Source organism: Loxodonta africana, chromosome 7 (assembly GCF_030014295.1).
Source record: "Loxodonta africana isolate mLoxAfr1 chromosome 7, mLoxAfr1.hap2, whole genome shotgun sequence".
In the NCBI taxonomy this organism is placed as follows: Eukaryota; Metazoa; Chordata; class Mammalia; order Proboscidea; family Elephantidae; genus Loxodonta; species Loxodonta africana.
In genome coordinates, this window is record NC_087348.1 from 87,556,056 (window position 1) to 87,700,234 (window position 144,179).

Here is a 144,179-nt window from a genome sequence, read left to right on the forward strand (position 1 = left end):
ACAGGATGTTACAGCTTCAAAGGTGAAAATAATCAAGTTAGCTCACTCAAGCAGCTTATTTGGGCCTATCAAAACAAAACAATGCAGGAAGCTAGAATACAGTAAGCAAACATAAAATAAATGAACACAACTTACAGATGGCTGGAAGAAAACAGTCAATATCAAATTGCATAAAGAAGCAGGCCACGATTGCTTCAACAAGCTGTCAAAACAAAGAATCGAGGAATCTTCCAGATGTAGATATATTCCTGGAATTACCAGATGTAGAATACAAAGGATTAATATAAAGAACTCTTCAAGAGATCATGAAGATCAGGCAAAACGCAGAACAAGCCAAGGAACACACATACAGCAGTCAAAGAAATTAAAAAGGTTATTCAAGAACATAATGAAATATTTAATAGGCTGCAAGAATCCATAAAGAGACAGCAATCAGAAATTCAGAAGATTAACAATAAAATCCCAGAATTAGGCAACTCAGTAGAAAGTCAGAAGAGCAGAACTGAGGAAATGGAAGGCAGAATTAGTGAGATTGAAGATAAAACACTTGGCACCAATATATTTGAAGAAAAATAAGATAAAAGATTTTTAAAAAAATGAAGAAACTCTAAGGTTGTGTGTCATCTTGGCTGGGCTATGATTCTCAATGATTTGGCAGTTATGATATAGTTATCCTCCATTTTGTGATATGATATAATCACTTTAATGATGTGATCTGATGTGATCAGCCAATCAGTTGTAAGAGGTATTTCTTCAGGTATGTGGCCTGCATCCAATATATATGGACATCCTGGCAAATCTTGCTGACTTTTGCTCACTCGGAATTCTGTACTTGGCTCGTCATCATCTGACCTTCAGCTGATGGGACTTGAGCCAGAAGCCTACCCTATTGCCTGCCATTCTTGGGACTTGTCAACTTCTGCAGCCCATGAGCCAGAACTCTGCCATCTGATCTGCTGCTCTTGGGGTCATCAGCCCCTACAGCTACATGAGTCAGGAAAAGCCTCCAGCCTGAAGCTTGAACCACATAGTTGGGACTTGCCAACCTCTACAATTGCATGAGCTATTTCCTTGAGATAAATCTCTCTCTCTCTCTGTTTCACTGGTTTTGCTTCTCTAGAGAACCCAGCCTAAGATACCTATCTTAGGTAAAGATGAGCAAACTGGGACTTCAGAGACTTTTCTCATGTCTGGAATACTGGTTTCTCCTCAGTCCATCCAATAAATGATTATTGGAATTAAACACAAACTAAAAATGGCAGAGCCTAGCCTCTGAAGTCTAGCATCTATGTTTAGGCATCTCCCATTCGCCTGGAATCAGGGGTCTTGACCACTCAGGCTCTACCCAGTCTCTTCAGCCTGTCCACTAGTTTTCACTACAATTGTTGAACATTAGGAGGATTCTGGGAGGTCTCCAACCATACATCTCCTAGAGGAACGTTTTAGCTGATTGGAAAGCCAGAAAGTTTTCAGAGATTAAGTGCTAGAAGCTTAAATGGAAAAGAAAATTAGAAGAAATCAAGGTGGCAAATTTGGTGGCAAGGAAGAATAGCCAGGGTTTTGGAAGTAGTTGGAGTTACAGTGATGTGATCATGAAATCAGTAGTCCAGTGCCAGTGTGGAACCCTAACTTCTACTCCTCCAGCCCTTCCAGTAATTTTGTAAGACCCTAATTCCCTGTATTGAATCTGTTTCTGTTTGAAATGCCTAGAGTGATTTCTGTTTCATTCACAGAACGCCAGCTGATGCAATCTCCTAACTGGTCTCTCTGCTCCTTCTCTTCCCCAAAAGAGTGAACCTGTTTACTTAAGTCAAAGCATGCCGCTTCTCTGCTTGAATCCCCAAACGGTTTCCATCACACTCATAGTAAAAGTCAAAATCCTTTCAATGCCCTAAAAAGGCCATGTTATGGATTGAATTATGTCCCCCCAAAATATGTGTCAACTTGGCTAGGCCGTGATTCCCTGTGTTGTGTGATTGTCCACCGTTTTGTCATCTGATGTGATTTTCCTATGTGTTATAAATCCTACCTCTATTACGGTAATGAGGCAGGATTAGAGGCAGTTACATTAATGGAGGAAGGACCCGACCTACAATATTAGGTTGTATCTTGAGTCAATCTCTTTTGAGATATAAAAGAGAGAAGCAAGCAGACAGACAGAGGGAAACTCATGCCACCAAGAAAGCAGTGCAGGGAGCAGAGCCTGTCCTTTAGACTTGAGGTTCCTGCACTGAGAATCTTCTAGACTAGGGGAAGATTGATGACAAGGACCTCACCCCAGAACCTACAGAAAGAAAGCCTTCCCCGAGAGCTGGCACTCTGAATTTGGACTTCTAGCCTCCAAATTCCTCTTTGTTAAAGGCATCCACTTGTGGTATTTCTGTTATAGCAGAATTAGATAACTAAGACAGACCATATGCCGTTTGTCGCCCCATAACCATTCTGAGTTTATCATCTACTGCTCTCCAACTTGCTCACTCTGCTCCAGCAACATTGACCTCCTTGTAGTTTCCCAGACATTCTGGCTTATTTTTGTCTCAGGGTCTTTGATTTGTGTTCCTGCTGTCTAGAGCTTACTTTTCCCCGAGTATCTGCATGGCTTACTTAGTTTACTTCAGGTCTTTACTCAGATGTCACCTTCTCAGTGAGGCCTCCCATGTCTATCCTATCTGCAATTGTAATTGCCTCCTCCCCTTGACACACATACACACGCACACACACACATATTCCCCCTTACCTTCTTTGTTTCTCCTTGGCACTTGTCATAATCTACAATATTATATATTTTCCACACTATTTCATATTGCAACTTCCCCCTCCACACTCCTGATTCTTCTTTTCCTTCTGTATGTTTTCTTTTTGCCATAGTATTTATTACCTCCAAGCACACTACACACTTCATTTATTTGTATATGGTATTGTATATTTGTATATGCTTATTTGTGTATTGCCTGTCTTTCCCCCACCTCTAGAACATAAGCTCTATGAGGGCAAGGACCTCTGCGGGCTTACTTCACTCATGCAGTCTAAGCCCTTAGAATGGTGCCTGGCATATAGAAAATCATATGCAAGTGAATAGCTTAGAAAATCTTTATTGAATAAGTGAATTGTTTTCATTCTGTGAATGAGAAAATTAAGGCTTGGAACAGAATACTCTCAAGGTACCCAGCCAAAAAGAGGCAGATCTTTTTGGCTGGGTAACTTGGGCAGTGAGTGAACTACATTATTTTAAAAAATGTTTTATTAAAGTGTAATGTGCATATAGAAGAGTGCATAAATTGTAAATGTACAGCTCGATGAATTTTTACAAAATGATCACACCCATGTAACCAGCACCTGATCAAGAAACAGAATATTACCAGCAACACAGAAACCCCCTGTGCACCTCCTCCAAGCCATTACTTCCCCCAAGGGTAACCACTATTCTAACTTCCAACACCAATGATTAATTTTGCCTGTTTTATAACTTTATAAAAATGGGATGACATGGTTTTATTCAATATTAAATTTGTGAGATTCATTCATGTTTTTACATGTAGCTATATTACATTCATTTTCATTATCCTATTCCATCCCATTGTATGAATATATGACAATTTATCCATTCTACTGTTGATGGGCCTTTTGTTCTTAACAGCTCTTGGTTATTAGGAATAATGCTGCCATGAACATTGTTGTACATGTCTTTTGATGTACACATGCACTCATTTCTGCTGATATATACCTAGGAATGGAATTGCTGGGTCATATGGTATGTATGTGTGTTTTCAACTTTAGTAGATATTGCCAAACATTTTTCTGAAGTGGTTCTATTAGTTTACATTCCCACCAGAAGTATATAAAGTTCCTATTGCTTTTTTTCTCATCACTAATAGCTATTGCTATTTTTTTTAATTTGATCATCCTGATGAGTATCTCACTGTGGTTTTAATTTTGCATTTCCCTGATGTCCATTGATGTTGAGCACTTTTCCAAGTGCTAATTGGTCATTTGGGTACCCTCTTCTGTGGAGTGCTGTTCATGTCTCCTGTCCATTCTTCTATTCCCTTCTTTGTGTTTCTCTTTGTAATATGTAGGAGTTTTGATTCATTCTGGAAAATAAGCTCTTTGTTGGCTATATGTGTTGCAAATATCAATTCCCCATTCTCTGGCTTCCTTTTCCACTCACTTAATGGTGTTTTTATAAATATAACCCATAACTTGTTGTCGTTGCGACTCATAGCGACCCTATAGGACAGAGTAGAACTGCTCCATAGTGTTTCCAGGGAGCCACTGGTGAATTTGAACTGCCGACGTTTTGGTTAGCAGCCAAGCTCTTAACCACTGCACCACTAGGGCTACCTGGGTAATTTTATAAATATAGATAGAAATGATTAATTTTAATATAGTCCAATTTATTTAGTCTTTTTTTTATTGTTGATGTTTATTGAGTCCTGTTCAAGAAAATGTTTTCTACCCCAACATCGTAAAGAAATTCTCTGATGTTACCTTCTAGAAGGCTTATTGTTTTGTCTTTCACATGTAGACCACCAGCCCACATGGAATTGATTTTGAGGCATGGTTGAAGGAGGAGTCAAATTTCATTAACTTCCATATAGATATCCAATTGACCAGCAGGTCAGAGTTAAAGTAGAAGATCTGCACACCATTCCAGGAGTTTCCTGGGAGTTGCCATGCTCTCTCTCGACCTCAAGTGAGAAGCAAGTCATTGGTCCCTGGGTTTAAGAGAAAAACAGAAATTCATAACAGGAAGCTGTTAAATGGTAGGGTACATTTTCTTAAAGTGAGAACACAGGATATAAGACTGAAAACCTTGAAACTTCTTAGTCATTTTGGTACTTGGCAAGGCTTGATAAGGCTCTTTTCAATGAAGTTTGAGCGATGTCATCCTATAACAAGCCTTAGAAGAAACCAAACCCACTGCCATAAAGTCAATTCCCACTCATAGCGACCTATAGGGTTTCCAAGGCTGTAAGTCTTTATGGAAGCAGACTGTCACATATATCTCTTCCACAGAGAGGCTGGTGAGTTCCAATCACCGACCTTTTGGTTAGCAGCCAAGCTTTAACCACTGTGCTACCAGGACTCCTTTTAATGAGCCTTATGTAATCTTAGTCAATAGCTTTTATCCTTACTCTGTCTATGGAGATCAGCTGGTAGGTTGCATCTGGAATAGAATGCTTTGATGCGTGTTGTTAGAACTTTGAAACGATCAACACAATATTATCTGGCACACAAAAACTCTACCAGAGAGTGATTCTAGGGGAGCAACTGGAAATTGCAGAGGCCACAGGTGGCTGGATCATGTGGGAAGAGTCCCAGTCTTCATTTTGCAATAGATGCCATGCTTATAAAAGCTGTGCAAAGTGCACCTGGCCACTCTAATTCAGTTTCTGCATATACCCTTACCAATTCTCATTTTTAGAATTCTATTTTGAAGTTTGACTCCAGATAATGTGAGCCATAAGACATTCATAAGTCAAGGGGGCCTTACAAACTTCCTTTAAAGTTTTGATAATTACCAACAGACAAGGATGTTGTTGTTAGGTGCTGTCGAGCCTACTCCAACTCATGTATAACAGAACAAAATGTTTCCTGATCCTGCAACATCCTCACAATAGTATATAGGTATATTTAAGCCCATTGTTGTGGCCACTGTGTCAGTCCATGCCACTGAGGGTCTTCCTCATTTTTGCTGACCCTTTAATTTACTGAGCATGATGTCCATCCATAGGGATTCCTTAGTAACCTCAGTGCCGTCGAGTCGATTCCGACTCATAGTGACCCTATAGGACAGAGTAGAACTGCCCCATAGAGTTCCGAAGGAGCACCTGGTGGATTCGAACTGCCAACCCTTTTGTTAGCAGCCGTAGCATTTAACCACTATGCCACCAGGGTTTCCGTATAGGGATTGGTCCCTCCTTATAAGTGTCTGAAGTAAGCAAGATGAAGTCTTGCCATCCTCACTTCTAAGGAGCATTCTTCCTCCAACACCAATTTGCTTGATACTCCAAGCTTAAAAATAAACTTAGAAAACTTCTAGAGTTCATTTGCCAAAAATATTGTATCAGGCCTTGCATTTGAGCCTGCTTATAAAGTACACACACTGATTAAAATGTATTCCTATGAAAGACACTTCACTTATATAAAAATCTATAAAATTATCCTCCAAAGGGGGAGTTTGAGTTGCTGTCCTTGTTTTGACAGGTTTCCCCACACTGTATTCCTGAAAAACACATAGCTTTTACAATACTGCTTAGAAATTCTGAAAACTCTGGGCCATCTCAAACATATTGCTTCTGGAATTTTGTGTTTGCGGGTGCTGTGCCCTGGGTTACATGTACGAGGTAAGAGAGAAAACCCTTGGTGCTACCAACCAACCACCTGAGAAGCACTGAAGATGGTCTGAGTGAAAAGACACCCTTGTCAGTCTCCAACAGTTCTGAATGTAGAACCTGATCTTGGAGTAGGGCAAGATCTGAAAGAGTTGCTGGAAGTTGTCAGTTGTTAAAAATACTAATGAAGTGTTTGAAAACAGGAAGTAGCTACAGCCTATTCAGTTATTAATCAGAGTAAAAATATTTTATGATAGCCATAGTAGATGGTAGCATAAGCACCATTAAGAATTTTAGTTACTTCATTAGTGAGAATGAAGAGAATGAGAATGTTACTGTTTTTTGTTGTTTTTTTCTTTTACAATTGTTTACAGTCATGTCCAATAATTCAACATGACTTATTGAACAATATCATTAATATCACACACAAGTAAAATTTTGCTGAAGATCATTCAAAAGTGTTTGCAGCAGTACATCAACAGGGAGCTGTCAGAAGTTCAAGCCAGATTCAGAAGATGTGGAACAAGGGATACCATTGCTAATGTCAGACGGATCTTGGCTGAAAGAAGAGAATACTAGAAAGACGTTTATCTGTGTTTTATTGACTAGGCAAAGGCATTCAACTGTGTGGATCATAACAAATTATGTATAACACTTCGAAGAATGGGAATTCCAGAACACTTAAGTGTGCTCATGAGGAACCTGTACATAGACCAAAGGCAGTCATTTGAACAGAACAAGGGGATGCTGCCTGGTTTAAAATCAGGAAAGGTGTGCATCAGGGTTGTACTGTTTCACCATACTTATTCAATCAGTATACTGAGCAACTAATCCAAGAAGCTGGGCTATATGAAGAAGAATGGGGCATCAGGTTGTAGGAACACTCATTAACAACCTTTAATATACAGATGACACAAACTTGCTTGCTGAAAGTGAAGAGGACTCAAAGCACTTACTAATGAAGACCAAAGACAACAAAAATTCTCATAACTGGACCAGTAAGGAACATCATGATGAATGGAAAAATATTGAAGTTGTCAAGAATTTCATTTTACTTGAATCCACAATCAATGTTTATGAAAGCAGCAACAAGAAATCGAATGACGCATTGCATTTGGCAAATCTTCCACAAAAGATGTCTTGAAAGTGTTAAAAAGCAAAGATGTCACTTTAAGGACTAAGGTGGGCCAGACTCAAGCCATGGTGTTTTCAATTGCCTCATATGCATGCAAAAGCTGGACAATGAATGAGGTATACCAAAAAAGAATTGTAGCCTTTGAATTACAGTGCTGGCGAAAAATATTGAATATATCATGGACTGCCAGAAGAGCAAACAAATCTGTCTTGGAATAAGTACAACCGGAATGCTCCTTAGAAGCAAGGATGACAAGACTTCGTCTCACATACTTTGGACATGTTATCAGGAGGGACTAGTCCCTGGAGAAGAACATCATGCTTGGTAAAATAGAGGGTCAGCGAAAAAGAGGAAGACCCTCAACTAGATGCATTAACATGGTGGCTGCAACAATGGGCTCAAACATAACAATGATGGTAAGGATGGTGCAGGACCAGCTAGAGTTTCATTCTGTTGTACAAAGGGTCGCTATGAGTCAGAACCAAATCGACAGCACCTAACGACAACAGTCATGTAGAACTCAAAAGCATAGCGAGAAACCACAATGAGATACTATCTCACCCCATTTGAATGGCAATGGTAAAAAAAAAGGAAAACAATAGGTGTTGGTGACATTGTAGACAAACTAGGAACCCTCATCCATCACTGTAAAATGGTAGAGCAATTGTGGAAAGCAGGCAGTTCTTCCAAAAGTTGAATATGTAACCCAGAAGCCCCAATCCTAGGTATATACGCAGAAGAAGTGAAAGCAGGAATGCAAACAGAAACCTGTACACCATTGTTCATTGCAGCACTTTTCACAATAACCAAAATGTGGAAACAACCAAAATGTCCATCAACAGAAGAATGAATAAACAAAATGTGGTCTATGCATACAATGGAATATTACTATTCATGAAAAGAAATGAAGCCCTGAAGTATGCCACAACATGGATGAACCTAGAAAACATTATACTGAGTGAAATAAGTCTGTAGCAAAAGGACAAAGACTGTATGATCTCACTGACAAGAAATAAGTAAATATATAGAAACTAAAAATTATTAGTGCTTAGCAGGAGTGGGAGGGAGGGGGCAAGGGGAGTTTTTGCTTAGGGGACATTGAGTTTATGTTAATGGTGATGAAATAAGGTGGAAAAAGGATAGCTAGAATGGTTGCACGACTTGAAGAATGTAATCAATGTCACTGACTTATGCGTGTAGAAACTGTTGAATTGGCATATGTCTGTCTGTCTTAGGCTGGGTTCTCTTGAGAAGCACAATCAGTAAAGCATATAAACATATATATAGAGAGATTTATATCCAGGAAATATCTCATACCATTTTAGAGGGTGGAATGTCCCAAGTCTGTGGGTCAGGATAAAGGCCTCTCCTGATTCACGTAGAAGCAGGGGCTGGCAAATCCAAGATCAGTCAGAGACCAGGGCTCTTGCTCACAGGGTGCAAAGATCGATGAATCCCAAGATCAACAGGCAAGACCAAAGGTAAACTGCTAGCTCAAGTCCCAAGAACTAGAGGTCAGATGAACAAAAGCCAGTTGCAGGATCCGGAGAAAGCAAAAGCTCACAAACCTTGCTGGAATGTCCACTTATATTCCACTTATATTTGATGCAGACCATACACCCAAGGAAACTCTCTTTCAACTCATCCCATTATGGAGGTGATTACGTTGTATCAAATCTCATCATGGAAGTGATCATAACATACAACTGCCAAACTACATAATAACTGCCAAACTACTGAGAATCATGACCTGGCCAAGTTGACATACAACCTCAACCATCACAATGTCTTATTATGTATATTTTCACCAAAATTAAAAAAAAAAAAAAAGAAAGCATAGTGAGAATTGATACAAATGCTAACAGGCTTTTGAGAAATGAAAGAGTACGCATTCAGAGAGGCAACAAGTTTAGTTTTTTGGTTGTGACATTAAACAATTGCAATCATTGTTGATTTTAAGAATTTATAACAGAAATATGGAAACAAAACATTACTCACTTTCAAGTAGTATAACTGTAGGTCCACATAATTTGCAACATTACATAATTATTAATAAGTTCCAGCAGTAAAAGAACCAATTTATGAAATACTGGTTCTTTAAAATAACTCAGTTTGGTTGAAAACTCATCCTTACATTTACATACTCTTAAATATTAGTGCAAGTGATAATAATCAGGGGTTTTGGAAATGCCACTTAATTTAGTTTTGGGGGATTAAAAAACTAAATTCAAAGTACTGCAGAAGCAAAAACACCACATTTGCATTTTTATTTCCCACTAAGGTAACATCAGGGAGAAGACCTACAATCAGCTTTTAACCAAAATTCACAAAACAACTTATTTTATCAAAGGGTTTGCCTTGACTTAGAGTATTAAGGGTGCATGCATTAACATTTAATCCTCTGTATTTATTTTTCCACATTATGCATGTTTATTTCAGAGCTTTGCCTGTAAAATCCATAACTGGTAAGGCACATTGTTGCAAAATACCTTGGGAACAAATAAGGCAGAACTCCTTCTGATGAAGGGTGTACAGGCACAATATTAGAGATGGCCTTTACTTTCGCCTTTTCCCTTTGCTCCTCCAACTCCAAATCACAAACAGGAGCTGTTTTCAAAGCCAGTCTGCTCCACACAGACACACTTTTGCTGTGAGGACTTCTGTTACACCTGTTTAAAATGAATTCCTCAGCAGGGACAGATCATACAAACCCACATACTTACCCAGAACATATTCTTCCTCCTGAATGCAAAGATTCTCAGAGACCAAACAAAAACAAAAACAAAAACAAAAAAAAAACACTGCCATCAAGTCGATTCCAACTCATAATGACCCTGCAGGGCAGAGCAGAATTGCCCCCATAGGGTTTCCATGGTTATAAATCTTTACGGACCCCAACATGTCTGTCAGTTTGTCATACTGTGGTGGCTTGTGTGTTACTGTGGTGCTGGAAGCTATGCCACCGGTATTCAAATACCAGCAGGGTCACCTACGCTGAATAGGTTTCAGCTGACCTTCCAGACTAAGAAAGACTAGGAGAAAGACCCGGCAGTCTACACCTGAAAAGAATTAGCCAGTGAAAACCTTATGAATAGCAGTGGGTCATTGTCTGATATAGTGCTGGAAGATGAGCCCCTCAGGTTGGAAGTCACTCAAAATACCACTGGGGAAGAGCTGCCTCCTCAAAGTAGAGTCAACCTTAATGACGTGGATGGAGTCAAGCTTTCAGGACCTCTGTTTGCTGATGTGGCATGACTCAAAATGAGAAGAAACAGCTGCAAAACATCCATTAATAATAGGAACGTGGAATGTACAAAGCATGAATCTGGGAAAATTGGAAACTGTCAAAAATGAAATGCAACGCACAAACATCAATATCCTAGGCATTCATGAGCTGAAATGGACTGATATTGGCCATTTTGAAACAGACAGTCATATGGTCTACTATGCCAGGAATGATGAAGAGGGATGGCATTGCATTCATTGTCAAAAAGAACATTTCAAGATCTGTCCTAAAGTACGATGCTTTAGTGATAAGAAAATATCCACATGCTGACAAGGAAGACCAGTTAATACTACTATTATTCAAGTTTACACACCAAGCACTAAGGCCAAAGATGAAGAAATTGAAGATTTTGCCAACTTCTGCAGTCTGAAATTGATCAAACATGCAATCAGGATGTAGTAATAATTACTGGTGATTGGAATGTGAAAGTTGGAAACAAAGAAGGATTGGTAGGTGGAAAATATAGCCTTGGTGATTGAAATGATGCCAGAGATCAGATAAAAGAATTTTGCAAAACCAATGACTTCTTCATTCCAAACACCTTTTTTTACCAACATAAATGGAGACTATACTCATGGATGTCGCCAGATGGAATACACAGGAATCAAATTTACTACTACATCTGTGGAAAGAGTCGATGGAAAAGCTCAATATCATCAGTCAGAACAAGGCCAGGGGCCAACTGTGGAACAGACCACCAATTGCTCATATGCAAGTTGAATTTGAACCTGAAGAAAATTAGAACAAGTTCACAAGAAACAAAGTACAACTTTGAGTATATCCCATCTAAATTTAGAGACCATCTCAAGAATAGATTTGAAGCGTTGAACACTAATGACCAAAGACCAGAGGAATTGTGGAATGACATCAAGAACATCATACCTGAGGAAAGCAAGAGATCGTTAAAAAGACAGGAAAGAAAGAAAAGACCAAAATCAATGCCAGAAGAGACTCTGAAACTTGCTTTTGAATGTCATGTAGCTAAAGTGAAAGGAAGAAACGACGAAGTAAAAGAGATGAAAAGAAGATTTCAGAGGGCAGTTCATGAAGAGAAAGTAAAGTATTATAACAAAAATGTGCAAAGACCTGGAGATAGAAAACCAAAAGGGAATGACATGTTCGGCATTTCTCAAGCTGAAAGAACTGAACTAAAAATTCAAGCCTTGAGTTGCAGCATTGAAGGATTCTCCAGGGAAAATATTAAACGATGCAGAAAGCATCCAAAGAAGATGGAATGAATACACAGAGTCAGTATACCAAAAAGAACTGGTCGACATTCAACCATTTCAGGACGTAGCATATGATCAGTAACCAATGGTACTGAAGGAAGAAGTCCAAGCTTCACTAAAGGCTTTGATGAAAAACAAGACCCCAGGAACTGATGGAATACCAGCCAAGATGTTTCAACAAATGGGTACAGCACTGGAAGTGCTCACTCATCTATGCCAAGAAATATGAAAGACAGCTACCTGGCCAACCGACTTGAAGAGATCCATATTTATGCCTTTTCCAAGAAAGGTGATCTACCTAATGTGTAAATGATCAAACAATCTCATTAATATCACACACAAGTGAAATTTTGCTGAAGATCATTCAAAAACAGCTGCAGCAGTACATTGACAGGAACTGTCAGAAATTCAAGCTGGATTCAGAAGAGGATGTGGAACCAGTGATATCATTACTGATGTCAGATGGATCCTGGCTAAAAGCAGAGAAGACCAAAAGATGTTTACCTATGTTTTATTGACTACACAAAGACATTTGACTGTGTAGATCTTAACAAATTATGGACAACTTTGCAAAGAATGAGAATTCCAGAACACTTAACTGTTCTCATGAGGAACCTGTACATAGATCAAGAGGCAGTTGTTTGAACAGAACAAGGTGATACTGCGTGATTTAAAGTCAGGAAAAGTGTGCATCAGGGTTGTATCCTTTCCCCATACCTATTGAATCTGTATGCTGAGCAAATAACCTGAGAGGCTGGACTATATGAAGAAGGAAGCATCAGAGTTGGAAGAAGACTCATTTACAACCTTCGATACGCAGATGACACAACCTTTCTTGCTGAAAGTGAAGAGGACTTGAAACACTTAGTGATGAATATCGAAGACTACCATCTTCAGTATGGATTACACCTCAACATAAAGTAAACAAAAATCCTCACAACTGGACGAATAAGCAATATCATGACAAACAGAGAAAGGATTGAAGTTGTCAAGAATTTAATTTTACTTGGATCCACAGTCAACACCCATGGAAGCAGCAGTCAAGAAATCAAATGACACATTTTATTGGGCAAATCTGCTGCAAAAGACCTCTTTAAAGTGTTGAAAAGCAAAGATGTCACCTTGAAGACTAAGAAGCGCCTGATCCAAGTCACAGTGTTTTCAATCACTTCATATGCATGGGAAACCTGAATGATGAATAAGGAAGACCGAAGAATTGACGCCTTTGATCTGTGGCGTTGACAAAGAATATTTAATATACCATGGACTGACTGAAAAACGAACAAACTTGTATTGGAAGAAGTACAACCAGAACGCTCCTTGGAAGCAAAGATGGCAAGACTATGTCTCACATACTTTGGACGTGTTATCAGGAGAGATCAGTCCCTGGAGAAGTACATCATGCTTGGCAGAGGGCCAGTGAAAAAGAGGAAGACCCACAATGAGATGTATTGACACAGTGGCTGCAACAGTGGGCTCAAGCATAACGACGGTTGTGAGAATGATGCAGGATGGAGCAGTGTTTCGTTCTGTTGTACATAGGGTCACTATGAGTCAGAACTGACTAAACCACACCTAACAACAACAAAAAATCTTTAGGGAAGCAACTGCCACATATTTCCCCCACAGAGTGGCTAGGGAGTTTGAACCCCCAAACTTGATTAGCAGCCAAACTCTTTAACCACTGCACCACCAGGACTCCTCTCAGGAACCCATGCAGATCAAAAGGCTGAAACTGGGGATTCTGGTAAGTTTTTTTTTTTTATTGTGTTTTAAGTGAAAGTTTACAAATCAAGTGAGTCTCTCATACAAAAACTTATACACACCTTGCTGTGTACTCCTAGCTGTTCTCCCCCTAATGAGACAGCACACTCCTCCTCTCCACCCTGTATTCCCCGTGTCCATTCAACCAGCTCCTGTCCCCCTCTCCCTTCTCATCTCTCCTCCAGACAGGAGTTGCTCACATTGTCTCATGTGTCTAGTTTAGCCAAGAAGCTCACTCCTCACCAGTATCATTTTCTGTCTTATAGTCCAGTCCAATCCCTGTCTGAAGAGTTGGTTTCAGGAATTGTTCCAGTCTTAGGTTAACAAAGGGTCTGGGGATCATGACCTCTAGGGTCCCTCTAGTCTCAGTCAGGCCATTAAGTCTGGTCTTTTTACCAGAATTTGCGATCTGCATCCTACCGTTCTTCTGCTCCATCAGGGATTCTCTGTTGTGTTCCCTGTCGGGGCAGTCATTGGTGGCAGCCAGGCATCATCTAGCTCTTCTAGTCTCAGGCTGACATAGTCTCTGGTTTATGTGGCCCTTTCTGTTTCTTGGGCTCATCTTTACCTTATGTCTTTGGTGTCCTTCATTCTCCTTTGCTCCAGGTGGGTTGAGACCAATTGATGCATCTTACATGGCCACTTGCTAGCGTTTAAAACCCCAGGCCTTGGCAAGATTCTTGACTAAACAAACTAGCTCCCCAAGGGTGAGGGCAAGCAATGCTAGAATATAATCAATAGTTACTCTCAGTAGGTCCACACCACAAAGCTGGTCAGAGAGAGTACTTCTGTCCTTGGAGGACACACCCTTGGCTTCTGCTGCAGGGAAAGCTGAGCAAGTTAAAATACCAGATTCTAACTCAGCAGAAACCAATATTTTTCTTTTAGAATGAAAACAACTAAATTTTTCCAAGTATTTGCTTAGGAAATAAGAAATGAGAAGCCCGGGTGGGGGTTGGGGGAAACACTAGCTAAAATGTTTGTGTGCGGAAGACAGACGGCTTCCCACCCACAAACCAGCTTTGTGTTCAGGTTCGAAAATATTCTGGTATTTATTTGAATGAAGACAGTGAAGGGTCCAGCCTTCACCCAGACTCATAAATTCCTCCAGGAACTGAGTTTTCTCCATTAGCATTTAACAGTCTGTCATAGGTAGTCCCTGGGTGGCACAAAAGCCTAAGTGCTACCAGCCAAAAGGCTGGTGATTTGAACCCACCCAGGCGCCACTCAGAGGACAAGACTGGCAATCTGTTTCCAAAAGGTCAAAACCTTGAAAACCTTATGGAGCAGATCTACTCCGCACACATGAGGTGTCCATGGGTTGGAATCGACTCCATGGCAACTAACAACATTGGTTCAGTGGTTAGGCATGGGTAGCCACTAGGGGATGTGATGTGAATGTTAACCCAGCTGTTTCTGAACCTCAAGAAGCATCACAAAAGCCTTTCAAGGTGGATCTGGAACTCACGCAGGTAGCCCAGTAGCTTGTTTCCCTTGACTTGTGAAAGAGGTGAGTCATCAACAGAAAATAAAGTGCCTTCAACACCTTTAAAGAGACTAAGCCTAAGAAGTTCAAGGGCAATGTCAGTGATCAGCGTACTCATTGTCATTTACCCATAATATTCTCCAGATAGTGAAACAAGGACCACCCTGGCCAATACAAGATGAAATTGCTTTAGCAAAGAGGGACTCTGGAAGGGAAATGAGGGAGCCTGGGGCTTCCCAAAGGAGAATTCAGATGAAGACTATGCTAAATCTCTTTGCAGCTGGGTGGTGGAGTCATGGGTAAGAGCAGTAAAAGGAAATCCCACAATTCACAGGCCTTGGGAGGAAGCACCTGGGGCATCGCTAAACACAGGCCACTTGGCAGAGTGGATCAGGGCTTCCTTATATTTATTTTGCAGAGTAATATAATTCTCTAGTGGTGCCCTGGCCACACAGTGGTTAAGAGTTCGGCTGCTAGAATGGATTAAAAAACAAGACCTGTCTATATGCTGCCTACAAGAGACACACCTTAGACTTAGAGACAAAAACACACTAAAACTCAAAGGATGGAAAAAAATATATCCAGCAAACAACAAGCAAAAAAGAGCAGGTGTAGCAAGATTAATTTCTGACAAAATAGACTTTGAAGTTAAATCCAACATAAAGGATAAAGAAGGACACTATATAATGATTAAAGGGACAATACACCAAGAAGATATAACCATATTAAATATTTATGCACCCAATGACAGGGCTGCAAGATACATAAAACAAACTCTATCAGCATTGAAAAGTGAGATAGACAGCTCTACAATATAAGTAGGAGACTTCAACACACCACTTTTGGTGAAGGATAGGATATCCAGAAAGAAGCTCAATGAAGACACGGAAGATCTAAATGCCACAATCAACCAACTTGACCTCGTAGACATATACAGAACACATCACCCAACAGCAACCAACTATACTTTCTTTTCTAGTGCACATGGAACATTCTCTAGAATAGACCACATACTAGGTCATAAAGCAAGCCTTAGCAGAATCCAAAACATTGAAATATTACAAAGCATCTTCTCTGACCATAAGGCCATAAAAGTGGAAATCAATAACAAGAAAAGCAGAGAAAAGAAATCAAACACTTGGAAACTGAACAATACCCTGCTCAAAAAAGACTGGATTATAGAAGAGATTAAGGATGGAATAAAGAAATTCAGAGAATCCAATGAGAATGAAAACACTTCCTATCAGAACCTTTGGGACACAGTAAAAGCTGTGCTCAGAGGCCAATTTATATCAATAAATGCACACATCCAAAAAGAAGAAAGGGCCAAAATCAAAGAATTATCCCTACAACTTGAACAGATAGACAGAGAGCAACAAAAGAAACCCACAGGCACCAGAAGAAAACAAATAATAAAAATTAGAGCTGAACTAAATGAAATAGAAAACAGAAAAACAATTGAAAGAATTAACAAGACCAAAAGCTGGTTTTTTGAAAAAATCAACAAAATTGATAAACCACTGGCCAAACTGACAAAAGAAAAACAGGAGAGGAAACAAATAACCCAAATAAGAAATGAGATGGGCGATATTACAACAGACCCAACTGAAATTAAAAGAATCATATCAGATTACTGTGAAAAACTATACTCAAACAAGTTTGAAAACCTAGAAGAAATGGATGAATTCCTAGAAAAACACTACCCACTTAAACTAACACAAACAGAGGTAGAACAACTAAATAGACCCATAACAAAAGAAGAGATTGAAAAGGTAATCAAAAAACTCCCAACAAAAAAAAAGCCCTGGTCCGGATGGCTTCACTGCAGAGTTCCACCAAACTTTCAGAGAAGAGTTAATACCACTACTACTGAAGGTATTTTAGAGCATAGGAAAGGATGGAATACTACCAAACTCATCCTATGAAGCCACCATATCCCTGATACCAAAACCAGGTAAAGACACCACAAGAAAAGAAAAATATAGACCTATATCCCTCATGAACATAGACGCAAAAATCCTCAACAAAATTCTAGACAATAGAATTCAACAACATATCAAAAAAATAATTTACCATGACCAAGTGGGATTCATACCAGGTATGCAGGGATGGCTCAACATTAGAAACACAATTAATGTAATCCACCATATAAATAAAACAAAAGACAAGAATCACATGATTTTATCAATTGATGCAGAAAGGGCATTTGACAAAGTTCAACACTCATTCGTGATAAAAACTCTCAGCAAAATAGGAATAGAAGGAAAATTCCTCAGCATAATAAAGGGCATTTATACAAAGCCAACAGCCAACATCACCCTAAATGGAGATAGCCTGAAAAAGTTCCCATCGAGACTGGGAACCAGACAAGGATGCCCTTTATCACCACTCTTATTCAACATTGTGCTAGAGGTCCTAGCCAGAGCAATTAGGTTAGATAAAGAAATAAAGGGCATCCAGATTGGCAAGGAAGAAATAAAATTATCTCTATTTGCAGATGACATGATCTTATGCACAGAAAACCCTAAGGAATCCTCCAGAAAACTACTTGAACTAATAGAAGAGTTCAGCAGAGTATCGGGATACAAGATAAACATACAAAAATCAGTTGGATTCCTTCTACACCAACAAAAAGAACATTGAAGAGGAAATCACCAAATCAATGCCATTTATAGTAGCCCCCAAGAAGATAAAATACTTAGGAATAAATCTTACCGGAGAGGTAAAAGACTTATACAAAGAAAACTACAATACACTCCTGCATGAAACCAAAAGAGACCTACATAAGTGGAAAAACATACCTTGCTCAAGGATAAAACCCACTGCCACCAAAGACTTAACATTATAAACATGGCTATTCTACTGAAAGCTATCTATACATTTAATGCAATTCCAATCCAAATTCCAACGACATTCTTTAATGAGATGGAGAAAGAAATCACCAACTTCATATGGAAGGGAAAGAGGCCCTGGATAAGTAAAGCATTACTGAAAAAGAACAAAGTGGGGGGCCTTACTCTACCTGATTTTAGAATCTATTCTACCATCACAGTAGTCAAAACAGCCTGGTACTGGTACAACAACAGATACATAGACCAATGGAACAGAGTTGAGAATCCAGACATAAATCCATCCACATATGAGCAGTTGATATTTGACAAAGGCCCTAAAACACTTAAATGGGGAAAAGACAGTCTTTTTAACAAATGGTGCTGGCATAACTGGATATCCATCCGCAAAAAAATGAAACAAGACGCATAGCTCACTCCATGCACAAAAACTAACTCAAAATGGATCAAAGACCTAAATATAAAATCTAAAATGATAAAGATCATGGAAGGAAAAATAGGGACGTTAGAAGCTCTAATACATGGCATAAACAGTATACAAAACATTATAAAGAATGCAAAAGAAAAACTAGATAACTGGGAGCTCCTAAAAATCAAACACCTATGCTCATCCACAGACTTCACCAAAAGAGTAAAAAGACTACCTACAGACTGGGAAAAAGTTTTTAGCATGACATTTCTGATCAGCGCCTGATCTCTAAAATCTACATGATACTGCAAAAACTCAACTGCAAAAAGACAAATAACCCAATTAAAAAATGGGCAAAAGATATGAACAGACACTTCACTAAAGAAGACGTTCACGTAGCTAACAGATATTTGAGGAAATGTTCACGATCATTAGCCATTAGAAAAATGCAGATCAAAACTACAATGAGATTTCATCTCACTCCAACAACACTGGCATTAATGCAAAAAACACAAAATAATAAATGTTGGAGAGGCTGTGGAGAGATTGCAACACTTATGCACTGCTGGTGGGAAAGTCAAATGGTACAACCACTTTGGAAATTGATCTGGCATTTCCTTAAAAAGCTAGAAATAGAACTACCATACCATCCAGCAATCCTACTCCTTGGAATATATCCTAGAGAAATAAGAGCCTTTACGCGAAGATACATGCACACCCATGTTTATTGCAGCACTGTTTACAATAGCAAAAAGATGGAAGCAACCAAGGTGCCCATCAACAGATGAATGGATAAATAAATTATGGTATATTCACACAATGGAATACTACGCATCGATAAAGAACAGTGAGGAATCTGTGAAATATTTCATAACATGGAGGAACCTGGAAGGCATTATGCTGAGTGAAATCAGTCAGTTGCAAAAGGACAAATATTGTATAAGACCACTATTATAAGAACTTGAGAAATAGTTTAAACTGAGAAGAAAACATTCTTTTGTGGTTATGCGAGGGGGGAGGAAGGGAGGGTGGGAGAAGGGAATTCAATAATTAGATAGCAGATAATTACTTTAGGTGAAGGGAAAGACAGCACACAATACAGGGGAGGTCAACACAATTGGACTAAACCAAAAGCAAAGAAGTTTCCCGAATAAACTGAATGATTCGAAGGCCAGTTTAGCAGAGGCAGGGGTCTGGGGACCATGGTTTCAGGGGACATCTAAGTCAATTGGCAAAATAAAATCTATTAAGAAAACGTTCTGCATCCCACTTTGATGAGTGGAATCTGGGGTCTTAAAGGCTAGCAAGCAGCCATCTAAGATGCATCAATTGGCCTCAACCCACCTGGATCAAAGGAGAATGAAGAACACCAAGGACACAAGGTGATTACAAGCCCAAGAGACACAAAGGGTCACATGAACCAGAGACTACATCATTCTGAGACCAGAAGAACTAGATGGTGCCCAGCTACAACTGATGACTGGCCTGACAGAGAACACAACAGAGAACCCCTGAGGGAGCAGGAGAGCAGTGGGATGCAGACCCCAAATTCTCATAAGACCAGACTTAATGGTCTGACTGAGACTAGAAGGACCCTGGTGGTCATGGCCTCCAGATCTTCTGTTGGCCCAGGACAGAAACCATCTCCGAAGCCAACTCTTCAGACATGGATTAGACTGGGCAATGGCTTGGAGAGGGATGTTGGTGAGGAGTGAGCTTCTTGGATCAGGTGGAGACTTGAGACTATGTTGGCATCTCCTGCCTGGAGGGGAGATGAGAGGGTGAGGGGGGTTAGAGGCTGGCGAAATGGACAGGAAAAGAGAGAGTGGAGGGAGAGAGCGGGCTGTTTCATTAGGGGGAGAGTAATTGGGAGTATGGAGCAAGGTGTGTATGGGTTTTTGTGTGAGAGACTGACTTGATTTGTAAACTTTCACTTAAAGCACAATAAAAATTATTTTTAAAAAGTTCGGCTGCTAACTGAAAGGTCGGCAATTCAAATCCACCAGGCGCTCCTTGGAAACCCTAGGACACAGTTCTACTCTATCCTATAGGGTTGCTATGAGTCAAAATCGACTTGATGGCAACAGGTTTGGGGTTTTTTTTGTTTATAATTCTCTAAACTTTGATTAGAGGTCTTAGTACTGAAAAAAAACAACAAAACCCACTGCCATCGAGTTGATTCCGGCTCATAGCAACCCTGTAGAACAGACTAGAACTGCCCCTCAGAGTTTTCAAGGCTGTAAATCTTTAAAGGAGCAGACTGCCATATCTTTCTCCCAAGGAGCAGCTGGTGGGTTTGAACCGCCAACCTTTCTGTTAGCAGCCGAGAGCTTAATCACTGTACCACCAGGGCTCCTTCTTAGTACCTATGGGTTTCTTAAAACCTTCATGACTATCAATTTTTTGTCTGATGTTAATTTGCATATCATTGTGCCTGATCTGCATATTTATTTTATAACTCAGCAGGAACCTTGAAGCCATTAAACCAACTTCAGATTTTCTCATTTCCTATCCAAAACCTTTTTTAAAATTTTTATTGTGCTTTAAGTGAAAATTTACAAATCAAGTCAGTTTCTCATATGAAAATTTATACACACCTTGCTATATACTCCGAATTGTTCTCCCCCTAATGAGACAGCGCATTCCTTCCCTCCTTTCTCTTCGTGTCCATTCCACCAGCTTCTGACTCCCCCTGCCCTCTCATCTCCCCTCCTGACAGGAGATGCCAACATTGTCTCATGTGTCTACTTGATCCAAGAAGCTCACTCTTCACCAGTATCATTTTCTATCCCATCGTCCAGTCCAATCCCTGCCTGAAGAGTTGGCTTTGGGAATGGTTCCTGTCTTGGGCTAACAGAAGGTCTGGGGACCATGACCACCAGGGTCCTTCTAGTCTCAGTCAGACCATTAAGTCTGGTCTTATGAGAATTTGGGGTCTGCATCCCACTGCTCTCCTGCTCCCTCAGGGGTTCTCTGTTGTGTTCTCTGTCAGGCCAGTCATCGGTTGTAGCTGGGCACCATCTAGTTCTTCTGGTCTCAGGATGATGTAGTCTCTGGTTCATGTGACCCTTTGTGTCTCTTGGGCTTGTAATCGCCTTGTGTCCTTGGTGTTCTTCATTCTCCTTTGATCCAGGTGGGTTGAGGCCAATTGATGCATCTTAGATGGCTGCTTGCTAGCCTTTAAGACCCCAGACGGTACTCTCCAAAGTGGGATGCAGAATGATTTCTTAATAGATTTTGTTATGCCAATTGACTTAGATGTCCCCTGAAACCATGGTCCCCAGACCCCTGCTCCTGCTATGCTGGCCTTCGAATCATTCGGTTTATTCGGGAAACTTCTTTGCTTTTGGTTTAGTCCAGTTGTTCATGCAAAAACATTTTGAAGAAAGGGCTTAGATTTTAAAATAAGGATTAAAAAAAAAAATTTTTTTTTTTTTGATAGTGTTTAAAAATTTTTATGAATAAACCTACTTTGGAGCCCTGGTGCAAAGTGGTTAAGAGATCAGCTGCCAACCAAAATGTCGGCAGTTCGAATCCACCAGATGCTCCTTAGAAACCCTGCAGGATTTCTATAGTTCTACTCTGTCCTATAGGGTCACTATGAGCCAGAATCGACCTGACATCAATTTTTTTTATTATCATTTTTCAAGGTTATTTACACTTATTTTATTCTTATAAGAATATAAAACTTACCTTTTACCCAAAGGCTTTAACACTCAAATTGAGTAGTTTTAGTTTTTCACTTGGAAGTGACTTTTTTCTAAGCCAAAAAACATTAAAAGATAAATGCTTCTGATGGGTAATTTCTTTAAACTACTTAAATGTTTTAACATACATCACAGAGCACAGATTACAGCTCAAGTCTCTTTGTAAACGTGGTGTTCTGCAATTTGGAAGGTTTTATTTTCTTTTCTCTCAGCCTGGAGGGCTTTCCATAAAGAGCTAGCGCATTTACAGTACTGGAGGTGTGGCTTGATTTCCTAATTTTTCCCCCTGGGAGGCATTGAGTCCCTTTATATAAGCACTCTGTGATTCCTTAAACCAAAGCACATAGAAAGTCCACTGTGGCTGAGGCTGAGGGACTATAGCTATATTTTCCACAAACCTACAGAGAAAAAAAAAAAAAAAATTTGGCCTAACTAATTCAAATTTACCTTTAAAATCAAACTCATTCCTTTGTCATCTGTAGTATGTGCAGACCAATCCTCCTGGAACAAGTTGAAAGATCTCCTGGAGTTCTAGAATCCTCTCGGATTCCCCACTCCCAATCCCTCAATTCATACTAGCATTTTTTTTTAATTGTGGTGAAAATATACACAGCAAAACATACACCAATTCAGCAATTTTTACATGCACAATTCAGTGGCATTAATTACATTCTTCAAGTTTGTGACAAATCTTGCTATCCTTTTCCAAATTATTCTACCACCATTAACATAAACTCACTACCCGCTAAGCAAAAACACTCTTCTTCCCCCTTCCTCCCACCTCTGATAACTACTAATAATTTTTGATTTCTATATATATTTGCTTGAGGAGCCCTGGTGGTGCAAACAGTTAAGCACACTGCTGCTTTCTGAAAGGTTGTTGGTTTGAACGCACCCAGCAACTCCAGGGGGCCATCTGCTCCCGTAAAGATTACAGCCAAGAAATCCCTACGCAGCAGTTCCACTCTGTCACACACGGAGTCAGAAGCGACTTGATGGCAAACAACAACAATGTATATTTGCTTATTTCATATAAGTGAGATCATACAGTATTTGTCCTTTTGAGACTGACTTATTTCGCTCAGCTCATGCTTTTACACAGGGGAGCAAATATATCACTGAAACAACAGAATAAATTATTAAATTATTGGACTATCTGAATATTAAGCAGTATAATTTTTATACTGAGAAGAAAGAAAAAACCATGCAGCTATTCAGAAAAGACACACAAAGCTGCCCTGACCTTCCTGAATGCTCATAGATATATTTATCCTGTAGGGGGCGTTAGTTCCCCATTTCTGAAGGACAACAACTTTGGTCCAGAGTTTTGCCTTTCAAAGCCTGTAGGGAAAATTCACTTAGCTGGGCCTTAATTCAAACGAAGAATATTCTTCAGCTTCCAATCAAATAAAACTCAAAGCTAGAAACTAGAAGCATTGATTTCAGGAGACAGAAAAACCAGAGCTCTTCCATCTGATCTGACTGCTGGCAGCCTCACAGAAGATTCCACCGACATTGCCTGGATTCTTACCCAAGAACATCTGGCAAATGCCGCAAGATGATAACCCACAGCAACAGGAAGCAGAAACTGCAGTTTTTCACTTTCCATGCTCTACGTGGTTAGCCAACTGCTCCTCGATATCTTTGTTGAGAGCTGCTTAGAGACAGATCTCACAGACGGAGGTGCTACAAGACGCAAATGGAATGTCATGTCATAGCCTGAAAACAGCTTGAGACAAGGAGTTGCCTGAAAGGAGTTTATCTGAGAGGATCCCAGTACACAGAAGCACAGAAGTAAAGAACCGATAGGGTGACCAGCTGTCTCTGTTTGCTGGCGACTGATAAGTTTCTCAAGATGTGAGACTTTCAGTGCTAAAACTGGGCAAGCCTCAAGCACACCAGGAGGAGTTGATCACTACGGGAAGTGGGGAGATAGCCTCAGAGGAGGTGCCTTAGTTATCTAGTGCTGCTATAACAGAAATACCACAAATGGGTAGCTTTAACAAACAGAAACTTATTTTCTCACAGTTTAGGAGGTTAACAGTCTTAATTCGGTGTGCCAGCTCCAGGGGAAGGCTTTTTCTCTCTGCCGGCTCTGGAGGAAGGTCTTTTTCTCTTCTGAGTTTCTCCTCCCGAGCAATCTTATGGCTTGGCATCGCTCTTTCCCCCATCTTTGCTTCCTTATTCTGCTCCTTTTATATTTTGTAAGAGATTCACTCAATACACACCCTACACTAATCCTGTTCATTAACATAACAACGACAACTCTTTCCCAGATGGGATTATAATCACAGCATAGAGGTTAGAATTTACAACACACATTTTGGGGGACACAATTTAATCCATAACAGGAAGGAAAGCCAATGCAAGGGTGACCTCTTGAGTTGGTTTGATCCCAGGGGAACTTCTGAGGTGCTATATAGAGGTCACCTCAGATTTGACCAGCTGGAGAATGAAAGTGGGGTCCATTTATCAACTGGTTCCTGTTCCTATTAGTTAAGCATTGCCTCTTGGGGTGTTAACTCCTTCCACACCCAGGGCTTACATGCGTGAGTGCCTGTGAGTTCCCTTAGGCATTCCCCACTGTGGCTTCAGAGAAGTCCTGGGCAGAAAGAAAGAGAAACATGACCCAGCCAAGGGAGGCATTGCACTGTTGGGTTGTCGTTAGTTGTTGTAGAGAAGATTCCAACTCATGGCGACCCCAAGTGTGCAGAGTGGAACTGCCCTATAGGGTTTTCAAGGCTGTGCTCTTTCAGAAGTAGATCACCAGGCCTGTCTTTTGAGGTGCCCCTGGATGAGCTCAAACACCAACCTTCTGGCTAGTAGTCGAGCTCTTAACTATTTCCCAGTGAACTGCAGCAAGAAAACCCTATGGAGCAGTTCTATTCTGTAAAACATGGGGTCGTATGAGTCAGAATGTACTCAAGGGCAACAGCTTGGGGGTTTTTTGGTAAGTGAGGAAGAAGTGGAGTGGCAGTCAGGTAGGCATCCAGCGGTGTCTGTCTCATGCCTTCTCAGGGCTCTGCCCCTTCACCCAGGCTTTTTCCTCTTCTTCAAATATCCTTCCCTCCCTTGACCACCCAGGTTGTTCATTTACTTAATAAGTACCTAACACTCACTCCCTGCCAGTCTCAAGGTCAGGTTCTGGGGCCCCACCAAAAAATCTGCTGGCTCTTGAAGCAATCCTAGTCTAATACAGCAGGAAGCCAATACATAATACCTAACTTGATAATCTAGAGTCACACAAACACATATTTTTAAAGATACAGAAGCAGCCACTGTTGTTGTTGGTTGCCAGCAAGTCGATTCAAACTCATGGCGATCCCGTGTGTTACAGAGTAGAACTGCTCCAAAGGGTTTCCTTGGCTGTAATCCTAACGGAAGCAGATCCTCATCAGGCCTTTTCTTCCATGGTACAACTTGGGGTGGGCGGGTTGAACCTCCAACTTTTAGGCTAGCAGTTGATTGAAAACTGTCTGTGCCACCTAAGGACCTTCGAAGTAAACAGTAAAAAAATATAAAATCAGAAATGGTTAAAAGGAGTTGCCTCTGACCCACAACAGGGAACTAAGGGCTGAAGCTCCCCCCAGACCACCTAGCCTCCTGCTTTAGGGGTCTGAGGATGGTGACACCTACCAACCTGCAGAGGTACATGCACTGGGTACCTAAGGTACAGCGGCAGAGCCCACCCACCAAAGTGCTTTAGGAATAGAGATACACCTACCTCACTGGCACTTGGGGGAACCCTGTGAGCATCCTGCCCGCCCCCCCGGAGTGTGAAACCCTGCTGCTACAAAATCTGGTGCACACAACTATCACCACTACTCCTCTAGGTGGATAGGTGACAGTCTGCACCACATACTTGGTGACCCAAAATCAGATTCTACTGAAGAACAGTGAATGGACTCTTAGGCTTATATATCTGGTAACAGCCCAAACCAGCTGGTAATAGGACATAAGTGATTCAAGGGCTACAACAATCAAGACAGCACGATCCAGTAGCCCATCTACATATATTGAAAGAAAACAAAACAAGATAAGACTCAGTGATCAAATATAAACTAAATTATTACAATATCTTATAGATGGCTCGGAGACAGCAGTCGATATCAAACCACATAAAGAAGCAGACCATGATTGCTTCTACAATTCCCCAAATTAAAGAATCAAAATCTTTCCCAAATGAAGATACAATCCTGGAATTGCCAGATGCAGAATATAAAAAACTAAGATACAGAACACTTCAAGACATCAGGGATGACCTCAGAAATGAAATAAGACAATCTACAGAAAAAGCCAAGGAACACACTGATAAAGCAGTTGAAGAAATCAAAAAGATTATTCAAGAACATAGTGGAAAAATTAATAAGCTGCAAGAATCCATAGAGAGACAGCATTCAGAAATCCAAAAGCTTAACAGTAAAATTACAGAATTAGACAACTCAATAGGAAGTCAGAGGAGCAGACTTGAGCAATTGGAATGCAGAGTGGGGGACCTGGAGGATAAGGGAATTGACACCAATATAAAAAAATAGCTGAAAAAAAATCCAATAAAAGAATTAAAAAAAAAAAAATGAAGAAACCTTAAGAGTCATGTGGGGCTCTATCAAGAGAAATAACCTACAAGTGATTGGAGTACCAGAACAGGAAGTGATAACACAAAATATAGAAAGAATAGTTGAAAATCTGTTGGCAGAAAACTTCCCTGACATCATGAAAGATGAAAGGATATCTATCCAAGATGCTCATTGAACCCCATATAAGATTGATCCAAAAAGAAAATCACCAAGACATATTATCCTCAAACTTGCCAAAACCAAAGATAAAGAGAAACTTTTAAAACCAGCCAGGGATAAAAGAAAGGTCTCCTACAAAGGAGAATAAGTTCAGACTACTCAGCGGAAACCATGCAGTCAAGAAGGCAATGGGATGACATATATAGAGCAGTGAAGGAGAAAAACTGCCAGCCAAGGATCATATATCCGGCAAAACTCTCTCTCAAATATGAAGGTGAAATTAAAACATTTACAGATAAACACAAGCTTAGAGAATTTGCAAAACCCAAACCAAAGCTACAAGAAATACTAAAGGAAATGGTTTGGTCAGAAAATCAATAATATCAGATACCAGCACAGCACAAGGTCACAGAACAGAACATCCTGATATCAACTCAAATAGGGAAATCACAAAAACAAATTAAGATTAATTTTAAAAAGAAAAAAATGCTCAAAGCAGGGAATCATTGAAGTCAATATGTAAAAGATCACAATAATCAAAAAGAGGGACTAAATACAGGTGGCATAGAACTGCCATATGGAGAGGAAAACAAGGTGATAGAGGATGATACAAGTTAGGTTTTTACTTAGAAAAATAGGGGTAAATATTAAGGTAACCACGAAGAGGTCTAACAATTCCATAACTCAAAATAAAACCAAAGAAAAACATAACGACTCAGCAAACGTAAATTCAACTGCTATGAAAATGAGGAACACACAATTTACAAAGAAAAACGTCTCAGCACAAAAAAGTAAGTGGAAAAATGAAATTGTCAACAACACACTCAAAAAGGCATCAAAATGACAGCACTAAACACATACTTATCTATAATTATGCTGAATGTAAATGGACTAAATGCACCAATAAAGAGACAGAGAGTCTCAGACTGGATAAAGAAACACGATCCGTCTATATGCTGCCTACAAGAGACACGCCTTAGACTTAGAGACACAAACAAACTAAAACTCAAAGGATGGAAAAAAATATATCAAGCAAACAACAAGCAAAAAAGAGCAGGTGTAGCAATATTAATTTCTGACAAAATAGACCTTAAAGTTAAATCCACCACAAAGGATAAAGAAGGACACTACATAATGATAAAAGGGACAATTGATCAGGAAGACATAACCATATTAAATATTTATGCACCCAATGACAGGACTGCAAGATACGTAAAACAAACTTTAACAGAACTGAAAAGTGAGATAGACACCTCCATAAGTAGAGTAGAAGACTTCAACACACCACTTTCGGAGAAGGACAGGACTTCCAGTAAGAAGCTCAATAGAGACACGGAAGACCTAATCGCTACAATCAACCAACTTGACCTCATAGACTTATACAGAACACTGCACCCAACAGCTGCAAAGTATACTTTTTTTTCTAGCGCACATGGAACATTCTCTAGAATAGACCACATATTAAGCCATAAAACAAACCTTTGCAGAATCCAAAACATCGAAATATTACAAAGCATCTTCTCAGACCACAAGGCCATAAAAGTGGAAATCAATAACAGAAAAATCAGGGAAGAGAAATCAAATACTTGGAAACTGAACAATACCTGGCTCAAAAAAGACTGGATTATAGAAGAGATTAAGGATGGAATAAAGAAATTCATAGAATGCAACAAGAATGAAAACACTTCCTATCAAAACCTCTGGGACACAGCAAAAGCAGTGCTCAGAGATCAATTTATATCGATAAGTGCACACATACATAAAGAAGAAAGAGCCAAAATCTGAGAACTGTCCCTACAACTTGAACAAATAGAAAGTGAGCAACAAAAGAATCCATCAGGCACCAGAAGAAAACAAATAATAAAAATTAGAGCTGAACTAAATGAATTAGAGAACAGAAAAACAATTGAAAGAATTAACAAAGCCAAAAGCTGGTTCTTTGAAAAAATTAACAAAATTGATAAACCATTGGCCAGACTAACTAAAGAAATACAGGAAACAACCCAAATAAGAAATGAGATGGGCCATATCACAACAGACCCAACTGAAATTAAAAGAATCATATTAGATTATTACGAAAAATTGTACTCTAACAAATTTGCAAACCTAAAAGAAATGGATGAATTCCTAGAAAAACACTACCTACCTAAACTAACACAATCAGAAGTAGAACAACTAAATAGACCCATAACAAAAAAAAGAGATTGAAACGGTAATCAAAAAACTCCCAACAAAAAAAAAGCCCTGGCCCGGATGGCTTCACTGCAGAGTTCTACCAAACTTTCAGAGAAAAGTTAACACCACTACTACTAAAGGTATTTCAAAGCATGGAAAATGGTGGAATACTACCTAACTCATTCTGTGAAGCCACCGTATCCCTGATACCAAAACCAGGTAAAGACACCACAAAAAAAGAAAATTACAGACCTATATCCCTCATGAACATAGATGCAAAAACCCTCAACAAAATTCTAGACAATAGAATTCAACAACATATCAAAAAAATAATCCACCACGACCAAGTGGGATTTATACCAGGTATGCAAGGCTGGTTTAATATTAGAAAAACCATTAATGTAATCCGCCATATAAATAAAACAAAAGACAAAAACCACATGATCTTATCAATTGATGCAGAAAAGGCATTTGACAAAGTCCAACACCCATTCATGATAAAAACTCTCAGCAAAATAGGAATTGAAGGAAAATTCCTCAGCATAATAAAGGGCATCTATACACAGCCAACACCCAACATCATTCTAATTGGAGAGAACCTGAAAGCATTTTCCTTGAGAACGGGAACCAGACAAGGATGCCCTTTATCACCGCTCTTATGCAACATTGTGCTAGAGGTCCTAGCCAGAGCAATTAGCCTAGAAAAAGAAATAAAGGGCATTCGGATTGGCAAGGAAGAAGTAAAATTATCTCTATTTGCAGATGACATGATCTTATACACAGAAAACCCTAAGGAATCCTCCAGAAAACTACTGAAACTCATAGAAGAGTTCGGCAGAGTCTCAGGTTATAAGATAAACATACAAAAATCGCTTGGATTTCTCTACATCAACAAAAAAAACATCGAAGAGGAAATCACCAAATCAATACCATTCACAGTAGCCCCCAAGAAGATAAAATACTTAGGAATAAATCTTACCAAAGATGTAAAAGACCTATACAAAGAAAACTACAAAGTACTAGTGCAAGAATATAAAAAGGACCTACATAAGTGGAAAAACGTACCTTGCTCATGGATAGGAAGACTTAACACAGTAAAAATGTCTGTTCTACCAAAAGCCATCTAAACATACAATGCACTTCCGATCCAAATTCCAATGACATTTTTTAATGTGATGGAGAAACAAATCGCCAACTTCTTATGGAAGGGAAAGAAGCCCAGATAAATAAAGCATTACTGAAAAAGAAGAAGAAAGTGGGAGGCCTCACTCTACCTGATTTTAGAACCTATTATACAGTCATAGTAGTCAAAACAGCCTGGTACTGGTACAACAACAGGCACATAGACCAATGGAACAGAATTGAGAACCCAGATATAAATCCATCCACATATGAGCAGCTGATATTTGACAAAGGCCCAGTGTCAGTTAATTGGGGGAAATATAGTCTTTTTAACAAATGGTGCTGGCATACCTGGATATCCATTTGCAAAAAAATGAAACAGGACCCATACCTCACACCATGCACAAAAACTAACTCCAAGTGGATCAAAGACCTAAACATAAAGACTAAAATGATAAAGATCATGGAAGAAAAAATAGGGACAACGTTAGGAGCCCTAATACAAGGCATAAACAGAATACAAAACATTACCAAAAATGACGAAGAGAAACCAGATAACTGGGAGCGCCTAAAAATCAAACACCCATGCTCATCTAAAGACTTCACTAAAAGAGTAAAAAGACCACCTACAGATTGGGAAAGAATTTTCAGCTATGACAACTCCGACCAGCGCCTGATCTCTAAAATCTATATGATTCTGTTAAAACTCAACCACAAAAAGACAAACAACCTAATCAAAAATTGGGCAAAGGATATGAACACACACTTCACTAAAGAAGATATTCAGGCAGCTAACAGATTCATGAGAAAATGCTCTCGATCATTAGCCATTAGAGAAATGCAAATTAAAACTGCAATGAGATTCCATCTCACTCCAACAAGGCTGGCATTAAACCAAAAAACACAAACTAATAAATGTTGGAGAGGCTGGGGAGAGATTGGAACTCTTATGCACTGCTGGTAGGAATGTAAAATGGTACAACCACTTTGGAAATCTATCTGGCATCTTCTTAAAAAATTAGAAATAGAACTACCATACAACCCAGAAATCCCACTCCTCGGAATATACCCTAGAGAAATAAGAGCCTTTACATGAACAGATATATGCACACCCATGTTTATTGCAGCACTGTTTACAATAGCAAAAAGCTGGAAGCAACCAAGGTGTTCATCAACAGATGAATGGTTAAATAAATTGTGGTATATTCACACAATGGAATACTACGCATGGATAAAGAGCAGTGAAGAATCTGTGAAACATTTCATAACATGGAGGGACCTGGAAGGCATTATGCTGAGTGAAATTAGTCAGAGGCAAAAGGACAAATATTGTATAAGACCACTATTTAAGATCTTGAGAAATAGTATAAACTGAGAAGAACACATACTTTTGTGGTTACGAAGGGGGGAGGAAGGGAGGGTGGGAGAGGGTTATTTACCGATTAGATAGTAGATAAGAACTACTTTAGGTGAAGGGAAGGACAATACTCAATACAGGGAAGGTCAGCTCAACTGGACTGGACCAAAAGCAAAGAAGTTTCCTGGATAAACTGAATGTTTCAAAGGTCAGCAGAGCAAGGGCGGGGGTTTGGGGACTATGGCTTAAGGGGACTTCTAAGTCAATTGGCAAAATAATTCTATTATGAAAACCTTCTGTATCCTACTTTGAAGTGTGGCGTCTGGGGTCTTAAATGCTAACAAGCGGCCATCTAAGATGCATCAATCTGTCTCAACCCACCTGGATCAAAGAAGAATGAAGAACACCAAGGTCACACGATAACTATGAGCCCAAGAGACAGAAAGGGCCACATGAACTAGAGACTTACATCATCCTGAGACCAGAAGAACTAGATGGTGCCCGGCCACAACCGATGACTGCCCTGACAGGGAGCACAACAGAGAACCCCTGATGGAGCAGGAGAACAGTGGGATGCAGACCCCAAATTCTCATAAAAAGACCAGACTTAATGGTCTGACTGAGACTAGAAGAATCCCGGCGGTCATGGTCCCCAAACCTTCTGTTAGCCCAGGATAGGAACCATTCCCGAAGACAACTCATCAGACATGGAAGGGACTAGACAACGGGTTGGAGAGAGATGCTGATAAAGAGTGAGCTACTTGTATCAGGTGGACACTTGAGACTGTGTTGGCGTCTCCTGTCTGAAGGGGAGATGGGAGGGTAGAGAGGGTTAGAAACTGGCAAAACAGTCACGAAAGGAGAGACTGGAAGAAGAGAGTGGGCTGACTCATTGCGGGGAGAGTAAGTGGGAGTATGGAGTAAGGTGTATATAAGCTTATATGTGACAGACTGACTTGACTTGTAAACTTTCACTTAAAGCACAATACAAATTATTTAAAAAAAAAAAAAAGGAGTTGCCTCTGAAGACTATACTGGGAGCAGGGAGGTATAGAACTGGGGATAGAAGTGGGGATTGTTGATAACATTATAAGCTCTTCTGCACTGCCTGGCTTTTTATCATGTTCAGAGAAAATAATTCTGAAAAATAGTGTTGTGATAAACATCTTTACGCATAAAGAATTGTGGCCCTTTGGGATTACGTTTTCATGATATATTTTTAGAATTTCTGTGTTCCAAGTTCCTGATACAAATTCATTTCCAGAAAGTTTGCAGGCTTGCTGAACAGTTTATATGGAATGGCATATGTAAACTACCAAGCACCTAGCACGCACTCAGTACACATTAGTTAGAAACAAATAAATCACCCAGTGTTTTATCAAGACTTCTACACTTTCCTAACAGCTGCCACAAAGAAGAAGTGCAGCCCTCTTGACATTCCTTTGGGCCTTTTGCAAAGACAAACAGTACTGCAGCGAGCAGCCTTGTGCCAATGTCAACTCAGGGCTTGCCAGTGTATATTTGGGATAGATTCCTAGAAGTGGGTAAATGCATATGTAAATTTGTTAGATATTGGAGGGTTGTACCATTTTGCACTTCCACCAGCAATGTGGGAGAATAATTTTTCCTCAGACTCACTAACATAAATTGTTGTTCGACTTTGGGGATTTTTACTAATCTTATGGATGAGAAATGGTCTCTCAGTGTAGTTTGAATTTACATTTCTCTAACTGGTACATATCATTTCCCTCTGAGCCCCTGAGGGGCCTGAGTCCTTGGTTGCCTTGCCACTGTCAGGCTATGTTTGCCTCAGTTGCTCATTCAGTGTTACCACTGGGCATAGGAGCACCAAGAAGCATCCTAGGGAATCCGCTGAGCTCCACACATTCTCTTTGTGCTTCCATGAAGTGTCAGCAAGCCTATTTCCTCATGAAAATCAAGGCTGACTATGCTGCCAGCATAATAAATCCATTTTTGCTTTCTGAACCACTGGTGTAGAGGCCTAAAAGTGACCAGGTAGTAGTTGCAGCTTCAGGTTCAGTGGAATCCTACTGTGCCCCTTGATGGAAGAGCTCACCCCTCCTTGGGAACTAGGACTTTTATCCAGCAGAGCCTGAACACAAAGCAAAAATTCTGCAAGTGCGTCACTAGAAATGATGGTTAGAAGGGCCACTCCCCGCTTTTACCCTTGTATCCTTTAAGTCTTTCAGGGTGGCATGAACTTCTGAGCCCAAACAAATTGCTAACCCGCAGTTTCAGGTACTAAATAAATGGATTTAGTTTTAAGGTACTAAATTTTCAGCATGATTGTCATGCAGCAAAAGCTAACTGAAATACTTGGGTATGCAGATTAGGAATTTAGAAGAGCGATCTGGACAGTGAACATAGATTTAAGAATTATAAGATGGTAACCAACGTCAAGGGAGTGGATGAGATTGCCCTGGAAAATCATGTAGAATAGGAGCAGCTTGAGGCCCCCAAAATCAACATAACCAAACTGAGTTCAGTGAATGGCACCACCATCTACCCAGGCACCCACGCTGGAGACCTGAGCCTTCAACATTGCACATGATGCCTTTTATGATCTGGCCCCACCAGCCTCGTCTCTCTCCTACACTCATCCTACATCATCTCCCTACACTCCAGCAAATCTGAACTTTCTGAGGCTCACCAAATAGACCATGCTGTCTTCCTACCACCATACCAATGTCCATGCACTGTCTTCTAATGAGAATGTCTGCCCCAGCCCCTTGTTTGTGTATTTGACTGTCATTGCAATCTCTGGGCAGCTTTCCCTGACCACCGCCCACTAGGATAAGTTACGTTCTCCTTTCACATCTTTCTAGGCACACTGTATAATAGCACACAACATTGAGATGATTGCTTTATCTCTGCCACTCTTCCCATTCTCCTCACCAGACTGTGTGGTCCTGAACGGCATGGACTGTGCCTTTTATGTCTATAGGCATCCGTGTTTATGTGTAATCAGGTGTTTAGAGTGTCTCTCCAGGAACAAATGCATCTAAGCTAGGTTCTGATAAATCTGATTTTTTTTTTTCCTCTTTTACTTCTATAGAGTCTACAGCAATCTTTGCTAATTAACGCAACACTCATTCTCAAACCCCTTTTTCTTTGTCTACCTTTTTTCAGGCTGGAAAACCTAAATAGTTTTCTTCCCAGGTTCCCTTGTATTTAGGTATGGCCACATGACAAAGTATGGCCAACAGGGTGAAGCAGGAGTGTGCTAGAAGCTTCTGGGAAAGCTTTTGCTTTTCTGATCAAAATGGCACATGAGCTGGCCTCACCCCTTTCTCCCATTTCCTGTCTGGAACGCAGATGTGAAGCCTGGAACTTCATCAGCCATCTTGTACCATGAGGCAACAAACCGACATACTAAAGGTGGCAGAGCAGAAAGCCATGAGTCCGAGTCTCTGATTGCATCCCAGAAGCTCCGCACCAGCCTAGGTCTGCCTGCCTCCAGACCTCTCATTATGCAAGCTAATTAAATGCCCAATTGTTTAAGCCATTGCTTGTCAGGTGTTCTGTCTTAGAGCAGAAAGCATTGCTAACTGAGACGGCATACACAGAGCAGCAGAAACTTGCTGCAGCAGAGTGATCCAGGTCCAGGTCATGCTGGAGCCAGTGTTAAAGATAAATCTACCAATTAATGAATCCATATAGTTTTGATTTTGCTTTTGTTTTTCTCAACTCAGCTCTTGGTGCTGCGGGGGAGGCTTGGATACAAGAGATGTAGCCTCTGCTCTTAAAGTGTTTATAGTCAAGTGGGAGGTGGTTGGATGAAACAAGGCACTGAAAAGCGGAAGTTAAGTGCTGGATTTTCTAAAGCTCGAAGGAGAGGGAGCTCAGCAAAGGTGAAGTGCCTTAGATGGGGAAGGTTTCCTGGAGAATGAGAGGCTTGAACAGGGCCTCCAAAGATGGATAGGATTGGTTGAAGTCCATTATCCCATTATCCTACACGTGATTTCCCATGAGAGGCAAGTGAGCCAAAGGAGGTAAACTGCCTGGCAAATCTCTCACAGTAGAGGCTCATAAGTGTTAATGACCTTCTGATCCTCAGTATAAAGTCCCTGCGTGAAAATAAGCAGTTTGCAATCAGCTGCTAACCTAAAGGTTGGCAGTTCAAACTCACCCGGCAGCGCCTCAAAAGAGAGTCCTTGGGATCTGCTTCCATAAAGAATACAGTCAAGAAAACCCTATGGAGCGCAGTTCTACTCTGTAGCACACGGGGTCTCCATGAGCCAGAATGGACTGGAAAACAACAGGTTCAGTTTTGGTTTTTTGATCCTCCATACAAGGTGGTTTAGCAAAATGTTTTTCTCCCTGTCCAATTCATTTGTTCAACAAATATTTAGTGAGCCTTTACTATGGGTGAGGAACTGCTTTAGTGGCTATGGATACAACTGTGGGCAGAACACACACAGTCCTGACGTCAAAGTGCTTCCATTCTAAGGAGGGAGACAGATGATAAACAAAAGAGAAACTCGGAGGGCTGAAGGAGGCAGGATTAACAAACTCAGGACTGGGCAGCTTACTTCCCTTTACTTAGGGCTCTGCCTTTCCAGATCGTTTACACACGTGGGTTCCTGTTGCCCAAGCCCCTCACTGGACAGCCCTGCTTCCAGGAGTACTTGGGAAATAGCTGCCTGGGGAGGATCCTCGCTGTGGGTGCTTTGCGCAGCCTCCTCACCGCAGGCCACCCCATGTCTCCTCAGCCTGCAAGTCTGTCCCATTCCTTTCTGCCCACCCTTGTACCGCCACCCCCATCTGCCTTTCCTCATCATGCTTACAGTGTGAGCCACAGTATAACTTTGTTTGTATTGCCCTAAGGTCCTCTGTCATTCTCCCTGAAGTGCAGTACATCTTCCAACCCATATGTTCTGGCCACACTATTCTGGTCATTTTCTTTCTACCTGGAGTTGTAGATTGAATTGTATCCCCCAAAACATGTGTTGGAGCCCTGACCTCTCTGCCTGTGGCTGTAATCCTATTTGGAAACAAGGTTTTCTTTGTTATGTTAATGAGACTATCTCAGTGCAGTGCAGGGTGTGTTCTAAACCTAGTCACTTCTGAGTGTATAAATAGCTACATAGACACAGAGATGTGTGCAAGCGCTAACAGGGGAAGAGACACACAATTTGAGGATTGCCAAGGAACCAAGGAATGTCAGGGCTAGAGAAGCTGAAAGAGACAAGGACTTTCTCCCAAAGCTGACAGAGAGAGCAAGGCTTCCCCTAGAATGAATTTTCGGAATTCAGAATTATAGGTTCCTGAACTATGAGAAAATAGATTTCCGTTCTTTAAAGCCCTCACTTGTGGTATTTCTGTTATAGCAGCACTAGGAAACTAAGACACCTGAGAACCCCCTCCTCCTTGTTCAGAGCTGGGTGATTGCAGGGTTGACCATCCCGAACTGGGACCATTTGGAGAGTAAAAGTGTGCACTGTTAATAATTATAGCAGACAACAGGCAAACCAAGACGATTGGTCTCCAATTCAGAGCCCAATTCCAAAGTCTCATCTTCTAGGCAACTTCTTTTGTTAGATCACCATTTCCTAAACTATATTCTGTGAAAGATTGAGAGGATGTTAATAGGGGCTTCACAAAAACAAAACAAACTAAAATTTGCACATTGAAATGATCTTGAGAGACTCCGATGTAATATAAGATAAATGGATTTCTTTACTGTAGGATTTCCCAAAATTAACAGGTATTATTAAGACTAAGGAAACCCTGGTGGCATAATGGTTAAGTGCTATGGCTGCTAACCAAAGGGTCAGCAGTTCAAATCCACCAGGTGCTCCTTGGAAACTCTACGGGGCAGTTCTACTCTGTCCTATAGGGTCGCTATGAGTCAGTATTGACTCGATGGCACTGGGTTTGGTTTTTTTTGGTATTAAGACTAAAGTACGTCATGTTTCCCAAACCCATTTGACCATGGGAATCTTAGTACAGAGAGTATCTCTTGGAAGTAACACACTTTCAGAAATACTGTCCTATACAAATGGAATTGTTCCCAAAGTTTAAACTTATTTATGTCATAGTATTTAGCATCTGAATATGAACATCAGGTTGGAGATGGGCTCATTGCTAGTTTTGCCTCTTACTATCTGGGTTCCATTTTGCATCAGGATGTTTTGGGCTGCGAGTAACAGATATCGGTAGGTATCATGGTTCATTACTCTCATAACAAGAACTCCTGAGTCAAGTGCTGTCAGCATGACATTGTCCTCAAGGACCCAAATGCTTTTGATTTCTTCAGTCTGTCACTAGCTTGTTGTTTATCTCCTCTCATGGCCAAGGAATGGTCACAGCAGCTCCAGCATAACACACAGAAACAAAGACACCCAGAAAGAAGAAGGGTGTTTTCTCCATGTATGTCTTTGCCATTTATTCTTAGCAAGAAAAAAAAGTTGTCCAGATGCCACCCCCATCCCTGTAAAAGTTCGGAGTTCAGTGGCTAGTTAGGGTGACAAGCCATCCCAGTTTGCCCAGGACCGAGGGATTTCCTGGGATGCAGTACTCAAATATTGCCAGTTGCTTTCAAATTCTATCTGATTCGTAGCAACCCATGTGTGTGGGTTAGATTAGGACTGCAGTCCAGAGGGTTTTCAGTGCCTGATTTTTCAGAAGTGCTTCTCCAGGCTTTTCTTTCGAGGCTCCTCTGGGTAAACTTAAACAGCTAACCATTTGGCCAAGCACATTAAACTGGGGTGAGTTGGTAACTGGCTAGGAATGGATCATGTGACTCTGACTAAATTAATTATTGACTAGGGGAATGGAATTACGATGATTGATTAGACTAATCTGGATTTACACCCTGAGGCTAGAGAGAAGCCACCTTCCCTGGCATGAAATGATGAATACCCAAATAAAAGCTACTTTCTTACGGTGAGGAAGAGGGGAAAGGCTGCTGGATTGGCAATGAACAGTGCCAGCTTATCTATAAAATGAGATAGAATGTTAATTCTCCCCTCATGCTGTTGTTATGAGGATTAGATAAAGTGACATATGATAATGCCTTACAAGAGAACAAATAATAGCATCTTTATATGAAGCATTTTCTTTGTGCAAATCACCAAAAACATTATGCATTATGTCATTAATCTATGCAGCACCCTAGGAAACAGGGATGTAAATCCCATTTTACAGATGTTTTTGAGACATAAAGAGGTTAAATGACTTGCCCAAGTTCATACAACTAGGGGAGCCAGGTGTCAAAACCATGTCTGACACCAAGATGTATCTCTTAACCTCTTCACCCAGCTGCCTCCCAGAGTTGTGCATCAAATGTTAATCTCCTTGCCTTTAATCTCTAGTGGCTGCCACAGAGATAATATTTTTGAATGAGTAGATGGTAACAGCTGACATTTCTGCAACCATTATGGTTTACAAAGAACTTCTGCCTGAGTTTGGGATTTTCTTCCCCAAACCTTGTCTTCTTCCAGGAATCCTTGTCTCAGCAAATGACACCAGCATCTACCCAGGTGTACAAACCAGAAACCTAAGAGTCACCCTCACCCATTCCTATTCCCTCTACCCATTATATCCAACCCATCACCAAAGTTATCTCTCAAATCTGTGCACTTCTGTACATCCTCCATGACCTTACCCCAAATTACTCTCATATTCTCGCCTGAACTGCTGCCTTGTTGGCCCACAGCACTGCCCCCATCCTCCAATCTCTTCTCCAAGCCAAGTGGTCATCTCAGTTTCTGACCAGGTCGCCTGCCTACTTAAAACCCTGAATTTTCATTCCTTTTAGGATAAAGCCCAAACTCCTTAACACAACCTGGGCTCTGCCTGCCTCCCTTGCCTTGTCTTACACAATCTCCTCTCTCATACTCTCCCAGTCACACCATTTCAGCAATCTTCTTCAAGTTCCTCCTTGCTTTCTCCTGCCTTGAAATTGTTGCACACACACAGTTTCCTCCTCTTCTAGCCTAGTTCTTTACCTAACTCTTGCTCACTTCAAGTCTTAACCCAGGCATCTCTTCCTCTAGGAAGACTCTCTGACCACCATGACCAGGTCAAATCCCGCTATCATAAGCTCTTACAGTACCATCTACTTTTTCCTAATAACCCAGTTGGCCAGTTGCAGTTTTACCTTTGTTTATGGGTTTATTTGACTAACACCTGTGCCTCAACTAGTCTGTAAGCTTGGTGTCTGGCTCTGTTCACCTCTGCAGCTTTTCCAATGCCCAGCCAGGGACAGCGCTTAGTATGTTTTCAACAAATGTGTATTGAATTAATTAATTAGCATTTCCCACAGGTTACTGTGAGCTCCCTCAGGACAGAGTACCTGCCTTATTGCTTTGGCTCCCCTGATAGTACCTCACACAGGCCTGTGCCTGGGGAAGTGTGTGATGAACACTTTAAGTGACAGATGACTACATGGTTGACAGGGATGGGAGTGCTTGTTAGAAGCAACCTGTAAGTAAGACAGGAAAGGGAAAGAGCTGAGGAAGGATGGGGTTTAAGGAAATTAGCCTTATTAGTGGGGGAAGGAAGGTAAAAGCGCATCTAGCAACTTAAAAGAGTATTATGAAATAAAAAATGCTTACAAGATAAAAGAAAACACAAATCTGGAAGTCTGCACTTTTGTCTAAGCAGCCCTGGTGGTGCAGTGGTTAAGCACTCGGCTGCAAACCAAGAGATCAGTGGCTCAAACACACAGGAGAAAGATGTGGCAGCATGGTTCTGTAAAGATTACAGCCTGGGAGGACCCAGAGGTAAGGAGTCACAGAGCACATGAGCGTATGAAAACTTAGGGGCAGTTTGGGGTGACATTTCTCTAGGGAGTCTTAGGCTGTGTTCTCTAGGGGAGCAAAACCAGTGAACCAAATATATAGAGAGAGAAAGAGGGAGAGAGATTTAACTCAAGCAAATGGCTCACACAGTTGTAGAGGCTGGCAAGTCCCAAATCCATGGGTCAGTCATCAGGCTGGAAGCTTCTCCTGACCTCATGCGATTGCAGGGGCTGACGAACCCAAAATCGGCAGGTCAGGTGGAAGGCTGCTGGCTCATATCCTAAGAACTGCAGGTTAGAGGATGACAAGTCAGATACATGATTCAGAGAGAGCTTTGCCAGAGCATTCATATATATTGGATGTAGGCCACACCTCCAAGGAAACTGATTGGCTTTCATCTGATTGGCTGCTCACATCAGATCACTAAAAGAAGAATGATTACATAATATTCGCCAAATCACTCAGAATCATGGCCTAGCCAAGTTGACACATAACCTTAACCATCACAGTCTACCACTTGTCAACTTGGCACCTGTACACATCTCCTTAAACCATACATACTCTCTAAATAAAGACAATTAAAAAGTCACACTTGCATCTAACTTGATATAACTAACACATGTACCACCGAAAATGCACTAGCCCCATTTACATTTTATATTTTATAATAAATAATGGAATAAGGGAGGAAAGAAAACAAAGATATTTGATCCACACACACATACATGTATAACAAAACAAGGAAGAAATACTAAAAATAATTACAGTCCTCATTCAGCAACCGGTCATGTGGTCTTAGCTGATATTTAGAACTACCTTCTTCTACCACTCTTTCCATATTCCCTTTGCCCTCAGCAAGCACCTTAGCTGGTCGTGGTTTTTTGCCTGGTAGGATGACCCAACCCTTCTTTCTTGAAGGGTCTAGGCCATTAGTAGTCATGCTGGAATTGTGTTGTTGTAGTCTTCCATTGACTTTAATCACAGGGCATGGTAGTAATAAGAGATGTCCTAAGGAATCTCCTGTATCGCAGACATACCCTTCTTTGCCCCCATTACGTAACATCAATTTGATTTTCTCTTGGTAATCAGGATCAATCATACTAGCTGGTACAGTAGCACCGTTCTTCGACTGTTGATCCAGGGTCATGAGGAGCCCAAAGTGGCTGGTGGCATTCTTAACTTTCATTTCAATGAAATCAGGGTTGTGTCTCCTGGTGGGAGCATTCCTCCCTTTGGAACTAAGACCTCTAGATTTGCAGAGAATAGGGTTGTGGGGACAGGAAGCAAAAATTTTGTGAATGGATCACTAGGGGTAATAATGAATGGTGCCACTTCCATTCCTACCCCTTGACTCCTGGACTTATGAGTTCTGGCTATGGGAGAAACAGCACTATAGATTGGACACTGGTTTAAAGCATACACAGCTTCCTCGAGAACATTGTCCCATCCCTGCAAGGTGTTACTATCTAGTTGGTGCCACAATCATGTCTTTAGAAGGCCATTCCCTTGTGCTATCAAGCCATCTGCTTCAGGACGATAGGGAACATGGTAAGACCAGTGAATTCCATGAGCATGGGCCCATTGCTGCACTTTATTTGCTGTGAAGTGAGTCCCTTGATCTGAGGCAATGCTGTGCAGGCTACCATGACAGTGGATAAGATATTCTATAAGTCCATGGATGGTAGTTTTGGAAGAAGCATTGCATGCAGGGAAGGCAAATTCACATCCAGAGTAAGTGTCTATTCCAGTAAGAGCAAAATGCTGCCCTTTCCATGATGGAAGTGGTCCAATGCAATCAGCCTGCCACCGGGTAGCTGGCTGAATATTCCATCGGTGATATTTGAAAATTGATTTAATAATGATATAAGGTAAATTCCATTATTTTTCTCTGTCTTACTTTTCTATGCTTCGCTCATCGTGAATTTTGTCTTGTGTCCCCAAACCTGCCTGTGCCCTGAAAGTCAGTTTGTTTTGATTGATTCTCAGTGCTGGTCATGCAAGCATGATTCCCTGCGAACATGATTTCCTTTGATCAGAGTCCTGGCTGTTCATCATGCAAGCATGGTTTTACTGAAAGACTGTTTTCTTCAGTTGAATGAAGTAACTCTTGCATGACCATAGTTACCACTAAGATACTCCTCAAGATATGCAGGCCAAACCCAACACTCCTCAACAGATAAAATCACTCAGATTGGATTTATAATAATAATGACTAACATTTCATATAAGCATTCAATGAATTTTTGCTGAGTTTCTACACTGTATTAAGCTCTGTGTTGGGCACTGAGGATAGGGAGAACAGACTTAGTCTCTCGCCTCAATGAGCTCACATTTTATTGGGGGAAACAGGCAATTACAAACAATGGGATCGGTGATTTGAAAGCACTGTGTCAGTCAGCGTTCTTAGTTGTATACGTCAGAATCCACACAGGTTTAAGCATAAAAAAAAGTAGAAAATAAAGCTTAGTACTACACAGCCTAAGACAACAGAGCCAGGGACAATCTGATCAGCCAAAATATCCAACCACATCATGGGAATTTTCTAGTGGAAACATCATCACCTTGTCTCCCCTTGCTTAATACCTAGGTAAAGCACTGAATATTAGAAACACCTCCATGTGTGCCCATAGAACATCCAGACACCTTCACCACAGCTACTTACTAGATGATCCTATCAACCTGCATAGAATCATCAGAGTCCGTTATGTACTTCCACCTCCACAGCCCTCTCTTACAGAATGGAGAATAATGCTCCATCCCTGTGAGGGCTGGATATCTACATAAATTATTTGGAGCTCCTCTGCATGAGAGATTTATCTATTAGCCAATATTTATTTATGTATTCAATCATTTATTTTTATCAATGTGGAGTCATGAATATTTATTTTATACTTTGATTTAAAATTCAATACTACTTTTGTATTTTTTTTCCTCAGATTGTTCTAGCTTTGGCCACTGGGAGCTCTTTCAGTAGACTCCTGTGCCTCTCTGACAACCCTCCATTATTTTAGAATGTTTTTGTTTTTTTTATTTGTTGATTTGTTTGTTTTTGAGAACTTTCTTATTTTCTAGTAGCACTACAAGATGCTCCAGGCTCATCTTGTATATCTCCTGTCCCAGTCCTAGAATCAGCCATTTTTCCAAGGAGCCCTGGTTCCTGTTATTGGAGAATAGTATTAGAAAAAAAGATCTGGGGCCTAGGTATGCTTGTTGCTACTGAGGTGTCATTGATTCTAGGCCCCCAGAGGTGCACTGAATTACTTAATACGGCACTTCTAGCCACGGTCTTGAGATTCCCACAACATGATTGGTCGGACTATGCAAATAAAGTGCTTGTGGCCCACCAAGGGGATTGGACAGCTTGCTAATAATGTAAATAAGGTGCATGGAACCCATGTAGGGAATTGGTCAGTTTTGCCATCCCACTAGATTTAAAATAAGCAAATCCCAGAGGCTGGGGGAGGGGAGCTCACTACCACCAAGAAGGGCCAGGATAGGAGCATGTCCTTTGGACCTGAGGTCCCTGCACTGAGAAGCTCCTAGACTCAGGAGACAGAGAGAGCTGTAACATCAGAGAAGGCTCAAGACAGCAAGAAGTGGCTGCAAGCGCAGCAGAGAAATGGCAGCAGCAGCAGAACCAGGAGACAGCACAGGAGACGGTGGGCTTTCCAACCCATGGAGAGAGGAAGCTACAGTGGGTATGCAGATCCATAGAGTGAAAGAGCTGAGCTCCTTCAGGCTCGAGGCATACTGGTGGAGGGGAGTGCTCCAGGCACTTATTGGTGGAGCTAAAGAGCTTTGCAACACTTGCTGGAGCAGGGTAGAAGCTGGGCCAAGGGGCCAATGGGCTAAGACCTGAGGGAGGCATGTCTGAGAAGAAGCTGTCCTAATCGAAGAACTGCATCCTGAGTCCTTCCTCATCCTGAACTGTAAACTGTTACTTCCCTAATAAACTCCATAACTGTACGTATGGTCTGTGAGTTCTGTGTGACCATTGCAGTGAATTATTAAACCCAGCAGAGAAGTAGAGAGTGCCGTGGGAGGGACAACTGGTGTCAGAATTGGTAAAAAAGATTGGAGGGTGGAGGTATGTTTGACCTCCACCTCATAGGAATCAGCTTTGGGCTGATGTAGATCTTGATTATCCTCCCCCCTTGCCAGCTTGACAGCCACGGATTTTGTGAAGTCTGATGCCATCACACCCTTTTCACACCCTCTCAGCTGACAGAGCAAGAAAACATGTATTTATTCTAGCCTATGCACACCAAAACTCATTGCCGTTGAGTCGATTTCAACTAATAGCAGCCCTATAGGGCAGAGTAGAACTGCACCACAGGGTTTCCAAGGAGCGGCTGGTGGATTTGAACTACCGACCTTTTGGTTAACAGCCATAGCTCTTAACCATTCTTAACCACTGTGCCTCCACAGCTCTGTAAATATGCGTATCTACAAATATTTCTACATTTAAGCACCTGTACTAGTTTTTTTTTTTTTTTTTTTATGTATAGGGTCACTATGAGTTGGAATCCACTCGACGGCAGTGGGTTTGATTTTGGCTTATGTACATTAAGCTAATCCTGAGTTCATAGTGATGTCTCCAACTCTAATCCACTATCACATGGATCATTCTAGCCTCCTACCCTTGCTTATCTGTAAATTACCACTCCAACAGTGAGAAACCTGGCTCCCACTATCCACTATCCATTTACTTTATTGTTCAACTCCTTTATACATGTATAGCAGTATCAGAATTGTTAACCTGTACCCCCATGAGAAACATCTTTATCAACTATAGTACAGTGCTTACATACTATTTCTTATGCCTTTAGCTTTACAGACTGTGACCTTTTGAAGTTACTTAGGTCAGCACCTTTCCCTCTATGCCCTCCAGCGAGGTTGTTTCACGCATTTGTAATAATACAGTTGGATTGTCACATTCTACATTCTGTCCTAGGATCTCCCAAAGTCCTAAACAATTTTTTTTATTTGCATACATTAAGGTTCACTCTTTATATTATGAAGTTCTATAGGTTTTGACAGATGTATAGTATCATGTGTCCACCACTACACACAGAATGTACAGTGTCATACAGAATAATTTCACTGCTGTAAAAGTCCCTGTGCTTGAGCTCACGAGTAAGGGTGCTATAGACATTTGTGTGCAAATTTTTGTGTGGACTTAAGTTGAGTAAATACCTAGGAGCTTCAATTGCTGGATTGTATAGTAAGACTCTGTTTAGCTTTATAAGAAACTGCCAAACGGTCTTCCAAAGTGGCTGTACCATTTTGCATCCCAGCCAGCAATGAATGAGAGTTTTTCTTACTCCGTACCCTGGTCAGCAATTGTTATTATCAGTTCTTTGGATTTTAGCCAGTAGTTTTTTTTTAAGAGCTAGGCTGCTAACCAAAAGGTCAGCAGTTTGAATTCACCAGGTGCTCCTTGGAAACTCTATGGGGCAGGTCTACTCTGCCCTATAGGGTCGCTATGAGTCAGAATCGACTCAATGGCAACGGGTTTTTATAGGATCCCTATGATTTGGAGTCAACTTGGCAGCAACAGGTAATAGATGTGTATGTTTTGTTTTTGTTAAACAGCTATAGTTCACCAAATATTTAAAAAAAAAAAAAATTCCGAGTATTTGCCCACCATTATTTCCCATAACTCTTGCAGCATTCCTGGGTTAGTTTACCTTTGTGGAGGGGTACTTCCTCCAAGAAAGTTTTCAATGTCTATTTTATTTGGCAAATTTCCTGAGGCCTTGGATGCCTGAGAGTATTTTTATTATGCTCTCATTTGAATAATAATTTGGCTGAAAATAAATTCTTCCCCAGCTTTTCCCCACCTCGTCCTCTGCCCCTCCCCCTCACTTCCTCCCCCATCCCAATTCTCCCCTTTTTCCCTAGGTGCTGTCCAGAGTCTGGTCTGGCGGCAGTAGCTGCCTTGATCCCCACTGGGGGTCCAGCTCCTGCCCAGAGCAAGCCTCTAACCCCTCACCTCCTCGGAGACCACAGCCGAGGTTGTGAAAACAGCATTTCCCCACCATCCTCTCTCAGCACACCCCTATCCCGTTCTACCATCTCTTGCCCCCTTTGGCTCACTTCCTCTCCTCACACCCAGCCCCCACAACCATCTCTAGGAGTCTGAGCCCTGGGATGCTCCGCTACTAGAGTGCAAGAGCACCCTGAGACCTTCCGCGTAGCCCCCTGCCCCTCCCACCTCGCAGCCTGCTCTCCTGGTCAATCTGCAATGCCCTCACTTCCTATCCCAACCTTCCCCACACAAACTTCAAGACCCGCCTGAGGCCCAGCCTCCTCCAGCAAGCCCCCTTGAGGCTCCTGGGGTAGGCTCGATCCCCGCTCTAACTGTCCCACTTCATCAGCATATGACCCAGCCCCTCAGTGCTGTCTTGTTTCTTCACATGCAGAGAAGGGTGTGGGGGAGACAGCAGCTCTGCCCTTATCTGATCTCAAGGCTGGTCCTGCCTTCCCAGGGATCCTTCTGCAGAGGGAGACCACTCAGCAGGCGGAAAGAACTCATGGAGAACTGATGGGCCTCGGTCCTGTTCAGAGAGCAGCTAAAAGAGCTCGAGGCCCCCAAGAGACATTTCCCGTTTTCCCTGTGGGTATCTGTGAATTCATGTAGAGCGTGTCTGTATATAAGAGAGAATGAATGTGCGAGTCTGTGTGCGCATGTGTCTGTGAGGGAATGCCTGTTTGTGAGTGGATGGGAGTGAGTTTTGCACCCACAACACACCCCCCCACAAACACTTGTATGACCTCTGGGAAGGTGAGGCCACAAGGTTGGGCGCCACCTGGTGGTCATAGCGTGTACTACAAGCCACTGACCCAGCCTCCAGTCTCCCACCAACACACCCAACACAGATCTGATCCTAGCTCCTTCTCTGGGATCTCAACCCACAAGCTCACCACCTCTACCCCCAAGGAAAGCCTGTCTGAAACTGTAGACGGAGACCCTGTCGTTTTGAGTCTCCTCCTATCCCAGAGATAGAGCCCTTGATGGGAAGTCAGTCAGGCCAGCTTGCATGCCAACAGTGGCAGATTACTTAACCCCGCTGAACCTCGGGTTACTTAGCTACAGAATGAGAATAATCATATCTACTCCGCAGAATCATTATGAGGCTGCTTATATGAAATGTAAAATGAAACCATTAAGTTGGGAGGGCAGGGCAGCTACAGGAAGACAGTGGGGCTAAGCCGTGTTCTGTGACCTGGTGAGGGCTGCTCAAAGGCTCTGTACAGGGGCAGAGTCCTCTTCCCATCCCTCTTCCCATTCCTCCTTCCATCCATCCTCTCATTTCTCGTTCCATCCCTCCTTCCACTTCTCCTTCCATCCCTCCTCCTATCCCTCTTCTATCCCTTCTCCCTTCCCCTATCCGATTCCTCCTCCCATCTCTCCTTCCGTCCCCCCTCCCACTCCTCCTCCCTTGGCAAGCCCATACATCCACCCTGCCCATCCTCCCAGAGGCTTCACCCAATACCACGTTGCAGGTGAGGGTGGTGATGAGCAGCTGCCCAAGGCCGGGCTGTCCACAGGGTCACATGGACCCCACCTCCCAGTCTCCCTCTGCACTTCCCATCCAATTGGTCACCAACTTCTGCCAGTCCAGCATCTCCTGAATTCCTCCCGCATCCAACCAGGCAGACAGCATCACCACTAGAATGGCCCCTGCCCAACCTCCCCCTGAAATCATTTCTCCCCTCCAGTAGGATCTTTCTAAGATGAATGTCTGAGTCACTCCCCTACTCTCCACTACCTACAGAATAAAGTCGAACACCTCAGCCTGGCATTCCAGGCCCTCCATGACCTGGCCTATTCAACGTTGCTGGCCTTATTGTCCCTACATCTCTGCACTCCCCCACATACTAGTCACTCTCCCTCTCTGCCTTTGTCCACATAATTTCTTCTACCAGGAACGCCTGTCCCTGTTGCCTGCAGGAAAACGCCTGCTCATCTTTCAAAACTTCATTGTGTGTCTCCTCAGAGTTATGATCCTACTTGGGGCCCCATGGCCAGGTACCCCACTGGGTTATCACGGGCTGCATCTGAGTCTGGATCTGTCTCCCCAGGAAGAAGCTGTTAGACCCTCCAGGCCAGAGACAAAGGCTCATTAGCTCTGGGCCTCAGCACAGGGTACTGAACGCACAAGGAGATGTTTGTGGACTGTTCACTTAATTTGCTGACAAGGAGAGATGTGTCACAGCATGGGCCTCAAAAGGGATTAAATGTCCTCTGGAGAAGACTGTTGACAAACAGCATATAGAGGACAAGGCCCCTGGGATTTGCACTCCAGGTTGTTTTCCCTTTGCCCAAAGGATTGTGTAAGAGGGACACACGCTCACATATATATTCAGGGTTGGGGGTCAAAGGCAGAGGGACAGCCACATCAACCCACACCTGACACTGGTGTTAGCCAGGCATCATTAGAATAACCATCTCCTGTCAGTCTTGGGCCATGACCTGACCATCACTCCCACCCACGGGCCGGCTGGCCTGGTCAGGATCCTGTGCTGTGAGATGACAGACAGACTGCGGGAGCCCAAAGCAGGGGCTGGGCACGGGAGGGGCCTGGAACACCATGCTCCCAAGGGAAGGCTAGAGCCTCTGAGACTATTCAGCCCAGAGGAGCAGATTCCTAACCATGACAGGCTGTGAGAGGCTGTGGGGCAGGGTGAGCAGACATGCTTCGTAGTCCCAAAGGCAAGGCCAGCACCCGGTGGCGTTGGGGTGGTCTCTATAAATGGCCCTGTTCGTGTCCTCCCTATCCTCCCTTCCTCATTTCTCCCAGGAAAAGCAGGCCATGGTCCTCCAGAGAAAGGAGGCTCCAGTGCCCTGCCCTTAACATACCAACCTTTATTGACCCAGAAGAAATGAGCAGGTAGGGGAGATGGAGGGATGTAGGCAAAGGAGGGGGATGGGGCCTGGAGACTTCGCCAGGCAGAGCCTCCTCACGCCCCCGAGCCTGGAGTCTGCCCCACTCTGTGCAGAGGCAAAGACTCACAGCTGGAAGAGCCGGGTATTAACTCCACAGACACACCGCAGGGCTGGATTGGACATGCAGGGGTGTCCCCTTTGAAAGGATTTAGAGAACCTGGGACGTGGAAACTCACGGAGACACAGACAGGCATTCCTTTGGCTAGAAGGAGTTCAGAGGCCCAGGCCTTGGCTGTGTGGGCACTCATGACCAAGACAGGCCAGCAGTCAGGGGGTCTAGGTGGAGCCCCAGAGCCACCTCCTCCAGGCAGTCTCCCCATTTGCTTCAGCTTCTCGGTTCTGTTTCCAGTCTGCAATCTCTGCCAGCCAGGGTGTCCTCTCATTGCTCCATGCCCACGTCTCCTCATCTTCCATCTACCCCCCCCCCCACCATCTGGCACAGGGCTGGCACACGGAGTAGGTCTATAAGCTCCCCCAGAAGAGGGCTCCAGTAGCTAGAGAGTTCTGAAGGGCCTTTGCCTCCCTCAATCCTGCCGCCCCTCCCCCCACATTCACAAAGTCTTTGAACAGCCCCATGGGGGACGGTTGATAGAAAGAAATAGATTTATTCTCATGTACAAAGCGGTCAGCCCACGGGACCATATACAACAGTTGCACAGAGTCCTAGAAAAACGCATCTCTCTAAAGGCAACTCAGAGTAGGTAAGGCAGGTGGCCCCCCTCCCCCCACCCCACAACACATACAGAACAAAACAAAGTCGAGAGAAGCCAGTGGCTGGCTGACCCAAGAGTCTGGCCGACCCAAGAGTCCGGCCCTTTGGGGTCTCCTGAGCCCCGGGCACAGATGGATATGGCCTTAAGGAGGAGAGACACCCTGCCAGGGTTGAGCCAGGTCCCTCTCTGGCTGTGGAAGTGGGGGAGGGGCTCAGGTCAAGGGGGCACAGTCAGGGGGCCACTGAAGGACTTGGATTAGCTCTCTGTGCCCTAGGGTGGCAGGTACAGGCCATGGCCTCTCCTTGAACTCCTCACAGCTATGGAGCCTTTGATCTAAAAGGGATCTTAGAGAATGGATTGTCTTACCCTCCCGTTTTGCCCAGAGATGGGGAGGGACTTGCCCAGAGTCACACAGCCGGGAGGAAGCACTGCTGACTCAAACCAGGGCCTGTCTCCCAGCCCAGGGAACCTTCCTGTTCATCATGCCCATCCTGCTCTCTTCCTGAGCCCTCTCTCCCCAGAGTCTGAGCTGCCACTCTGGCAGCTTCGACCTGGGGCCCCTGCATCTATCCCCCCAGGCCCCAGACATAAATATGGCGGCAGCAGTCCTCAGGGGCACCTTTGGCCCCATGGCTATTTCCAGTGCTCCTGCAGAGCTAATGACCATTGCTAAGCCCCTGCCCTCTGCTCACTCAGATGCTCCACCTTCCCCTTCTATGAGGACCCTTGAGACCTCGGGTATATCCCCCGGGGAGAAGGGCACAAGTCTAGTGGGGTAGGAGTGGGGCACAGGAGGAACAATCAAGGCTGCTTTAGAAGAGGAGTGGGTTGGGGAGGACTTGCCAAGGTGTTGTCAGAGGTGTAGAGCAGGGACCACTACTCATTGGTCACCCCAATGCCCTTGAGGACAACTTACAAACTCTTGGTGAGGCTGAAAGCCTTGCTCCTTTCTACAGATGAGAAAGCTGAGGCCCGGGAAAGGCAGGACTTGCCCAGGATCACATGGGAAGTCCTAGTCTAGGACCCAGGACTTCTGGCTCTGGTCCCCAATGCTCTGGCCAGGCCAGTGGAGGGTTGTAGGAGAAGGCCTGGATGGGGAAGGGTCCTGGGAGGGGCTCACTCAGCGTCAAGGCTGCAGCAGCCATTGACAGGGCCCCCAGCACCATCCATCTTGGGCACCTCGTACTCCTCATCCAGAAAGTCCAGTGAGTTGTTGCTTGGGAGGCCTCGGATGGTGAACTTGTGGGACACCTTGGTCCAGTGCTCACGGTTTGAGGCCACACGCTCATACAGCTCTGCCGCCTTGGGGAACAGGTCCTGCAGAAGCCTGGGGGTGCATGAGGGCAGGGTTCAGAGATCAAAAGTCAACCCAGGGCAGCATGAAAGATTGGGACTGGCCCACAGGTAGAACATCCACCAGAGTGTGAGGCACAGGACTAGACACTCAAGGAGAGCAGGAAGTCTCTTTCCATGTGAGACAAAGAATGAAGACAAGGCCCCATTTATGGCAAAGTAGGAGACAGTTGTGCTGAGGCAGGGAGTAGATCAGATAGACCTGGGCCCAGCCAAGCCCTGTACCTGTGTTACTGTGATGTCCACAGGACTGCCCTGTCTACCTGGCCCTGGCCCACCCCGCTACTCCGTACAGTGTCCTGGCAGTTCACTCACTTGTAGATGGGCATTGCTATGTGCTCCATGAAGCTGATCTGCAGCTCAGGGATGTAGGCCTTCTCCCGGTCCATCATCTCCATCGGCCTGTTGCCCATGGCCTTCTCCTGTGGGCACAATGTCACCAGCCATCACGCCTGGCCCTCTTGTTCCTTCATCAGGTACCAGGGTCAGAATAACCTAGCCCCTCCCAGGCCCAGGCCAAGAAACCTCCCCCAACCTGGCCTGAGGTTCCTCCAGACATACCAAGTCTCCCTGGGAGAAGAACTCTTTGTAGATCAGCTCCTGAAAGGCCAACACTCTCATCACATCCTGTGAGTGCGATCCACCCACCCAGCCTCCACTGATAGCCCATTCCCAAGAGGACAAACTGAGGCCCAATGATTCTGGGACCTGAGCTGTGTCCCTCAGTCCCATCTCAGGCCTTGCCCTCATCATTTCTGGTCTGGCATTGGGATAGCCCCCAGATGATGGGGAGGGGTGGCTGTGCCCCTCTCTGAGTCACTCCTCTGTAGCCCTCAGTTGGTCAGAGTTTTGTCTCAAAGAGGGGGTGTTCAGGCTGAAGGGGCCATTCAGTGCTGGGCACAGTGTGCAGCCTGTGCCTTCCCCCAGGAGGGGCAGCACTTACTGCAATCTTTCTTGTGGTCTTCCAGCCCTTGGTCTGGTCAGAGAGGTCACAGGAGGTCATAAGGAGGCAGAGGAGGAGGCTGTGGTGCTGTTTGTTGGTTCGGTCATAGCCCACTGTTGAGGGGAGGATGGAGTGAGGAATAGGGGTCCAGCCTCCTTCACCCCTCTCTCTAAGGACAAGGACTCCAGGGCCCACCCCAAAATGGTCCAGGGAATTAGGTGCCCTTGATGGGAGCCAAGTGGACGGTGCCAGGTCTGCCTGATGGGGCCCAGCAGCCAAGGAGCGGGTTGATTCTGGAGGTGAATCCCCCTCTTGGCGTCCCTTCCCAGCCCTGAGCTGCGGAGCTAAAGGCAGGCACCTTCAGCCATCTTCTGGAGATCCTTGAAGATACGGAGGTGGTGTGCCAAGTCTGTGGCCAAGATGATGTCCCGCATCAGGTCCAGCATGCGCTGATAGTCCTGGGTCAGGGTGGGTGGGGCAGGGGCATCATGGCTTGCCCGACACTCCCACCCTCTCACCACCCCTGAGGAACCTCAACTCCTCAGCTCCTGTTTCCAGCTAGCTCCCGGCTCCCACCCTCTCATCCCACCCTCCGCCCCATCACCTTCCGGGAGAAGTGGTCGAAGATGTTGCAACCGTGGGTGTTGAGAATGGCGATGGCCTGAGCGAAGTGGTGCCTCTGCGGGAAGAGCAGTGATGGGGGCCGAGCAGCGAAGGGGGAACTTCCCCCTGAACTGAGCCCAGAGAGGGAGCAGGGCCCAGGCCAGCCCCAACCCCCAAGGTCAGCAGAGCAGCAGAAACAGGGGACTTGAAGACCCACTTCCCTTTCTGAGCTCTGTCTCCACCTTTTGTGTGAACCCAGGCAAGTTGGGACCCACTCTTAGCCTTAGATTCCATAGCCGTCACATGGAGAGGCTGACAAGGTAAGCGCTGAGGGCCTCTCAAGCTGGAAAAATTCTGAAATGATCCCTTGGAGTCCTAGACACTAATTCATGCAGCAAACATTTGTTTGCTGACAAGGAAAGGCAGTGATGAGGACAGGGCAAAGCCCCTGTCTCCTGACACTAAAGGGCTGTCACTCGGAGAAGAAGCAGGCTTATCCCAGGGCCCAGACGGCACAACAGGGCTGCCCCCAGCTTCCCAGGAGAGTGAGCGAGCACCTTGTCGCTGGGGGTCCAGGTAAGGGCAGCCTCTGGAGGGGTGCGGTGGGAGGTAGCGTGGGCAAGGTGACTTTGGAGGGCCAGAGTTGGAGATGTGGCTTCTGCTCCGTACAAAGCCCAGTGTCGAGCGCAGGAATCTCAGAGATGTCTGAGACCTCACCCCTGCCCACAGAGTCCTTATCTGGGGGTGGCAGACCCCAACCAAACAATCTAAGGCAAAGCTGAGTGTGATCAGAGTGGAGCCCATCCCAGGCTTGGGGGTAGGGGGTTGCACAGGGTGTTTTCAGAAGCTAAAGAGAAGCGTGCCAAACAGAGGTCTTTTCTTCTCAAGGTGGGGCTCAGGCAGAACCTGCAGCCCTAACCACACCCCCTTCCACACCTGTACCCCTCCAAGTCCTCCCCAGGAAATGGAGCCAAACATGCTGTGGGTGTGGCTGCGGCTGCAGCTCTCACAGCCCTTCTGGTGAGCATGGTTTGGGACAGGGAGGAGCTGGGTCAAGGCACTGGCTGAAAGGGGATAACAGGGGCTAGGGGGTTGGGCAGAATGGCAGTATACCTCCATGACAGAGCCCTCGGAGCTGTAGAGTGCAGCCAGCACAGATTTCTGGAAAAGTCCAGGAAAACTCCTGTCACTGCTCATATCCAGATCCCAGTGCTCGCCATATTAGGCTGAGCTTGGCCTTATCTTCCCCGCTGCTCTCCAAAAACCAAGACAAACCAGTTACTGTCGAGTCAATTCTGACTCATGGCAACCCCAGGTGTTGCAGAGTAGAACTGCTCCAGAGGGTTTTCAAGGCTGTGACATTTTGGAAGCAAATCACCAGGCCTTTCTTCCTAGGCATGTCTGGGTGGGTTCAAACTACCAACCTTTCAGTTAGTAGTTGAACATTTAACCAACCAATTGCACCACTCGCCCCTACCTCAGAGCCCAGGGGAAACCCTGGGAGAGCCTCCTCCTGTATCTAAAACTGGCGCCTGGTTCACCAGCTCCCACCTCTCCTTGGGCTGGGAGGGGTAAGAACTCCGGAGACCCTGGGAGGGTGCTCATCTTGAGGAGCACAGGGTCTCACCGAGGCCACCTGGAAGGAGTTGTTGGTGCCTCTGTGGTCCAGGTCATGACACATGCAGGAAATAAACAAGGCGAAGATCTCAATGTCCCTGGTTGAGATGCGGATGGAGAAGAGAGAGGTCAGCACACAGCTCCCTCCCCGGAACCCCCAGAGCAGGAGAGAGACTCCTAGGAGCTGCCCAGGTAGGGGGTCAGGACGCCTGGGTCCCCTACCAAGAAAAAAGCACTGGCTTTGGGTTCTGGCAGCCTGGGTTCACTTTAGACTCATCAATGCCTGGCTATGTGACTGTGGATAATGGGGCACTGCACCCTCATTTGCCTGTTAAGAGGATCACACAAGGGTGGGGCACATAAAGGGTTTGGCACATAGGGGGTACTTCCCTGCCCCAGGAAAGGGGCTCCAAGTGGCTGCCAGATGGGGGTACGGGTGCAACCACTCACTCGAGGTAGTTTGCCAGCTCCAGGTTCTTGTAGAGTAGGTAACAGAAGTGGGAGACAGAAAAGGCGTGCATCCAGTTGTGGTAGGGGGGGTCCCGGTAGCCTTTCTTCACCATCAAACAGAACCTGGGGAAGGGGACAGGGCAGCAGAAGGGCCTCAGCCCTCCTCCTCCAGAAAGCCCTTCAAGGTCTGCCCTGCCCCCTTCCTTTCTCACGTTCCCCCCCAGACTGCGGTCACAGTGTCTGGAAATCATCTCTCATTCAGTCTTCCCCACCCCCACAGGACTGGGTCTCTCCCAGTCATCCTCAGAGAGATCCCTCCCCAGAACCTTGAGGGCAATGGATGGGAGAGTCGAGGACAGAAGGAGGCAGAAACTGAGTCTGTCTGCTACAGAGAGAGGGGTGCTGGGAGCACATACCGGGCCAGTGTTGGGCAGTCGATTTTGTAGTTATTGATGAAATTCATGTCCTGCAGCATGCTCAGGATAGCCTGCAGAAGACGGAAGGGGGGCAGTCAGAGAGATGGTCAAGCACCAAGATACAGCCCCTCAATGGATACTTGGTGATGGCTGCACCACACGATTAATGTAATTGTGTGGTGCAACCATCACGATTAATGTAACCCTGTCACTGAATTGTCCATGTAAAACACGTTGAACTGGCAAATGTTGTGTTATTTATATTTTTACCACAATAAAAAAAAATTTAAATAAAAAAATTGGTTATGGAACTTTTGGTTATAAAACAGATCCCTGAGTCCCAAACCTGAATCCCTGAATCTAAAACACTGAGGGTTGGAGGAAAGGGGTGCAATGTAAAAAAAAAAAAAAAAGATTGTGCCCCTGGTGATTCTACTTGCACTAAAATGTGAGGATTTATGATTAAAATAACAACATGGTTAGCATTAAAAAAAAAAAAAAAAGTTGGAGCCCCTGTTTCAAGCCCTCTGTGAAGTCCCACACACAAAATCTTAGAGTCTTTAGAGACTTAGATGAAAACTACAGAACCACAAAAGAATAGTGCCAAGCATTCTCAGAGCCATGAACTATCAGAAATATGCAATCTAAGAACTAAGGAGGTTTGGGATCAAACCACACAAAATCTTAGAAAAACTGGGAGGGAGGTGCAAACCCTGTGGAGACAGGCCCTGGGTGCTCAAGAGCAGGCCTCGGCGGTCATACAGGCTAGCCCCTGACCCCGGGGCAGGCCCATGGCCCATGATGGCAGGCCCCACACCTACTTCCTCTCTGAGGAAGATCCCATAGCCTTCCTCAATGATTCTGCCTTACCACGAAGTTCTTAGGCACATCTACCTGGCTGCACACCCTCCACCTGCCCAGTCAAGCAGGGGAGGACCAGCTCACCATGGACGTGTCATCCTCGGGCAGAGATCGAGGGGTGTAGGTGAAACTCGCAAAGTTGGAGTCAATGGCAGCCACAGGCTGGATCCCGTTATACAGAAGTTTGGTGTACTCGTCGTCAGAGACCTAGAGGGGCCCAGCAAGGGCATCAGAAGCTCACCCTCACCCATCCAGTGTCTCACTCTCAAATTCCCACCACGGGAGTAAGACTCCTTACCCAGAATGCACCACAACTGAGTCATCTGCTCCACACTTGTCACTGGGCAGATCACCCTACCCTCACCCTCACAGTCTTGCAGCCACTGCTATGCCTCCCTGCCTGTGGCCATCCTCATCTGTAACAGCCTGTCCTTGGCAAAGATACAGAACACCCCTTCATGACACCCGCAAACCATGGCAGCCTTTCCTAAACACTAATTCAAGTGTTCTTTTTTTTTTTTTGCAGGGAGGTGGGGTGCTTTCCCAGTGTCTAAGCTCAATCCTTCTGACCTCAGCTTTGATCCTATCCACAAAGTCAGGGACCCTTTGTCTTGGGCATGAGTGCAAGGAAATTTCCAAACGAACAGTGGTGGCCACCACATATTCTGAACTAAAACCTGGGACAGCTTTTCCAACACAGGGGCTGGGAATGGGATGGGATAACAGCACTTAGGGCTTCCCAGAGTTGCTTCATCACCGTGTTTGAGGGAAGCTATGGGGAAGGGCCCAGGGTGGGCTTCCTAGCCTTCAGTAATTCCCAAGATGGGAATTACTCCCTGGACATGGGGAATACCTGGCTGAACCAATGTTCCTGGGCTGGCCCCTGCTGGCTGCTTCCAGCCTTGGAGCTAAACTCTGAAACTTCTTGGAAGAAGTATCTATAAGCAGTGGGGTGGGGGAAGGGTGGCCCTGAGGAGTGACCAGGAGAGCAGGAGGCCAGTATCCTCTGGGTCTCTCTTCACATCTTCAGGAGAGGGCAATCAGAAAGCCCAGCCTCTTCCTGTGTCTCTGAGGATTTGGAGAGGCAGGGTAAGAGCGTAGAGAAGCAGCTGGCCCTGGAACCCTGAGAAGAAAGACAGAAGCGCTACACAGCCCTCACCTTCATGTGGTACATCATCATCTCGTTGGCCAGGTGGCTGCGATACTGGGCCTCGTTGACTTTTTTGTACAGGAGGGACTGAGGTGGGAAAGAAGGAAAGATGGGGCTCAAGAAAGTTGGCGGTGAAATCTCAGAAATGCCCAGCACTGGTACAAAGAGATCAGATAGAAATCCCCTTGCTGTCCACCTCTGGCGCCAGGCTGAGCCTTTGAGCTCCAGCTCAGAGCTGGAACCCCTTCCCCGTGTTCGTCAGGCCCCACCTCCCTCCTCCTCCCCAGGCCCTCTTAGCATTTGATCTGCCACTTAGCACCACACCCTCCTTCCTGTCCCAGTCTTCATGATGGAGCCTGGAGTCCATGGCAAGGAAAGAGAACAAAGGAGGGGGAATAGGGTCAAGGACCTAGGAGCCAGATACTCAGGTCAGAGCTGCCAGCAGGTCTGGACAATGAGTCCCAGTGTTTCCCAAAAAGAAGCTGACTAGGGGCTTGGGTTGAGGTTGCTTTCAGAAAAAAAACAGTTACCCTTGAGTCTATTCCTACTCATGGCAACCCTATGTGTGTCAGAGTAGAACTGTGCTCCTTAGGGTTTTCAATGGCTGACTTTTTGGAAGTAGATTGCCAGGCCTTTCTTCCCAGGTGTCTCTGGATGGACTGACCCTCTAACCTTTCTGTTAGAAGCCAAGTATGTTAACTATTTGCCCCACTCGTGGACTCTGCTTTCAGAGAAGGGGTAAATAATGACAACTAAGATTTCAAAGCATTCTTTAGCTTCCTTTCTCTGATTCTCACGGCCCTGGGAGACTGATTGATTGAGCAGGGCGGAAATAGTACTCCCAATTTACAGATGGGAAACCGAGCCCAGAGATGGCCAGCAAGTACTGAAGGTTGCACAGCATCCCAGCATCAGGGCTCTGAGTCCCAGCCCAGGGCTAAACCCATCTGGGAACAGAGCAAGGAGATTCGGTGGGGCAAGGTGGAGAAAGACCCCTGCACCAGCCCGCCCCCGTCGTCCCCCGCTCACGTGGGCGATGCTGATGCCACAATAGATGGAGAAGGCTGTCGCCAGGTCCTCGTCGAACTTGCTGAACCAAGGTCCATTGATCTTGTTCACCAGCTCGGCCACGCCGATGACCTCTAGGGGGCAGGAGAGGGGCTAGGACCGGCTGGTGGAAGGGTCTGGCATGGACCTGCCCTCCTATGGTGTCTTGAGGATTTGTCTCATGCGTAGGAAACTCCGCCCCTTCTGCTATAGGTCGCTACTGGTGGTGGGGAAAGGTTGCCAACCCTTTGCTCAGCTCCGCCCCATCCTCTCAGGCCCCGCCCCGCCCCATCCTCTCAGGCCCCGCCCCGCCCCATCCTCTCAGGCCCCGCCCCGCCCTTCCTTTCAGGCCCCGCCCCGCCCCGTCCTGCTCAGGCCCCCAACTCCGCTTGGTCCCGCCCCGGTCCTGCCCCACCCCGCCAGGCCCCGGCCTGACCCCACCCAGGACTGTCTCCGCTCCTGCCCCGCGCCTCGCCCGCGGCCACCGCGAGCCCGCACCCTGGTTCTCATTCTTGATGGGAAAGCAGAGGATGTTGCGCGTGCGGAAGCCAGTGCTGTCGTCCACGCCGCGGTAGAAAAGCGGGTGCGCGTACGCGTCCGGGATGTTCAGGATCTGGCCAGTGGTCGCCACGTGGCCCGCGATGCCCTGGTCGGCCGGGATGCGGATCTCGTAGCTCTGCCGGGTCAGGGATCGAGTAGCGAGGAAGAAGTTAGGGGCCCGGCGACAGGGCCATCAAACGTCGAGTCTGCTCCCCAGCGGCCCCTGCGGACTTCCTGTCCTCAGGACCATGGCCACACACTCCCTCCGCGAGGCCCCGCCTCACCTCATCATCCACCACGCCCCCGTCGAACACCTTGGCCACCAACTCGTTCTGATCCAGCAGGAACACGGAGCAGCTGTGGGGAGGGGAGGTTGTCCACAGGCCCCGAACATCCTTCCCACCCCTCCACTTTTCAGTGACTTGATTTCTGAGGCCTGGGAGGAGTGCTCCGTGGTGACAGACTCTCCTTAGGGCTGGCTGACTCCATTCAAATCAGTCGCCCATTCAAATGATTTTTTATTTTTTGAAAGCCTGCTATGTGCTGGGCAGCGTGTTAGAAGATGTGGACACCACGGCAAGCAAAGCCAGCCCCACCCCTGCTGTCATCGTTGCCTTCACTCCAATGAGGGAGATTGGCATGACAGAAAGGACCACACAAAAGGTGATGAGTTCCATAAGGAGGGAGTGGGAGGAGGGACAGCTGGTGAGGACAGAGGCCCAGGAGCCTCCCTCTCGCCATCCCCTGGGTAGATTCACTCACATCTCCGCATTGCTGAGGTTTCTGGCCTCGGTGATGATCTCCTGGAGCAGGACAGAGACGTCATCTGGGGGAGTGGGCAGTGCAGGGGTAATGGTGAGACCAGGCTGGCTGGAGTACCCAGGACAAGCCCTCCCACTTCTCTCCTACCCAGAACGCCAGCCCCCACTCCCACCCCACAGCCAGGCATAGAGAAAGACAGTGCACTCACCCAGGTGAGTGAAGAGGTTCTTTGCCACTTGGAGAAGAGCCTGGAATGGAGATAATGGAGATGATGGGGGTTCAGGTTACAGAAGTCTCCCTGTTCAGCCCCCTACTTCCAAGAGCCCCAGGGTCTCCTCATTTCTCCCCTAAAAGTACCAGGATAGGCTGGAAACTGGCAGTGTCTACTTATATCATTTGACGACTGAGTGAAGGAATAGGAAGAATAGCCCCAAGGAAGGCGGGTAGGAATCTCCTGAGCCTCTCAGATGTGCATTCACTTTGGGCTCTCGCCACCCAGATGCTGCTGTAGTACCCATATCTGACAGTAGAGGGCAGTCATATACAGTGCCTGCCGCCAGTGCAGCTGGTCCGGAGGAACCACTGACCTCTCTGTAAGAAGAGGCCCCACGTCACTAGGTGAGCTCCTTGTGTAGGGCAGGGCTGCAGTCTGTTCCAAAAGACATGGACTTTTCCCTTGTGGATGACTCTCAGGCTGAGAGCTGGGCGAGTTACCCCTCAGAGAGGCACAAAGTGGGCCACTCACCTGGCACTCACACTTGAGTTTCTGCTCCTTCTGGAAGGCCAAGGTGCTGGTGAGCACGGTGCTTGTGTAGTGGAAACAGTGCTGTATCACGTGCTCATCCTGTTCTGTGAACCTGGGGAAGGCAGGGGGTACAGGGGTCACAGAAGAGGAAGGGGTCTTCTCTCCCCATTTCTCCTTACTCCCATTCCTCTAGAAAGCCACTTGGAAATTCCACTAGCTAATATAACCCTCTCTACTGGGGCTGCTCCATGCACTAATGGCTTGGGCTGGCTTCCCCTCTCAAACCCTGGGCTTTCTGAGGAGTCTTCTTCCCCCTCAGAGCCAAATGTGTTTTCCTCCTCAGACTATTGCTTCTTGAAGCCAGAGCCGTGTCTCCCGCCTGACTTGGGATTCACTGAGATCAAGGCTGGGTCTCTTCTCTCAGACTTGAGACTGGCCCAGGCTAGAGCTGGGAGGGGCCCCTTCAGCCTTGGGGATGGGCAGTGGCACTGCCCAAGTGTGAGGGCTTGGCCTTGCTTAGTCCAGCTCCTGTCACTGCCTCACTTTCTCTGGACATTGCTGGCCCAGATTTGGTGCCTCCACAAATCCTAAGGTGGTGGTAAGGAGGGCAGGGCCCACACCACTCACAGAGCTTGCTTTTGCCTGACAAGATCAGACCCAAATCCTGATAATGTCATTCAGTCCTGCCACCAATTGACTGGATGGACAAGGTTGCGTGGGACCTGGACTTGGGATGTGGGTAGGTCTCTGTAGTTGGTGGTCATGGGGACCTGGGGAAACCTGCCTCAGTCATCTTGGCCCCAAGAGTTCCCTGCCTTGGTCCCCTTTACATTCTTTGCTGGCCTCAGTGTACCTTACTGCCAGGATATCCTCCACTCATGCATGCTGCCCAGTGATTCAGGTCTAGATCCCAACCCTCAACATGCTGTGCCTGTTTGCCCACCTTCCTAACCATGGCATTCAAGGCCCCTCAGTCTGGTCCCACCGACCTGTCTCCCTCATCTATGGGTATCTCTTAGCTTCTGCCACACTAAGATCTTCATCATTCTGAGAAAACCTCTGGCTCATTCACACCTTCATGCTTTTTCCACACTGTTCCCTCTGTCTAGAACACCCTTCCCAGCCTCCTCCCTCTATGCCCTGAAAATAAACATCAGGTCTTGAAGGGAGGGGCCATGGTTATATCACCCATGCTCAGTGGAGAGCCTGGCACAGGGGAGATGTTTGGGAGGTGTTTGCTGAATGCCTTACCTGTACCCCACTCTGTCCCCTGGTGGGCCCTGGCCTTGCCACAAGCCTCATCCCCCTCCCAGCTGAAGGGATTCTGGAATCCCTGTTATCTGACAACTTAGCCAGGTCCCAGGAAGCTTCTCTGCTTTCACTGCTCCCCACGCTGGTTCATTCAATCATTCAACACTCACTCCCAGAAATGTGTGAGACTCAGAGATGGCAGCCACCCTGCCCTGGGCCTTGGACTGTCGTGACAGCCCCATCTTGTTTCCATTCTGATACCAACTATCTTCCAGGTCTGGGGCCATCCCAGAATCCAGGCCCACAGTCAGTAGCCAGAGGTCACAGCCCCTGCTGGACCTCCGCTCACCCTGCACTCCCATCCCCGAAGGCCTTGCCGTGGCCTTCTGGCTGGCAAAGGACCGAACATAGGTTTGTTGAATGCCACACATGCTTCCACCCCCAAGATGCCTGCCAGTCCCAAATCCCACAGATCCCGCACCCTGCCTGCCTTAGCTGGCTCTGCCCACACCTACCTTGTCCCCACATTTTCATTTCCCAGTCCCACCCAACTGCTTCCTGAGTGCCACACGGCCAGCTCCTGCTGCTCAGATCTATAACTCCCAGGTCTCCGCCCTACCCCTGCACATCCCATTCCTGCACTTCTGACACCTCTCTAATCCCAACCTGGAGCAGTTCATCCCTCATCTTGCAGGAACTCAGGGCCTGCTTGCTTGCCCTCAGGGGCAGCTTCCTCCATCTTGTCAGCATCTCTCTGCATCCTATGCTCAGGACTCCATGCCTCTCCTACTCGTATGACACAACACAAACTGCTAGACTAAGTATGCTGGCCATGAGGCACTCACATCCTGAGCCTACACCCAAGACAGACAAGGCTAATGATCACAAGACTGTTTCTCGCTGAACTAAGACTCATTCTCGACACAATGATTCAGGCAGCTACCACCAATTAATGAGTTGGTGTAGAACATGAAATCGATTTATGACACCACTTCCAGACCCCAAGTCTGACCTCATTTCTTAAAATATGCCTCCTGACTGAGCCTCCCGGTCTTACCTGGACACTGCACCCTGTGTGATTCTTAGACCAGCCAGTAGCTCTAAAGACCCCCAGTTTATCCCAGCCCCAGCTACCTCCTCTAGCCATTGTCCACAGTGTTGATGATGCTGTGTGGGAGAGTTTTTTCATCTCAGAGCTCAACCACCCTTCCATCAGGCAGTTCCCAGAAGTAATGGCAAAATGAGATGGCAGGTTGGGGAAGGCCAGTGCCCTAACAGAGGGTAATCCAAACTTCAGGAAGTGGAGAAAGAGAAGAGGAGCTGGCTTGGGCCTCAAGATGACTTTTAACAAGCCAAAGTGGGTGATGGAGAGTTAAAGTTAACGATCACCTGTGTTTCAGCCAGCAGTGGCTACAAGGGCTACCCATAAACCCACAGTCTCTTGCACTGAAAAACTGTTCAGCCCTCACTGTTCTCCCTGCGGCTTCCTCCTCCTTGTGCTCCATGATGCCCCCTGCTACCTCACTGGGATAGTACCCCCGGTTAGCATCCTTCTCACATCATTACCCTAACATAGCCCGTCCCAGCCTCTCAGCTTCATGTCCCCATGCACATTGCCCACCCAGACTCACAAGTCTCCTCCAAGCTTGTTGAAGGCGCAGGCCAAGGCCACCACCTGGTCAGTGGCCCGGCTGATGACAGGGACACAGAGCATGGCCTGCAGCCCACAGCCCAGCACGTTTTGCAGCTGTTGCACATCCTCCTGCAGAGAGGAGGCAAAAGGGAGTCAAGTCAGGAAAGAGAAGGAGGGAGGGAGTATGCTTCCCCCCTCCATCCCTCCACCACCTTCTGCAACAGGCAGTTCGGAGGGAAGGAATCATGCAGGGATGGAAGCGCTATGACATACTACCCTCATGCCATAGCACTTCCATCCCTGGGGTCTTGTCTCATTCCTAGGCTGCCCTACCCTAGAGATCCTGCTCTGGGGGTTGGGCAGTGGACTGTCCCCTTCCCTGGTTAGGTTAGGCTGTGGCTTACAGAGGTGAGGTCCTTCAGCTGGATGGACTTCTTGTCTTCCACCACCTGGCCCAGGCGACCCATTGTCAGCTGGGAAATGGGGAGAGGCTGAGTCAGAGTGCACAGCAGAGATCTCAGCCTTCTCCCCCCAGTCTGGAAGCTTCAACACTCACTTCAGTCAGGCCCAATGGCAGATGGGGTTAACTTTATGATTTAAAAAGAGGAAGGGAGAGTCTGCCCTTGATCAGTATCCCCCATAGAGGATTCTGGGGTCTTCCCTAAGCAGGACAAGCAGACTCCAAGGATTCCCACTGATCTCAACAGATTCTAAGAGATCCAGATCCAGAAATATTCCATCAGAAGTTAACTGGTCCCACGTAAGCGCAACTGGTCTGTAGATCATAAGAGATTTCTCCTAGTGGATTCCAGTGTGTCTCCAGATAGTGAGAGGTTATGATTTCTTGTAACATTTATAAGCTGATTCCAAAATCCAGAAAATCCTATCAGATTTCAAGAGAGTCTATGCCAGCCCCTCCAGGCAGATCCCGTGAGTGTCTGTTGTTAGCTGCGGTGGAGTTCTCCCTGACCCACAGCAAGCCCATGCACAACAGGATTGGACCGCTCTGATCCCATACAGTTTTCATTGCTGGTTTTTTGGAAGTAGATTGCCAAGCCTTTCTTCCTAGTCTGTCTTAGTCTGGAAGCCCCCCTTAAACCCGTTCAGCATCCTAGCAACACACAAGCCTCCACTGACAGATGGGTGGTAGCTACACTTGAGGTGCCATTGGCTGGAATGGAACTGGGTCTCCCGCATGGACGTTGAGAATTGTCACTGAACCACCACTGCCCGCTCCATGAGTGCCTGCCCCTGCAGGCCCCAGAGCCTCAGGGGGATGGGACACCCGACTCACTGGAAAGCTGATCTCTTCCTCCAGCACTTTTTCTCCAATGACCTGAGGAGCGGAGGGGCGGAGGTCAGGGGTCCAGTTAAAGGAAGGGCAGAGAGGATTTCGCCCTAGGAGATCCTCGTCCCTCGTCCCGCCCCACCCCCACACCCGCCCCCCGCGGACCTGGGCCCTCACCTTGCAGGAAAGCTGAAGGTTGTCCTCGGACACCAGCAGGAGGCAGCACCGGGATGCCCCGGTCTCCTGCTGCAGCTGAGAGGGAGGAACAGAGCGAGGGGCTGACCACGGATCTAGAGCCACACCCATTCCCCCACCTTCTACCCTCCTGAGCCTCTGCAGGCAGGTGGAAGACAGGGAACAGGTGGGGCTTGGGGACGTGGGAACCTTAACTGAAATGGATTGCTCCTTGGAGGGAGACAGGGTGGGGAGGTGGGCGGGAAGGGCGCAGGAACTCACGTATTGGAGAACTTTCAGCTGCAGGGAAGAGGCGTCCAGGTCGTAGAGCTCCCCTGCAAGGGCCGGGCGCCGATCAAAAAGACAGCCCGCGTTGCCTCCCTGGCCTAGTCCCTCAGGTTCTGCCCAGTCCACAGACCCTCCCAAGGCCCTGCACCCCTGCCTCGGGTCAGTCCACAGACCTCCCTTCCAATTTATTCCCCTGCCCTGCCCGCGGGAGTGCCCCACCTCTCAGGCCCATCCCATCCTGCCCCTCAACACAGTCCGTCAGGGGCCAGTCGGGCTCTAAACGGCCCCTTACCAGCAGCCCTCTCACCTGGGCCCCACCCCACCTGTCAGACCCAGTCCCTCCAACCCTTCCCACATCCATAGGCCCCCCCACCCCCTCCAGGTTCCATTGCCTCACCCTTAGGACTCCGCCCCGCACCAGCCCTCACCGCACAGCTGCAGAATCTTGCGGTCCTGGTCCGTGTACGCAACTCCGCCCTTCTGGTCCCTAGTCGCCCCCTCCGGGGAATTCTGGACCGCGCCGGGGCTCTCAGTGGGCCCACGCTGCTGCAGGGCCTGCACTCTCCGCAGGGCCACCAGGGTCTAGGGCGGGCCGAGCAGTCAGCGAGCCAGTCATCCCACCCTCCCCGCGCTCCTCGCCTCGAGACTTGCCTTTCCTTCTGCCTAGGGTGCGCACCGCACCACCTCGCCCCAACCCAAACAACTCTTCCCTCAGGGCTCTGCTCCTCCAACGCCTCCTTCCTCAACATTGCTGATGTAGATAATCTTACGTACACCTTCCTTTAATATTTACAAGATGTTTGATCACCTTATCTCACCACGACCCTAGGGAGGGCAGTGTTATCATTATTCTCATTTTCAAATGAGACTCAAAGAGGTTAAATGACTTGCTCAAGGTAACCCAGGTCTGTCCAGCTCCCTGGTCACATCTTTCCACCAGCCCTGATGAAGAAGGTCTGCAGCAGCACCCCTCCCCCCGCCCCCCCCCCCACATCCTGCCCTGTCTCCATCCCCACTCACATGCTTCTCCACGGCCTGCAGGCTCCACTCCTCACTGTCACTTAGCTGGCCACAGTGCACCTGGAGAGACGGGGGAGGGGAACCAGCCGTGACCTCCTCCAGCCTCCTGCTTCTGCCAAAGTGGCCTCCCCATGCCCAGCATACAACTGTCCTCACCAGCACATACACACTCCAGCCTGTGAACCTCAAGCATAGGCCCACCTTCTGACCAAGGAGAGAGCTCCAGGGAAATCCCCTCCTCCAGGAAGCCTCCTAGAGCTGATCCAAAAAAGTGAAGTTTCTCCTCCCATTTCTGCCTTTTCAGTTGTTGTCCACCAACAGCACAAGCCACCAAGGGGTACAGCCAGGTTTTCAGCAGGTGTGTGCATGTGGGGAGGGGGAGATGACCGTAGATCCCTCTCTCTGTTCCCCAGCCCATGCAGCCCTTCAGAGCCTGACTATGGAATCAGTGACATTGGTCTCAGCCTCTCAGATCCATCCTTTCTGAGGTAGGGTTTGAGCAGCCCCTGAGTCTGGAGTAAGTAAAGAGGTCCAACATTTATGATGCATCTGCTATACCTAAGACGGAGGGGATGAATGAATGAATGGAGTCATGAAGTGCTTTGCCTTACGTGTTATTCTCACTACACCTGAGGAAGCATCCACCTTGCAGATGAACCAAGGCCCAGAAAGGGTAAGTGACTTGTCCAAGGGCACACAGCAAAATGTGGCAGACTTGGGACAGCACTACCCACTCCTTCCCCATCTCTACTCACACCTTCCCCTCTCCAGATCCACTCTCACCACCATTCCATCATCCTTATTTCTCTCTAAGTTCCCTGTACCAGTCACCAGGGGTCCCCTCAGGCCATCTTTCATACTCTGTGAAGTCCCTTCCTCCACCTCTGCTTGGGAGCTTGGTGTGGAAAATTAGACAGAGGGAGGAGTAGCAATCTGGGGGCCCACTGCAGGGCCTGCCAGGAAGGCTCCCCCACCTGTGTCAGCAGCTTCCAGCGCCTACTCAGAGCTGCTCACCTCCTGTGGGGGGCTCCCCACAGTGCCTGTGCTGGGCCCCTCCCTCAAGCCTCCCTTCCCACTCAGCAGCCCCTGCTCGCCTCTGCTCTGGGTCCCCTGCCAGGAGCAGATGGAGAGGAGGAGACCAGCAGGTTCTTGGGAAGCTCATGGTCTAGCTGGGGCAGGATGGTGGGGTGGCGGGGGAGGCACGATGAGGGAAGGGTGTGTGAAGCCTCATATCTTAGGAGGAAGGAGAAGGCAGACCGACTGGGTGGGACCCTAAAGACTGTGGAGCCCAGATGTGAGGGCATCTGGGAGGCTTCCTGAACCTGAACTAGACACTGAAGCCTGGGGAGGATAGGTAGAGTTTGAAGAGGGAGGCACCGCAGGCAGGAAGATGTCCTGGGTAGTAGGTGGAGTAGGGGGTAGATGAGGACTCAGGCAAAGGTGAGGTCCATGATCCCACAGAAGGAAGGGCCTTGAGTGCCAAGCTGAAAAATTGGACTTTAGCCTGATGGTACTGAGCAGCCATGGCAGATTTTAGCATCTAAGGGCCATGTCTATAGGCTGTAGAATACATTGAAGGGGCAAGACTAGAGGCAAGTAGACCTGGAGGAGGCCTGGGCCACCAAGATGGTGTTGTGAAAGTTAAGCACTGGATGAAGCTCTGTCTATGGTTTCCACAGGACGAGGAGTGGAATGGAATAGGTGAGAGGCATGGTTCATTTGCATACAGTTTGCATAAGCTTGTTGACATTTTACTCTTAGATCTTTTTTGTTCCTTCCACCTGGACCCATCTCTCAGGAAAAGGGAAGACCGGGTCCTCCTAGGGCTGTGGGTCAACCAGATCCTGGCCTGCCAAAACAGCCTGGTTCCAGGTACAGAGGACAGAGACTGAAGGAGAGACTCAGAAGGGCAAGGGAAAGGAAGGAATCATGGAGTCCTCCTGCACCCCACTGGGCCTCCTCCACCCCAAGCACACATTCCTGGGCTGCCTCGGCCCACTAGCAGTCATCATGTGCACAAACACACATATACACTCCCATGGAGACCTTCAGGTCCATCCACACACATACATTCACTCACTCTCCCAAGGAGATATTCAGACACACACACACACACACACTCAGGTTCTCTCTCTCTCTCACAAACACACACACACACAATCTCGTGGAGACACTGAGGTGCATACTCACACACACACACACAAATGCACACACACAGAGCACAGTCACAAAGACCTCACAGTGTCTATATCCACCCACGCCTGTGCATCCATACCCATACTTGAGTTCATATACCCAAGAGACATGCACATACTTGCCCCCCATAAACACACTCAATCATCCCAACACACATACAGATTTTTGCTCACCAATAGGAACACATGTTTGCTAATTGGAGGTGGGGGTGTCCAGGGCCCAGTGGGAGCACTCCACAGTGGGTGCTGGGGCCGCAAAGGGGACTGAAAACCCAGCACAGCCTCCACCCCTCCCCACCAAGTTTTGTTGACATGGCTAATTGCATCAAGGCCTGTTCCCATGTAAGGAGCCGGTGTGACTGGTGCAGCTGGGGGGGAAGAGTGGGCACAAATCAGGCATCAAATACCAGAGACCAAGGGCTGCTTCCTTCTCAAAGGGATTTATTATCCCAGAATTGAAGAAAAGAGCAAGAGAGTCCACACAAAGCATCTACAATCAAGGCTCCTTGAGCTGTGAGCTGCAGAGACCCAAAGCTGAGCCGCAAAGCTCTGCACCTGGCCAGTATAGTTAGTCCGCAGACAGCCTTCCTCTGACCGTATCTCAGTCAGGCCCTATTATTCCTTGCAGGGTTCCCTGGTTACCACTTGCTAGCATTTGCCATACTTGGCAATTCTATCTTTATTTTTGTGCACTTCCCCTCCACCCCAACGGACTGGATGATCTATGAAAGCAGGAGGTTTCCTGGTCTATCTTAGCCATTGCTGTGTTCCCACCTAGCACGCAGTGCCCGGCACGTAGTGAGCACTCAAGAAATGCTTCTTCAGTTGCTGGGTGGATGGGTGGATGGTTGAGTGAACTGATGTATACCAAGAGCAGAGGCTCAGTGAAGGGTATGGGGCTTGTTGAGAAGGGAGCTGGCAACTTGGACCTCCCAAAAGATCTGCCCTGTGGCACCCCCTCTACCCTCTGCACTGTCTGCCCTCAGGATCCAGTACCAGCTGGAGGGCCTGGGACTGCTTGTGCTGCCTCTGGGAAGATGTAAGATCCTGTGGCCAAAGAGTGCTGGGGGTGGGGCAGCAGGACAGGACCTGGTAGATGTGTATGCACTGGGAGGTGGGCTAGGGTGGAGGGGTGGGGAGTAGAGGGCTCCAGGGGAAGTGCTTGTCTACATGAGTGGGAAGGTGCAGGCATGGAGGAGAGGCAGAGCTGTGAATAACAACAAACATCTTTCAAGAGCTCTCAACTTCCCAGGGTATTCTAGGGGATGTGGGCAGGGTTGTCGGCAATTTCTCTGGACAGCCAAAGGCCCAGAGAGCATGTTCCTCAATAGTATGTACCCCATACTTCTACTTAACCCTGATCACACTTTTCTTCCCACCTGCCTTTGCTCATGCTGTTCCCTTTGTCTGGAATACCCTTTCCCTTCTCTGCCTGTTGACCTCCTACCCATGCCCCCAAAATCCAAAACCAAACCCATTGCTATTGGGTGAATTCCAACTCACAGTGATGCTATAGAGCAGAGTAGAAGTGCCCATAGGTTTTCCAAGGAGCAGCTGGTGGATTCAAACTACCAACCGTTTGGTTTACAGTCAAACACTTAACCACTGCTCTTAACCAGGGCTCCCCATGCCCTAAAGCCCCAGTCAAATGCCACCTCCACTGTGACGCCTTCTCTGCTCTACCACCAGAGCACCAGGTGGCAGCATTTATTTGGCCTGTGGAGGCCTGAGGGCATCCCTGCCTTCCCCAGACTGAAAGCCCCTAGAAGGCAGAGGTGGGTCTGACTCCTTTCTCTGCCCCAGCACCCAGCCCGGGGGGTGACCCAGAGCAGCATTCTACAAAGGTAGGTTGACTGTAACACACATACTGGCTTTTCTTCCCCTAGGAGAAAGCTGAAGCCTGGACTCCGGCTTCAACCAAGGTGTGCAGCAGCCATGGCAGCCATGGCAGCCATGCCCCTGCCCATATAGTGACCAACCTTCCAAATGGCTTCCCCTTGCAGGAGCTGCTTCCCTTTGGCTCAAGGCCTCACGGTCTCAATATACGGAACCTGGCACCCCCAGCTCTGGCACAGATTAGGATCAAAGGAGGGAGGAAGCACCTCCATGAGAACTCTGCCAACAGCAGATCCGTTGAGGGAACAGAAGCTGGGGGTGGTGAGGAGCAGCTTGTGGGAAAAGCCAGGAAGGGACCACAGCACCCTCACTCAGGCAGATGGGGAGGAGGAGACCAATCCTACTACCCCAGCCCTCCCCTCCTTCCTCTCCCTTGCAGCTGCCTCCAACTCCCCCCTGCCCCCAACCACTTCCCCACCAGCAGCTCAGGAAAGGTCAGACGCCTTGGAAACCTTTAGTTCTGTTTTAATGAGCCCAGGAAGAGTCCCCTGGGTGCACCAAGGCCGGCTCATTTATCTGTCCGTGCCCAAAGCCTGTCCCTTATTGGAATGGCAGTCACCTCAGTGGAAGCAGGCCCCCAATTATGGCGATTTGGGGGCAGTAACCCTTCCGTTCCCAGGACAGGACAAGGATTTTGAGCCGGAAACCCTGGTGGCGTAGTGGTTAAGTGCTACAGCTGTTAACCAAAAGGTCGGCAGTTTGAATCTGCCAGGCGCTCCTTGGAAACTCTACGGGGCAGTTCTACTCTGTCCTATAGGTCGCTATGAGTCGGAATCGACTCGATGGCAGTGGGTTTGGTTTGGGTACTCCCATACTGGAAACCTTGGTGGCGTAGTGGTTAAGAGCTATGGCTGCTAACCAAAAGGTTGGCAGCTCAAATCCAGCAGGCATTCCTTGGAAACTCTATGGGGGCAATTCTACTCTGTCCTATAGGAATCGACTCAACGGCAACAGGTTTGGTTTTTGGTTTTTGGTTTTTGGTTACCCCATACTGGAGGCAGGAGACCTGGGTTTAATTCTCAGCCAACACACTTCGTGCACAGCCAGCACTTTCGGTCAGTGGGGAATCATGTGTTGCTATGATGCTGAGCAGATTTCAGCAGGGCTTCCAGACTAAGATGAACTAGGAAGAAATGCCTGGAAATACACTTCTGAAAATCAGCCAGTGAAAACCCTGTGGATCACGGGGTAGCACAGGAGTGAACAGCATTTCTTTCTGTGGTGCTTGGGGTCAGCATGAGTCAGGAGCAGAATCCACAGCAGCTAACAAAATCTCCATACTGGAGGGGAGCCTGGAAGACTGGCAGAACCCCGCACTCTCACAAGGCACCGTCAATACCAGCCCTGTGCCAAAAACCAAACCTTTTACTGTCGAGTCGATCCTGACTGCCCCACGGGGTTTCCAAGGAGCACCTGGTGGATTTGAACTGCCAACCTTCTGGTTAGCAGCTGTAGCTCTTAACTACTACGCCATCAGGGTTTCCCTACAATACCAGCCAGGGGAGCAGAAACCCACTGGATCAGAAGGCAGCGGGGAGCTCTGGCCTTGGTTCCCCGTTCAACTCCACCCCGTATAGGGTCCCCTCCACTTTCTGATAATGCTCCTTCCCCTCCCTGTGCATCACCTGCTCCAGGAAGCCCGCCTTAGTTGCCTGGGTTCTGCTCTGGCCTGGGCTGGATGCCCTCCCATGCAGCGCCATCCCCGTGGGCCTCCTCTCCTCAAGACTCTCAGCTCCAGCCACCCGAATCTCTGCCTGGGTTTCCCACACTGTCTCTATTTGTCAGTGCCTTATGTCCCTCTCATCCCTCCTAGTGTCTCTCTGTCACTTCTCACGTCCCTGTATTTGTGCCCTCTCTGGACACTACTGCCCCCAACCCACCCCCCAACCCATGGTAGGGGGAGGTCCCAAAGAGGAGGCAAAGTCAAAGTTGGGCCAAGGGCTGAGCATTCACAGCTCCATGGGGGCTGAGGGTCCAGGTGCAGCTTGTACACCTTGTGCAAATTGCTGACTGGGCCACCGGCTTTGTGCTGCCTACTCAGGGTGGGGCCAAGGACTGGGGTGTGGGAGAAGCCCCAGACTCCTCCCACACCCACATTTCCCACCACTCCAGCAGTTTGCTGCCATCATATCACACACACAAACACACACACACACACCCCAGACAGACTCCATCCACACCTCACTCCCTTGTTCTCCTCCCCCCACCCCACCCCACAACCACCTGGACAGGCTCTTACCAAGATGACACCAGCCACAGCCCCGGCCTCCTTGTCCACCAGCGGTATGACCAGCACTGAGGGGGAGAGGGCAATGAGGTGGTCCTGTGGGGCCAGCGAGGCTCAGAAACACTGAGCCAGACCCAGGGAGGGAGACAAAGACGCAGACAGAGAGAGGCTGGAACAGAGGCACAGAGGGACCCAGAGACCCAGAGAGGCAGAGAGAGGGGCCTGAGGCAGTGATGAAAACAACCACAGAACAACCCCTGCATAGAGGGAAACCCCCTTCACCTGTTAACTCTCTCAAGATCCTCCCAGCAGCCCTGGGAGGCAGGGAGGCAAGTAAGGCTGAGCATTCCTATTTTATAGATTAGGAAACTGAGATCCAGAAAGAGGAAGTGACTTGCCCAAGATCACACAGCAAGTCAGGTTTCCTGACTCCCAGTCTTGTGCACTTTCCACATCGAGACAGAGGACAGAGACCTAGAGAGACTGAGACACGAGGCAGAGAGAGGAGACATGGCGGACAGGGGGCATGGAGAGGAAGAGAGAGAAAAACAGATAATGACAGAGAGAGCATGACAACTACAGCCCCATCTAGCAACAGGCATCAGCACATGGTGACCACAGGCCACTAGCCACTGAGCCCTAGTATGTACCAAACCCTTAACATGCGTTATCTCATTTGAGCCTCCTTGTAGCACCCCCTCAAGGTAGGTACTATTGTTCCCATTTTATAGATCAGGAAACTGAGGTTCAGAGAGGTTAGTAGCACAATAGAGAGAGAATTAGATGGAGGGATTGCTAGAGACACAGAGCAAGACAAAGAATGAGATAGAGAGATGAAAACAGAAGAAGACAGACGTGACCTGGGGATCAGGGGCCACAATCCCTCCCTGCCCCTGCCCAGCTCCCAGCCCTTACCTTGGGTGCCAGGGGCCAGTGGAGCCACCAGTCTGGCCAAGGGCTTCCCTGGCAGGTCTGAAGGGCCCAGTCCATTGCAGCCCAGCCGTTTCTGGGAGATCACAGCCTCTCTGAAAAGAGGACATGAAGCCACCTCTCAAGCCCTGAATCAATGTGCTGGACCCTGCTCATCTGGAAGGGTCTGGACAAGTTCACTTGCTGCAGGGTGGACACGAGGAGGGGCAGGTCACCACAGCCTGTCCTCTGCTGCCTTTCCAGGCAGCAGACGTGGGAAAGGCACACGTGGGATCCAACTCAGATCCCCAGCAACGGGGAGAGTAGAGCAAGTAAAAGCAATGGCATGAGCAAGACTGTCCAAGTTAAGGCCTACCTGCCATTGCTACTCCTTGTATTTAGACAAATGTCCTAACCTCTCTGATTCTCTGAGAGCACTAGTGTGGGGGAGAGTAAAATCCTAACCATCACCATCCTCAGTAAACAATTACAGAGCAACTTTTGGTACCAGGCACAGGAGGCCGACCTCCAGGGATAATCTTTATCACCAAAGCTTTTGCGGCATTTCCTGTGTCTGTGCACTGTCCAAGCAATTTACACAGATTAACTCAAAATTCCCAACAAACCTATGAGTTAGATATTATCGTCATATCTATTTTCAAATGGAGAAACTACACCACAGAGAGGTTAGGTAACCTGTCCAAAGTCACACAGCTAATAAGTGATAGAGCCAGAATTTGAACCCAGGCTGTTGGCACCAGAGCCCATACTCTTCACCACTACACTTGAACCTTCCCAAAGAGCCGAAGGGCACTAGCATGAGTGTCGAGGAGGCAAAAGGCATGTGTGTGATGATGGAAAGGGGAAGCGGGAACTGAGGCAGGGTGGGTTGGAATGGAACAAATGAGTTTCTCTCTGCCCCTACCACACATACCCTCAACCCCAGTCTCTTGCTCTTCCTGCTTAATTATGTGCCTGAATTTTCACCAAATGTCACTCTCTGATGATTAATTGTCCTGGGTCCTTTATCTCTCATGCTGCCTCCACTTAATTGGGTTTGTAGGAACTGCCTGGCCTGGACAAAAGGGACATTTGGGGGGCTGGGACATTGGTGTGTGCATAAGGGGAGCACAGCAAAAGTCAGATGAGGACAAAAGAGGGGGTGGCCTGTAAGTCTCCAAAACAGGGAGGTCAAACCCACTAGAGAAATCGAGGACCAAAGAGGTTGAGCATCTCTTTCAAGATCACACAGCATGGTGAACCAGACTTGTTCATTTCTAGCCCCTTCCACTGGTTCAGAATCTATAAGAACCAGTGGTCCCCCTTCCCCCCACCTTTCAACACTCGCACCCTGGACCTTCAAGACTTCTGGAGTGGTAGGCTCCAGTTCTGGCCTGTCTTTACTGTGCCAGTCATCCCAGGAAGGAATAGAGAGCTAGGGTGGCAGGAGGGCAACAGAAAGCACATTTCCTGATGACTACATCAATGAAGGCTGAGGCTTCATGGAGGCAGGGGCTGCCCTTGGTGACCTTCAGCCAAGCCCCCTTCGCCTGGACCCCATCCAGCCACTTGGCCTCGGACAATCTGGTTATTAGAAAGCCACAAGGTGGCGCTGGTCCCTGCATTGCTAGTCAGTGAGCACTGCAGCCTCATCCCACTGAACCCCAACTCCCCCCTCACCACCCCCTAGATCCAAGGAACCTCTCTTCCCGGGGACCCTAAAGAAGGAATTTGCCCTCAGACTTTTTTTTCTGTACAAAACTCCCTCGTCTGTGCTTGTGGCCTCATGATTTTCTAGTTCCCTCCAGACCCCACATACGCAAGGTCTCTTGGAGGCCTCCCCTGGACGTCACCGAGGTGTCCCAAAGGCAGCCCATGCCATTCTGAACTTACTGCCTCCACCAACCCCAAAGCGGCACAACCGTCCACTCAGTTCCTTTCGGCTGGTCCATAAACTGTCCTAGATGCCTCCCTATTCCTCACCTCCCCCATCTAATGGGTTGAGTCACCTCCTACGTATCTCTTCCCCTGCAGCAGCCTCTCCCCTGCCTCCATACCAAAGCAAGAGCAAATTTTCTATTCTAAAGTCCTAACGGGAGCATTCTACTTAAAAGTCCTTCCTTTCACAGAGCATTTATTCAGGGTCCTTCTGGGTCCAGTTCTGTACTTAGGGCTGAAGATAAGAAGATGAGTTGGATGTCTTCTGACTCAAGGAGACCTAGTATGGTGGGGGACTGACATACAGACACCCACCCTGGAGTCCAGGGATGAGGGCTCTGACAACGGGAAGACAAGCAGGCTCCAGCCTACCCCCGTGCAGCATGGAAGTGGAGTCGGAGAAGGCTTCCTGGAGGAGGCAGTATCTGAGGTGCGACATGCAGAGGTTATGGAGGCCAACAGGAAAGGATGTGCAGGCAGAGGGAGCTGCTTGTGGAAAGCCTCAGAAGAGAGAAAGAATGTGTGTCTGCTGGAAGGTCCGGGCACAAGAAGGCTGGTGTGGCTGGACAGCAGAGAGCAAAGCTGGAGAGGGGCCAGGTGCCTGAGAGGCTGGGCTTGGTCCTGAGGGCAGTGGGAGGCTGGGAGGGATTGGCAGGGGAGTAATGGCTGATCATGCTGGCCGCCTGGGTGAGACTCTCACTAGAGAGGGAAAATTTGAGACCGGAAATCCATGCCCTCAAGCCACCTCACAGCAGACAGCTAAGAAGAGCATTTGCGGGGTCTGGAGGGCAGTACAAATCCTGCAATATGCTCCCCTCCTGCCTCCTGAGCCTTCAGTGGTTCCTGGACAGAGGAGGGACTGGACTGGGCCAGATGAATCTTAACTGGGTCCAGATCCCCCGGCCACACGCTGAGGCCTCTAAGGATCCTCAAGCCTCAAGAAGTCCCTTATCTTGGCACCTTCCTCTACAACCAGCCCTCCCTAGGCCCTGCCACATCCCACAGCCCTGGGCAGGGGTGTTGCAAGCAATGCTCACCTCAATACGCCCTCTCTTCCCTGCTCCCCCAGCCCCTTTCCTCCTCTGCACTACCCTTCCCAAAACTGCTGTCCCCCTGGTGCTCCAAAGTGCCCATAGGCTGGAAAGGAGGGGGGCGCCAAGGCTGATCCCCCTACCCACACAGACGGGGTGGGGCTTTGTTTACTGCTCAGACTCCCCCCATTGGACCTCTCCTCAATTCAGAACCCCCTCCCTGCCTCCTCTACTCCTTCTCTCCAACCCTGTGCCCCACCTTCCAGGATGGTGCTGGGAGGGGTGGGGCCCCACACCCCAGGGCCAGCTGTCTACGCTGAAGGCTAATGACTCAGCCCTAGGTTCCTGGGTGGTCATGGTCGGCCCCGCTGAAGATAAAGACAGATGGGTAGAGAAGGAAGAGAGGAACGGGTACAGATTTTATGATGGTTTCGTCCCTTTAACAACTATTTGTTTAGTGGAAAAAGGGTAGAAGGAAAGGCTCTCGGTAGTAGGGGTGATGGCCTGGAAGGAGCTAAGTACCTAGGCCTCCATACCAGTCTCTGAGTCATCCTTCTTGGGTGCCGTTCTTTGGTAAGGCCCCATCCCCTTTACTGAGCCCTCATCCCCCTCCCTGAGCCCTCATCCCTCCCTACTGAGCCCCATCTCCCTCACTGAGCCCTCATCTCCTTCACTGAGTCCCATCCCCCTCACTGAACCCCAACCCATGTCCCTTTCTGAGCCTTTATCTCCCTTTCTGAGCCCTCATCCCCCTCACCAAGCCCTCATCCTCCTCACTGAGCCCTCACCCCTCTCACTGAGCCCTCATCCCCTTCACTGATCCCTCATCCCCCATTACTGAGCCCTCATCCCCCTCACTTAGCCTAAACCTCTCTCTGACCGTTTATCTCACTCTTGAAGATAGACCTGGACCCTCTTCTCCCCCTCTCTCTCCCAGAATATGAGAATCCAGACATGCGAATAGATCATCCCCTGGGTCCCCTTAGACAAACCAGAGGGACAGAGAGATATTGCAGTGAGAGGAAACCAGGTTAGCTGTAAGGAAGGACTTTCTCAAGGTTGGGCCCTGGAGCCCCTAAGTGGTAGCTGAAGGCGATAACCAGCTTAGGCTGGTGGGGGTGGCTCAGTTGCAGCTGAAAGGCCTGAGAATTTGCTGCTCTCAGCAGTGGGTAATCAGAGGCTTTAAGATGGCAGAAGACACAATAAGAAGAGGAAGGCGGCAGGGCTGGGGACCGAAATAGGCGGGGAGAGCAGGGTGGGAGGCACCACCAGGAGGGAGGTGAAGCCTTCCAGGAAGACCTTCCTCCAGGCAGCTTTCCCAAATTCTCTCTGGACCTGAGGCTGTATGTCAGCCTTTAGAATGCAGAGCCGGATTCAGAGCAGGGTCAGTCATCGGATATAAGAATGTCCAACATTATCATTTTATAGAAGCGTGGTCCGAGGCCCAGGGCGATTGTGTGGGATTGTGATTGTGGCCTTGCTGTCCTGGATTGCAGGTCTACTGACCCCCAGCCCAGGGCTCTCCCTCCCACCCCCTCTGCATAAGCAAAAGCTGCTCCAGGACTGTTTGTGACAGACCCATCCCTGTCCAGACACCTGTTCTGAAAATTGGAACCTTCTTAGTGAAAAAGAAGGGGGGCTTTCCACATATAGATCAGGCTCAGCTTCTGGAAGAGGGCCTCTAGCTGGGCCACAAAAAATGAGTAAAATGTGGATTGGCTGAGGCTGAGATGGAGCAGAAAAGGACTTTGCAGGGGAAGAAACAGCCTGAGCCTGCTCGAGGAGGCAAGAAAGCCTGACATTTTTGGGGTGAAACCAGACATCTGAGAGCCTGGCGAGTGGTAGGTGGGGCTGGATGGCTGCCAGGGAACTCCTCACCCCCACCTTGGCCCATCTCCACCCTGCCTCTTCTCTCAGCCCATCCTCTGTCCCTTCCCTTGAGCCTTATCTGTCTTTATGATCCAGACTTCACGTCACACATGCTGCTGTTTGCCAGCCCCGCCAGCTCTCCAGGGTGTCCTGGAGAAGCACTCACCCTTCCCTCCCCTCTCCACGCCAACACCCTCCCATCCCACACCAGGCACTGCCAGAGCCTCAGGCTCCATTTCAGCCTGTGGGCAGGTGCCTCCAGCTCCTAATGGGTCCAGAGCCACAGAGGTCACCGTTAGAAAGACCCTGCACACATTTTATAGAAACAGAGGAGGCCAGAAAGGAAGTCATTTTCTCAAGGTCTCCCAATGAGTTAATCGTGTTGGGACTTGGGAGTGGGGGCAACTAGCAATCACTGAGCTTCTACTATGTGCTGGGCACTGTGCTAGCACTTGGCATGTATTATCTCATTAAACCATCATGTTGTTGTTGTTAGGGGCCATCATCAATTTTTACAGGAGCAGATGGCAGGTATTTCACTCTGGAGCTGGGTGGGCTCAAACTGCCCACCTTGCAGTTAGCAGTCAAGCACTTAACCATTGCACCACCAGGGCTCCTTTAAACCATCAGAGCAAGCAGATACATAGGCCCTACTCTTATCTCTATTTTATAGATGAGAAAACAGATTAAGGGAGGGGACATAGTGAGGTGGGGATGAGTCTGGGCTAGAATCCAGGCCTGTCTGACCTCCATTCCAGTGCTCTTGCATCTTCCACATACCGAAATCTCAAGCCCTGATTCTGCTGGAAGCTCCCAAGAGCAGAGCTCAGCCGCCCTGAGGCCCCGAAGCCCTAGCTGTGGAGGTGGGCGCACCACCAGACACGGAGTGGGCAGGCAGAAAACAGATTTCAGGACGGAGAGAACTGGACCCCACCCCTAATCCTTGCCTGCCTGAAAGAACTTTGATCTCTCTGTCCCTGGGGACATCCCCCTGCCCGCAATCCTCAAGCCCCCTTGCCCTCCTCAGCCTCCTGGAATCTCTGAGCCCTGTTTCCCAGCAGGCACTCACCTCCCCACTGTCACTGAGCTCCAGGCTAATTGCATTTGAGTATTCACTTTTAATTGCTTTTCTGGTACCTTTTCAAAAGGCTTTCCTGAGTCTGAAGTGGCTGGGGGCGGGGAGAATGCTGACAGGACCCCCGATACAGAGCATCTGAGCCTCTCAAAGATGCCTCAACCACGCCCCCTCTCAGCCTGCAGCAGAGAGCCTGGCAGGAGCGTTTGCAGGGGCTGCAGGGGCAGCCAACCCTGCAGGATGCTCGCCTTCTGCCTTCTGAATTGTCATCCTGCACCCCTGCCTGCCCCAAGGAGGCCTCCCCAGGCTGCTCCAGGGAGCCATCCTGGAGGGGCAAGCTCGTATTAAGCAAAGTTCTTCAGAGTTAGGGGTTAGGGGCACTGGCTCAAGGAGAAAAAGGGCCATTATAACATTTTTTCCTTTAAGATCCTGAAGACCTTCCAGCGCTATCCCACCATGTTACAGATGAGACAGTGGAGGCTGGAGGGGGAGAGTGACTGGCTTGGTTCACATAGTTCTTGCAGGGAAGAATTGTCAGGAAATGCTGAAACGGAAAGTGTCACCCACCCACATACCCGCATGGGGAATCAAGCAGGAGAACAGGAGGTGGGAGGACTCTGAGCTATCAGAGAGGCACCAACCATTTCCATGGAAACAGCAGGGGTTGGGGGCCAGCATCCTAGAATCCAGGGTTCCCAGGTGCCAGGAGGGGCCTCAAGACCCCGGGCCCAGCATCCCCCAGCAGGAACTCTTTCCAAGGTTTCTGTGGAAGGCGAGGGTCTTCCCCAGACTAAATTGTTTTGTTTTGGGATTCCATTGAGTTGGTTCCAACTCATAGCGACCCCATGTGTTACAGAGTAGAACTGCCCCCTTAGGGTTTTCTTGGCTGTAACCTTTACGGAAGCAGATCTCCAGGCCTTTCTCCCATGGGGCAGCTGGGTAGATTGGAACCACCAATCTTTTGGTTAGCAGCTGAGCACTTAGCTGTTGTACTACAACGTCTCCTTCAGCCTCAGCTACTATCTAAAAAAGCCACATCACTGGTTTGCTTGACCTGTTAGAACAGCCTTCCTCACAGGGAGGGGAAAGCTGCCTCTGGTCACCTCCACTGCTACCCACTGTGCCCTCAGCTCCTGATTCCTTACTCCCTGGGCCCTTTCATGCTGAGAAGGCAGTGGTCATGTCTTCCAGGGTCAGCCCTCCTTCTGACAAGCATTTCAGCCCTTCAACACTTTCTCATCTGACAAATTTTACTTCCCCTTATTGACCCCTGAATGTCCAGGAGCCAGGATGCCCATGTCGCAGGCCTGGCTCTGCCTCGCACCAGGTATGTGACTTGAACACATCTCATGACGTTTGCCCATCCGGAAAGTGAGGAGTCTGAACTCAGTGGGTTCAGAGGTTTTAGGGGCCCATAGAGTGCTGAATCCATGATCCTAAAATCAGTGACTCTGACATTCTATCATAATCATAATAATACCAAACACTTGTTGTGTGCCATTGAGTCGGTTCTGACTCATAGCGACCCCGTTGGACAGAGTAGAACTGCCCCATAGGGTGTTCTAGGCAGATCACCAGGTTTTTTCTCCTGAGGAGTGGTTGGTGAGTTCAAACCACTGACCTTTCACTTCGCAACCAAGTGCTTAACCACTGTGCCACCAGGGTGCTTACCAAACACTTAGCATATATTATGGATCAGGCCCGTAAGTGATTTATACGTTAAACTCATGTAATGACCCTATGAAATACGTACTATTATTATCACCATTTTACAAACAAGAAAACTAAGGCGCAGAAAAGATAAGGAACTTGGCCAAGGTTAGACAGCTAGTAAACAGGGAGTTGGGGCTTGAACCCAGGCAGTCAGGCCCCAGATCCCACAGCTGGACACAGCCTCTGATTTCCCTGTTCTCAGACACAGGGGTACTGACACCATGGGCTCCTACAGGCCCAGCGTTCTGTGATTCCTAGCCCAGCCTCACAGGCAGATCTCAGAGCTTGCTGGATTCTAACCAATAAACACTGTAGCTCCAACATTCTGAGATTTTGCTCTGAGGAAGAGACTGCAGCAATTTAGAACTATGATGAGAAAACCTACCAGTTGGCACTTTCCCTGTGCCTATCCACTTCCCCAAAATGAGGGAACACATTTCTTCTCTCTCCTATGCTGGAGGCCAGCCACTGAGCCAAGGAACAGCCCTCTGGCAGGGATGCTGAGGTCAAGGTTGGATGGGGAGGATCAGACCAGATGCCCGTGGAGGGTGCCCCAGCCCGGAGAATCCTTGACTGTTCAGAGGACAGTGGGGATGGGGAGAATAGCTTACCGGACTTTCCCCTCCTGGAGCAGCTCATGCGGAGGGTCCTCACACACCAGCCTGGACTCCCCATCCAGCAGGTAGGTGTAGACCGTCTCCTAGGACAGAAGGCACTCATGAGACCCTGTGGAGAGACCCTCTCATCCCGTATACAGGGGTCTGGGTGGCAAGGTCATCAGACCCTCCGGGAGTGGGTTTCAGGCATTTGTTTGTCCGTCTGTCTGTTTTTATTCCCCAGGTGGTTCTAACGCTCTGCCAGGGTGGAAAACACCTTATGAATGGAGCACCTCCCCCTCTCTTCTTGGAAGAAGTTCTGGCCATGAACCTGCTGACTTTCCTTACTTATGACACTAAATCCAAGGCTCTGGGGGAAGGGCTGAGGGGCAGACAGATCACCCCCTCCCAAGGAAATTTCCCCGCATTCAGCAACTAATAACTAAGCATCTACTGCTGGAGGGGCTGAGAATGTTCCCGGAAGCTTACCTCCTCCCTCCAGGGAAACAGACACCTCTATAAGAAACTACACAACCATGACCTGAGCCAGAGCACTACACCCACCCTTGGGTGGAGGCCTGGGAGGGCTTTCTGGAGGAAGTGGCCTTTAAGCTGTAACTGGAGTGGGAATTAGACACATTCTGGCAGGGGACTGGGTACAGAAGACACGGCTCCTGGGCAGAGCAGCACGTTTGTAGCTCCAGAAGTGTAAAGGGCACAAGCATTTCTGGGACTGACCAGGGCGGGGAGGGCTGGGCCTGGAAGTCAGCAGGGCCTGAGCTGGAAGGGCTTTGTAAACCCAGCTGGGGAAGGATGACAGGGTTGCTGATCGGCAGTGAGCCGGGAGAGAAATGAGCAGATTTGCATTTTGGAAAGATCGTTCCCCAGAGTGGGATCAAAGCTCTGCTCGAAGATTGTCAAGTCTTTGGTTCGTTGATCTGTGCTCCCCAAGGACCCAGAGCGGGCTCAGGCCTCAGTTCTGGACCATGTCTTGGCAGAAGTAGTTGCCCTCACTGACCCACAGGCCAAAATCCACATTTCCTCCAAGCAAGATGTGCTACCCTTAGGAATCCACAACCAAGCTCCATTCAACACAGCCTTGCTGAGCATCTCCACTGCCAGTGCTGTGTCTGACTTAGGTAAGGTCAAGACACCAGTCCCTGCCTGAAGGAGTGTACTCCAGTGACGGAGGCACCCACATGCCCAGCCAAGTATCTGGGAGGGGCTGGGAGGCAGGGAGGACAGGAGAGGGTTCTCCTGCCTGCTGAGGGTATCAGGGAGGGCTTCAGTGGAAGGTGACATTAGAGCTGGGTGGAATTCTCAGCAGAAGCAGTGGCCTTCAGTGACTGGAGAGTCCACAATCGGCCAGGGGCTCCTATAGGCCTTGGAGTCCCCAGCCAGCCCCCAGGAGGTGCCCCAGCCAATACTTCCAGAGACACCAAGCAAAGCTTCGTTGGGTGGGGTGGGAATGAATAGGCCTGAAGGGGGTGGGGGGCAGATACAGTCAAGGTCTGGGGTCCCCTTGTCCTCCTGGGATGAGGGTCAAGGTGAGGAGTTCAGGGGTAAAGGAATCAGTGAGAAGGAGGCTACCCACTCCTCATCTACACCTAGCCTACTTGTTGTCATCTGACCCTGCCTGCAGCCCGGGGGAGGCCTGAGGGATTTGGCCCAAAGGGGTTAAGAGACCATCCAAGGGACACCAGGCAAAGAGGGGTGATAATTCATGGAGGGGTGGGGGGCACAGATCCTCACTTCCGGGATGTCCTTCTGTCTCCCAGCCCCTTACTCACGGCCTCCTGGGTTAAAATTAGCCGAGTTTATCAGAGAGAGGGAGGGAAACATTTCAGACACATCAGCACCATCTGTGTTCGGGGCTGCCTGCCACAATGGGTGCTAATGAGGGAGCCAGGTGCCAGCTCCCCGCCCCTCCCTGGGGGATAGGCAGACCCCCCCCCCCACTTCCCCACCCTTCCCTGGCAGCTGAGCAGACCCCCCAGCTCCCCTTCCCTCCCTGGGGCTGAGCAAACCCTTCAGCTCCCTCACCTCCCGAAGGGCTGAGCCTTCTTTGCAATCAAGCCAGGGCTCCCCAAGGTCAGGGCCCTGGTAACTCATACAGGTCTCTTGAGTGGGCCAGGGTAGATATTTCCCCCTGTCCCGTGAACCCAGTTGCCTCCACCACAGCTGTCTTCCCAGCTCCCAGGTTTCGGGGGACAATTAACCCAACGTGGGGCATTCATGAGGTGAAGACCTGGCCAGTCACTTCTTCCTCCCCCCTCCCAGGGCAACCTAAGTGGCCACAGAGAGGCCCAGGGCAGCCCTGTGGATGCTAACCCGCCAGTCTCCCCACCCTACCTTTCCAGATGTGCCTCCACCCACCCTGGGCCAGATGTTACCTCAGTCCCATCCCTCTCCGGGAAGATTTATTTTTGGGTGCCAACACACCACCCACTTCCTACCAATTTCACGCTCAATAAAGCTTGCTCATTAGCCCTTCTCTTGGGCTGTGAACTTCTAGGAGGTTTTAGGGAAGGCAGAACTGAGGAGATAGAGTGGGGGTGCTTAGGGGCCAAGCCCTGTTTGTTTCTGTCATCCTGTGTGACGTTGGGGGATGCACCCTCCCTCTCTGGGCCTCTGGTGGTTCATTCATCAGCAGATCCAAGGACGATGGGCCCTGGCAGGAAGCAGGGGTCATATTCTGAATTAGCTGTCTTTCCTGGAGTAGAGGCTGCCTTTGGCTGGTGTCTAGAGTAGAAGAGAGGACATTCCAGGCCTCTGGGACTCAATTTGGGCATTTCCTGCTCCAGAACGTCTTCCATGTCCCTTAGGCTGGATCACACCCTCCTCCCCAGGCTCCCATAGTGCCCTGCTTTCCTCTGTCTGGCACAACTGAGACCCTGATGCTTTGGGCCTCAAGGGCCAGTTTATCCATCATCCTACCTAAGGAATGAACTGTGGCCAGTGGAGCCAGGGTGGGGAGTGGCCTGGTGCAGCTGAAGGGGAACACAGTCCAGGCAACAATGGTCACCACCCTCTACCTGCCCCAAACCTGTGACCTCATCCACAGTGTTGTGACCTCTTCCAGAGAGAAGCTTAAAAGTTGCTGGAGGTCATCTTGTCCAGTCTCCTGTCTCCAGACAGAACACCTTAACCCAGTGCAGACCCATTTATCAAGGCTTAACCCATTTCAGCATGTTCCAGACCTTTTATACAGGAAGTTCTTCTACATGTCTACCCTCAGCCACTCTTGCTGCACAGATTCCAAAACCTACCTGACTCCACCTTGTCCTAGTTGTATTATCCTAGGTGAATCCCTTCCATCTTTAAGACATGATTTTTCCAGTTAACCTCTAAGACTCTTTGGCCCAGACATTCCAGGATTCCTATATAAGTTCATTCTTTGGGGCTTGGCCTAGTTTAATTCCTCCTCCTCCAGGAAGGCTTCTCAGAACATACACCCAAACCCTTCAGTTCCTTATGAGATTCATCTAGGCAGGGACCCTGTCTCTTCCTTCTTCCTCAACCCTATGTGAGATCCAGCACAGAGCTGGGCAAAGTTTGCCTAAAGGGTGGGCAAGTGTGGGGCAAGGGTTAGCACCTACCACTCTGGGGAGCACAGCTGACAGGGCCTCCTTGACAGCCTGTTGAAGGCCCGCAATGTCGATGACAGAGCCTAAGCTCAGCAAAGCATCCTGGAAGAAAGGAAAGAGCAGTGAGGGGCGTCAGCGGGCAGATCAGGGAACCCCAGGGCAGCCCCATCTGCCCAGAGGGCCGTGAACATGAACCCCGCAGCTTAGACTTAGAGACTGAGGCTTTTAGACAGTCGAATACTGTGGTCTTAGGATCTCAGAATCAGTCTCAAGGCCACAGAATGTCCAAGTTGGATGCGCATCTTCTAATCCAGTCCCCTCATCTTCCAATGGGGAAACAAAAGCTCCAAGAAGGGCCAGGGACTTAGCAAAGGCCTTCCAGTGAGTCAAGAGGTCAAGCCTGGATCCACCCCAGGTGTCTTATCCTTTAATCAAGGACAAATGCTGGCATGGTAGGTAAAGCACAAGCCTCCACATAAAAACAAAGGCAGTAAACCAAAATAAACCAATTTGAATCCTAGCTCCACTATGTATTAGAATGTGTGTCTCGGGCAAGTCACTGAACCTCAATCTTCTTATTTATAAATTGGAAACAACTGTAGCTATCCCCCCAACAGGCTGACATGAAATCAAGATGAAACTGAGCAATTAAAGCACCTCACGGACTGTCTAGCCCAGAGTAGGTACTCAGTTGAGTGTTCGTTGACACTGGGTCCCAGCTTTCCCCAGAAGGGAGGGGTCTCACCCCGTCTCATTTTCCAACCTAGTGAGGGGCTGTCCTGGGAGTAGCATGAGTCTAAGAGATGTGTGAGCTCACAAGGTGGGAGGAGTACAGCTGGGCCATCCCTGGCAACCACAGGAGAGAAAGGAGAAGTCAGCCTTGACTGCCTCACAGCCTTCCGCTCCCAGGATCAGGTCTTGTCCTTGGAGAGCCGGAACAGAGACAACAAAGGTTCCCACTTCTCGCTCTATTAACTTGGCCAGAGCCACAGGGATCAAAGAGAAAGGTAACAGAACAAAGAATCCAGAGCCAAGGCAGGATCATGACTCACACCATCCACTCAGCCATGCCCTCCTCCAGCCCTTGGAAGTCCTTTCTGGTGTCTTCCCTGTGGATGGCTGGGTTTGTGTTCAAAAGGCAAAGGGATTGACTATAGGATGGAGGAGACATAGCTTGGCCCCCTTTCATATGAAGACCATAAGTGATCAAGAATCTTAGTGGACCACAAGCTCAGCACAAGCCCACAGTGTAAGCACGGCTGGTAAAAGGTGAAATGCTCAGGCTGTATTAATAAAGATCTGTTAACCCAGATAAGGAAGATTATGGTTCCCCCACTTCTCTAGGTTAGCCAGACCCTACCTAGTGCATTGTGTCCCAGGTGAGGACAAGATGAGACGCATCCAAAGGAGATGGCTCATATAAGAAGTGAACTGAAAACCAAGTCCTGTCTGTGACTAAGGCTGGAGAACCTGGGGGTAGCCAGCCTAAAACAGAGCAGACTCAGAAGTCTCAGTCTCTGACTCCAATCTCTCAGACCCTCCTGGGCAAGGAGACTTGGCTCTGTGGCCCCAGGGACAGCCTGGGGACCTATAAGATACCGCAGAGGCTGGCCTCGGCCCAGTGGGAAGAAGGACCTTCTTCCAGACAGAGCCATCCTACAAAGGCAGAAGCCACCAGGAGGAAGGGGGAGGGAGGGAGGAAGTGAGCTCCCCATCCCTGAGAGGGTACAAGAATGAGCTGAATGCCCATTTGTTCAAGAGGCTGCAGAGGGGAGTTCTGCATTGGGGTCTAGATTTCAGCCCCAGATTTCAACCTTGGGTGAAATTTCACTCCTTGGCTGCAGTTTCCCCCACCCCCACCCCCACCCCCACCCAATCCTATGCTTCCAGGAGAGGGGGCGGCATGAAATTTCTCCCTGAACGCTGATCACTCAGCGTTGCTCTCCCCAACCCCCAGGCTCCTTTTGGTTCCTCGTACTGCTCAAGATGTGAAGACACATCTTGGTCTCTGCCTTAGGACATTGGAAGCTGCTCATTCCCAAAAATACAATCACCAAGCTGCATCTGTTGTTCTTTGACTCTTAGGCACCTCATACCCCAGTTCACATACCCTCTATGCTGCACATGCACAGCCACACAGCCACAAACCACCAGATCCCTGCAGAAACACCCCAGCATGCCTTCAGATACCCTCTAGCCACACACACTCACAGGTCCTAATGGGTGCAGCTATTTCTTCGCGCATTCAGGGGCAAGGGCTCAAGTAATACCTGCACACACCTGTATACACATATGGTAGTGTGACCTTTCAATGTCAATTCTTCAGACTAACAAAGGGAGGAAGAACCAATGCCCCAGATAATCCCAAAATAAAATCTGCCAGACCCAGGCTCCTGAAACTGGGGCTCCAAGGGTGGGAGCCCAAAAGGTGGAGATGATTTAGGTCAATTCCTGGAGGCAAGGGGGTTGGCAAGCTGACCCCTGAGAGCCCCTGCCCTTCTGTGGAGTCTGATACGTGTGTGATGTAGAAATTGGGGAAAAGAGGCCAAGGCAATGACGGATTGAGTTTTGATGTTGGTGGAGAAGATTTCCAAAGTCACAAGCTTAAGACAACTAAGTCTCCCCATTTGACAGATGAGGAAACTGAGGCACCAAGAGTGACCCATCTGTGGTCAGCCAGCCTGTCAGGCCAGGTCCAGAATTCAAGTGTCTGGCTCTCCAGCCCCAGCCTGGCAGGAGTATCCCTCCCCCAGCTGCATGCCTGCACCCCTCCCCCCAACTCCCACCCCAGGGGACTTAGAAGAGTTTGTCCTTTGTTCTGATTGGTGGGCTCCTCGACCTGTCCTTTGCTTCAATTGGGTGATGCCCTGACCTGTCCTTTTCTGGAATTGGTGGATGCCTGTCTGGCCTTTGTTCTGATTGCTCAGTTTTCTGCGACTCTTCAGGCCAGGTAGGGTAATGGTGGGGAGCTGGAGTGGGAAAGGAAACTTGGGGAGGGCTGAGGCAATAACAAGGACGGGCATTTACATCCTCGGACAGAGTGGGCTTGATGCAGTTATGACTGATGAAGCCCAGGGCTCTCCACCTGGCATCCTTCTGTCCACCTACCTCCTAACTCTGCCCATCCCACCCCAGGAATGGGGGGGTGGGTGGGGTGCTGGTTGCAGAAACTGCAGCTGGGAACAGCCGCTTCATAACTCATCCTCAAAGAGGTCTTCAAGACTTGCTCAAATGCCACCTTCTCCATGAATCCTCCCCAGATCCACCTCAGCTACATCAACTCAGGGCAGGAATAGCTCAAACTCCAAAACAAAGCCCATGAGGTGGGGTCTCAGAGACTGAAGGGAGAAGAGAACCAGTGGGGGAGCAGCTGAGAATGGGAAGTGGGAAATTCCCTAATCAAAGGATCAAGCTGGGGAGTAAGGCTCAAGTCAAGGGCTAGAGCCCCAGGAATCTTAAAAAGAGGAGGAAAGGAAAAATACAAACATAGCCACATCCACTCACATGTACATCTACAAATGTCACACATACATACACTGCCATGTGCACACCTCTGCCCATACATAATGCACACACCTCACACAAACATGCACACGCACAGATAGAAATGCAACCATGTATACAATGCCCACACAAGTACGTACTTACATATGCAAACACACATAGCCCAGGCATAGGGTGGGAGAAGGAGGTCACATTTCCTGCCCTTGCAGGGGTTTTTTTTGTGTTTTTTTTTTTTTTTAACAAGCTTCAGTATAAATATCAGCATAACAACCAGGCAATATCCCAGACTTCAGGGAAGATTTTATGGTGTGTAGAAAAGAGCAGCATTTCCAGTCCCAGGTTGTCTACAGACATTCTGTGTGGCCTTAAGCAGGCCCCTTTCCTCTTCTGAGCCTTGGTTTCCTTATTAGTAAAAACGGGTCCTTCCAGCTCTGCAGCATATAGTCCTATGGTGTTCTGGCTTAATTGAAAGAGGATGGATGGATGTATGGAAGGGTGGTTGGATGGATGAATGGGAGGAAGGAACTTCATGTTCTCCGCACCCCCTACCTGCGAGCTCTGCAGGTGGAGGTGCCAGTCAGCACCACAGACAGCACCGCACCCTCCACACTTTTCTTTGCCCCAGGTACCAAGAAATGGAACCCCTTCTGAGTCAGGGCTCCTCTGGAGCCAGGGCTGGGGCTCAGAGTGGGGCTGGATCAGCATTTCTGCACTAGTTTGGGAACAGGAAAGGGTCTGGACTAAGTAACTTCTAGCTCCTTCTTAAAGTCAAAGCATATATGAAATCAGTGGCCTTGGCCTTATCTCTCCTGGAGTGGCAGGTCTGTCACAAGCACCTCTCCTGTGTCATCTCCTTGAGTTTCTATGTCTTCTCCCACTTCCACAACCCTTCCTATTGCTCTCTCCCTGCCCAAGACCTAGACTCCAACTCTCCCTCTCTGGAGCAACGTTCCATAGTGCCCCTCACGGTGGCCTAGAAGAAGATAATAACATCAAACTTAACAGTCAAGTACCTCCCAAGACTCAAGCTATGTTACTGAGACTGGCCATTCACAGTGATTTGCCCACCCTGCCTGCTAGGTCACCTGTGTGGCCTGGGATGGGGGCTTCTATCTCTCTGGGCCTTGGTGTCCCCTTCTTTAAAGGGAAGGGGTCCTTCAAGAATCCCCCAGGACCTGGAACTCTTCTCCCTTTCTGCTCTGCTTTCCTTCTCTCTGGGTGTTTCTCTCGCTCGCTCGCTCAATTTCTCCCTCTCTGCCTGCCTACTGCCACAGCCAGCGTCCATCTCTCTGTCACAAGCGGCTCCCGTGTCTCATCTCCATGAGGCTCTGCATCTTTTCCCACCTCCGCATCCTCTCTCTTCCTCTCAGATGGCATCTCCTCCCGCTCGCCATCTCTCACTCTCCCACACTCCCTGTTCCCACCCGCTCCTGTCTCTCCTGCCCACTCCTCCCCAACCCTCCAAGTAGCCACCCTGAGAAGGTGGGGAGAAAGCACCTGGCTTAAGATGGGCACCCACAGGATGGGGAACACAAGAAGGCGGCTATGGTGGGGGAAACTGGGGGTACTAGGACAGATGCCATCTATACCTCTTTTGCATCCTGCCTCATATTCTGGTGAGCAATAAACACAGTCTTCCCAGAGGACAGGGCCCTTCGATGGAGAATTTACCCATCTCTGTGCCCAGCATGGGTCTGGCATTAATGGCACAGCTGCTCAGTAGAGGCAACTGACAGAACTCCCCCAAAGGAGGCCTCTTAGAAGCACAGACCAGAGAAATCCCCTTTGGCTGGGTCCTCTGACCCCAGCCTGAACCCCGGCATCCTAAGCTTACTCTGTAATTCCTGCCTCCACAGCATACCCAACCTAGCACAGGCAGGAGACAGTAAGGAAGCAGGACCAGGATGCCCCTCCTCCCACCCACTCCACCACCCACTGCTTGCCATCTGCCTGAGAAGCCATCTCCAACAGACACTGGAGCCTTAAATACTCACAGAAGAGCTGCCCGTGAGTGCAAAGATCCTGCACCCCCAGGTCTCCCCTCAGTAAAGCTGGGCTGGACTTGGGGCAAGAGAAATTGAGGAAAGAAGTTTGGCAACCCTGGGAGACCTGGTCTAGAGGAGGAGGCAGAACAGAGCCCCAGGCCACAGTTAGACTAGCTCAAGCATCAGTGCAGAGGGAGCCTTGGTGAGTGGGTATCGGGCCTTGGGGAAGGGAACACACCTTTCTCAAACACCAGTCGTTCTCAAACTTTAATGTACACCGGAATCAGCTGGAAGGCTTGTTAAATTAGACTGCTCGGCTCCACCCCTAGAGTTTCTGATACAGTAGGTCTCAAATATGGGACATGGAAGAGTGGGGCCCAGGAATTTGCATTCCTAACACATCCCTAGGTGCTGCTGATGCTGCTGGTCCAGGGACTACACTTTGAGAAACACTGATTTATACTCTCTAATCTTCCTATAAGCCCTGGGAGGTGCCTGTTTTGATTAACCCATTTTCTAAGTAAGTACACTAAGGATCACAGGGGAGAGGCCTTGCTTGGGTGAAAATGGCTGACAAGAGGCAGAGTGAACCCACTCAGGATACAAGTCCATGTGGGAGATCCCTCAAGGAAGGTCCCAAAGAAGGGGAGAGGGTGGGTTGCTAGAAGTAGAAAATGAAGCAGAGCAATGGAAAACCCAGGACAAGGGCATACAGAAGGGGCTACTCGCACCCCGGAAGCGGCTACTTGCAGTTCGAGAGCCCAGCCTAAAGGAAGAGCCTGCCAGAGGCCCCTCCTTCCTCCTCTGCTTTTCTCCCTCTTCCTCCTCCCTCCTTCTGTCCCTCCTTCTCCTTCCTCCCCACCCTTTGCAGACTCCAGCTTCAGTTGTTACTCCAACAGGGCCGCGTCTCCAGCCTCTGAGCCACACTGGAGACACGTGCACTGTAGAATACACCTGAGCCCAGTCCTGGTGCCTCCCATGGGTGTCCCCTTCCCTGATGAGCGTGACCCCACACTGTTGGCCTCACCTTTCCATATTCACTACTAGCTCCTCGCAGGCCCTTTACCCCTTCCAAGCCAAACTCAGCTTCCACTCTAGCTAGTGCCCCTTCCAGGAAGCCCTCCCAATTATCCCAAGTCCCTCAGATCCCTCAAGAGCTAAGTTTGGAGGTGGATGAAGGGAGAAAAGGGAAGGTGGGAGTTGTCTGAATGATCAGTGGATCCCCTCAGTCTGGAGCACGGGGTCTGGAGTCAGGAAATGAGCGGATAAGGAAACAGCCAGAGTGGTTTGAGGCAAGGAGGCAAGAGTTGACTGTAGGGAGGGGGAAAGATGGCTCTGGGAGACAGACAGCAGATCAGGGGGAGAAGGACAGGCTCAGGGCTTCTCCCCGCCCCCTTCCCCACCTTCAGCTGCCTCCTCAATATGGTAGAACCAAAGATGGCTCCCATCACTGCCACATACATTCCCCTTGAAGCCACAGCCTTCCTCTCAAGCACATCACCAGCATCACCCTCACCATTGCTGTCCCTATCATCTTGGTTACCTGGTGCCTCTACTTTCTTCATCCTTCTGGCCTGGAGCTCAAGAGGGAAGAGTTGGGCACAATGGGGAAGTCACAAGGAGGCAGATGCAAGCTAGCTGTGAATCAGAGTTGTGCCACAAGACAGCAACCTGAACAGGAGAGAGGGGTGAGTTCCCTGTCCCCAAGGGTGTCCAAGCAAGGAATGGGACCCTGCTTGGGAGGCTATGTCCTGGGGAAAGGTCTTGGTGACCTTTGCTGGCCTCCAGCTCTGGGTTCCACGACACTGAATGTCTATAAACCCTCCTCAGCCTCATTCCCTCACATGGCCTTTGTGGTAGGGTAGGAGCTGGACCAAGTAAGTCCAGGAACCTCTGAAAGGCAGGCACAGTGGTTCAGGCAGGAAAGAAGAACAGAGCTAAGTGATCTGACCTGAGGCAGTGCCAGAAAAGAGAGTTACGTCCCTCAGGCAATGATGACCAAAAGAAGATTGGGTAGGTAAGTGAATAGATGGATGGATGGACAATGGATGGTTTGATGGTAGGTGGGCAGGCAGAAGGGTAGGTGACCTTACTTTTCCAGGCCTTCCTCCAGGAAGATTTTATGGTTGCACCCTATCCCAGACAAATCTGTCCCTTCCACCTGGGGCTCTCACAGGCCCTGTGCTTCGCCCAATGCATCAGCACATTGCCACTATTTACCATCTGTCCCCCCATCAGACTGGGAGCTCTTAGTGCATAGAGGTTGTGTCCTGTTTCTCACTGGGTCCCCAGCATCATTCAACCCATTGTAGGTGTGAAGAGGTGTTTGCTGAGTTATGAAATGACTGGTTGAATTCCTGTATGCTTATTGCTGTTGGGCTGTGATGGGTAGATGCCATGGAGGAGCAGAGAGGTGCACTCCATAACTCCTGGAGGCCCCCAGACAGGGGAAACAGCTGAGACCTCTCTATGCCCTTCAAGTCTGACACAGTGAATGTCTTAGAGAAGAGCCTGAAGAATGAGGGCGCCTTGTGCTGGGAGCTCTTCGAATTCATCTCCACAGACCAGGAGTCCCTTCGTGCTTCAGGATTATCTCCTAGTGCAGACTGGGCTGAGGACAGCATGTCAGGAGGGATGGGGCTCTTCCCTAGGAAGAGCACTGTCACTGCCACCTTCTTTTATAAGTGAGGTCACCTCCTCCAGGAAGCCTTCCTGGGTCACTTTTCATCCTCCCAGGCCTCCAGAGAATTCTCACAGGTTCAGAGTCTGCAGAGATCCAGGCCTCATGGAGTCCAATCCCCAGCTTGATGGGGGTAGACGAAGGCCCAGAGGAGGCAGGGAATGACTTGTCCAGGGTCTTACCAGGAGCTAGGAGGCCCATGCCCCAGTTCATAGTCCTTCAAGTCACACTAAGCCACCTTCCTCTTCAGCACTATTCAGTTTTGGTCCCCACTAATTGCCTGCCTTGGCCAAGGGTTGGGCTGAGCCCCTTTTAGAAGCAAGGTGGGCTAAGTCTCTTCCTTCAGGCCAGGGACAGGGCCACTTGTAACCCCCCACCCCAAAACACCCCCCACCCATGCCTCCCCCCACTCCGCCCCATCCCAGACACAGCGCCCACAGTGGGAGGTAAGTGTGGAATGAACGGTCCTCAAACTGGGTTAGTGCAGCCTGCAGAGGGCAAGGAGGAAGGGCCTACCTGGAAGGGGGTGGTTGGAGTAGAGGAAGGGTGGAGCCTGGCAATGCTTGGTGTCCCCAGTGACAAGGCAGGCTAGCAGGCCACAGAGTAGGTCCACGTGAGCCCTTTCTTGGGGTTCTCCCTAACTCTGTCTTGAGCTGTCTTTGTTCCTCAGTCTGTCTCAGTCTCCCTGGGTCCTCTGTGTCTGTGTCTCTTTCTGTCCGGCTGTTCTTCTCTGGTGTGTCTCTGGGACAGCCTCACACTGCCTTGTCCCATGACTGTATTTGGCTCTATCCTCAGGGCCTGGCCCATCCAGCTGTTCCCCAAATCCCAAGGGTAGGGGGAGCAGGGCAGAGGGGGATGGGAGTATGAGAAATAGAGACAAGGACCGATTCAGAATCAGACGTGAAAGACTGGAGGAGACGCTGGGGACAGGGACTGAGAAGGCACGGCTGGGCCTGGTGAGAAAGGCTCCCAGCCCATAAGTGTAACACCCAGAAGACAAAACCAGAGTCAGGCGAAGGGGTGGGGTCCACCCTCCCCCTCTGCACTGGCTCCCTGTCCCCACCATGCAAGAATGTGTGAGCAATTTTATTGTTCCTAAAAATAGCCTGTCTTTATTGGGGGTTGGGGTGAGGAATCTTCTGGGCAGGGTTCACCTCAGGCATCCCCCTGCGCCTGGGCCCCCATCAACTATGTCCCATGGTGTGGACAAGGGCCGCTCTGAGTTGCCCCACCCCCACCTGCAGTGTGTTTTTGAAACGTAAATTCTGACTGTATCCCTCCCTCCTATAAAATGTCCGTGGCTCCTCGGCCCCTTGGATAGGCTCGGAGATCCTTATTGGGAGCTGTTTGTAAAGCACTCAGCACAGAGCCTGAGCAGAGTACATGCTTACAAAGGGGCAGCTGCTGTTCCATGACCCGAAATCCAGGCTCTGCATGAGAGATCTGGCCTCCTCCCAACTCTCCAGACTTGTTCCCCCACCTCCTTCTCCCTGTCCTCCTCCAGGCCTTTGCTTCTGCCATTCCCTGCACCTGGATGTCCTCTCTCCTCACCTGTCCCCCAACCCAGCCCTGGTCCGGTCCTCCCAGAAGCCCAGGCCTGCTCTCGTGCCCTTGCCCCGGCTGCTGGATTCTGCTCCCTGGTCTTGCCCTTCGCATGTCCACTGGATGCTCGTCTCCACCTCCTCCTTCCCGTGTTCCCCACTGAAGACTGAGCAAGGGGCCGGGTGGCAGGGACCCAGAGCAGATGTGGGCACTGAAGGAGAGAATTGTGGGGAGACACTGTAGGCTCTGGGGACCTACACCCTGCCCTGAACCCCGGACCCTCTTGGCCCTGTACTCCTCCCCTTCCCAGCTTTGCTTTTCTCTTCTGCGTCCCAGGCCCTGTGTCTCTCTGATTCTCTTTCAGTTTCTAGGAGAAAGCCCATCCAGCCTCACCTCCTCCCTGCCTCCACTTTTCGCCCCAGAGCAGGGAGGTGGTGGACCTAGAAGCCCACAGGTCATCTGCATCAGTAGAAAGGTTCCAGTCAGCTGGGCTTCAGAGGCAGGGCTGGCTCCTCACACAGCCCCCCACCCCACCCACCCCTCCTGGACAGGCAGGCTGGTATCCAAAGTTATTTGCCTTTGGAGGACCCAGGAAGCCAGAGAACAAACATCCGGAGTCTCTGGAGCTCCTCCTACTCTCCCTCCTCATACCCCAAGGATCCGGGAGCCACCACGTGTGTGTATACACACATACATACACACACCCCAGGGCTAGGTAAACATAGGCATCTTTGCGACCTCAGGGTGGCGGGTGAGAGTGGGGGGATTGTTTGTGCCTATGAATCTGTATGGCTCCTTTTGAGGCCCAAAGCCCTGAAAAGATGATGATACTGCCCCCTTCCACCAGTCCCTATATGCAACTCAAAATCGATTTTATCTTTCAAGTGAAAAGTAAAACAGCTTTGTGTAGCTTTTCTGATTGCAAAATTTTGGATGCGCTCATCAAAACTGTCCTTTTCTCTCACTTTGTGGGGAGCTGTGGGTTTGCTGGTGATAGCAGCATGTGCATGGCCTGCCCATTAGCTGTCCATAATGGTGTGTCCCTATAAGCCACCATGTGACCGCAGCAGGATATGTCCCTGGGGGCACTAGGAGAATGTCTGTGTGAAAGTATGTGGGTCTGTGATTCTGTGGGAGAATGTGTGTGAGTATAAGTGTGTGCGAGTCCCCCCACGTCCATGCCTGTGTGTGAGCCGTCTGCACGTGCAGGTGACAGTCACCAGTTGTGTCCACGCACGTGTGATTTGGGCCATCGATGGCTCTGTGGGCCTGGGCATGTGCAGTGAGCATGTGGCTGTCTGAGGGACCGTTAGTGCACAGGTGCCTGATGTTGTCTCCAAATCAGTGAATGAGACTGTGTGGCTTGGAGTGTTGGTCTGTGCATAAGGAAGGTCTAATTCTCCCTGTGCACCCTATCCCTTTCCCCATGCCTCATCCAGACTGGGCTCACAGCCCTGCCCCGCCACATACCACCCTGGGGCCCTGGACAAAGCTTTTTACCTTTCTGGGCTCAGTTTCTGCATCCATATAATGGTACCTTCTTCCCAGAGCTGCTGAGAAGATTCAGTGGAGCCAGACAAGTGCTGCCTAAGCTGGGTCCCAGCAGGGGCCTGGACCACCTTTGTGCAAGTTAGAAAGAGGTGCTCCCACCCCTCTAGGCAGATGCAGCCCTGCAGGGGCAAGGCTTGGTGAAGGAGGGTGGGCTGGGCTTCAGTAGTCCCTCTTCCTGACTCTCTGTTCAAGACACAGCCTACATGGTTGGAGGCAGTGGCCCTAGAGGTAACCAAGACATGGCAGTTGCCTTTCTTTCTGCCCCCACCTCCAAGTACACAATCTGGGACCAAGAGGGTTTCTGGCTCCAGAATTTAAGTGGACATGTTCCAGACGAGAATTTGAGGACCCCCGTTTATTCTTAACTTCCCCTGGGAAGATCCCCTTAGCCTCCCTTCCAACCCTTTCTCTCCAAGACCCCACTGCAGAAGCCATGAGCGGGGCTGACCAGAGCTGGGAGGCAGAGACCAGCCAGGCTGGCCAGAGGCTCAGAGACCCCCAACCCAATTTCCATTGTCAGACTGGGAGACTGAGGCCTGGAGAGCGGCAGGGGCCCACCCATGGACACAAGTGAACCTGGGCAGTCCAGGCTCCTGCCTCCAGCCTCCATACCTGGGGGTGGGTGTAGCTCTGGTGGCTCCTGAATGGGCATGAGGGAGTGGGTGGGGGTCCTGAGGGACAGGCACGGCAAGACCCGGTGTCCTCCGCTGCTGGTATGGACCTCCTGCCCATCCCACCCTCCCACCAGGGTCAGATCCCCTGCTGGTGTGATTAACAAATTATGGGGTTTTTTCTTGAGCAAATTGCATCGGCCTAATTGAATGAGGCTGCAGGAGCCTGGGCTGGAGGCTGACAGTGGGTGAGGATGGCAGGAGCCAGGAAGGGAGGGGTGTTGGAGAAAGCAGGGGGGCATGGGCAACACCGAGCAGGGAATGGGGAGGGGGCTGTGGAAAGGGAGAGAAAAAGGCTGTGTGTATAAGAGACCATGACATCACTCATTTGATAAACCCTCGTTGTGTACCCACTAATGTTCTGATGATACTAGGTGCCAGGGCACAGGGTTGGAGGGGTGGTGCTCCCCAAGAGATCACTGAGCGTTTACCAAGTCCCAAGTACCAACAGCTCCGTCTTATAACTGGGGAAATTGAGGCTCAAGAGATAAAATGACTCACTAAGTGGCAGAATCTAGATTGTGACTCGGGGCTTTCTGACACCATAGCCTTTGCTCTTCCTCAGTACCTACAGCATCCCACTGAAATACTCCCACCCTGCCTCCAGGAAGCCTTCCTGGGTTGTTCAGAGAAAGGAGGAGACCTCACCCCAGCTCATGCCTGGACCCAGACACCGTTTCTCTCCCCATTGGGTATTTCCATCTGTCCACCCTATGATGTCCATCCTCGTTCTGATGGTCAGTGGCTGAGGCCAGGGCTAATCCAACTTGGGCCACGCACACCCCCATCACCAACAGCACGCACTACTTAGCTATCACTCCCACTTATTATTGTCTTGCTCTGTGCCACATCTACTATCCCAGGACAAGACACAGTGACACAATCACCATTACCTTCATATGCGTGTCACATATACTCAGTGGCACACAATCATTTCACAGTGTCCACGGAGTCACACATCACTGAGTCTCTCACACCACAGGGTCACACACAGTGATACCACCCCGGTCACTCTCACCAGGATGGCCCTCACCCTCGGTGTCACACCCCATGCTCCGGGGGTCCACAGTGTCACCCCACACGGTGACATACACACAGTTCCACATTGGCTCTGTCACACTGTCACAGGCAGGGTGGGAGCGCTATGTCACACTGTCACACTCTAGCATCACCCAGAACCTCCCAGCCTTAAAACACCCACCATGTCTAGGATTTGCTTTAAAACACTTCAGCGAAGAAAAATGGGAGGAAAAAAAAGGATAATGAAGCAAATGTGACCAAATCTTGGTAAGTGTTGAATTTGGGTCGTGGGTGTATGGCAGTTTATTGTATTATTCTCCCTACAATTGTGCGTGTTTAAAATATTCCATGATTAAAAAAATATATATATATATTTAATCCTTCTTGGACCCCTCACCTCTTTCTGACCACCACGCTCTTCTCTGCATTTCTCCACGGCCAAGCTTCTCTACAGTGCTGTCTATGGTCACGTTCTCCTACTCACGGCCAGGCCCAGGCCAGCCTGGCTTCTGGCCCCACTGTGTTACCAAATGGTTGTTGTCAGTCTAGCTCTTCCACATGGCCCTGTCCAAAGCCCACTCCCCATTCCCCCCCAGACCACTCCACCTGACCACACAGCAGCCCCTTCCCTCCCCCTTGAACTTCTCACCTTCTTGTCCTCCTCCTCTCTCGACATTCCTCCTCTGTCTTTACTGCCCCTCGTCACCTTCCCAACATCTAGATGATGATGTGTGCTGGGCTCAGGGCTCAGTCCTTGCCTCTTCCCGTGCGATGCTCTCCCTAGTCATGCCAGCCAGGTCCACGGCATTAGAAGCCATCTATGCCTGCCAACTCCCAAATATACCTCCAGCCTGGCCTCTACTGCCTGCTGGATGTCTCCACCTGGATGTTGGACTTCACACATCCAAAACAGGTCTCTGTATTGCTTTCTTGCTCACCCCTCCACCCCACTAAACCTTGACCTTCCTCCAACAGGAAGGGACATCTCCATCATCCATTACTGTGATCATTCAAGCCAGAAACCTGGGAGCCTTTCCCAGTTTATCCCTCTTGCTCACCACCACCACCCCCGCCCCGACTCTCATTCATCAAGCCCTGTGATTTACACCTCCCAAATATCTCCAAAATTGTCCCTTTCACCCTAACTCCTCTGCTAGCCCTTAGCCCAGGCACTGCCTTCACCTGTCTAGATAGCTGCAGTAGCCTCCACCTCGTCGGCTCGCCTCTGCTCGTCCCCTCTTTTACTTCATCCCCTACATATACTTTGCAGCCCGACTAATTTTTCAAAACCGTAAATCGGACTCTGTCACTTCCCTGCCTAAACCCATCGATGTCTTCCCATGACAGTGTCATATGCAGTGTCATGTGCTTACACTTACCGTTATCACAGCGTTACACACAGCATCACACCCTCACTGTCAGGCTCAGTGTCACCCAGCATCACACAGTCTTCTTTATGCACCTGATGTGATTCCACGTCACACCCTTGGTTGCACACTCTATCGCATGCTCAGGGCACACACTCGGTTTCATAACTCAGCGCCACACACTTGAGCTACAAACTCAGTGCCATAGCTGTTAGTGTTCAGTGTCCTGTGTTCATGTTGACATATCTGATTCTCATGATGTCACAGTGCACTCGTCATCCCACTAAGTGACACAGACTTGGTGACGGACAGTATTTCACGCACAATGTCACACATGCAATATCACACAATCAATATCACACAGAGTCACAGTGTCACAACACAGTGTCACACACTCTGTCACATGCTATGTCATATGCTTAGTGTCACACAGTGTCACACGCTCAGTGTTACATGCTCAGTGTCACACACTCAGTGTCACACACTGTGTCACGTGCTTAGTGTCACAGTGTCACATGCTCAGTGTTACACGCTCAGTATCACAGTGTCACACACTGTCCCATACTCAGTATCACACAGTGTCACACACTCATTGTCACACAGGGTCACACACTCATTGTCACATGCTCACTGTGACACAGTGTCAGACACTCAGTGTCACATGCTTGGTCTCACACACTCAGTGTCATGCTCAGTATCACATGCTCAATGTCACACAGTCAGTGTCATATGCTTAGTGTCAAACACTCAGTGTCACACATTCAGTGTCACACACTCAGTGACTGATCCACTCCCCATACAGTTTTCCATGATTAAGGTCACATACTTGATATCATCACACAACATCATAAGCTCGGTGTCACACACTCTGAAGAATACCCACTGTCACACAATCAGTGTCTCACTGTCATGTCCTACATGCTCACCCCCCTTGTGGGGCACAGTCGCCAGAGCTGCTGCCCCATGTCATGGCTGTTTCCTGTTGTTGTGCTCAGAGCCCTCGCCACTGCTTGTTCCCTCAAGGATTTCCTGTTGTCAGGGCCCCCGTCAGGTCCAGCCCAGCCTGGGAGACACAGCCCAAAGCCCAAGAGCCGGCCAACAGGAACCTAGGGACTGCCCCCCCCCCATTCTGGATGGGCCTGTGGGATTTTCCATCCTACACCCATTCAATCACTATGGACTCCTCATGTGCCTGAGCTTGTGCTGGCCCCACTGAGGGGTGGGCAGAGAAGGTGACCTCTAGGTCCTGCCAACCCCCAGGGTGCTCGGGCCTATGCTCCCAGGAAGGGACTCTCAGGCAGACAGCCTGGAAGAAATTGCTACACTGTCTAAACAGCTGGGGACAGTATCAGCTAAATGCTGGTCTACGGGGCTCAGTCCGAAGCTGCTGGGAGCCTGGCAGAGAGGAGAGGCCGAGGAAGAACAGAGTTAAGGGGTTAGAGAGCTTCCCAGAGGAAGCCAACTGAGAACTAGGAAATATGGAGAATTTCACTTCGTAAGGAGTCCCTGGGAAGATTGGCAGTTGAAAGCCACCCAGAGATGCCTCAGAAGAAAGGCCTGGTGATCTGCTTCCAAAAGGTCACAGCCATGAAAACCCTATGGGGTGCAGTTCTACCCTGCAACACATGGGGTCACCATGAATCAAAATAGACTCTACGGCAACTGGTCTTAACTGGTTTTCCCTTAGCAAAAAGGAAGGAAAGGCATCCCAGATGTGGGCGCCAGGCAGGACTCAGGACTTGGAGACAGGAACCTGGAGGAGGCAGGGCTAATGGTGATGAAGAAAGGAACATGAGAGATGGGGGAAATGATTCTGTGGACTTGGTGATGCCCAGCCCACTGCCCCACAGATTGCCCTCCACAGCTGCCAAGCCCCCACGCCTCCTGCCCTGGGCTGCCGCAGGAAGGACACGCATAGGCCAGCGCACACGCTCTCCACACGGCCTGAGATAAATATTTCCCAGGAAACGGAACTTGTTCTCTCTGTGTTTACAGCCAAGGGCCAGGCAGGGCCGGTGGGGGAGGTGCCAGCCAGAGGAACCGTATCCTTAGGCCCACAGCGTCTAGCATGGCCTCGGACCTGCTGCAGAACTCAGAGCCAGTCCCTGCCTCTCTGGGCCTCCACTCCCTGGGCTTAGACCTATCCACAAGCCTGGCCCGGTCTCAGCTGTGCCTTCTCTGGGTGTAAGTCTCCGAGCTTACTACCTCCCCTCTCAGACTAGGCCTCTGTGGTGGCCAGGCCTATGCCTGTCCATCTGTGCCTTGTCCTCCGTCAGTCAGGGGTGTGGACAGATGAACGGGCAGACAGTCAGAAAGACAGGCTGGAGTGGCAGCTGAGACTGCCTCTGTGGCCCCAAGTACCCACATGCCCAGGCCTGTGCAGCCCGACAGGTGGGCACAGACAGATGGCAGGGCCTCAGGGCCCCCATGGATGCCAGATGCCACAGCCAACTTGTTGGTAGCAGCTCCCTCAGGGCCCCAGGGCATCGCCAATGCCATGCATTCCTGATGTGCTGCTGATGTGCAGAACCCAGAGGGAGGCAGGCAAATCTGCCAGTTAGGGGTGCTCACTTGAGAAATTTAAACACGGTCCTGAAAAGTGCTGCTCGCAGCACCCCTTCCAGCTTCATCCCAGCGTTCCCTGCTCCGTAACCTGTGCTCCACTGATGCACCAGGCCTTCTCCCCAGAGACCCAGGGCAACCTGCCTGCCTGCCTGTGCCAGGTGCTCCTTCCGCCTGAGAAGCCTTTCTCCACCTCTCAATAGCAACCCCACCTTAGCCGACCACCCTGTCTCCTGCCCCTGCCTGTCGCTCTTCCGCTAAGCTGGACCCACTTATTTCATGTTAGTGGTCTCAGCCTCATCCCAGACTCTAATACTAAGCCTCCTCAGCCCAGGACCTGGGAGCGGAAAAGTTTTTGGAGCTGGGTTCTCAGCACTGAGCCAGCCTCCAGCAGCCCCCTCTGGGGCCGAGTCCTCATTACAGAATCCTCCATCTGCTTGTTCCCAGACCTGTGCTGGTCCCTGTTGCCCTCATCTGGTCTTTTCAGAAGCTGACCATATGGGCCTCTCTGACTACTCAACTGATCTCTAGTGTCATCGAGTCAATGGCCCTCTTCTCTCCATTCCCCTAATGCCACCTTTCAAAGTTCCAAGGCCATCTCCTCCAGGAAGTCTTCAAGACTGCCCCAATTCAGCAACTTTCCCTTTTTGGAACAACTCCAACTCTTACATTTATTCTCATTCATTCACGAAGCATTAATTGAACACCTTCTCTATACCAGGCCTATGCCAGGGACCACATGGGCCCAGGTGAGACAGAGGTGACTCAGCCTTGGTCCCTGCCTCCCAGCTGTTTACAATCACATGGGAAAGGAAACCATGACCACCCAGGGTGACAAGTTACCCAACTGTAAGCTCAGGGAAGCATGAGGGCTGTGTGTGCCCAGAAAAGGAGACTGACTTGACCTGAGGTGGAGGGGGCAGTTTGAGAGGACTTCACAGAGGAAGCGACATTTAATCTGGGTCTTGAAAAGATAGTAGGTAGAGAGGGAGAGAAAGACTCTCCACGCAGAGGGGTCAGTGTGAGCAAAGGCTGGGAGGGGGCTGATGTGTCCTGGGGAGAGTGAGCACTTCCACGTGGCTGAAGCACTGGCTGTCTGGGGGAAGGGATGGACATAAGGCAGGCAGCCCAGCCAGCAGGCAGGGCCAGGAATGTCATGCCAAGGGGTGTGGTCTTGTCTTTTCTCACAAAGCAACAGAGGAGCCAGTGCTGGGCAGCCATTTTGGTGTTAGTGTGGATAGTTGTGATCTTGTCCACATCTGCCTTCTTTCAGACCCTGCCCCAGCTGGGGCTCCCAAGCGCCCAGCACTGAAAGGACATCAACGTGGTGTGCTCAGCCCACAGGCTTGAACTGCCTCAGACCTGACTTCCAGAGAGGGTACGGAAGGATGCAAACCCTGGCCCTGTAGGATGAGCCCAGGCTGAGAAGGGAGAGCCCCTCCCCCGGGCTGGCCAGCTGGCACAGGGGCCAGAGAGCCATCCCAAGAGGATGTGCTGAACAGATGCCCGCTGGATGGGGATGGGCACTGGCAGTCTGTCACCCTGCCAGTGCCAGGAGAACATGCTGTGCCCCAAGAGTCTCCATGAACCCTGACCCAGCCCTGCGGGGTGCTGTCTCATGGGGGCACAGCCTAGTCCTCAAGGGAAGCAGAGAGGGTGCCAACCCTCTCCAAAGACCCACCCAGGACCAGGCCTGGGCCAGGCATCCCACACATACTCTCTTTCACTTCCCCCAACAACTCTGCTATGAATATATCCAATAATAGTGAACGTGTCCAGTAATAATGGAGGATCTTATCCCTGTTTGACAGGTGAGGAGACATATGCTCAGGCTGGTTAAGTGACTGGCCAAGGTCATGCACCTAGGAAGTGGTGAAGCTGGGACCTGAAACCACACGGATCTGACACCATGCTCTGTCCACTATCTGAAGCCATCTGGTCTCCCCAGCCTCCACTCCAACAGGAGGTCTCCTCATCAGGCCCTCCAGTCCCTCTTCCCCTCCAGCTGTCCCTAGCTGAGCTCCAATCTAGGGTCCCCACTGTCCCCAGTCTTGTCCTCTCAATGTTGGGGAGTTCCCAAAGGCAGCAACCCCTAAGTCTCCCAAGCAAGGCTAAGCATGGGCCTGGGCACTTGGGATGGGTATGCTGACTGAATCCAGAAATAGAACAGGATGTACAAGGAGGCAATGCAGACACCTGGCATCCTCAGTGGTAGGGGGTACAGGATTGGGCAATAGCACAGAGCTGAGAGCTGAGGGGGCTCGTGGCCCAAGATCCTTGATCTGAGGAATGAGGTAGCAGGACCCAGGCCAAGGAAAGGCAGAGCAAGAACACAAGTGACGGGAGCCAGTGGGGCTGATTCAGGGAGGCCTCACGGAGGTGTGAGGCTTGGCGGGGCTAGTAGGGAAGAGGGGAAAGGCTGAGGCTAGGCAGAGGGAGTTGTGCATAGAGATACAAACCTGGAGTCCTGAGGCCTGGCTCCTTTTCTTGAGGCCCAGTCCTTACCACCCAGGAGGGTCTCAATCCCCTCCTTTGGTGGCTTCCTGGGAGGATGACAAATCCAGTCTTCCCTGGCGGGTGGCAGTGGCTGCTGAGACACTGCCGGTTCCCAGGAACACCATCTGTCCCCAGTTCTGGGGGGAGCCCCCATCCCATGGGGAACGCCATGGCAATAAATAAATTAGCAATGACTTTCCTGGCCCTTCCCTGCTCTCTCCATTCCCCAGCCCCACTCAAGGAACATTTTCGGCATGCAGCCCTATGTTCCAGCAGTGAACCACACTGACCCCTCGTGAACCAAGCCCCATGTGGGCTTCTCCCTCCCCATCACACCTGAGATCAGTGAGAGAGTGAGGCGTAGGGACTAGACATAGCTGGGCTCCAATCTCAGCTCTGTCCCTCACTCACTCCCTGTACGACCCTACTGGACCTCCAAAACCAAAACCTAACCAGTTGCCCTAGAGTAGACCCCAACTTATGGTGATCCCATGTGTGTCAGAGTAAAACTGCACTCCATAGGGTTTTCAAGGCTGTGAACTTTGGGAAGCAGACTGCCAGGCCTTTCTTTCAAGGCACCTCTGGCGGTTTCGAACCTTCAGCCTTTCAGTTAGTAGTTGAGCACTTAACCATTTGTACCACCCAGGGCCTCAGTCCCTCCCAAATGTAAAAGAGGAATAATAAGAGCCTGCTCTCATCCCACCCCATTTCGGCCCCTTGAAGGCATCTTTGAGTCCTGAAGATTCCTATGAGGAACCCTAAAGGTACAATTAGGGGCTGGAGAGTCGCACCCCCCCATATCAAAGGAATTGCACCAACTGAGCCCTGCACTGGGCACCCAGTGGAGGGCAGAGGGAGATTCAAGAATGAAAAAAGCACTGTCCCCATCCTCAAGGAGCTCACAGTTCAGAGGGGAGGATGAGCCAGACACATACAGTCACATGTTGGAGAAAACAGGAAGTTAGTAGCACAGCACAGTGAGTGACAGACAGCAGAATACCCCAGCACCTGGCTGCCAGAGCAGGAGAGCTCAGAGGAAGGAGGGCGAGTGAGCCCGCTCCTGGTTGTGGCTGGGCAGGGAGGGCTTCCCGGAGGAGGGGAGGCTAGAGCTGAGCCCAGAAGGATTTGAGGAGCTGAGGGGGGAGGAGCCAGTGGGAGGGGCCTTAGGGGGGCAGGAACGGATGAAGGGAGGTTGCGGCCTGGCTGGGAGTACAGAGGGAACAGGGGAATGGGGAGTTCAGAGAATTTTTGAGCAGAAGAGTGACAACACACAGGTTTGTGTGTTAGAAAGAACCTTCTGGTAGCCACATAGAGGATGCGGGTAACTGCTCGCAGGCAACCTCAAGTGGTCCAGGGCAGAGATGATCAGGGGAGGCAGTAGGAATGGAGAGGAGGAGGGCAGCTCACCAACTACTTAGAGCAGAGAATCAACAGGGAATGGTTAGACGAGGGTGGGAAGGAGGAGAGAGGAGTCTGAAATGACACCCGGGTGAGCTGGGAGAGAGGGTATCCTCAGTGGAAAGGAACCCCAGACAGGAACAGAATGGGGGAGATGGTCTGTGTGTGCGGGTGAGTCTAGGCTGGAGGGGGTGGGGCTAGGACACGGCTCCAGCCTCCCAGTCCTCCCAGGGCTGGGGGCAATGTTCAGACTGACCTCCAGCCTGTGCCCCCGCTCACCCCCCCACCAAGTCCACCCGCTCCTCCCTCCACTGAGCTCTCACCTCCAGTTGATTGTCTTTACTCCCTGGGGGTGCTGTCTCCTGTGCAAGGGGGTCCCAGCCAGCTGCAGAGACAAGAAGGCCAGGGGCTGAGGCCTGCCAGACCATCTCCCCTCCTCCCCAGTCTGCCCTTCCCCCCTGCCCCCAGCAAGTCATGAAGCCTCCTGTCTCCCACAGGTGGCCTCCTTCTCCAGGGAGCCTTGCCTGTTTGTACCTCTGCTCTCTCCCCAGGCTCACTTCTCGGATTTGAGGAGCTGAGGGGGGAGGAGCCAGTGGGAGGGGTTTTAGGGGGGCAGGAACGGATGAAGGGAGGTTGCGGCCTGGCTGGGAGTACAGAGGGAACAGGGGAATGGGGAGTTCAGAGAATTTTTGAGCAGAAGAGTGACAAGTTCAGGTTTGTGTGTTAGAAAGAACCTTCTGGTAGCCACATAGAGGATGTGGGTAACTGATCACAGGTAACTGCTTACTGTGGGCACCTCTGGGCCTGGCATATTCTCTGCCCCTCAACTCTGAGACCTGAGCCATACTTTTTTCTTCAGTCTGAGACCCCTAGGGAGTGGGAGTGACCACATCTTTACCCTATCTGAGGTCCCCCTCCACTTCTGCTTCTCTCCAGGGAAGTTCACTGCTCCTCCTGAAGCCTCAGTTTCCCTATCTATGAAATGGGCATTTTCAACGTCCACCCCACACAATCACCAAGTCTCTGCTGTGGGCTGCAACTTTGCTCACAGACAACCAAAGGGCTCCCAGCCCAGGGCTGCTGTGAATCCCAAATGAAGGTGATCACGTATGAGCCCCAGCCCCAGCCTGGTACCCAGGAGAATACCCTCCAACCTGTGTCCAAGGTGCCCTGATGGCGAAACAGTTAAGTGTTCGGCCAATAACCAAAAAGTTGGAGGTTCCAACTCACCCAGCAGCCCTGAAGAAGAAAGATCTGGTGATCTGCTTCCATAAAGATTACTGCCTAGAAAACCTTATGGAGCAGTTCTACTCTGTCCCACGGGATCGCTGTTAATCGGAATCCCCTAGATGGCACCTAACAACACCACAACCCGTGTCCCATCAGCACCACTTCCACAGCTCCTCCAATGCTAGGACCAAAGACGCTGCCGAAGCAGCCTGATGGAGCACCAGGGATCCACTCAGTTGTTCTCTGGGAGCCCACCGCCGGGCCAGTGTCCAGAAACCTCAGCCTCTCTGAGAGGCACTGCCCCTCCCAACCCCCACCCGACAAGCGTGCCCAGGCTTTGGGAAGGCGGCGGGATATTCTGAGCCTGGCTTCGTTCCCGTCAGCTGCTGGCCGCCATGCCAGCCTGGCGCGGGCGCAGGGGCTGATTTGATTTGGCAGCTTCAGAAGCGTGTGGTGGGGACGGGGCGGGGGAGGGGGATGAGACACCCATCAGCGCTAGGAAATAAACAGCCTGAGGTGCTCAGAGAACTGGGGGCAGGGCATAGTCTGGCATGGGGTGGGGGGATCTGGGTTCCCTGCCTGGCGCCCCTCTCTTCTCACCACGAGCTGGACGCCTGCCCGTGACTGCTGGAATCTGTGGTTCTCCTCAGTGACGGTAGGTGACAGGAGCTGCACCAGGTGTGTGGACACTTGTAGGGTGGCTGCGGCAGGGTATCTGGTTGTGCCACATGTTCCTGTGCCCTGGGGATCTCCTCCCTCAGCCGTGCCTGCAACTGGCCTGTGTGCCACCCAAAGTGTTACCCAGGGCAACTGGATCTATGTGTGGGGTAATAGTCTAGTGTGACCATCTCCTGGGGTGACTGTGGCTGCCTGGGTGGGCCTTTCCAGGGGACGGACTTCAGCCCAGGGTGTGACGAGGTCGCCGGCTGTGCATGCTGGCTCCAGCCTGTTCTTTCCCTCTGTAAGATGACCCCGTTAACCCGGCCATGTCCGGCAGAGGAAATGACGAGGGCCACGATAAGTGTCTGACCCGAGGGCCTATGCCTTTTGTCCACACTGCCTGAGCCTTCCTTTCCACCCCCACCCCTGACTGTCCATCCACTGAACTGCCAGGACAGTGCAGGTTTCTATTGATTCTCCAACTCCCTCCTCAGGCCTCTCCACCACTTCCTGGGGAGGGTCCTACCCCAACCCTCCTGGTTCTCCCTCCACCCAACTTCAACCATGGGGGGGAGCAGATAGGATGTGGGGAGGCTCAGCTAAGCCTTCAGGGCTCCTCCATAATCCCATCCCACCTTATTGTTTACCACCCTCCTACAAGCTCCCTCAGTCAGAGAAGCCCAGCTCATCCCTCCTAGAAGCCTTGGGAATCAGCACTACCCCCACCGATATGCTGCTGGCACCCAGGAGACCAGGACTCCACAGCCTCCGGTTAGAGAACTGCCACTGGAGAGTCAGGGGTCATGCATTGAGAGGGCAAGAGGTGGGGGTCAAACCAGGATCCTAGTCCTCAGGGGTCCACAGGCCAGGGATGTGCCCAGACACCAGACGGGGAGGTCAGAGTAGGGAGGAACCTGCCTTGGAGAAGATGCAATGTCTCATCGGTCACCACCTCCCCATTGTCCACAGTTCTCTGGAGACCTCAGGGCTTCCCCCACCCAGCCACAGGAAGCTGAGCCCCTCCTGAAGACAGGAGGAGCCCAGGCTCTCAGAGCTCAGTTGTCACAAAGGGGTTGGTAGGAGGGATACAGTCTGCAGTGAGGTCCTGGGGTGTGCTTCCTGGAGGAGGCGAGTGGTGCCTCACAGAGGAGGGGTCAGGCCAGGATGCTAGGCTTTGGAGTAGTCCCCTAGCTGTGTGAGGACAGGTTCTCACCTGGGACTAGTGTGTACTCCTGTGTGTCCTCACATGTCTGTGTGTGTCTGTGTGTGCATGGGTCCACATCACGAACACGGAGCCTGACCTCCATCGGTCTCAAGGGCCGAGGTTGGGGTCAGCCAGGCCACAGGGGCAGAGAAGGAGAAGAGCGGAGGCTGGCTGGGCAAAGAAGGGGAAGGGAGGGCAGCTACTCAGGAGTGCGGGGAAGGGCTGAGCCCTTTGTGCTTCCGGAGGTGCCTGTACTCAGCACTGGGTTGTCTGTAACAGAGTCAGTCCTCAAATCCCAGGCACCTGATGCCAAGGGCTGTGTGCCTCCTTGCATCCAGGGGTGGTAGGAGATTGCACTGAGCTCTGCACAACTACTGTGCAACTTTGGACAGCACCCTTCCCCTCTCTGAGCTAGTTGCTCCTCTGTAGAATAAAATGGTTGGGCTTAGTCCCTGGGTGACGTCAACGGTTAAGCACTACACTACCAAACAAAAGGTTGGCGGTTTGAACTCACCCAGAGGTTACTTGGAAGTAAGGCCTGGCGAACTGTGTCCAAAAGATCACAGGCTTAAAAACCGTATGGAACAGTTCTGCTCTGCACACATGGGGTCACCATGAATCAGAATCACATGAATGGCAACTGAACAACAACAACAAATGATTTCCTAGGGCCCTTCAGGGTCTAAAAATCTTTAGAAATTAAGAGAGGCTCACATAAAGAAAGCCAGAGGTGGAGAATTTCAGGGATGAGGAGCAATCCCAAGGGAAGGTGGAGATGAGAGTGAGGGCTGAGACAGCAGGAGGAAGAGTGTGGCAGAGTGACGAGAGAAGAGAACCCCAGGGAGGCAAGCTGTGGGTTGAGCAGCTGAGGTCGGGAGGTGGGTCCCTGCTGGAGACCTTAGCCTCAGGGCCAAGGCAGGATGTGGTAGACAATGGAGCCTTGTGGATGATGGGGGAGCAGCTGTCACCTTCCACCTGCTTCCTGGCCCACAGGAGAACACCGGAGGGGTGGCTAGCCTGAGTCCTATCTCCACTTCTCTCCCCAGGTGTCCCAGAGGAAAGGAAGAAGATTGTGAACAGTGGGGAGCATCCAGGACTGGGACTCAGGACGCCTGGTTTCAGGCCCTGCTGCACTGTGTGAGCTGGGCCAGCTGCTAGTCTCCATCCACGTTCTGTGAACGCACCAGGCTAGGAAGCCCTGGTGTTCAGTCAGCTGCACTGGTCTTCCTGAGGACCCCTCTGGAATGGGCTCTTTAGGAGGCTGAGATCCTCCTCAGACTTGGACACTCCCGCCCCAGCTCTGGCCTGGGTGCTGAGGTATGTGCAGAATCCAAAAGTGACTGGCCAAGTGGGTTGGCCTTGTGCTAGGCTGGGCCATGGGCCTGGGCCACAGGGGAGGACCCATCTATCATCAACTCCTCCTGCCCCTCTGACCTGGGACCCCCTTTCCTTGACCCCTCTCACAGCCACCCCCAGGGCAAGAGCAGAGTCTTCCCTCTTCAGCTTGCACTCAGGGGGGTGGTGACAGGAGGCCTAGCCAATGCCCACCACTGCCGCTCGGGCTTCCCTGGATTCTGCCTTCATTGGAGGCCCTTTGTGCTCGGGCCCCTCACAGGCAGGGGTTTGCACGTTTCCATGTCTGTGTCCAGGAAGTGTTCATGTCCTGTTTTCCCCTTCAGGCAGAGGCTGCCTGGGAAGGGTGGAGGGGCAGGCCTCTCCTTCTTCCAATGTCTGCCCAGAGACTTTTAGGGGCTGAGAGGAAAGGGTATGAAACGGGCATCTCTCTCAGGTTCTGTCTGAAATGTCTGAGGGATGGAGGCATGGGGATGAAGGAAAGGGCCCCTTGCCCTGCAAGCTCAGGAAAGTTTTCAGGAGTGGCAGATCTCACGCACATACACACACACGCCAATTCTGCAATGGCAAGGAAGATGGCCCATGCGACCCAGGTTGAAAGGGTTTCGGCCCTCCTAATGCCAGCCCCTTCTTCTGCTCCCTCACTGGGAGAACGGGGCCACCTGCCATCCCAAGCTATCTGTCTCCATTGCTTCTTGTTATGTTTTTAATAACTGAACATTGACATTAACAAGGCAGGTGGTTGCAGCTCTTCCCAGCAGCCCCATTTAGAATCATTGAAGCATCAAATCCTAGAATCCTGGATTCATAGACCGTCCGCATCTTTGGCTCCTGGAATCTCTGCATCTTAAAGTCCCAGAATGTCAGAATCACACACCACACATCCCCATGGCACCGGCTGGAAGCTGAGAGTTGCAGAAGGCTAGGCTCACAGAATTGCCCCAAGTTCGGACCACTGACAACTCCTGATTCTCAGAATCATACATGCCTAGAGCTGGAGCACATACATCCCTGGAGATGTTGAGCCAACTTCCTTCTTTTCCAGGTAAGAAAACACAGCCCAGAAAATGGTCTTGTGCAAGGTGACCGCGGAGTGAGAGCCAAGCAATGCCCAAACCCGAGACTGCAAGACTGGACCTCAGCATTCTGATGTTCAGGAAATGGTGCAGCTTTTAAATTCTGAAATGCCAGTATTTAGGTGGCGGTGACACTGCTCTTTCAGGTTTGCTCACTTCCCCTAGCTCTCCCTCCAGCCGTCCTCCATTCTTCCTGCTTCCCCTGGCACGAGTCCCACCTAGACCTCGTAGCCCGCACCTCAAGCCCTCAGGTCCTTGCCGGGAGCTCCCGCAAATCCCTCACCCTTTCCTTTTCCCCTTGGTCCCCAAAATAAAGCCAAGCATGGGCTGGAGGTGTGCGCAAGGCCACTCCATGATGTTGGCAATTCCGGGTCAGGAAAAGCCAAATGCTTGCTACCTGAAGCCATCAACCAGAGGGCAGGTTACCCAGAGAAGGGACCCTGGCAACTCCTCTCGAGACAGCTGAACATAGCAGGAAGCTCCTAAGCCCCTGGGGTCCAGCCACATCAGAAGCAGCAGCTCCCAGGGAGTCAGAGCCAAAGTGAAGGGAAACAGCTGAGGCTTATAATTTATATTAGAACGAGCAGGGATGTTTAGCATTTGTATTTTCATAAATTTACATTTTTACTTGCTTTGGAATGTATGCATACATTTTTGGATTTGAATTGTATTAAATATTACATTTCACAGATTGCTTTCGTTTTTTAATTCTGAACACTCTTTGCCCAGGGCAGATCCTGAATTCCTGGCGTCACAGCTGAGGAGGTGGCAGCCCTAAGCTGGCTCCAGGTCTCTGTTTAGCCTCAAAGCTTGTAACCTCCTGTAAGGCCTTCCCGGGACCTTGCAGTCCTCAGAGGGCCCTGACACAGACCCAGGCTTCTGCCCTCAAAGCCTGTCTTCTCTCGCGTGCCTCTGGGTGACATGCACAACTGCCCACCAACACTCTGGGCTGCATTCTTCACTCCTCCTACTCTCTTCCCCTCTATGGCTGACCCATCATGCCCTGTCCCTTCTCCCTCCTCCACCCCTTGCCACCCTGTTCCTGCCCCTCCATCCTTCAGCCAGGCCCCTGTCCAGGCCTCATCACAACTTGCCTGGACCACATTGTACCAGCCTCCCAACTGGCCTCCAGCCTCTCACCTTACCCCTTCCAGGACCTCTCCAGCCCGTGGCGGGGGGAGCTCCCTGACACATAGGTCTGCTCAGTCACTCTGCTGCTTTCAACTCTCTCCCAGTCCTCATTTCTCTCTGGAAAAAGGTGAAACTCCTTGGGATGGCTGAGAAGTCCTGCGCAGCTTTTGGCCCTGCCACCCTTACCAATCGTGTCTCTCAGTGCTCTATCCCCCCACCCCAATCCCACCTGGCAGCCACCCGGCTGTCCAGGATCCAGCCACACCGAACTGTGCACTTTGCCTCCCTGTCTGTCACCAACAAGCTTTCACACTCACCATTCTCTCTTCTCTCTGTACAGAAACTTCTCCTGGCCCATCCTTTGGCTCTCGGTTTGGATGTTTCCTCCTGGAAACTCTCCAACTCATCCCTCCTTCCCACCCTGGCCTGATTTAGGGGTCCCTGCTCTGTCTGACCATGGCGCCTGAGCTTAGCTCCATCATTGCCCTTGCTGCACACTGCCAGAATCTCTCTTTGTCTGTGCCCACCCCCATCCCACCAACTGTCCTCCCTGAGCCCTGGTGCCTAGGTCTATGCCACCTGCCATGGGGCAGATGCTTTGTTGCTCAGACTTGGGGGAATATGTAGCAGAATTTTAAGGGCTAAATCTTGTTGATCTCTGCCCACCCTCTCTGTTGGGCACGTAGTAGGTGCTCACTAAATGTCCATCTTTGAAGGCCTGGCAGGGCACAGTGCGTGACTTAGTGAAACAGGGCTGAAAGTGCTCAGAGAAGGTGAGAGTCCCTGGGCTGGGCTGGGCTCGGGGCTTCCTGGATGAGGCACCTGGAAGTATCCCTCATGTGTCAGTCCTAAGGCAGCAATTGAGGACAGGCTCCAGGGAGTCTCCCACCCAGTCTTAAGGCCACCAGAGCAAACCATCAGAGTGAAACCAGAGTCTGCAATGAAGGAGGTTCAGTGCCCGGTACTCAGAGCCCAGGGAAGGACCACCGGAGGGGCCAGCCCTACATACGTTCAGGGAAGGCTTCCTGAAGGAGGAGCTACTTCTGGCTGATTTGGGGCAGGGAAGGAAGCAGAGGTGAGTCAGGTTGGAGAAAGTGGTAAGAAGCAGAGGTAGGAGAAAAAGCTCTGCCCCTTCTTGTCCTTCACCCCTGGTGGATCAGGGAGGTGGGAGGTGGATGGGGGCAAAAAAAGCCGAGGCGGAATGAAGATAACATCGGTGCTGACACCAGAGCCAGGATGGGTATGAGAAGCTGGGGCTGGCAGGGAGCATGTCCCCAGCTGTGGCTGGGAAACGTTTCCTGTCTCCTTGCCAAGGGGGTCATTAATAATCGTTTACCCGCCGCAGGCAGCACGGAGGCCAGCCAGGGAGCAGCATGGTGCTGGGGCTGGAGCCCGGCCTGGCAGCCAAGAGGGCCGTATACTGGTACCAGCCCTGCCACCTTGCTGTAAGACCTGAACCAGTCAATTGACCTTTCTTGGGTTCTAGTAACACTGGTAAAAGGAGGGTCTGATAAGTATACTCCCCACTCTGGCTTCGGTTTCCCTAGATGGTGGCAACTGGACTGCCAATCCTACAGGGCAGTTATGGGCATCTGACTATGGATATCAGCAACTAGACTATACCACGCCCAGCACAGGACACATGGGCTGGGGAGAGAGGAGACCCAGGCTCAGCTTCTGAACAGCTCAAATTCTGGTGGGAGCCAGGCCCCAACACTATAAGGGGCACACAGAAAACCAGGTACACACCAGGGTGCAGGAGCCAGAGAATGGAGGGGCCATCTGCCCAGGGCCTGGGAAGCTGACAGTGTGGCTGGGCCAGAAAGACAGGGTTTCCCAGGCACAGAAAATGGGAGATCCATGAGGCCTGTCTGATCACCACTATGATCCCAGGACTTAGAACTATGCCTACTTGATGTTAAAAAAAAAAAGTGTTGCTGTCAAGTTGATTTCGACTCCTAGTGACCCTGTAGTACAGAGTAGAACTTTCCCATAGGGTTTCCAAAGCTGTCAATCTTTACTGAAGCAGAATGCCACATCTTTCTCCCACAGAATGGCTGGTGGGTTCAAACCTCCTACCTTTCAGTTAGCAGCCCAGAGCTTTAGCCACTGCACCATCAGGGTTCTTTACTTGATGTAGCTCAATAAATGCTTTTAGAAAATTTAATGAGTCAATCTGTTAAGGGATAATAACATTTGTGAAAGGACCTTGGAATTTGGAAAGAGCTGCCCAAAAGATAATGGTGACGACGATGACGATTCCGCCAAAGACGATGGGATGAGAAAAGATGATGTGAAAGTTTGAGAAGGCTGCAGCCCAGGGATGATCACCCAAAATAAGACATCATTGCTTGGGGAAGGGCCAGCTGTCTTCATGATTCCTTTTTCCAGTTGGGCCAGAATCTTTCTCAGCCCCTGGCCAAATTTCCCTGTCCAACCCAACACTCCCTTCAAGGCCCAGCTCAATCCCACTCACTTCAGAGAACCTTCTGGAATATGGTGCTGATGCATCAGGCCCCAGGCCATTCCCCTGACTGATTCTGTTTGTCTTGTCCCTTCCAACTTTAAGGACTCCTGGACTTATTTAATATTATGCTCTCAAATACCTATTGGGAGGCTGCCCAGGAAGGTTTTCCTATAGCTTCCTCTGGAAGGTATGAACTGGGTCCTCCTACAGAGTGAGATCTCCCCCATCAGAGAGGGTCCCCAAAGGTGTGATCATGTCTCCCCTTTCAGATAAGGATCTCTGTGAGGACAGGGACTATTTCTCCCCCATGAGATGTGGGTCTACAAAAGTAGAGAGAGATTGGAGACTTTCTGTTTGTCTCTCAGCCCAAGGACCCCCCTGCCACCACACAAAGAAAGGAAAAGGAAAGTAAGCAAGACGAAGAGGGTGCTCAACTGCTCAGCACCCCTGAGATGATGCAAGCCAGGAAGGGTGCTGGGCCACACGTAGGGCTGGAGACCTGGTGTTCGGCAAACTCACCCAACTCCAAGCCCAGCCCGAGCAGCTCTTGCTCCAAGCGGTGCCACCGGGTATATCACCTAAGACTCACTGCCTGCACCTGGACCCCTTCCCTCTGGGAAGCACTCTAAGGTGGCGGTAAACATAGCGGCCTTACCAACATATGCATCCTCTCCCCACCCCAAGCCCCGGCCCAAAACATGAGACCAGCTAAGAAGAAAAGAACAAAGGTTCCCAGACCGCAACATCGCCTGCCGCCCGCCTGTCCAGTGCCTGCTCGGCCGGAAACCCAAGACAAAGGCCTTGTTCAGAGAGAGGAGGATGAAGGGCAAAGGGTAGGGGCAGCCTGGGATGGGGAAGCCATGTGAAAACATCACTGGGCTTCTCTAGGGCCCTAACTGGGAGGGAAGCAAGGACAGGATGGCAGCCAGGCCCTCCCTGTACACACACGTCCCTCCATAAACATTTATGGGGCACCTCTTGTATTCCACACACCCCAAACGTTACATACCTGATCCTCACCTCACACACTTAACGTGCACGCTCCCTTGCCTCCTGTACCACATTCCACAGCCCTCAATACCACCTGACACCCCATCCCCACACACCCACACCCGCCCCTAGCTCACTGGACACCTCTCACACACACTTCTCAACACACATGTAAACAGTTCACAGAGAAAAGATCACATAATCCACACTTCACACCAAAAAGTCACACAGCTCACACACCCACACTTCCCATCACACTCACATTCAACCTCCCACCATGCACCTCACACACCTCACACTCACCTCCCCAGCCACAGACACTTGCATCCAATTAAATTCAACACACATAACCACCCAGACATAGAGACACGTGCAGATACACCCTGCATAGATAATGTGCACACCTTGTGTCACACCAAAATATCACACGATTGTGGGCACATACAGCCGCTCAGCATAGACAATGCTGCCTGCCCATTACCTCCCCCCATACACATATACATGCATACTTGGCCAGCCATCTCCTTGCCTTGGCCCCCCTCAACCCTGGTTGCACCTTTTCCTGCCCAGAGTTCCACACACAGTCCCCACACAGACACATAACACTCTAACACCAACACATAGGTTCTAGCGCACTTCCCAAGCAAACCCAGGATGCACCACAGTGCCGTAATACAGTTACCTAGGCTGCAAACACACTCGGACACACACAACCCAGCTACTCCCCTCTGCCAAGACCTCCAATGCAACCCACTAGACCTCGACGGTGGCTCTTCCTGGCTACACATAACAGCCAATAATATACACAATCACACACACTATCCCCCATGCAAGCTACTTCTACAACTCTACCCGACAACAACTGGCACACAACCACACACACGCAAGTTCCCTACACAAACAACAGTCACACATACAGTTCTCACTCCACACTCACAATGCTGCTTCCCTAGCCACAGAAGCACATAATGTCGTACACTCACAATTCTCACATTCACCATAATCCCCCCACTAATCCTCCCAAATAATTCCCGCTCATGATGACACACCCAAGCATACATGACACAATATGCATGATTACATGCAGGGCATACCCAGCACCTGTAGCCCATCCTACACACACACAGAGAAACACTCACACAAACACATACACACAGACTCACCCAGCCTAGGACACCTCCCACAACAGATGACTGACACCAGGTCACAGTCCACTCCTCCCCTCCCCCAATCCAAGCCCCAAAGCTCTTCCCCAGTCAGGACCAGGGCAGAGGGGATGAAGGGGTTTATTAGTCATGAACCCCAGTAGCTCACTATGAGAGCCCCCCCCACCTCGGATCCCTGGGCACCGCCGGAGGGCAGCGCATTCCGTGTTTAGTCCCTTCCACCTGAACCCACACTGTGCCACGCCTGAGGATGTGAGGAGGGGCGGAGATGCTGAGGGCACCAGCCCAGCACTCTGAGCCTGTCCCTCCTCCCTCAAGAGCAGTGGCGGACATAACGGGAAGGGATGACCACAGAAAGAAACTGCAGCACAGAGATAGAAAACTAGAGAAATTTGGGAGAGAGACCAAAGAAACAGAGAGGTAGACACTGAGTGAGGCACTGGGAGAAAAACAGAGGGGAAAGAGAGAGTGAGCCCAGAAAGACTCAGGGAGAAATCAGAGGAGACAACCAAAGGATAAAGTGGGATCGCCACACCAAGAGAGAAACAAGAAGAGGGGGTGAAACCAGAGGGAAGAGATTAGTGGGCCTCTTGATTAGAGGAGTGAAGAAGGGCAAGATGGAACCAGACTGGGAGTCCCACAGGGGATGAGAGAGAAACTGTGATGGGCAGAAGGATTTAGACCCTCTTTTTTTTTTTTAGTAGGGCCCTAGGTAAGGACCGAAGGTCAAGATGTTTGGGGGGGGCATCGAACTGGGGGATGTAGTTCAGGCTGTGGAGTGGGGGTTCAGGGGCTTGGGGTGAGGTCCCAGCTCTGAGGTGAGGTCCTAGCTGAGAGCTGGGGGTTCAGGTGTCCTGGGTTGCTTGGAGCCTAATATATACAGTGGGGGCTCAGGGCCTTGAGCGGGTGGTGTTACTAATGGGGGAGGAGCAACTTTAACAGAGCTCTCAGTGTGGATGATGGGAAGTTCAGTACTTGGGTTGGAGTCCCCAGTCCGAAAGGGGTTCAGACTCCGGAGAGGGGTCTGCACTGTGAGCTGGGGGTTCTAGGGCTCTGGGTGCGGGCTGCAGTCCCAGCACAAGAACCGGGTTCAGAGCTAGCGGAGGGGTCCCCTCCATGAGGAGGGTTCGGGGGCTTAGGCGTCCCGGGCTGCAGGAAGGGTGGCTCATGGAGCCGGCGACTGCACACTCCGCGAAGGACCCGGCCGAGCGCTTGCCGGACACCCAGCTCCTGGTGCCCAGCGCGGGGGGGGCCCCCCTACCTGCAGGCTGTCGGCGCATGGCTGCGGCGGCGGCGGCGGCGGCGGCTCGTCCGGCTTGAGGAAGACCTGCTGACCCCGCCTGAGGAATTGGACAACAGCGATGAGGATGTGGTGCAGCACCAGGACCATACTCGCAGCCGCTCGCCCGCCCGCCCGGCAGCTGCACTCGGTCAGCGCGTCCGCGACCGCTTCGCGGGGTCCGCGCGAGTGCCCGCCCCGGCCCCGCCCCGGACCGCCCACTGCCCACCCCCCGGCCGCCCCGGCCCCTCCCACCTTCCCGCGACCGTGGACAGCACCTCTCTGGCGGTCCACTCTTCGCACCTCCGCCAGACCCCCCACCAGCTCCCACCTCCCTTATCTCTCCGCTCTCAAAGGTCTTCCAGCTTGTCCGCTCCCCGGATGCCCCGCCGGGTAGCCCGCTCTCAGCCTTCGCTCCCTTCCCCTTGCCCATCGCCACTCCTTTCGCTGCTTCGCAGGGTCGCCTCTCAGAGCCCCCACCTGTCTAATCATGTCCTCTCCCCTCACCACTTTCAGAGTCCTGGGGCCGGTTCAGGGTCCCAAGGCAGATACCAGCCGCAGCGTGGGGGGGAGGGGAGACACGGTACGGGGGCCCTGGGCTTGCTCCTCTCCCTCCACCCAGGAGGAAGGAGGAAGCCAGGGAGAATTTTAGAAGTCTCTCCGAGACGGACGGGCCCTGGGAGCAGTAGCAGATCTGCGGGAGGCACACGTGCGCATAGACACACACACACACACACACACACGCAAACGCACACGCACACACAGACAGGCGCACCCCTCCGGAAAGGGGATAAAGCCACTGAGCGCCCAGGACTGGGCAGGCAGGTCTACGCTGGACTCCCCAGAGGTCGCAGACCGTCCGCAGCTCCGCGGTGGGACCCGCACACCCGGAGCGCATTTCTCCGCAGAGCGGCCTCTGGGCTCGGGTGCCTGCGGCAGCAGTAACGCTCCTGCGCCCCCTGCTGTCTCATCGCGGCCGCGCCGCTGGGCCCCTGCAGCCAGCTCCCTGTCCAGGACCAACCCGTTTCTGGCCTCCGCTTGACGTGAGACTGGCTGGGTTGGTGGAAGTGTCTGCAATAGAGGGTACACTTGGGTTCTTCCCTGCCCTTTGCCAGCGACTTACAGGGTGACCTTGTATAGATCCCCTCCCCCCTTTCTGGGCCTCAGTTTTTCCATCTCCCTCATAGGACTGCCAGGCGCATCAAACCCGAGAATGATGAAAAGGCAGACCCCTGACAGCCCTCTGTGCGGTCTGACCCCAATCCCTTCCTCTGCACTGCTGGCCCCTTTCTCTGCAGCTACCTCAATGCTTCAAGGGTGACTCAGTGAGCCCCCAGTCTCACAGCCTCCCCACCTCACTGGCTGATTCATCCTGGGCCCTTTCTCCCTGGGGAGTAATTTCCTCAAGGTTGAGTCACTGAGCCCAGTCCCTGGACACGGTCCAGGCACCTGGCACACAGGCTAGGCAGATTGCTGGCCATCCCACCAGCTCGGCGGGAGGCTCACCCATGCCAGGATTTCTCCTACCTCTTTTTGAGGCATAGCTATAGACATGCTTCTTTCCCTCCTCAAACACCTTTGGCGGCTCCCTACAACCAGACAATAAAGCCCAAACCCTCAGCCTGATATGCTAGACCCCTGATTTGTTTTGGCTGCCCTCCCCATGGTTCCTTAAATTTATACTTCCTGCTCTACTCAGGCCAGTGACTGACTCATTCTCACCTCCAGGCCTTTGCTCATGCTGCCCCCCCCCCGCCCCCGCCATGCCCTCTTGTCAGTTCTGCTTATACAGGGGCCAGTTGGAGGTCCACCTCCTCCAGGAGGCCTTCCCTGGCCGCTTCCTTAGTCCTTTTGGTCCTTCTTTTTGTGTTTTTCCTGGGCGTCTTGGCTGGAGACTTGGGGAGAGGTAAGGAGCTTGTTGGTCAATGAGTGATCTGGGCCAAGTCAGTATCTCTTACTTCATCTGCAAATAGGGGCAATTTGTCCTATTTATTAACTTTGTAGAAAGCATTAAGCGGGCTAAGATGCGTAAAGATTCTGGCTCACGAAAGGGACTTCTTTCCCTTTTATGGCCTCAGTTTCCTCTGTAAAACAGGTGACCGATGTAAGGGCTGTTGTAAGGACTGAGTCTGAGTCTGGTATGCAAAATCTCTTGGTAAACCCTGAGCATATGTCACTGGTTCAATTTTGGGCATTGGAAAGTCTGGGTGGACACAGGTGCCTAGAGGGTATCCGTTACGGCCACTGGATGGAGCCACTTTTTCTACAAGGGAGGTCAGTGTTGGACCCTTACCATCAAGAGCCAGCCCTGGCCTGGGCACAACTGTCCTCCCAGGGTCATCTCTTGGGCTCCCAACTGCAGCAGTTCCTTCTAGCACTCACCTTTTGAGAAGTTATTTCTTAAATCTTACTCGAATCTCTCATACTGCAGCTCAATGGCTAGGGCCCTTGGTGAATGCTCTATGCCTCCCTCCACTCAGAATGATTCCTTCTGTGTCAACCTTTCAGATTCAAGCATTCCTCAGAGGGTCTGAGTCCTAACTCTGCCCTGGACTTGCCATGTGATTCTAAGAGGTCACTGCACTTCTCTGGAACTCAATTTCCCCATCTGTGAAGTGTTATCACACTAGACTGAATATCACACAGAAAACTTTTTTTTTTTTTTAAGTGCTTGGTAGGATGCAGAGCCCTTTCACAAACATCCCCTCACATAATCCTTGAAATTTCCCAACCAGGCCCCTTACAGAGGAGGCAACGAAGTCTCTGCAAGGTGGCAAGGTGACAGGTCCCCCAGCCAAGAAGTGACTCGACCAGGCAAGATCCCTGCTCCAAGGTTAGATTTCTTCCTCTTCCTCAGAGATCCTGGCCCTCACTCCATCCCTCCACTCTGATTCTGTGCTGGGCTGTCACTCTGGCTCAAGTTCGAATCACCTGGGGAACACTTAAAAGTGCCCAGACCCCCCACCTTCACCCTGGATAATTTTAAATGTTTCCAGGTGACTCTAAAGTGCTGCCAGGTTTGAAACCCTGGATTAGATGCACTTCATCCCAGGCTGCCCTCAGTCTCATGGAGTCAAGAGCCAGGCTGGGCACCCAAGGGCTGAATGTGTACCTTTGCGGCTGGGGGACTCTGCGTCTGAGGGGCTTTAACATTTAATGAGGACTTACTATGTGCCTTATATTTAATCTTCCCAACAACCCTATAAGATAGGCAGTATTACTAGCCACAGTTTACAGATAAAGAAATTGCGGCACAGGCAGATTAAGTAATTTTCCCACAGTCACATAGCTAGAGTGTAAAAAAAAAAAAAAAAGCGTTGCCCTTCAAGTTGATTCAGACTCACAGTGACCCCATGTGTTTCAGAATAGAGCTACTCCATAGGGTTTTCTTTGCTGTAATCTTTACAGAAGCAGATCGTCCGGCCTTTCTTCTACAGTTCCACCGGATGGCTTCAAACCACCAACCTTTCAGTTAGTGGCCGAGCACAAACCATTTGTACTACCCAGGGAACTAGCTAGTGAGTAGTGGAGCCAAAATTCAAACCCAGGCCATCTGGCTCCAATCTGTGTCTAAAATTCATGCCCTGCCTCCCAAGGAAAGTCAAGTAAGGAAACCAGATTTTCCCTGCTCTCCTTTTGTGCCCAAGAATGCAGCAGCTCAGGGATCCTGTGTTCCCAGTCCTGGCACCCTCTACCCATATCTGATGTGAGGAAGCCCAGCTCCAGCTTGGGAACGCCTGGCCCAGCCCCTCTGGCCACCTCCTCTTGGATCTTAGAGGCCACTTGGCTTATGCCCAGGGCTAGGTATTTTAGGAGAAGGTGGTTCAGCCACGATCCTCTCAGGCCGGGTACTAGGCCTACTTGACTTCAGACCCTGTCCAGGAACAGGCCCTTCCTTGTTCCTAATAACACCTCCCATTGGCAGGTTATTGGGCTTACAGAGCATTTCCTCAACATCTAGGCTCCATCTAGCAGCCTTGGGACTCTAGTCCCGTATTACAAATGAGGAAACTGAGATTCAGAGAGGTGTAGACACTCACCCAGATTTCACAGCTTATTGGCACAGGAATGTGGGCCCAGGTCCATTGGCTCCAAATCCAGTGCTCTTTTCATTAAAGATAAACATCTGCTGTGTAAGCCAGACTCCCTTGGGTATGTTCACTCTGACCATCTCCATCCCTTGCTCACAGCCTTCACAGGCTCCCCATGGCCTCCAAGGCAGCATCCAAACTCTCAGCATGGCATGCGAGGCTCATCCCCAAATGACTTTCTCCTGCCTCTTCTCCTGCCATCAGCCATGCCTGACTCTCAGCTTTACCCTGAACTTCTGGCATCTCTTCCACCTCTTTGTCCTTGCGCAAATTGTCCCCTACCCCCAGACTTTGGATGCCCTCCCAAAGGCATATCTGCCTGTCAGTGTCATATATTTGTTCATTCTTTCATACCACAAATATTTGTTGAGACATTGGGGATAAACAATTGAAAAAGTCAGCTCTTTCTAGATATTGGAAGAATGTTCCTTCTGCTCAAGACCTTCCCCAGTCCGCACTGTCCTCACCCTCTCTTACACATCTCCAGGGCCCCCCTCACGGGCAGGAACTGTGTCTGATACTTCACTTCATCCCTATGGTCCAACTTGGGTTAGAAACACAGTAGCATCCAGAGAGCTCTGGTTAAAAAGAAGGATGGTTTCTATATCACCGTCTCTCCGTCACCTACAACCTGGCACCAGCAGACCCTCGATAAACCCTAAACCTAAGTTCTGCTCTCAGCCCCCGTGTGTTCTGCTTCCAGGAGCCTGCCCAGTACCTAGTATGCATCTATCCTATTGCCACCGACTGTGGTCAGACCTCTGGAAGTTCAGGTTCAAATCCAAGTTCTGCCCTGAGATGCTGGGTGACCCCAGGCGAAGCTCTGGCCTTCTATGGCCTCAGCCTTTTCAGCAGCTGTGAGAGTTAGAAGGGCTCAGGCAGTTCGGGTGGAGGGAGGCAGGGTCTGGGCAGGCTTAGCTGGGCAGAAAATAGCTCTCCGGGGCAGGCAGGCCTGCCTGGGCATGTTAGGCCCAAGGAGTGTAGGCAAGGGCCAGATTCCAGCACAGAAGGCTTCTCAAGAGAGAGTGTGTGTAACTCAGTGTCTCCATGCCCTGGGGTGGAGCCCTTGGACTGAAAGAGAAGGAAACCTGGTCCCACTGTCCATGGGGCTCTGCAAAGGGACAATTTGGGAACTTGTTAGAGGAAGCTGATGTCTCTGCAGGTTCTACCTCCATGTAGAGCCTGTTCTCAAAGCTTCAGCCCTGGAGTGGGCATGGGTGTACACCTGCGCAGGGTAAGCCACCCTCAGACAGGTCTATGTGTGCGTGTGCTTGTGTGTAAGACCCTGTGCCCACTGTATGCCTGTGAGCACGATGTGTGTGAGCGGTGAGGGGTGTAAGTACAGGTTTGTAAGTTTGTGTCTCTGTGAAGGTGTGTGAAATTTCCATGGTGTAGCTGCACGTGTGTGTGTACACACAGATATGTGTGTGTGTCTATAGCAGGGTGTGTATATGTGTGTGTAGGCAGGTCTGTCTGTGTGCAGGTATTAGTGTGTATCACACATGCAGTTATATGTGTGTGGTTGTATGTATGCACGTGTGTCCAGGCTTGACATGTGTGTGCATTTATGTATGAATGTGCGTGTACATGTGTAAGTGTGTGTGCCTGATCCAATTCACACCTGACAGAGGTGTTATCCATGGCCACTACCCTGGTCTAGCTTTGTATGTCTGTGGCTGTGGCCCCAGGTGTGGGAGGCCCTTGAAGAGAGGGGACCTGACCAGAGGTGCGCACTGGGGAAATGTGGATTGCAGCTCTGAGTGACCCCGGCAGCAGCTCTGAGTCAGGAGGGGCACCCACCAGCTGAGTGAACTCAGGCCCAGGGGATGAGAGGAGGCAGGGTAGGTCAGCCATAGGTCTCCTTCATTTCCATATCATTTCCATGTTATTTGCATATACATTTGTTTTTTCTGCTGCATGTGGCTGGCTCCATGACCCTAGAGAGGGAGGGAACCCATAAGATTCTAGTCCAGAATTTGCCGGTTCACCTTAGGGCTAAGGTCCAGGAGGCTTGGCACACCTTAGGCCTTGGCATCTGCTCCCCAAGATTCTTCCTTTCCACAAGGCTGCCCCAGGCCACACACAACCATATGCACACATACACCCCCCCACATACTCATACACACCCCTACATATACTCATACACAGCCCCTACACACTCACGTCTTTCCAGTTATACATATGCACACCCATCACTCCTACACATAGATACACACACGCAGACAAACATACACTCCTATATAGACACACACACTCCTATATACAGACACACACATAGACACAGATGCACCTATACACAGACACACATTCCTATACATAAAATTAAAAAAAAAAACCAAACCCACTGCCGTCAAGTCGATTCTGACTCATAGTGACCCTATAGGACAGAGTAGAATTGCCCCATAGAGCTTCCAAGGAGTGCCTGGCAAATTCGAACTGCAGACCTTTTGGTTAGCAGCCGTAGCTCTTAACCACTATGCAACCAGGGTTTCCCTCCTATACATAGACACACATATTCCTATACACAGACATACATCCCCCCCCGCCCCACACACTGACATCCATAGAGGCACAGACACACTTGCTCTCTGCCTCCTTCTGGGACCACAGTGCTGCCTTCTCCCTGATGCCCAGACCTGCTAGAGTAATCTTTTCTACACCCAAGGATGACCCTGCCTCACCCACACCCACATGGTTTCCCATTGCCCACAGGACAAAGTCAGAGCCCTGGTCCTGGCCTTCACAGCCTTTACGGCTATTTAGCCCCAGAAAAGCCTCCTCTCTGCCACACCCACCCCTGCCTCTGGCCACACTGCACTGCTCACCAGTCTTTACACCAACACCTCTCATTCACTCCTTTCTGCTTTGTCAGGCACTCCGCCTCCCCGCTATGCTGTCAGCTTCAGGGGACAGGACTTGTTCTGTTTTTTTCACTGCTATGTCCTCAGCACCTAGAACCCAAAAGAATTGCTCAAAACGATATTTACCAGCCACCATGAGTCGGAATCCACTCGACGGCAGGTGATTGGTAAAATGGGTGGAAGAACCTTCCTCCCAGTCTGGTCTGCTCCCTTATGTAAGACTTACCCAACTGTATTTGTTTCCCTATGTGCCTCGTCCATCGGCCTGGGTGTTCCTCAGGGCAGAGACTGGGTCTGATTTAGCTCCTTGTGTCCATGTCCAGCAGGGGGCTGGGCACAGAGAACAGGAGTGGGGATGAATACAGGGTTAGAGCCCAGGGCATGGTAGCCTCTCAAGGAAGAAAACTCAGGGGTGTTTGGAAAGCAGAGCCACCTGAGGCAATCACACAAATCCTACCTGGGCAAGGTAAGGGGCCACCAGACCACTTTCTCTCCCCCCTCCTCCATCAGAATCCCTTTCTGAAGTCACCTTGACTGGCCATCCAGTCCCTGCTTGCACACTCCCAGGGATGGGGAGCCCACTTTCTTCCCATGTGAGATGGCTCTGCCTGACACTGGTTCCTCCCAGAACATCTTCCTGTCAAACCCTGATCATCCTGAGCCACAGATTCCCATGGAAACCAGGAAGACAGCAAAATGAGAGGCAGATCCCAGCTTTCTCAGCAACTCTGCCAACCTTTCCAGCTTTGGGCAGAGATGGTAAAAAGGGCTCTTGGCCTACGCCAGGGACAGGCAAAGGGGCTCAAGGTGCTCAGGCCCCCCAGCCACAGACCACCATCCTCAGGAGCCTGGGGAAGTGCACAGATGGCCTGAGAAACTCCTTGGCAACCTCCATGGAGTACCAATTCACTCACTGAGATCCACCCCCAACTGAGCCCCCTCCCCTTATTGGCTTCCCACCCCCCAAACTGAGTCCCCACCCCATCACCAAGCCACACCCCCTGACTGAGCCTCACACCTAACTGAGCCCCCAACCCTTTTACTGAGCCCCATCCTCTCATGAAGCCCCATTCCCGAGCCTTCACTCCCCATTGAATCTTACCCCCTCACTGAGCACCATCCCTCCCACAGAGTCCCTGCCTCACTGAGTTCTCCCAGCTGCAAAGCCCTTGCCCCCTCCAAACCCATTAAACCAGTTGTCATCAAGTCAATTCTGACTCACAGCAACCCTGTAGGACAGAGTAGAACTGCCCCATAGGGTTTCCAAGGAGTGGCTGGTGGATTTGAACTGCCGACCTTTTGATTAGCAGTTGAGCTCTTAACCACTACACCACCAGGGCTCCTCACTCAGTCCTAAATCCCATCTCCTTCACTGAGTTCCATTCCTTCTCTCACTCACATTCCCCCTACCCAACCCAGATAAAGATCCCACTCCCTCTCACACCTATCTCTTCCCCTCACCAGTGCCTCCTACCCTCCAATCTGCAGGATGTGAAGAGTCTACACGGACTCCAGTCCTAGGAGTGCCACATGGAAATGCCTCCTCCTGAGCCCCGCCTGGCTGGCTGGGTTCATAAGGGGGCAATCCAGTCCCCAGGCAAGGGTGGCTGCCCAGAACCCCTCCCCACCCCACCTGGACAGCTGTAGCCCACCAGCTATTCCTGGGCTAGCCCTGCTCCAGGGGTGCCTCTGGCTGCAGCAGGTCACTGACCCCTGTACCCCATTCACGCACGTGCGTGCACATGTGCACATCCACACACAAAACCAGAGCTGCTTGGAGCTGAGCCCATCAGGGACATGAAGGCAAAGAAAGTCAAAGCAACAGGGACACAAGGTCCCATGCTCTGAGAACTCCCTGCCACCTCAGAAATTGTCATACTGCGAGGCCCCAGCCTGTGACTTCAGAGTTCTAAGAACTCCCCAAGCCTCAGGGTCTAGGAAAATCAGAGCCTCTATTATCACGTCCCATTCTTCCAAGGGTCTGTGCTTCTTGCATTCTAACAATGTGAGAGCCTTGGGTTGGGAGAATGCAGGAGCCCTAGATTCTAACGTTCTGTTATTCTAACTTTCTGAGTCTCCATGACTCCAGAACTCCAACACTCAGGTTCCATGCTGGAGCTCTGTAAATAAAGGCCAGGGGAGAGAGCGCTAGCAAGCCCTGGCACAGCCCTGGTGTGGGGGACTGAGAACAGAGGTTAGACAGGGCCCAAGGAAATGAGCACCCACAGGCAGTGTCTGGGGAGTGATTGAGGTGCGCTGGAGCACAGGAGGCAGAGCTGGCAGGGTCATTGTGGGTTACTCAGGCTAGTCCCACCACTTTAGAGCTGTGTAACCTTAGACAAGTACCCACACTGCCCCAGTTTCCTCACCTGTAAACTGGGGGTCAGTCAGTCTTCTTCACAAGGTAGTTGTGAAGAATAAATGAGATGCTTAGCACAGAGCCTGGCACATAGAACGGAGCAGAAAATGATAGCGCCTGTTGTCTTTATTCCCCAACAGCCCTCAGAGTCCCCTGGCAGTGCTGGTGTAGATGGTTATGGCAATGGGGATATTTAACCTTTTCGTGGTCCCTGAGTGACATGAGGCTGCTGCCCCTCAGGCTTCCCACACCCCACCTCATCTCCTCTCTTCCCTCTCTTCCCTGGTGGACTGCAACCCTTAGTATAGAAGACAGACCTACACAGTGGAGAGAGCTGAGCTCTAGGACAAGGAAAGCCCCTCCCACTTCTGGGCCTCAGTTTTCTCATCTGTACAATGACAGAGCGGGGCCTCCATTGACAATCCATGGCCCCAGGATTCAGGCTGTGTGGCCTTGGTTACCTCAGGGGCAGGCCTGGCAGGGAGAAGGATTTAATGGAAGCCACACTCCTGGGGCCCAGTGACAGGGGGGAGGCAGGGAGGAGTATGGGAACAGACAAGGGGACCCCAATGTGGCTGCTGCTGCTCTCCACCCCAGGAACCCCAATGCTAGAGAAGAATTTGATCAAGCCCGTCCCTCTGCACCTGGCCACAACACACCTTTCAGGAAACCCCCATTCCTCCTCCAGAAACACCTTAGTCTGACTGCTTCTGGAAGAACCATTTCCAGATACAGCCCCTGGCCCTTCCCTAAGCATCTCTGCATCCACATGCCTCCACTCCTTTGTTTACGCCTGGGTGCTTTCCCCTTCCTCTCTAAGATTTAAGGAGTTAAATATCCTTAAAGGAGAAGGAGAGGGAATGACCACCTTCTAAGTGCTAGGCGCACCTCATTTATTTCCCCATTTAATCCTCAAGATATTAGCTCCATTTCACAGTTAATAAAACTGAGGTTCTGAGACATTTGTCTAAAGTTACACGGCTAGATATGGTAGAACAGGGATCTGAATCTGGCCCCTTCCAGCTCTCAAGCCCAAGCCTCTTCCAGGAAGCTGACTCCAGGGAGAAGAGCCTGGGACCCACCCTCCTGGCTCCCCCTTCCTCTTGGCTCCAGGGCAACACTAGAGCACCCAGCGCCCCCAAACTCCAAAAGGCAGAGATGATTGTCCTCTCTTCTCTTGCCTCCCCAAGCTGGAGGCAGCCTAAACCTGGGCCACACTGCTTCCTGATTGATCGAAAGGCACTCTATTAGGCAAAGGCCCCGTGGTGGGACTGGGAGATGTGGCGTTTCGTTTCTAAGCACCAGTCGCTATGGAAGCCAAGTGCTGCCAGCCCAAGGCCTAGCAACGAGGCACAGGGCGGAGGGCATTGTGTGTGTGAGGGTGGGGGGAGGTGGGGAGCTCCGAGGCAACCCAGTGAGCTAGAGGGCCGCAGTTCTGGGCTAGAAGGCCTGACTTGCTGCCCCAGCTGGCCTTGCAAGGGAAGGAGGGATGTCAAGAGGTCAGGACCAGTCCGAGCCTGGGGACAGAGAGACAGAAACTCAGAGATAAGAGCAGAGGGAGACACAGAGACAGAGAAAGGGAGTCCAGAGAGACAGTGAAAAGCAGAGACACCGTCAAAGAGAGGGATACTGGCTTGAAGAGGGAGATGGAGAATGTGGGAGAGGACAAGAGCTGCTCAGAGTTGCAGAGACACACTTAGACAGACAATTGGCAGAGAGGGATGGACTCCCAGGGAGCAAGAGGGTATGCCGGAACAGCAGAGAGAGCCGGAGGGGGGACTGACAGAGATGGATGGACAAGTGACAGAAGGAGATAAGCCTGAAGCAGGAGGCAATACAGAGGCAGATAATAAAGGGAGAGAGGACTAGGCGCTACAGACAGGCAACTTGGGAAATACAGACAGTGGTGGCAGCAAGATGACAACGGTGATACAAGGGCAAGGGCACCAAAGCCGCAGGAGTCCTGGACCCTTCCTCCTCACTCTGCCCATCTGTGGCATGGGCATCACCAATCTTGTACACCATCCTCCTCTCCCCCCCTAGCCTCCCCCCAGAACACAGAGTCATCTAGTCACAGACCCTCAGAAAACAGACTATGGAAGTCATAGGTCCCACATTTCTCTGACTCTCATGGGGACAGGACTTGCCCCAGATCGTACAACAAAGCAGTGGCTTAGAGAGCAGGAAGTCAGGTATTGGGCCCCCTAGTCCATTGCTCCTTCCCCACCCCCACTTCCCTGCCACAAGAAGGTGGCAGAGCCTAAAATGGGACCCATCCCCCCCTTATGGGGGCGGAGCTCCAGCCTTGGGATGTTTGCTTCCTTCCTCAATAACAGGCCCTGTGTCCGGGTCCTAGGACTCCAGGATGAAGGAGATAGCATCTAGTAGAGAGAAGGACCACAGCTGACCATCTCAGGGCTGTGACTAGGAAAGTTATCATGCTCTGGGGAGCCCGGAGCAGCCTGACCCCTTGCGGTCATGGAAGTGGCAGATGGATTTGACAGGCAAAAACCAGTTGCCATCAAGTCAATTCTGACTCATAGTGACCCCATGTGTGTCAGAGTAAACTGTGCTCATTAGGGATTTCAATGGCTGATTTTTCAGAAGTATCACCAGGTCTTTCTTCCAAGGTGCCTCTGAATGACTCAGAACCACCAAGCTTTTGGTTAGCAGCTGAGCCCACTGGCCATTTATACCACTCAGGGACTCCCTTGACAGGCAACATCACCTTTAATCCTAACCATATCCTGTTACAGATGAGAAGACTGAGGTCCGAAGTGAAAGCGACTTGCCCTAGCCAATCAGCAGATGCCTAAATCAGGACTCGAACCTAGGTCTCTTGAGGCCAGCACAGGCTGGACGGCCTGGCAGAGGCTCTTCCCCAGGGGTAGAAGTAGCTAGCTATTCCAGAAGGGGGGCTGCTCAGGGCTGCTCGGGGACCTCTTCCAGAGAGGCGGCGTGGGGGCAGCCTGGGGGAGGGTCCTGTGCTTGCAGGAAGAAGACTGTCAGGTGCTAATATTTCTCTCTCTGTCTCTTTTTCTCCCCCTCTCCCTCCCCTTTCTCTGATGGTGGAGCTAATTGTACCTGAGATTGTTAACACTGTCACCAGCACCTGACAGCCTGCTCAGAGAGCACACAGTGCCCTCTCAGGCACCCTCATCCACCCCCGCTTGCCTCAGTCTCTCAAGTCTCCTCAGGGAAGATCAAGTTAAAGACTAATTAAGCGCCTACTATGTGGCCCTCGCAGTGTGAAGCACTTCACATTCATTACCTCATTAAATTGTCCAGCGAGGTCTCTAAGGGCTTTGGCTCCCCCTACCTCCTGGCAGCTCCTGGCCCCTGGTTTCCCTAGCACCACTTCCCCCACCCTCACCACCACAGGTCAACTCTGCCTGCACCTGCCTCTGGCTCCAGGGCAGGGTAGCCCTATAGCAGTAGACATGCACAGGTGCCTGGGAACTGGGCATCTGCCTCGCAGGGTCTGCAGTCTCCATGGTGGGGGACGGTGGGAGAAGTAGGGAGAACAGGGAGGGGCAAGGGAAGGCAGGCTTCTGCAGACCAGCCTCAGCCCACACACACCCCGCGCACACTGGGCCTGCCGCCCAGAAAATCAACCTCCGGAGCTGCACTCCCCTGGGCCCCAGTTCCTGGAAGGTGGCACTGCTGGGATAATTGATCTGACTGCTCTCAGCCTCCCCTTCCAGCTGCCTGGAGGCTGCCTCCTCCATGCAGCCCCCCCCTGCAGCTGGCCAGCGTCACCACCAAGGTGAGAATCTAAGGGCAGTCAGTGGATGATGAGCAGTGACCTGGCAACTCCTCCTCAGCCCTGCATTCCCCATTCCTCAGGAACCTGGTCCTGGTAGATGGCTGTTGCAAGAGTGGATATGGTAACTCGTGGTTGTTCATGAGCGTGCATGTGTGTGTGCATAAGTGAGTCAGTGGAGCTGAGGATTTTTGAATGTAAGATGTGAGCCATACAGATCTGGGTTCAAATCCCAGCTTCTCCACTTCCTAGATATGTGACCCTGGGCAAGTCACTGGACCTCTCTGAGACTCAGTTCTCTTGTCTGTACAGTGGGGCTACCAATAGCAGCCACCTAAAGGGCTGGATGAGATTACGCATGCAGAGCTCTGGAGCAATGCTGGGCATACCACATTTTTTTGACACACGAAAGCTTTTATTACTGTTACTGTGAGCGTGTGCGTGTGTGCATGTACATGTGTGTACGTATAGGTGTCCCTGAGAGGCCCAGGAGGGATCTATAGTACTCCAGCAAGGGGGCACAGGCTACTCCCTGACACTTGACCCCCCAGAGTAGGAGCTATGGCTGCACTCTCAGACTAGCCTCAGAGGAGAAGGACCTGCTGTGCCTCTACCCCTCCCCCCCAAAAAAACCCCACCAGTGTGAGGGAGATGGATGGGCTGGCGGCCACCAGGCAGGACTGGTGATTAGGAGGCTAACGGCCCAGCATCCAGAGAGGAATGGGAGGGAGGGAGGCTGAGCTGCCGGGCCATCCATCAAGGCTGTCGGCCAGCAGTGCTGCACAGCCAGTGGAGGAGAGGTAAGGGGAGAGCAGGGGAGGGCGGCAGGGGAGTGTAGGGAGACCCAGGGCCAGACAGCCAAGCCCAGCCCAGCCACTGACCCTGAACTGTAACCCTGAATGATTCACTGCTACCTTGGGGCCTCAGTTTCTTTATCGGGACAATGGGGGTAAAGGTCTTTCTCTGCCACATAAGTTCCAGCCACAGCAGGCTCAATATTAGGCCTCAGGGCCAGGAAGAGCCCCACAGAGAGTATGAGGGGCTCAGGCATGCCCTTGCCTCCTGCAGGTATCTACCTTAGTCAAAGACCCTGGAGGGTGAAGAGTAAAGGGATTGGAATAGTGTCTGGGCTGGGAGCCCAAATCCCGTGCTAAACTTGGCCAAGCTCCTAACTTCCCAGGTCCTTCCCTGGGCACCCCCACCCCATCCCACCACACAAATACATCCAAGCCAATCACCTGACAGAGGCAGGAAGAGACATAAGCATAGCCTTGCTATGCAAATTTTATTCAAACTGAGGGAAAAGTCACCCATGGGCCCTCCCCACCTTTTGGAGGTAGCGATTATCTTGAAAAGTCCTGGCCAGCAAGACTGGGCAAGACCCTAGCAAAGTCCACAGGCTCAGTTTGTCTCCAGCAATCTAAGTGGGATTGTGCAAGTCCCTTTTCCTCCCTGGGTTCATTTTTCCCGTCTCTAAAATGAACTCTTCCATTTAAAAAACAAACAAGTGACATCAACAACAGAAGTCTTCAGGGCTCCTCTTTCCTGTGAGAAAAACTGCAAACTCCTCACTGCCCCCAGTGCTTCTAGGCCTACACTTAGGTACTCTGAACTTCAGCCACACCCCCACCACACTGTATGTTTCACCTCTGGACCCATACTCGGCTGCTCCACTTCCTCTCACCGGACAAACTCCTCCTCGCTCACCAAGGGCCAGAAGAGTTGCCTCCTCTTCAAAGCCTTTTCCACAGACCTGGTAGAGTTGAGCCAGACCCCCTGTTGAGTCGCCAGTGCTCCCTGACACCTTCCGTGGGGTCTAGTTCAGGATGTGTCTATCCCCCCATCTTACTCTGACCTCCCAAAGGTCATGACCAGGCTGGCCTGATTCCCAGGAAGGGGGTAGGTGGGTAGTGTTGGACAGCCCAAGGCCTCAAACAAGGATCCAGCTCAGAGAAAGTAGAAGGAAGCGAAGGAGAAACAAGCAAGAGAAGGAGGGAGGGGCAGAATTACTGTCCCCAAGGTCCTTTTGGATTTAACAATCTGAATTCTATTTCCTTGAATGCCACTGCAGATGGAGCCCCCATGTCCTGGTCCCTGCCCCATCCCCCAAATCACCTCTACCCTGTCCCCCTTGGGCCCCAGTCTCCCTGGGGGCCCAGCCCTGTTGCACACACCAGCACAGAGGCCCCGAGCCAAAAGGGTTTCTGGCCTCTGCCACTGCACCCTGACTGGAGGCTAAGAGCACCACACGGTCGTCATAGTGATGCTTCAATATTGTCATCACTAATTCATTGCCAGAGCCCTGGGAGGCCAGCAAGGTGTGAGGAGAGCTGGACAGAGCTGATCAGAGCAGGCACTGGGGGCAGGAGTCTTGGGGCCTTGGGCCTAGTGGGGGGCAGGGACTAAACTCCATCACACCATGCAGCTGCGTCCTCCCCTCAGCCTCCCAGCACCTGTCAAGGAGGAGGAGCACAGGAGTCTGTCCTGTGCACCTACTGTGTGTCCAGCTCTGTCCAACTGCAGAGTTGGGGGCGGTTCAGAGAAGGCTGGGATGGAAGCTTCCACTCCCCCAGCCTCTGTGAGTGTGATATCCTGGCCCTGCTCTCCTGAACAGGGCAGGGAGATGTCCTTCCTCATGTCACAGGGCCTGAGGAGGGGCCTGAGTGGAGGCAAAAGGGAGGGAGGGAGCCCATATGTTCTGCCCCCTCCAGGCAGATGCAGGCCAGACACTGCAGCTCATTTAATTCTCTCCAAAACCTGCAGGGTCAGAATTATGACTCCACTTTACAGATACCTGGATTTCTCTCTGCACACATCCTCCCAGTCATCCCATTCCCTTCTCCAGCAAGACTTTCAGGATGCACCCCCCCCCCCACTCCCTACTCGCCATCCTTTGAACTCCCAGGGATGGTGGCTGAGGGTCCCAGGCTGGGTTGACGGTTCCTCCTTCTCTCACGACCACCATTAAAGCAGAGTGGAGCTGTCCATGGTCCTAAACCCTCCCAGACCTCACTGGAAGCCTGGCTTCTTTGCGTTGGAAGTCACCAGCTCATCAACCTGTGGAGAGAAACCAGGGAACAGGCACTTCCCTACCCTCCTCTCAGCTAGTTCTTAGTGACAAGGAGCCTCAAGACAAGGAACCCATTTGGAGCAGGAGAATGGGAACTTTGGAAACTAACATGCATCCACTCAACAAGCATTTACTGAGCACCTACTGTGTATGGCCCTGTGAAAGGAGCTTGGTATATACAATAGCGAACAGAACAGACCTAATTCCTGCCCTTGTGGAGCTCTTGGACTAGTAGAGTCAGCAATGGGGTTTGCTTTACACATATTAACCCCTCAATCCTTACAATATGTATGAAGGGTAGACATTGTTATACCCATTTTACAGTAGAGCAAACCGAGGCTTTGGATAATAAAGGAACCTGCCCAAGGCCACATAGCTAGTAACCAGTAAAGGCAGGGTTCAAACCGAGATATGTCTGACTCCCAAGTCCCATTCTTGGTCTGTTCCTATGGAAGGTTCACAGACCTAGTCTTCGTCCTCAAAGAGTTTATAATCTTGTTCACCTGCCCCAGTCTTCTTCAATAAACACCACTGGAAAGTGTCTTCTGAGTCGGATATGAATCACTCTGGCTGCAGCTCTGACTTGGCCTTTCTTTGTTGGAAACTCACTGGGGCAGAGGATCAGCTTTCATCTCCTTCCAGACACCTGGGGTGTTTCCATGAGCTTCAGCCCCTTCTCCACCCCCACCTTGCACAGAGGCCTCCCCCCACAGGAGGGTGCGAGGTGTGCAATCTAAAAATACCTTAATCCCTCCCTGCTCTCGCTCTAATTAAGCTGAGTGAGTCACTACTTTAAGTAATTTATTGCTAGTTACATAATTGCTTTAATATTTGGTTCTAGAACTGGGGAACAAAAGTGCCCCTCTTCTTTTTAGGGAATTGCTAATCCACAGAGTAGGGTTTAAGGCCCCTGAGGAAGGATGTGGAGAGTAGTGGAGTCATCTTGGCCATCCCCCTGCTCCAGCCCAACATATGGCACACCTGGTCCAGGGAGGAGTAGCTTGGTGGGAACACCAACTCTCTGTCACCTACTCGGTGGGTTCCTGAGGTCACCATTCCCAGCTGATCCAGACCTCAGACCCAGGGTTAGCCCTCAAAAGACCATAGCTTGCACATCTCTTCCCTCCCTGGCCTCATGACCTCTGGCCCCATAGGAACCAAGGCCCAGAGAGGGTGAGCCATTCCTTGGTGTCTCCCAGCTTGTCAAAGACAGCCTCACTCCAAGTGCCAGATTGTCAGCTCAAGGCAAACCCAGCACCTCTCTTAGCCCTGTAAGATATCACACCCTCACCTTTTGGACCCGCTTGGCAGTAATAGCTGTGCAGAATTGTTAGCCATGCAGAAACAAAGAGGGGAGGTGCCAAGAGCCAGCTATGGAGGGCACATAGTAGGTGCTCACACAACGGATGTTTGCTTCACTCCATTCCAATTAGCAAGGAGTTATGAAGCACCCCGTGTGCACTCACACATCCTTGATCTCATTAGCGCTCTGCCTGCACTCACGCAGCCCAGAAAGGCAGCCAAACTGTGTACCAGGTGCATTACCCTCTCTGTCTCATTTAATCCTCACCGCAGCCCTAATGAGGTGGCGCTATTGTCATCCCCCTTTCACAGATGAGGAAACAGAGATGGCACAACCCACACAAGGTCCTGTAGCTAAGAAGTGGAGGAGCCGAGCTTTGAACCAGGAAATAGTCGTCAAGGCTTGTGCTTCTAATCACCCCCCTCTACTGCCTCCCTTTCCACCACTCTCTAGCAGTTTGTCAGACTGTGGTGGCTTTCATATTGCTGTGATGCTGGAAGCTATGCCACTGGTATTTCAAATACCAGCAGGGTCACCCATGGTGGACAGGTTTTGGAGGAGTTTCCAGACTAAGGGAGACTAGGAAGAAAGGCCTGGCAATCTACTCCCAAAAATTAGTCAGTAGAAACCCTATGGATGAGAACAGAATATTGTTCAATACAGTGCTGGAAGATGAGCTCCCTAGGTTGGGAGGCATACAAAATACACAGTGGCTGTAACGATGGACTGGAACATACCAACGATCATGAAGATGGCACAGGACCAGGCAACGTTTTGTTCTGTTGAACATGGGATTGTCATGAATCAGAGTTAACTTGACAGCAACTAACCACAACAACACTGCCTCCATTTACCACACTAATGGCATGGGTTAGGAAGCAATGCCCTTGCCCTCTGAGCCTAGGCCCTGAATAATGAGGATTTCACTAGGCTTAGGAGTAGGAGCAGGGTACCTTGGATCAGAGAAGACAAATGAGCCTGTGTAAACTCAGAGAGGTGGCAAGGGGCAGGTTGGCTTCGGAAAGGAGTGAATTGGGTCAGATGGCAAGCCTTGCAGAAGCACAAAAGAAATTAGGCAGAGAACCTGAAAGTAATCGGCAGAGTCTGAAAAACTGAGGCAGAGGGCACTGGGCTGTGTCATCCTGTGGGTTTAAGTGCCTCCTCAGGCCCTGAGCAGTCAAGATCCATCATAGCTATGCCTGACTCGGTGCCTGCCAAATTTGTCTTTGTCCAGTTTCTCAGCCCTAATAGCTCACTCACACCCAAAGTCACCACCTCACTGGGAACAAGCAAAAATTCTTCACCCCAAAACTCGGCGGAGACTGGTCGGAAAACAGACTACGGTGCCTTGTGGCAGGGGAAAGCTCCAGTGGTTGGGGAATATGGAAAGGTTCCTACCAAGGCTCAAGGAAGCCTTCCTGGAGGAGACACCAACGGCTGAAGGACAGGAGTTAGCCAGGTGAAGGGAAGGGAGCATCTAAGAAGAGTGTTCCAGGCAAAGGGAACAGCATATGCAAAGGCCCAGAGGTGAGAGATCCAAGACCAGTGGGGACTAGGGTAGCTCAGTCTGGCTGTGTTGTTGGCAGTCTGTGTGTCCATGCTGAGTGCAAGTGCTTCTCTGGGTGTCTGTGTGCACTGTGTGTGTGCTGAACCTATGCCTGGGCTGAATGTCTGGCTGTGCATGCCTGTGTTGTGTGTACCGGTGTTTCCATTTGTTCTGTCTCTTTTGTTTCTAGGTCAGTTTTTGAGATTCGTTCTGCGTCTCTTTCTCAGTGTATATGGTGTCTGTGTTGTGTGTGTGTGTTGTGGTCTGCTTCTCGGCGTGCAGGGTTCTTCTGTTTATTTCTGTTTATTTGTGTTTCCCTGTGTGTCTCTATGCCTGGATAGTGTGTGAGTCTCACTGTGTTGTGGGTTTGTGGCCTGGACACTCAGGCAGCTGGGGCGGAGGAGAAGCCTGGGGCACGGGGTACTAGAGCTGGGATCCAGTTGCACACAATAACACCTAATGGTCATCAAGTACTTAGTGAGGGAGAAGTGCACCAAAGATGCTAATTAATGATGATAATGAGTCAGCCATCAGAGGCCCAGTGGAGGCTGAAAGTGGGTCCCCACTGGCACACAGACAAGCTGGCTGGGCTGAGTCCCTAATCCCCTAGCACAATGAGGGGCCTGTCCTCACTGACTCATCTCCCAGGGAGGCCCAGGACCCAGGCTCTGAACAGCAAGAAGGATTGAGGTCACCCTCTGGGAGGAAGGTCTTAAAAGGGAGGACTTTTACTAGCCTTGGCAGTGGAGAGGTCAAAAGTGTCATCAGGAGGTGAGTTTGCAGGGACACAGCTTTGCTCTTGGGTGTCACGGTCTGGGGGAATGGTTGTGGGTACCACGGGTTGGTGCTCTGGAGTATAGAAGCCAGGCAGGATAAGGCAGGGAGGGGTTCCCTGGAGGAGGGCCTAGAGCCAAACATCCCTGCCTCGGTGGGTGAAGGCTGATGAATTAGGCCTACAGCTCAGGTGGGGGATAGGGAGTGGGGTGAGGGGGATGGAAAAGATATGGGATTGGGGTGGGGGGCTGTCACTCCTCCTCTGACCTGTCATGTGACTCACACGTCCTCAGCTACACCTGACACAGCCTATTGCCTCTCACCTGGATCTATCTCCACACCAGCCTTCTCACTGGCCCCTCTAATTCACCCTTCATTTTGAGCTTCCTAAAACCCAAAGCTGACCACAGCCTGACTCTGCTAAACCCTCCTCAGCCTCCCTGTGTGAGCCGGGCCTCCACTACTCTTCCTCTCCACCACCCAGCCCTTCTTCTTGCCCATGAGCCCAATATCTGCCACCCTTGACTTTCTGCTATTCTCTAAGCCTTTGCTCTGCTGGGCTTTGTGCCTGGAATGCCCTTCTTCCTCTCCTCCATCTGGAAAATTCTCATTCATCCTTTAAGGTTCTGACTCAGAGAAGTTCTCTGATCAGCTATCCCAGACTGGGCTTCTTTCCCTGTACTCACCCCACCAGGTTCATTGCCTGGGCCTGGGTGTGCCTGTCTCCAACAAAGATGAGGGCAAGGGCTGTCTGAGCCCTCTCCATGGCCAGGATGACAAGCCTGGTGACAGAGAGGGGACACAGGAAGACATCATCAAGGTTGTGTGGAACGAATGTGCAGACGGCTTGGTGGGCTCCAGGGCATACTGAATTCTAACAATGACATTCTTCAGCAACCACACAGCTGCTCAGATAGGTAACGATGGTCATGGTAAAAAGCAGCTCCTTGCCCCACTGCCAGAGGATGACTAGATTCACGTGGGAGCACTCAGGAAACGACGGTGATACCTGGGCAGCTCACTAGGCCTCAGTGAATGTGACAAAGCTGGGTGTTTAGAGGCAGAGCCTGGCTTTTGGTCCCAGCTCTGAAACCAACTAGCTGTTTGGCCTTGGGCAAGTCTGCACCCTTTCCGGGCTTCAGTTTCCCTCATCCATTTGCTTCTCCAGATCCAATCTCCACCCTTTTCCACTGCACTCTGTGCCCCAGAGGCTGACACTTCCCTGCTGCTTTACCTGGGATCCCTAGCCCTCTGTCTTCTAGTTGGCTTTGCCAATGGAGGCAGGGCAGAGGGCACTGGCTAGAGATCTGAGGGTGAGAAGTGAGAGGGCCCAGGGTATTTATCTCCCTCCCTCATCCCTCCTCCTTTGACAAGCAGTGACTGTGATCAAGGCCCCTCTACCACGGCTCTGGCTCTCACAAGAACAGAGGACACCTTCCTTGCCCCTTCACGCTTCTTGGATGCTAGTCCTAAGTACCTACACATCCCCTGTTAGTTCCCTTACCCTCACCCTAACCCCTGTAAATAGCTGCTTCATTAAACTGCCTTCAATTAAACCATCTGAGTGTGTCATCTGTTTCCTTCCTACAAAACACAGCTAACTGCTTGAAGGATTGTTGAGGTGACTAAAGAAAGTAATTTTAAAAACACAAAGGACACTCTGTAAACACTGGTTCTCTCCATCTAGCCCCAAGGCCCGCCCCACTCAATTTTAAAATAACTTGGACTTCTCAGGGCTTGTGAAGGATGTGGTACCCAACTGCCTGCTTCTTTCCTCTCCTACCTACCCCGTCATCCCCCACCTCCAAGAAGCTTCCGCCCCTTCCCTACCCAGAGCTAATATCTGAGCCCCCCACCCACGGGCCTCCCACACTAACTAGAGCCCCCAATGACTCAGCACAAAGGAGGCTGCCTGTTGCCAGTCTGCCTGTCTGCCGAAGATTCTCCCTCCCCGCCCGCCTGCGCTGAGGCTGCAGAGCCCACACAGAGCTGCCTAGTTCTCTATCCCCCCATTCCCATCCCCAAGTGTCATCGCATCCGGTCCGTGCCTCCGCATCCAGCCCCAAACCACCTCCAGAGAGACAAATTTCTTCCCAGTTCCCCAGAGAAGAGGAAGCCGCTGCTTCCAACTGGTCGGTCTAATTTCACGCCGTCCCTCTACCAGAGCCGCCAGGGGGCGCACTGGGGAGGCTCAAAACTCTCTGTGCGGAGAGGGCTGAGGCATATTTTTATCCGGCCCTCCCCCGACCCCGTGGCATCTAAAGATTCAAAGGACTTCAGAGTTTGCAGCCAACTTTCCTGCTAAGGCAGACGTCTCATCTGCAGCCTCCCTAACCGAGGGATCCGACGGTGAGAAGTGAGAAGGCTCAGGGTATTTATCTTCCTCCTTCATCCCTCCTCCTTTGACAAGAAGTGACTGTGACCAAAGCCCCTCCACCATGGCTCTGGCTCTCGCAACGAACAGAGGACACCTTCCTTGCCCCTTCAGGCTTCCCAGCCCCCACTCTCACACACACCACATCACTCCCCCATGGACAGGAAACTCATACTTCCCTCCCAGGCAGACCCTTCCCTGTGAGATGGCCTTGCCTCCCCCACATTGGGCTTACCTGGGCCTCCTGTTCTCCCCCACAACCTCAGGGGTGTCTCCAAGCCACGGAACCTCTGTACTAGGAGCCCAGGAAAATATAGGGAGACACTCAAACGTTAAGAGTAGTAGAAACCTAAAAAAGCACCTGCCACACAGATAAGGAAATTGAAGCTTCTAGAGAAGGCCCCTCTCCTGGCCTCATCCCACCTCTGGGCTCTTCTCCATGGAGTCTCCATGCTCCACAGCCTGACAGACTTCACAGTTCCTGGGAGGAGTCGCACCGCAGGCAGAAGCTCTGGCAGGGACTTCAAAGGTGGCATCTGAGGCTTGGGAAGCGTGGAAATGTCCAGGTGCCGGAGGTGGCCTCAAGCTGCAGACTTGGACGTCTACTCTGAGCTCCCCCCAGGCTCTCAGAGGCTGGAGGAAGGCCTTCCAGACCTGCCCCCTCTCAAGCTACACTAGGCAGACATATCTCTCCGCATCAAGCCCTGCCATCTCCTTCTGAATCATGCTGTGTGACCTTGGGTTAATCACTGCCCCTCTCTGGACATCAGTATTCATATGTGTACAACAAAAAGGCTGGGTTGGGAGTCCCTGGAACCCCATTAGTGGGGTGCAGTTGTGGTCATTAGAGTTCCCTGAAGAGAATAGAATCTAGACACCCCTTAGCCATGTCCAGCTCCTCAATCCAATAGCCCAGGATCTCAGATGGCCCATCCTGACCCTCAACACATAGATATATCCGGTTCCTCCAGGGCTCTCACTGAAAGGAAGGGACCCCCACGTTGCCTGAGGGAAGCCCAGCTCCACACATGGATGATGGGCATAATGCTCCTTCAGCCCAAGTCCACACACACATTGTGTCACTCCCTTCAGTCCAGTGGGATCCAGGGGAGAAAGTATTGAATAGCCAGACCTTGGCATGGCCCTGCTGGGTCAGCAGAACAGACGTATACATCTTCACACACACATTGACTCATCCATGCACTCACACACAGACACCATACACACACAGATGGACAACCACATATAGTTTCATTAGAACACATGTACATAACACTTTACATACATATACACACCCAAGCCACACTGACATGCACATAGCTGTTTGTCAGTAGTCAGACATATAATTGGACACTCACATGCTCACACACGTGAATATGTCCACGCTTTTACATGAACACTTATCTACACACTCTCATTCTATCAGACACATGCACAGCCAGAGCTCACATTCAGGTACACATACACACACACACATGCATACTCAGAGACATACAAATAAACCAGCCAATCTCACCCAACTCAGTATCAAACAAACCATGATCCAGTAGAAAGCCAGACCCCAACTGTAATGCTATTTTAAATCCATTTCCAAATCTATGCATGCCCCAGAACTGTGAGGAGAAAATTTCTCATCCCAGGGTTCGATCCCTTCCAGTGTGTTTGTCCCGGCTGTGTGGGGTCCAGCCTCCCCTCAGCCTTCACTCCTCCCTATGTCATTTCAGCAGGGCCCTCTCACCTTGGGCCCACTGGGAATGAAGAATGATGGACTGCCCTCTCTACACTCTTCATCCTTGCTCCTTGTCCAGCCTCTTCTCTCCCACTAGCCCTTCAAACACAAGGAAGATACAGGCTAGGGTGGACTGTCTGTGACAGCAACCCCTGCTGGAATCATGTGGCATTACAGCACAGCTCTTTCGTACACAGTCATCAGTCCCCAGCTGGAGTGGAGGGGAATGGTGAGCAAGTGAGAGGAAGAGAATGAAGAGGAAGAGAAGGAGGAAGAAATCAGAAATGTGGAAGAGGAAGAAGATTGAAGTACTGGGAGCACCAACAGTGGAGTTGGGAAATCTCAGGCCACCTTGATTTCTCCACTTCAATCCATTTAGCACAGGCTGCAAAATCAGTCCTTCCAATGCCCAGCTCTAATCATGTCCTGCCCCTCCTCAAAACCCTTGGATGGATCTAGGGCCTGGCTAGCCCACTTCTCAGCCTTATATCTCACAGAGCATAGTTCTTTCTTCTGTCCCCTGAGCTAGGCCTTCGCTCAATTATTCCTCTGCTGAGATATCTCACCCCCAGCTTTAATTGTCCCTATCATGCCTGTTCTTCAAACCTGGCCTTTTTTGCCTGAAGAAGTAATCTGTGGAAAAAGCAGGAACCCTGGATGTGGACAGATCTGCACTCCAGCCCTGGGTCCACCTGTCACTGGCTGAATGCCCCTGGGCAAGTAATTTCCTTTCTCCAGAATACAGGAGCCTCTGGGGTTTGTGGTGAGGATTAAAAGAGATAGTAGATATGAAAACTGTGTTTGGGAAGCTGTAAAATTCTGTGCGAATGTGTGAAGTGACATAATTACGGCTTAATCCTTTTATCCCTACCCCCACCCACACTCCCCAACACAGAGCAGTCTGGGGGATCCCTGAAGGCAGGGGCTGAGGCTGCTTCACCTCTAGGGCCCCATCGCCCAGAACCCATTGGGGCCTGCCCCTAACCAGCCTCAGTAGCAGGGTGTGGATTTGGATCAAAAGAGGCAGCATGAAGTGTACTTAACTGCACATGCACCCAGACGACAGCTCCTAGAATGACACAGTGTCATGGGTGTGGCCACAGGCTTAACCCTTTCCTCATCGAGCCCTTTCCTCCACTGAATGCTCCAGAGATCGAATTCAGACCAGACAGGGGCAGCCTAGGGAGGTGGTCACATGTCTTCAAGGCACTTTGGTCCCTCTTCACAGAGTTCCTTGCCAAGCCTACCACCGATGAGGCCCCAAGCTTGGCCTCGTTTTCTACCCTACACTAGCATGGCCTCCAGGCTCTGGCTCTGGTCTCTCATCCTTCAGGCTCCCACCGTATCTGTCTAAAACTGTAGGTGAGTGTGGGTGGTTCGTAATGGCAGCAGCTAACCTTTATGAGCACCTGCTGCATGCTTGGCACTAAGCTATGCACATTCACTGGCTCCTCACAGTTATCCTGCCAGGAAAGTATTATTATCCCCATTCTTCACATGAAGGTCAGAGAAATTTTAGGTAACTTGCCCAAGACCACACAGCTACAATGTAATGGTCCTGAGATTTGAACCTGCACTTGCCTGCCTCCATCTCTAGTCCACACTCAAGGTTCCTCTGAACCCAAGGTACCCATCCAAAGATTGAGAAACCTCAGGTCAACACATCCCAGCAACTACACTCTTGGGAAGTCCTCCTGGATGTCTGACTTAAATCTGTTCTGCTGCACCAAACCCCAGTTCCCTCCAGTTTTCCGGGGAGGGCAGTGAGAAGGGTGA

At 49.9% G+C, this 144,179-nt stretch overlaps 1 protein-coding gene across 1 annotated transcript; it reads right to left on the minus strand.

Annotated features, from left to right (window-relative positions):
* Nucleotides 1-49,883: 49,883 nt before the first annotated feature.
* On the minus strand, nucleotides 49,884-118,549 carry PDE2A (phosphodiesterase 2A). The gene is made up of 31 exons (XM_064288656.1): nucleotides 118,516-118,549; nucleotides 106,301-106,362; nucleotides 85,214-85,303; nucleotides 81,630-81,718; nucleotides 73,399-73,508; nucleotides 72,496-72,551; nucleotides 66,166-66,225; nucleotides 65,574-65,727; nucleotides 65,140-65,192; nucleotides 64,861-64,935; nucleotides 64,690-64,731; nucleotides 63,800-63,868; nucleotides 63,394-63,524; nucleotides 60,512-60,623; nucleotides 59,975-60,014; nucleotides 59,767-59,830; nucleotides 59,289-59,361; nucleotides 58,963-59,140; nucleotides 58,447-58,559; nucleotides 57,427-57,504; nucleotides 56,352-56,474; nucleotides 55,407-55,477; nucleotides 54,991-55,113; nucleotides 54,551-54,638; nucleotides 54,037-54,084; nucleotides 52,925-52,999; nucleotides 52,679-52,778; nucleotides 52,321-52,433; nucleotides 51,939-51,977; nucleotides 51,693-51,799; nucleotides 49,884-51,351 (listed from the first exon to the last, which is right to left on the minus strand). Exons 1-31 carry the CDS (start codon nucleotides 118,532-118,534, stop codon nucleotides 51,141-51,143), a joined length of 2,766 nt encoding a protein of 921 aa, XP_064144726.1. The 5' UTR covers nucleotides 118,535-118,549; the 3' UTR covers nucleotides 49,884-51,140.
* Nucleotides 118,550-144,179: the final 25,630 nt, after the last annotated feature.

Excerpts from the sequence above, each read along its gene's own strand:
- PDE2A (XM_064288656.1), bottom strand. Across the intron at positions 64,732-64,860 it reads ACCTTCAGCTTTCCTGCAAG|GTCATTGGAGAAAAAGTGCT; the intron begins GTGAGGGCCCAG and ends TCCGCTCCTCAG. Across the intron at positions 58,560-58,962 it reads CATCAAGAATGAGAACCAGG|AGGTCATCGGCGTGGCCGAG; the intron begins GTGCGGGCTCGC and ends CCTGCCCCCTAG.